Source organism: Mercenaria mercenaria, chromosome 1, assembly GCF_021730395.1.
Source record: "Mercenaria mercenaria strain notata chromosome 1, MADL_Memer_1, whole genome shotgun sequence".
Classification (NCBI taxonomy): Eukaryota; Metazoa; Mollusca; class Bivalvia; order Venerida; family Veneridae; genus Mercenaria; species Mercenaria mercenaria.
Genome location: NC_069361.1, coordinates 78,540,833 through 78,684,562, shown reverse-complemented (window position 1 = coordinate 78,684,562; position 143,730 = coordinate 78,540,833). Strand labels below are relative to the sequence as shown.

General features: G+C 35.4%; 3 protein-coding genes across 6 annotated transcripts; 2 read left to right on the top strand and 1 right to left on the bottom strand.

Moving 5' to 3' along the window:
- Positions 1-8,440: 8,440 nt before the first annotated feature.
- Positions 8,441-43,376, bottom strand: LOC123532987 (serine palmitoyltransferase 2-like). Its single transcript, XM_045314632.2, has 13 exons — positions 43,232-43,376; positions 33,017-33,202; positions 31,510-31,664; positions 27,845-27,993; positions 25,519-25,643; positions 20,021-20,114; positions 19,546-19,651; positions 18,235-18,454; positions 16,666-16,792; positions 12,833-12,968; positions 12,108-12,237; positions 10,736-10,834; positions 8,441-9,970 (listed from the first exon to the last, which is right to left on the bottom strand). Exons 1-13 carry the CDS (start codon positions 43,337-43,339, stop codon positions 9,968-9,970), a joined length of 1,638 nt encoding a protein of 545 aa, XP_045170567.2. The 5' UTR covers positions 43,340-43,376; the 3' UTR covers positions 8,441-9,967.
- A 21,968-nt stretch (positions 43,377-65,344) lies between these two features.
- On the top strand, positions 65,345-117,662 carry LOC123532997 (reticulon-4-like). Of its 2 annotated transcripts, XM_045314641.2 has the most exons (10): positions 65,345-65,872; positions 74,066-74,098; positions 76,209-76,238; positions 87,002-87,100; positions 93,197-95,794; positions 102,507-102,714; positions 104,821-104,959; positions 107,321-107,390; positions 108,693-108,798; positions 112,457-117,662. In XM_045314641.2, exons 1-10 carry the CDS (start codon positions 65,542-65,544, stop codon positions 112,503-112,505), a joined length of 3,663 nt encoding a protein of 1,220 aa, XP_045170576.2. In that variant the 5' UTR covers positions 65,345-65,541; the 3' UTR covers positions 112,506-117,662. The 2 variants fall into 2 exon arrangements, with proteins under 2 accessions (XP_045170576.2, XP_045170585.2); XM_045314650.2 differs by lacking the exon at positions 74,066-74,098 and having other exon boundaries at positions 65,346-65,872.
- A 2,593-nt stretch (positions 117,663-120,255) lies between these two features.
- On the top strand, positions 120,256-134,245 carry LOC123533008 (thiosulfate sulfurtransferase-like). Of its 3 annotated transcripts, XR_006682793.2 has the most exons (9): positions 120,256-120,390; positions 123,925-124,096; positions 129,727-129,922; positions 130,383-130,478; positions 130,797-130,926; positions 132,006-132,107; positions 132,826-132,947; positions 133,298-133,802; positions 133,834-134,245. XR_006682793.2 is itself a non-coding variant. In XM_045314672.2 (8 exons), the coding sequence occupies exons 2-8, from the start codon at positions 123,939-123,941 to the stop codon at positions 133,364-133,366; spliced, it is 870 nt and encodes a 289-aa protein (XP_045170607.1). In that variant the 5' UTR covers positions 120,256-120,390; positions 123,925-123,938; the 3' UTR covers positions 133,367-134,245. The 3 variants fall into 3 exon arrangements, 2 of the variants coding, with proteins under 2 accessions (XP_045170607.1, XP_045170598.1); XM_045314672.2 differs by having other exon boundaries at positions 132,009-132,107; positions 133,298-134,245; XM_045314663.2 differs by having other exon boundaries at positions 133,298-134,245.
- Positions 134,246-143,730: the final 9,485 nt, after the last annotated feature.

Here is a 143,730-nt window from a genome sequence, read left to right as displayed (position 1 = left end):
TATTCAAAAAGTCTTCAACAAAAAGCAAATCTATAAAATGACAAATGATGGGTCATTTCTTTAAATGAAATAAATTAAGTCAATATTAATAAAAAATATTATGCATCTGATTAGTCCTGCTCTGTGACCTATCTACCAATTTTGGTATGGGGCCCATCTCCGTTTGTATACAGCTGTGTGCTTATTTACCATATGGGCAAGCAATTTTTGTGATCACTTGATTATTCCTTCAAATACTAGCTGTCATTTGTTGTAGATGAGAAAATGTTCAGTTGGTCTGTTAATACATTTAAACTAACTGATCAAATTGATGAGGCACTAATATTCCAGAAAAATCTATAGTGACTTCAGAAGTACCAGTAGATCTATATGGAATCTGTGATGGATAACCAATGATGACACTAGCATTAGGAAGAATTTATTCATTGATTTCCTGATTATCACAACTCTTGTTAATGTTCACTGTAATATTTTCAATTTTGTTATTTCATATAAATTTTGCTTTATTTATTACACTACTTATCAAGATTAAAAATGCTTGTGCAGTATGCTGTGTGATACATTTGTTAGAACATATTGGTACATCATTGTACACAAATCTTTACATGCTAAAATATCAATAGTCCACATTATATATAAGCATATAGGACACTCCGGCAAGTCACTTTAATACAATGCTTCACTAATATAACGTTTGAATATATTAACGTGTTCCTTCTATATAGATTACAATCTAATTGGGCAAGATAACTTTTTTCAGCAATACCAACTCTGAAAAGAAAAAAAATTAATACATTTGAAAAATTTGAAAAATAATATTAACTTTAAAACTTAATCACTCCTGAATAAAAATCAGAATAATTATTACTCATACCTGTTACAAAATTCTACACAATTTACAAGTGGGGAAACAACCCTTTCATCTTTTGTCTTTTAAAATCATGCAATTCTTTACAAACTATAACAGACTTTCTAAACATTAATTAAAAAGAAAAAAAAAAACAAACAGATCTATTACAATCATTTCCGATACTTCTCAACAAGCAGTTGCATTATAAAAATAATGAAAATTTTATACAAATCCCATCTATCATTTTTTACATAAACCCCTGAAAACACCATTTAGTTTTTTACTCTTGCCCAACAATAAGGCACAATACAACACACAGCATACTTTTGAAGTATAACAAGACATTAGTAATACTCAGCACCGCATTTAACACATGGAAGCTAAAACACATCTGTAAGAACACAACACTGTTTTGGGCAATAGTATGGCTAAAAGTAAGCATATTACGCATAGAAAAATACAAATTATACCTGATATACAATTTTATCTAGATATTACTTTAAAGTCTACAAATATATGTATAATATTATGTATTAAAGGCTTTCTACAATACATCAAAAACATTTTTAAAGATTCTATTCACTACATTTTGATCTAATTGCAGAGTATGAAAATATCTGCGGAAAAAAACACATACTACATCTACACAGATCTAATTTAACAATTGTTGCAGCCAGAGCCATGAATCGAACCAGTACCTGTACAACAAGAGATCTTGCTTTAAAAAAAAAATCTGCCCACTTTACTGACTGAATTTCTTCAACAACACAAAGAGATTTTACAGTGAAAACAAAAATATAATTGAGCCGTGCCATGGGAAAACCAACATAGTGGGTTTGCGACCAGCATGGATCCAGACCAGCCTGCGCATCCGCGCAGTCTGGTCAGGCTCCATCTGTTCGCTTTTTATAATGCTATTGGAATTGGTGAAAACATTAGCGAACAGCAGATCCTGGACCAGATGCGCGGATGCGCAGGCTGGTCTGGATCCATGCTGGTCGCATACCCACTATGTTGGTTTTCTCATGGCACTGCTTATATGATTAATATAAATTAATAAAAGATGGCAAAATGAACGTAATGTTGATAAGTTTTAAAGTTAAGCTCAACTTTAGTTAAAGACAAAAACCGTCCATAAGACATTGTGCTTGACTCTTCCGCAACTTCAAAGTGGAACAAGTGCCATAACTTGGTAAAATTTACATAACTTAGTTATTTCATTACAATTAATTACCTTTTAAAATCGCATTAATTTACATAACTTAGTTATTTCATTACGATTAATTACCTTTTTAAATTTAAATTCATTATAGCAATGATAACAACTTGCATCCAAAACTTTGAGTTTCAATCCAATACAAATAGCTTGATAGTTAGTTGCACACAAAACTTTAACAAAATTTTCCAAGTCGAAACAGGGTCATAATATGAATTTACATTCAACCAAGAGTTACCTCACTTGGTCACTTCAGAAGATTTGATGACTGGGAAGCATCCAATACACAGACTTGTTACTAAGATACAGCTAAGAAGTAATTACATGCAAAACATTTACTGAATTTCTAACTAGAAAAAAATGGTACTGAATTCAACCAAGAGTTTGTTTGTTAGTCTTGGGTGTAGCAGTTTTTCAACAGTATTTCAGTTATGTAATGGTGACTGGGAAGCTTTGTGTAAAGTTTCCACGCAATCTCAGATAGGATTCTGAACACAAAACTTAAACCGATGTGTGCTGCAGATGCCGACACTGATGCTGAGCCCAAGTGAGCAGAAAAACTCTCATTACTCTTTGATTAGTCAAGCTAATAACGTCTCACTTGAAACAAATGGCGCGAGAACATTTATCTCTTTTTTCTAACAATATCTATTTATTTATTTATTTGAGTTTTACGGCGCACCAACACAGTATAGGTTTTATGGCGCCAAACAGGACTACAAATTTTGGTTCCACATCTCATTTACATCGAAATAAAAACATGAGGTATGGAATCATAATTTGCATACCTGCTGGAATCACAGAGTTACTGCAAAACCATGTGTTAAGACCCTATTAAGACAAATTTTAAAGCACAATTTAAACTTGCATTTTTTTTCCTGAATAACTAATGCTAAATCAATATTACGGTTATTTATGTACATAAACTATGACCTAAACAATAACAAAAAAAGAGAAAATGTACTTCCCTGCAACTGTACCCGTCTACACTCACCATTAATGAGCCGCACCATGAGAAAACCAACATAGTGGCTTTGCGACAAGCATGGACCCAGACCAGCCTGCGCATCCGCACAGTCTTGTCAGGATCCATGCTGTTCGCTTTCAAAGCCTATAGCAATTAGAGAAACTGTTAGCGAACAGCATGGATCCTGACCAGACTGCGCAGATGCAAAGGCTGGTCTGGATCCATGCTGGTCACAAAGCCACTATGTTGGTTTTCTCATGGCGCGGCTAATTTCATTATGAAATTTTAATTAAAAAATGGAATGTTGTGTCCCCTTGATTGTAAGACCAAACAATTTATGGAATTATCTTAAAATGTAACTTGAGTAACAGAATTTTTCTTTAAATTAGAAATTTCTTATAGAAGGCAATTCTGCTTGTGAACTTTAAAATGCTTTTGAGGAAAGCCCAATACTTATTTTTTCCCCATAATCAGAAGAACAAGTAAGAAGAAAAATCACCCAGAATTTCCCAGCAGTTTGTCATGCCACCTACAATGTACATAATCAAGGTATGAACCTGGCCAGCTCAGGATATAAAATATCTGTCATACAGCCATCATTAAGTACATACTGTTTATAGGCCATATCAAAACACTTAAGGCTTCTGGAGATGTCTCTATTCTTACCATGTCTTAGAGTAGATTACATATGGTACTATCTAAAAGTAGAGTAAACTATGTTAAAAAATACTATAATATCAGATATCCATCAATCAAAATATTGCAAACTTTGTAAACAGTCTTATACAAGATTTAACCTTTGCTTAAGTTATAAATTTTTCCCATCAAAGTAATAAAAATCTGAGGATTTTTTTTAGGTCTTATTTTTGTGAAAAAGTGAAAAATGTCAAATTTAACAAAACTTAATTCCTCATGAAAATATCTTGATTTTATAGTATACTTTTAATACATTCCTATATGCGTGACTATATGTACCAGCAGACATTTTCTGAGTTAACAATCCCTCAAAATGATATCATACAATAGTTAATAAAACAACAGAAATATAGAATAGTATGTTTGATTAAAATTATAACAAAAACATTTTACATATAGATATTGTTTAGTAAAAGAGCAAGCGTAATTATGCAATCTATATATATCAGACCTTTCTAAACAGTCTTTGGCGTAAAAAACAACAACAATCTGGCACATCCGAAAAATATTTAAGCTTACACCACACACACATTAATATTATTTAATAGCAGTTCAATTTATGCAAATACTGAGAAATAAAATGAGAATGTAAAATGCAGAAAATTACTATCACAATTTTCAGACTGATGTAAGAAAAAATATATGACAAAGTTAGCATTTATAGACAAGACTTGGGTCAATATATTTACATGTATCAATGTTATAAATCTGAAACTTAAGACTGAAATTTTATAAAAGCTTAATTTTCAATTTGGTAAACTTCAATTAAATGGTGATGTCTGTAGGTACAGCATTTAAAGCCTTCGTATAAGAACTGTTACCCACCATGTATCAAAAAATACATACTGTCACAAGTTGTAATGCCCCCTGCTTTATGTCTTTACAACAATAGACTCTGTTTTCCAGGATATTATCTCCAATAACATTGCATACACCTCAAAATGACTAGCAAGTATGACAATGACTGAACTAACTATATTTAAATACTAGTTCTTCAATAAATAATTTTATTTTATCAAATTAAAATACTGAATTTCTGAAGAACAATCACTAATCATTGCTACACTTGCAATATATACACTAGAAAATATATATACTGGTATATTTTGTTATTGCTATTCTGTTGGTCTTGTCACTAAAAAAAAGAAAAAGAAAAATACTGATAAATTTCTTTCTAAATATAAAGTGGTGCTATTTCTAGTGTATCTGTTGACTAAGTCATGTAAAACACCTTCAATACTGTCCAAAAGTGCGGACCAGTTGTTCTCTTGTTCCTGGCCTTTACTAAAGTGAAAAACAGAATGAGAACCAGTAACGTGTATTGATGCCTTTATAACACACTACAGTACCATGTATACCTTAACAGCAACAATGGACGCAATGGTAGAACAGCTGAAGTGTGCCTAATATGCAACACCATTTCATCAATTCAAGCCTAACATTTGTGTAAAGTTTCAAGAATCGCTTCAATCATTTGAAAGTTATATCTCATGTGTTTTAGACTGAAGGAAGAATCAAAAAATGAACAGTGCAATTATTATTGCCTCCCTTTGGGAGAACTTACAAATGAACAACAATAAATAAGATCACAAAAATGAAGATTTAAAGCCTTAAAAACATAAAAAAAAGACAGAGGATTGAAAATCATTTATGTTCCTTCACAGATATGACTGTAATTATTTCCAAGACATCACTGTCTGTCCAATTCGAAGTAGCAGAATAAATATTATAAATTTCAATTTATATTTGTTGGTGGTTTAAGTGGTCACCGCAATCTTAGGTCAATTATGGCAGACTTTCCAGTCTTTGAGGTGAGGGAAAGACCCCCAGGTATACCACCATCGCGTGCAATTAATTATTCATAACGAGGCCAGGTCAATGCTGGTAGAATCTACCACCTTGCATGTAAAGCCTAGCCGTGAGTGGCACTGCTCACGTGAAGAATTTATCGCACCAAAATATGGTTGTCCAATGAAGGCGAGCCAAAATGTGGAGTCACAGCAAATCATCTTTAACAACTACGCGTGTCTGGCCTACCCGTAGTAGGTCCCTCGGAATGAAAAAATACATCAAAATGACTTTGCTCGAAGTTATGTTTAAATCCAAATTCTTTCCAATAATATCTTACCAATTATACTGATTTAAAAAGTACAAGAGCTGGTAAACTGCACAAAGATACATTTCCTTCATTTTCAAACAATAACCATTAGGATTTCAAACCATAAAGGGAATTAATTTGAGTATGTACAAGAAAAATAATTCCAAACTTGACATTACCACCCATTAATGACAGTCATATAAAAAATAGAATCATGTGAGTACATTTCATATGAAAGCTTGCTTTGAATATAAAAAACAAGTTTCTTATCAGTCTCGTTTATTGCACTGAGTCCTTTATCAGTATTTAACGGATTCCCTATAAACTATATAAATGTACCGGTGCCATATAACAGAATAATTGCACAGAAAATATCTTCTACTCAATTAAAAAAAAAATTTTAAAAAATGTTAAAAATACAAAAACTTCAAAGGAAGAAGGCCAAAGTAACAAGACAAATGGCTTTTTCTGTTAATCACATACATCACTGTGGTTCATTGCATACAAACTGACATCCTAAACTGGCTTGATCAACAATATATAGTATATCATTGTAAGGAAAGACAATACTTTATAAAAATCATAAAACAAACAGGATTTTCCTGAATACTATTCCTTTACATCTGGCATAAGTGCTTAAGCACATAGTTAATGAGCTATAACAATTAAGAACAGGCAAAAAACATTTCAAAATAAAAACAAAAAAAAATTTTTGTTCATAAATTGTTTCAACAGCTGTAACAATCTTGTATTAAAAACACTATAATTCTGAATAGCATTAAGATTCACAAACAACAAAAACTTTGGAACAGTTTCAACTTATATATCTTCTTTTTCAATACTCTGGAAGAATAATCTCATTTAACTAAAACTTAACTGCCATTTTTAACTTCAATCAAAAAAGTACCCTCAAGCCAAGCATGGAAATAAAATACTGTGAAATCGTTATTCGTATGGGACTATTTTTGTGGATTCTGTGTTGGTGTAAACCCACAAAATTAAATACCAACCCTCATGTAAAAGTCTCATTCACTCCATCTTTCTTCTTCAAAATCCACATAAAATCTGTCCGTACAAAATAGCCTTATCAGTTGAGATCATAAAATTTTATGTCAATGAAATGAAATCATTTCACAGTATTTTGGAACACATTTTTTATAAGAAACTGTTTTAACTGCATAGCTAAAGATCTATAAAAGGAAGCTTAAAATTGAAATTTGGTACAAGTGGGTGGCAACCCGCATGACTTTTGGGTACTATACACACAAAGGAACTTCCCAATTCAGATAAACTTTTGCCAATATTTTCACTATTACTTGACAGATTTTCATAAGATAAAGTGTGTTGAAGACAGGAAATTAAGTGCTTTCCTTCGCATAAAGCATCTGCTATCAGTTCTCAGTACTTTTCTCAAACACTTTGCCAAACTGTTTTTTTTTCATGGAAAATTGTGTACATAAGGTACAAACTTCCGAAGTTGGACCAAGTGTTTGAGAAAGGTTCTGAAAACTGATGGCAGACACTTTGTGTGCAGGAAAGCACTAATGCTGCTGTCTTCGACGCTCCTTATTGTATGAAAATCCGTCAAGTAATAGGAGAAATGTTTGCAAAATATTGTCTGAATCGGGACATTTTCTCCATGTGTAGGGTATCCAAAAAGTCACTCTGGTTGGCCACACTGTTCAAGAAAACAGAATTCTTGAACACTTCAATAGATGGAGAAGCATGAAACATTCAAACGTGAACGAGGAATGGCAATGAAATTTTCATCTTTCAAGGTAGAAAAGCAGCAAAAAAATGCTCTGAGGTGGAGGTAGACAAAAATACAATAATAATGGGAATATTTTTTAAAAAAAAAAGAAGCTTCTTTCAAGGCGAAACCATAATTTGTAAAGAGATCATTGATCACATAGCACTGTCCAAGTGCAAAAGAATTTTAACAAGAGGACCATGATGGTCCTGAATCGCTCACCTCTTCCCACATGATCCAGTTTTGAGTATGACGTTGTTTTTTCTATTATTTGACATAGTGACCTAGTTTTTGAGCTCATGTGACCCAGTTTTGAACTTGTTAGATATTATCAAGATAAAAATTCTGACCAATTTTCATGAAGATCCATTGAAAAATATGGTCTCTAGAGAGGTCACAAGGTTTTTCTATTATTTGACCTATTGACCTAGTTTTTTAAGGCATGTGACCCAGTTTCAAACTTGACCTAGATATCATCAAGGTGAACATTCTGACCAATTTTCATGAAGATCCATTCAAGGGTATGGCCTCTAGAGAGGTCACAAGGTTTTTCTATTTCAAGACCTACTGACCTAGTTTTTGATCGCAGTTAACCCAGTTTCAAACTTGACCTAGATATCATCAAGATAAACATTCAGACCAACTTTCATACAGATCCCATGAAAAATATGGCCTCTAGAGAGGTCACAACATTTTTTCATTATTTGACCTACTGACCTACTTTTTGAAGGCACGTGACCCACTTTCGAACTTGACCTAGATATCATCAAGATGAACATTCTGACCAATTTTTATGGAGATCCATTCACAAGTATGGCCTCTAGAGAGGTCACAAGGTTTTTCTATTTTTAGACCTACTGACCTAGGTTTTGACCGCACATGACCCTGTTTCGAACTTGACCTAGATATCATCAAGGTGAACATTCAGACCAACTTTCATGAAGATCCATTGAAAAATATGGTCTCTAGAGAGGTCACAAGGTTTTTCTATTATTTGACCTACTGACCTAGTTTTTGAAGGCACGTGACCCAGTTTCGAACTTGACCTAGATATCATCAAGATGTACATTCAGACCAACTTTCATACAGATCCCATGGAAAATATGGCCTCTAGAGAGGTCACAAGGTTTTTCTATTATTTGACCTACTGACCTAGTTTCTGAAGGCACGTGACCCACTTTCGAACTTGACTTAGATATCATCAAGGTGAATATTCTGACCAATATTCATGAAGATTTCATGAAATATATGGCCTCTAGAGAGGTCACAAGGTTTTTCTATTTTTAGACCTACTGACCTAGTTTTTGACCGCACGTGACCCAGTTTCATCTTGACCTAGATATCATCAAGATGAACATTCTGACCAATTTTTATTAAGATCCATTGAAAAATATGGCCTCTAGGGAGGTCACAAGGATTTTCTATTTTTAGACCTACTGACCTAGTTTTGGACCGCACATGACCCAGTTTCGAACTTGACCTAGATATCATCAAGATGAACATTCTGACCAATATTCATAAAGATCCCATGAAAAATGTGACCTCTAGAGTGGTCACAAGCAAAAGTTTACGCACGCACGCACGAACGGACTGACGGACGGACGCTGCGTGATCACAAAAGCTCACCTTGTCACTTTGTGACAGGTGAGCTAAAAATAGTGAAACACCAATGGCTCAAGTCTCAGACTCCAGGATCGGGGCTCCCTCTAGCAATACATAAGGTCCCTTGCAAAATCTCTTTCTATGTTTCAATCACTCAAAACTTGACTACACGAGTATTTTGCTTCACCCCCTGCAACCACCGAGCGATTGGTGTTTTACTGTTGTTCAGAACAGACATGAACTATAAACAGTCCAGATTTTATTACCATGTTCACAACTATAAAGGCCTATCATAGGCATCTCCTTTCCCACCATCTGCTAAACAAAATCTTTTTTTTTGTCTGCAGGCTTTTGTTTTTTATTTTAAATAATCCTGTTTATTATATAAATCACCACTTTCAAAAGTCTCGCTTAAGCACAAATCCAATTTCCAATTTGTTCACTGCTGTGAAAATTCATTTCTTTCACTGTTCACAACTACCTTATCTTAAGCAAAGCTTATTTTCAAACTGTTCAGAACATTAAATTCATCTGTTTAAGAGCTCTTAGGAATAATTCCCTTCACAATTTTTTAAGGCTACCTCAAGCATACTCCAGGTTAAGAATCACATGTTTCTTGAAACTTATTGGCTGATTTTTTTGAGAGAAAATGCTACGAATATTGAGTGAAGAATAAATTCTAAAAGAAATGATTTTGATCAAGTTTTATCACGGCTGCACTGACAACGGCAAGATGAAAACTGATGAAAACTTCATATTTGATGATAGAACGCTGTTCCACACTTTGTTCACTGAAATAACAACAGAAATTTCACATTTTAAAAGTGTAAAAACAAAAGTGAATATAATCTTGGAATAATATTTTGCAAAGGGAAAATAAATCTACATTCTGATGTGACATAGTTGCTATGTTAACATAAAGCAAATTATTGTTATAACAAAGCAAGGGGAAATACTCTAAAAGACTTGCAGATTTGTTTTACCAAGGGGAAAAACTCATGTTATAAAATACAATATCCAAGTGCAGTAAAACTAAGATCTGTTTTCTAAAAGAATATAAGGTTAAAAGTAATGCCTTTTCTCCATCACATACCAGGATAAAAATTCTATCAAAACCACTTATATGAAATAATATTACATTGCCTTTCTAGTCTTTTATTTCATAAAAAAGCAAACTATGATTTGTATGAATTCCAATAGAATACATGTACAGATAATTAAAAAGAAAAAAATTAAATCTTTTTAAAATATTGTAAACAAGAGCTGTCACTAATGGTGACAAATGCCCCTGCAGCGCCTTGACCTATGACCTGGTGACCCCAAAGTCAGTAGGGGTCGTGTACTCAATAAGTACTATCAGCATGTGACGTTTGAAGGTCCTGGGTGCAGTGGTTCACGAGTAAAGTGCCTTCATGCAAAAAGTTAACGTTGTGATGAACGAACAAACGAACTAACAAACAGACGGACAGTTGAAAACTAATATGCCTCCCTTCGGGGGCATAATAAAAATGATGCATTGCTAAAACTTGAAACACTAAATATCCATATATGGGTACCTGCACAAGTTCAATCCCCTTCTCACTGAAGTCGGGAACTGGAAGTTTGGAGTATCTCAGCCGGATCAGATCGCCAACCTCTTCAATGATCTTTAATGCCTGAAAATATTATCCAAATATAATTCAAGTTGATTTCTTTGGTGCTTCCTTACTTTCTATAGTTTTACAACATTTTCAATATTGTCCTATGAATTAAACTATTAAGATGTTTTCTGTAAGTTTATGGGTTTTTTTGGGGGGTTTTTTTTTAAGACTTGGAAAACATAATACCAAAGTGACATATGTAAGCCTTTCCATGAGAAAACCTGTATTAGTGACTTAACACAAGTATTACATAATAAATAGTTTAAAATACTGGAAAATCATTGTTTTTTATGCATTCAAGCAAAAACTTGTAAACTGTAATTCAGGTATCTAAGAAACATCATATACTATCATATTTTACAAATAAATGTAATTTGTGTTGTCTTGGCATCTGAAATTCAAAAACACTCGAGCAGACTGAGGTTGCAAAGTTATTTTTTAGAAAATTGTTATAAAACTGTCTCTAAATATTCAAAATGTTTGATGCCAAGTTAGTGATATACAGAACTTTTCGCATGAATGACATCAAATACACACACCATGCATGACAATGTCATATTGCTTTCACAACATTCGTCACGTCGTGTCTCTAAATGCATAAAGTGACTCATTGTAACACTTGAAAAAGTGAAGATAATTTCTTCAAATTTTCAGATTTGAAAGATAAAAGAATGTTCTTTATGAATATTTTATCTCAATTTTGACTTTTTGTCATTAATACAGGCTTTTTTCATGGAACCGCCCATTATATAAACCAAGACATTTCTGTGTAACTGAAGGTTGTTTGGGCACTATTCTATTGGATAAATAGTTTCATCAACAGCTAATGGCAAAATGACCTCTTCCAAGCTTTTTGTTTCTTTTGTTATTGTTGGGTATTTAGTCACACTGACAAAACTTTAGCTTAAATGGCAGGAGAAGGCCCTTGAGGCACCTCAAGACATTGGAAGGCAACACAGCAGAACCAAATACCTTCCGTAATCATCCGGAATGACTTCTGGACCAGTATTCATCAAAGTTTTAGTCTTTTTTGACCGAGACTTTAAAATGCTGAATTTTCTTGTTTGCTCAATCATTGCTTAAATTGCACAGAGTGCGATGAAACTTTGGATGGAAGTTCATTCTTTAGCTACAAATAGCTCAGCCAATTTTCATTCCTGTAAACTGTTTATAAACAAAGTTATGGCAAACACAATACTTTCCATTCTTAAGCCTAAATTTTAGGCTTTAAATGTTGATGAATACAGCCCTGAGCAAATTGTTTTTACTCAAACAGTTGATACCATACCTCATCAATGTCCTCTTTGGTGTGAGCTGCTGAAAGGCAGAATCTTGCTCGTGTTTTAGTGATAGGAGTGGCTGGAAAACCAACCACGACCACACCAAGACGGCGCTGACGACATTCTCTACTGAAGGCACTGAAATTATGTAACAAATTATTGCTATATATTATTAATGTTAAATACCTACTTACTTAAAGTACGCTATATTGTTATTTCACCTTTTCTATGTAAGAACACTACCATTTTCAAATTTTTATTTTCTAAAGAAAGTTTTCCAGATGACATTTTTTTTCCCGAGGAATTTCGTATTTTCATTCAACAATTTTGTTAATGTTGTGATTCTGTCTAATCAACTTTTGATGCAGATAATAACATTTTCAATTTCAAGTAATTTCGAATTCATGTAATCTTTCTAAAAAGATTTTTTCCAGAATAAACAATAAAATTTTGTAAACCTGAGAACATTAATAAAAGTACTACTTGTTCTGCTCTGAGTTTAAGTACAAGAACCTCAGTAAATTAAATTCAAGGTAGTGGACCAGAGATGATAATCGGCCAATTATGTATTCTATATATATGATTTTGACATTCCCCGGTCTTTACAGACAGTCATGTGTGCATTCAGCTACATTTACGTCAGAAGAATGCTAAACTGCATTATGATGGTACCTAATCATCCGGAAATTGCCAAGTGTTATTACTGGCCTGCTACCTTAAGTGAAGGACTTACGCTAGTTTGGTTGGCATGAAGAGCAACAGTGGAACAACTGGTGAATCTTTGTTGCCATATATTATGTAACCACGCTCATGTAAATTTCTACGGAAGTATCGACAGTTCCACTTTAACTGTTGTATTCTACGTTTGCCTGAAAAAAGAAAGAATCCTCTTACAAGTCTGATGAACAAGAGGACCATGATGGTCCTGAATCGCTCACCTATCCGCACATGACCCAGTGTTGAACTGAGTATGACATCGTTATTTCTATTATTTGACATAGTGACCTAGTTTTTGAGCACATGTGACCTAGATATCATCAAGATAAAAAATTCTGACCAATTTTCATGAAGATCCATTGGAAAATATGGCCTCTAGAGAGGTCACAAGGATTTTCTATTATTTGACCTAATGACCTAGTTTTTGAAGGCACATGACCCACTTTTAAACTTGACCTAGATATCATCAAGGTGAACATTCTCACCAATTTTCATGAAGATCTCGTGAAAAATATGGCCTCTAGAGAGGTCACAAGGTTTTTCTATTTTTCGACCTACTGACCTAGTTTTTGACCGCACATGACCCAGTTATGAACCTGACCTAGATATCATCAAGCTGAACATTCTCACCAATTTTCATGAAGATCCATTGAGAAATATGACCTCTAGAGAGGTCACAAGGTTTTTCTATTTTTAGACCTACTGACCTAGTTTTTGACCCCACGTGACCCAGTTTCGAACCTAAACTAGATATCATCAAGGTGAACATTCTGACCAATATTCATTAAGAACTCATGAAAAATATGGCCTCTAGAGAGGTCACAAGGTTTTTCTATTTTTAGATCTACTGACCTAGTTTTTAACCCCACGTGACCCAGTTTCGAACTTGACCTAGATATCATCAAGGTAAACATTCTGACCAATTTTCATGAAGATCCATTGAAAAATATGGCCTCTAGAGAGGTCACAAGGTTTTTCTATTTTTAGACCTACTGACCTAGTTTTTGACCGCACGTGACCCAGTTTCGAACTTGACCTAGATATCATCAAGGTGAACATTCTGACCAATTTTCATGAAGATCCATTGAGAAATATGGCCTCTAGAGAGGTTACAAGGTTTTTCTATTTTTAGACCTACTGACCTAGTTTTTGATCCCACATGACTTAGTATCGAACTTGACCTAGATATCATCAAGGTGAACATTCTGACCAATATTCATGAAGATCTCATGAAAAATATGGCCTCTAGAGAGGTCACAAGGTTTTTCTATTTTTAGATCTACTGACCTAGTTTTTGACCCCACGTGACCCAGTTTCGAACTTGACCTAAATATCATCAAGCTGAACATTCTGACCAATTTTCATGAAGATCCATTGAGAAATATGGCCTCTAGAGAGATCACAAGATTTTTCTATTTTTAGACCTAATGACCTAGTTTTTGACCCCACGTGACCCAGTTTCGAACTTGACCTAGATATCATCAAGGTGAACATTCTGACCAATATTCATGAAGATCTCATGAAAAATATGGCCTCTAGAGAGGTCACAAGGTTTTTCTATTTTTAGACCTACTGACCTAGTTTTTGACCCCACGTGACCCAGTTTCGAACTTGATCTAGATATCATCAAGGTGAACATTCTGATCAATTTTCATAAAGATCTTGTGAAATATATGGCCTCTAGAGAGGTCACAAGGTTTTTCTATTTTTAGACCTACTGACCTAGTTTTTGATGGCACTTGACCCAGTTTCGAACTTGACCTAGATATCATCAAGGTGAACATTCTGACCAACTTTCATAAAGATCCCATGAAAAATGTGACCTCTAGAGTGGTCACAAGCAAAAGTTTACGGACGGACGGACGGACGCACGGACGGACGGACGACGGACGCCGCGCGATCACAAAAGCTCACCTTGTCACTTTGTGACAGGTGAGCTAAAAATGGACAGGAAATAAGACTGTATGTTCCTACTTTAAGACTAGGCAAGCCTAATCTAAATTCACCACAAAAAATTTAATGGAGTCTGTAAATAAACTCATATCTTATTAATAGTTTTGAAACATAAACAAGAGGCCAAATGGGCCCAAGTCGCTCAACTGAAGAGGACCTTAACCATCTGACTCTTAAAGGGGCCAAGCACCCAAAATTGAACAAATTTATGAGAGGACCTTATACTGATGCTTTGGACCAGGTTTGATGAAGATCCAATGAGTGGTTCATGAGAAGTCGTCATTTAAGGGATTTTTACATTTAGCCCTAGCAACACCCAAAAGGGGCAAAATGCCCCTATTTGAATAAATTTGAGAGAGGACCTTATAATGATCCTACATATCAAGTCTCATAAAAATCCATCTAGCCATTCATTAGAAGAAGGTATTTAAAGGTATCTCTAGTTTTAGCGCTAGCAGCCCTAAAAGTGGCAAAGTGGTCCAAATTGATAAATTTTGGTAAAAAGCCTTATAATAATGTTACAAATCATGTTTGATGAAGATCCATCAAGAGTTCATGAGAATAAGTCTTTAAAAGGCATTTCTGTTTTTAGTTTTCGTGACCCCTAAAAGGGACTGATTGCCTCCATTTGTATAAATTTGGGAGAGGACCTTATAATGATGTTACAGACCAAGTTTGATGAAGATCCATCATGCTGTTCATGAGAAGAAGTCTTTTAAAGGCATTACTTTTTTTAGTTCTAGTGGCCCCTAAAAGGGGTCAAGTCCCCTCATTTGAACAAATTTGGGAGAGGACCTTATAATGATGCTACAGACCAAGTTTGATGAAAATCCTTCAAGAAGAAGTTGTTTAAAGGTATTTCTAATTTTGGATCTAGTGGCCCCTAAAAGAGGCCAAGTGCCCCATGAAGTTCCATCTAGCAGTTCATCAGAATTGGTCTTTTGAACGCATTTCTACTTTAAGTTCTAGTGGCCCTTAAAAGGGACTGATTGCCCCCATTTGAAAAACTCGGAAGAGGACCATATAATGATGTAACAGACCAAGTTTGATGAAGATCCAACAAGTGGTTAATAAGAAGGTCTTTTGAAGGCATTTCTGTCTTTAGTTCTGTTGGCCCCTAAAAGTCCCCGACTACCCCCCATTTGTATAAATTTGAGAGAGGACCTTATAATGATGTTACAGACCAAGTTTAATGAAGATTCATCATGCAGTTCATGAAAAGAAGTCTTTAAAAAGGCATTTCTTTTTTTTTTAGTTCTAGTTGCCACTAAAAGGAGCCAAGTAACCCCATTTGAACAAACTTGGGAGAGGACCAAATGATGCTACAGACCAAGTTTGATGAAGATCCTTCAAACGATTCATGAGTAGAAGTTTTTTTTAAAAGGTTTTTCTAGTTTTAACTCTGACGGCCCCAAAAAGGGGCAAAGGTGAACCATTTGAACAAACCTGATAGAGGTCTATGCCAGGATGCTACTGTGATTCTGGGACGATCTGTGTATGAAAAGAATTGAAACTACTGCCTTACCCTTGCATGATCGTAAGAGGCGACTAATAGGGTCTTAACACTTTGTTTTGCAGTAACTCTGTGATTCCAGCAGGTATGCAAATATTGATTCCATACCTCATATTTTTATTTCCATGTAAATGAGATGTGGAACCAAAATCTGTAGTCCTGTTTGGCGCCATATAACCTATACCGTGTTGGTGTGCCGTAAAACCCAAATAAATAAATAAATAACTGACCCAAGTTTGATATAACGCTAGACAATAGATAATGGACGCCGGAGTATCCACCTATATTAATAGCTCACACTGAACAAAATTCAGGTGTGCTAAAAAGCATTTTTATTCATAAGCACATAAATTATTAAATATCAATTAAAATCTGTTTGTTACCTTCATTTGTTCCGTCAAGACCCATAATAATTTTCATGGAAGAGATGACCTGTTGAGCTACTGGCGGTGGCATTGATGGAGAATATACCGAACTATGTGATGACAACATTAGGTGATTTATCAGCTTCTGTTAAAAATAAAAAACAAAAATTTATATCAGTTTACACACAGAACAAAGTTCAAATTAAGCATTTCTGTCATTGTATTAGGTAAAAAGTCACAATGACACAGTTTTAGGTCATATATACATGTAGCAATTTCCAGCTTTTAATGGTGAAGAAAACCACTGGTACCCTTAGGACACATGCAAATCACAAGTAAAACTAGAAGATGCTTTTGTAAAAAAGTGCATGTCTCCCCCAATGCAAAGTCATATAGGAAAGAAATCAATAGGGGTCAGGAGCCAAAGTCAAAGAGACACTGATGGTTGGCTGCAATAGGGATCATCTACTTGGCATGTCCAGTCATCCTGCTAAGTTTCAACACTCCTGGCCTAGTGGTTCTCAAGTCACTGTTCAGGCTCCTGTGACCTTGACCTTTGTTCAAGTGACCCCAAAATAAATAGGGGTCATCTACTCTGCATGCCCAATCATCCTATTAAGTTTCAACATTCTAGGTCAAGTGGTTCTCAAGTTATTTTCCGGAAATGATTTTACATGACCAGGCCCCTGTGACCTTGACCTTTAATACACTGACCCAAAAATCAATAGGGGTCATCTACTCTACATGTTCAATCATCCTATGAAGTTTCAACACTCTGGGTCAAGTGGTTCTCAAGTTACTGATCTGAAATTGTTTTCCATGTTCAGGCTCCTGTGACCTTGACCTTTAACAGAGTGACCCCAAAATCGATAGGGGTCATCTACTCTGCATGTTCAATCATCCTATGAAGTTTTAACATTCTGGATCAAGAGATTCTCAAGTTATTGATTGGAAATGGTTATCAATGTTCAGGCCCCTGTGACCTTGACCTTTAACAGAGTGACCCCAAAACCAATAGGGCTCATTTACTCTATGAAGTTTCAAGTGGTTCTCAAGTTATTTTCCGGAAATTATTTTATATGACCAGGCCCCGTGACCTTGACCTTTAATAGACTGACCCAAAAATCAATAGGGGTCATCTACGAATAGAATAGATAAGCTCAAGTTTTGGCAGTAAATAGGCTATGCCGAGTTATTCCAAGAGCCAGATATGTCAATCAACAACTACTCTCAATGACAGATATTTTCTTGTGTACCTTCTTATACATATAATAGAAGAAACAAACAAAAACTGAAATGATATTAGAACATTCTGAAGATAAAATATAACAGAGTTCTGGTTTAGTTTCATCATTTGTAGCGTGATGTTATGTATTTCTCTTACTATACATTTTTTTCGAATTGAGAACTATAGAGACAAAGCACAACTATCAAGAGATTTAATTTGATTTTTATCTTGTTTTACATGCAAAAAATCCAAGAAGCACCATAAAGTGTAGCCAACATCAGCTATAAGAACTATACTTAACTAAAAACATAAAGATCTTGTCTGAAGAAATTTTAAACCAGTAATCTTGTTTTACTGACCTTTGATCCACCAATATATCCTCCAGCAGCACCGAAGCTCTTTGTAAATGTGCCCATCATGATGTCAACATCATTAGGGTCCAAGCTGAAATAATCCACTACCCCTTTACCATGTGAGCCCATGGCCCCAATACTGTGAGCCTCATCAAGGTACAGGTACGCCTTGTATTTCTTTTTCAGACGAATAACCTCAGGCAGACAGATTATAGACCCTTCCATACTGAAATATAGAACGGGACATTTACTGGTACTGAGAAATCATTTAATTTTGTGGACATGAAAGTTTATGATTTTGGCCAAAGCAGCCACTTCTGGGGATATAAATTTGTTGATTTCAACTTTTAAACATAAAGTGCATGAGATATTCACTGATTTCATGAGATTTTGTTTTGTAAGATTCAACCCCAAAATCTGCAAAAATTTGTCCCCCTCGAATATTAATTATTTCACAGGATTTCCCATAAGAGTCGCTTCATCATGGCAGAAAAAATGATACAAGTTACCAAATTAAGAGATCTTTCTCACCATTGAATCTACTTCATTATCTAAAGTGCAGGTGTAACTATTATAACGACTTGCGTCCAAAACTTAAGAGTAAAATGGATCTGAGGAGTGTAGTCAAATTTCTGTGGATTGCAAACACAGGCACTAGGTTATGCAATACAAATGGCTGTTTTCATCGTAATTATCAAAACAATGTGTATGCTTCTCTGTGCCGAGTTTAACAGTGATCCTGTTACATATTAAATATCAGTCAAATAAAGATAGAGTTCTTCCATTTCAAACATATCACATTTCCAAGAGCAGCTGACAAATTCCTTAGTCATAGCGAAGTGCTGATGACTTGACACAATATAGTTTGCCAACTGCTACTGGGAGTTATTACTTTTTTCAGTTGGGATTTTTTTTGTTAGGTTTAATGTCAGAATAACAAGTACTGGTCATACTGCAACTTTCCAACACTTTTCATAAGTGAAGGAAGTCTTCAGGTGCCCCTCAAAGCATTATTTCGGACACTGGCGGGAACCTGGGTAGAACCACCAACCTTCCTGCATGCTGACTGTATGGCCTCCTCACATGAAAGAATTCTAAATCCAAGACAGGTTTCAAACTTAGCAGACAGGGGCAAGTTTAGAAACCTTGAACCACTAGCCATGAAGGTCCCTGGATATTAAAAATGTTTCTTTCCCACTATCAAGTCTACAGAATAGTCTTACTCCCTCTAAATGTCTGTCAAATGCTGATCAACATTAACCACACTATCATGTTTCTTTGTTTCTACTAAGCCAAAGATCTAGATTTCTTACATACCTATAAACTCCCTCTACTACAATTAATATTTTCTTCCATGGTCTGTGTGTTCTCGGCTGGCCATGTATTACAGCATCTTTAAGCTTTTTCTCTAAACTCTGCATGTCTGAAATGTTCAAATGTTCCAAAATGAAAGGAAGCTTAACAGAAGTTGTCAAGCTGGAATCTTATTGCCCATTAATGACAATATTAGTTTAGTTTATATTACTTTATTTTAGTTTATGCGTAATGAATACTCTTGAGTCAGTTTCCTGCAAAAATCAGCAGTGATGTCATCTGAGAGGTGAGGTCTTGACCACTGTGGGGCTCAAACTAGTGTCCTAAGGCTGGAGCTGCCGACATCTTAACAACTAGGTCACTGCTCCCTTATGACAAATCCAGGCTGACCAAAAATATTTAGGATTTTACAGCAGAGACATAAAATAAATTTACTGTACAAGACAATGATGAATGAACAATGTGTTGTGTAACTTACTGTTATGTTTGAATGTACGGATGGTAGCTCCAGACAGTCGACTGCCCAGTACCAGTGAGGCATGGTTCAACTCATCGCTGAGGATCAAACATCCCTATAAAACAATAAGATGTTCTACAATGTGATACTAGTAAAAGTTGGATAACATTATAAAGGGTTAAGTATAGTACAGTATATGTATACATTATGTAGCCTAATTTACGATTTACAATTTTTGGGACACTGACAATTTCACAAGCACGTGCAGTAAGATTAACAAATTTAGGGGACTGTGAAAAAGCTAATATTTATGGGGGACAAAATTTTGCTGTTTTTGAAGTTGAGCAAAATACAATATAAATGTTAATGATGTTACATGTCAATGAACCAGTGAAATTCCCATCCATTTTACGTTCAAAGTGTGAAATCAATGAATTGATATCCTAATGAAATAAGACATTTAGCCCAATCTACGGAATTTTGTGCTCACAAAATTGAATGATTTCACAGTACAGTATAATAAACACATATATGTATATGAGTGTTTAGAAGTCATTGTATCATAAATTTATTTAAGGTCATAACTTCATGTGAAAGATGACTAATAAAGGCCAAGGTGATAGTTATAGCGAAGACTACAACAAATAATAATGAAATACAGTGCAACCTCCCTCAAGAAAACACCGCTGGGAAGACTGAAATGTGTTTGTTGTACAGATGTTGTTGCTTTGGTGTTTTCTTTTTGGTTCTTTTTTTTAATTTTGTTTAATATCATGCTTACACAACTATAGGTCATAATGGTGACATTCAAGTTTTTTATGGGAGGAAGACCCCAACATTATTCAATCAAATGCGGGCACCTGTGTAGAACCACAGAACGTCCCTAAGCCAGCTTGATTGCTTCCTCAAATGAAAAAATTCTACAGCTCGAGCAAGGTTTGGAACCCACAGCAGTGTGGGGCAAGTGATTGTAAAGCCAGAAAATTTAACCAAGAAATGTTATTTAATGGGAAAAATATCCACATTTTGTAGAGAAGTGTTTGCTCTTTGGAGGGCTCTTAACTAAGGATATACTCTTGACTCTTCATAAGTTTTCAATATTTTTATCCTGTTCAATCTCCAACTGTTAGAAAGAGATGATTCTCTACACCTCAACTATTAAGAATTACTGTGGGTAGTTCAGTTTATATTCTAACTAAAATGAAAACCTTTATGCAGAAGTTTTCTTAAAAATGGGAAACTCTCCATCCTTCGGAGACCCTCCCTGGATAAACAGATAAATAGAAGTATAATTCACTACATATCATTTTCTTTGTGGAACTGCAAAAACAAAAACACACTTTAATTTAAAGAAAATGTTAGAAGAATGTATTTTGGGGTATACATAATATATATTAATTAGAGACAGAACTTCTATCACTACAATACTCTCTAGACTGATTAAACACTCAGTGCAGATTATAAAGCAGATGGTAAGTGATTCGTTAAAAAAAATCAAAACTAAAATCACACAGAAATGACTGCTACCACAAGACTTCAGTAAAAAGTGCATGTCTCCCTACATTGCCTCGTTTAAAAGGGGAAAAGGAGATAAACAAGGCATATTTCTATGACTAAAAATGCCCAAAATTTATATAGCAGTAATCTGGTCAAAAATATGCTTCAATAATGTAATCGAAAAAAGTTCCTAATAAAAATATCCTAGTTTTTTTTTCAATTTTACTACATTTGCAAATAAATCAGAGGCAAAGAGGACACTATTTCAGTCACTTTTCACAGATGTTTTAGAGTTGCTTTCTTAAAAACCAAAGTAGGACAGACCAGATCCTGATATGCATCAATCTGATAACAGTTGACTTGCATTTCACTGCCTCATATTCAACATCCATATTTCTTCATTTTTCTTTTCATTTTCTGAGCAAACGTATGGATGTTTTGTCGAAAATAGGTCTATGACTAAGTGAGAATCTAGAAACTATACAGAAATGGATCTGAATTGACTCGAATTTTATATGAAACAAAGAACAATTTCTTTTACTGGTACATTATCCAAAACTTTCCCAACTATGCTTGGTACAGATCCTTTCTGCCAAGTTTGGTTGAAATATAACCAACACTTCATGAGGGTAATTCAAACTTTTTTATGAGACACACAGATGAACAGACAGACGTAAAAGACAAAATCAGTATGTCAACCCCATTTAACAATCAGGCAACATTATTACATAGTGCAATGTCTATCTAAAAGGTACCTCAATTCCTTTACAAACATGCAGCCATCTGAAATCTCTGTATAAGATGGTTAAATACTTAAAATGAGGAATCAGATCAGTAATAAAATAACATCAACAATATATAATCATACCTTTAGCACTTATTTTCTACTTTACGGGTAACAGTACCCTTTACAAACATGCAACCATCTAAAATCTCTGTATCAAGTGTTGTTCCCATGCTCAAGATATGCACATTTTATATTGGTTTATTGTAACACCAACACAATTACATGTTATTGGCAACATTCCACCTTTTCATGGTGGAGTAAGACCCTAGGTGACCCTCTGAATATTATTTCAGACACCATCAGGCACCTAGGTAGAACCAGGAACCTTCAACAAGCCAGCTAAATGGCTTCCTCACATGAAAGAATTTTACACCCCAAGTGAGGTTTGGAACCCACAGTGGTGTGGGACAAGGGACTGAAAGTCAGCAATCTAACTACACCGCAACAGCGGTAAAACAAATCTATTTATTCTTTTAAAAGTAATGCTTCAGGAAATTATTTACTGCAGACTTAAGGCCGTTATACCTTGTCTATACATCTGCATTATCAATAAAGAAATGCTGAATTTTCTTAAAACTCAGTATAATTTTTTGAAAGAGAATAAATTTTCATTATTTCTATTCTATGATTATTTTAATCTCAGTCGTAGAGTGGCTGAAGTTTAGCAATTCCCAACAACATCAAACAAAGTTGGTATGGCCTAGGTGAATCTAAAGACTGTATCTCCTTTTATCTAGATTTCTTATTTGATTAATATAATACTTCAAGTTTATAAGCCAATCTAATATGAGTATAATAACCAGGAAATTTATGATTTGAGCCGTGCCATGAGAAAACCAACATAGTGGGTTTGCGACCAGCCTGGTCTGGCTGTTCGCTTTCAAAGCCTATTGGAATTAGAGAAACTGTTAGCGAACAGCCTGGATCCTGACCACACTGCGCAGATGCGCAGGCTGGTCTGGATCCATGCTGGTCGCAAAGCCACTATGTTGGTTTTCCTATGGCGCGGCTCATTTATAATACCAAGCACACAGAATAGACATTCATAAAATGAATGAGATAACAATTATCAACTACTAGGATTTCTTCTGAATACCATAAAAACACTTCAAATTCACATAAACTTTATTTTGGCTACTTTGCTCTAATCTGTCCTATTTCTAATTTTATTATGTGCAAAATGTTGAATTGATGACTTTGTGAAAAATAAAAGCCGGAATGCATTAGGATATATCATGAACAATCTGATACCATCTTGGTAATTTGTTGATTTTATGAGGGATGAAACTTGCGGAAAAAAATTATAAACATACCATAAATAATAAGTGTTATACAGTGTGCAAAATCCATCTTCAAACAAACAAGAAACTTTGCAAAATCCATCTGATCCTGTAGATGAAGTTTGATCAACAAGAAAATTCTGTAATGAGCCTTGTAACTAATTTAGAAGATTAAAGTAATGCATAATTTTTACAATTTTTCATTATCTGAAAAATATAATTATGCATCAGATTCTGCTGTTGTTAATTCATGCTGCAAACTGCCTTAGTTTGAAATAATTTAATAAGAGATTTATGCTTAACGTAGGCTCATGTTTTTACAGGACCTTGAAATTCTGGCACTATGATAGGAATTGAATGTTGGGCTTTTTTTTAAATGCATCAAAAACTTTCAGAGCCGGAAGTGTTTTGGAAAGATTTCAAAATTTCATATAATTTTTAGGTTTTACTTGACCAGCAAGCTTGTTACAGGTAAATAAATGATACATTTTTCTTCATAAAGTGGCAAATATTTTTCTCTTAAACTTAAGGCTTCCACTTTGTCAAAAATTAAAGAATCTAGTTTCCACAACAGGACCCCAGGATTCAATAACTTCAAATATTACCAGTAAGATCAATAAATAAACATTCAAGCACTGAACTACATGCAGAATTCATTCCATGCTCAAGCAAAATATTCAGGAGATAGCAAAATTCTAATATCTATACATGCCTTTAATTTGACCTAATGGATCTTGCTACTAGGTTCGCAGGACAAAACAGCCCATATTCATTATCTTATTAAGAACAAATCCTGGTAATAAATTGACAGGCAGAATTCCATCCTATGTGTAAATTTCTTATCTGACGAAAGACCATGTGTCTGAAGTCATTCATCCTCCACCTCTATTCATGAGGAGAAGTTGTAAGGCATTTGTGGAGAACAAGTACTGTTGGTAACAGTACAGAACCCCAAGAAGACATACTACGTTTAATGATTACCATTTAAGGATAACATGGTGTAATAGCCATATTTCATATCTTGTAACTTGATGGTAATATTTAAATGAAATTTGGTCACTTTAAAGACATTCAAAATTAAAAATGTTTCACCGAGAGATTTTTCAAATTTTGTCATTTTTTGGGGAGATAATCGGTATTGAAGTTAACATTGATGCCTATGGGAAATATATAATTTATTTGATTATGAGAATCTGAACTCGAGTTTCAAGAAAATTTTGCGGTAGAAAGCTGCATTATATGATTCTGATACAAATATCAAAAAGAATTCTAAAATTCCCCGTAGGGAAAAGGAGAAAATTATTTTTTCTAGTTTTCAAGGGAGATAACTCATGAAAAACCAAAATATCAGGGGAGGTAATCTAAAGGAAATTTTTGAGAACTTCTGTCACTATATAACTTGTTAATATGCACCTTATTTCTATTGTTTGACATTTTCAAAGCTTACATTATCAAGTTGTATGTACGCTTTTGGTGAAATTGAGGCCTATTACGGGTAGTCATCCTTAATAACTGAAATACTGTTTACAACAGCATTTAACCTTTATCAACCATATAAATATATTTGAATTCTTTACCAGGGCACCATCGTCTGCTTTACTCATAAATAACTGCTACTGTACCTATATTCTTCAACATTTTGTGGATTTATTTCTGATTTATATCACGAGTAATATCTTTTGATCATTTACACTTTAAAAGCGAACATCAAGCTGCAATAAAACTATGATCTAGCAATAAAAGATGCTCAAAAAGAAATAAAAATGAAACCCTGAAGCATCAGAGAGCATTATCTTCTTTTAAAGACCTAATAATTCTTACTATAAATTACTGTTTTACGGCTTATTATTGTAACATCATAATCATATACATGCAATTTGTATCTTGTCCATAACCAATAATCAGGGGTTTGATATTTCATACATTTTTATGCTTCATGTTAAAGAGCTACTTACTTTACTGACAAGGCAAGGCATATTCATTGAATTTGTTGCAAATCCCATAGGCACTGTGAATGCTGCTTCTACACCGAGGAAGTCTGCCACTAACTTGTCAAGCTCATCATGGATGTCAAGATGACCTGCAAAATATTACAGTCACATTCATTTTACTAAATTCTAAAATTCTACACAGTTGTTTGGATGTGACTTTTGATAACATTCTGCCTATATGGACATCTAGTGACAACTATAAAATGAAGTAACTTAAGGTAGTTCTGCACGTTAGGATCGAAATTTTTTCTACAATGTAGAATTTGATTAAACTCTGATTTTTCAAAACTTTGGAATATACTAACAAAATTCAGCAAATAAAAAAGATAGGGTCGTGTGCTTGATTTTTTGCTAGACTGACAGGGCTTAAGCTAGGCTAAGATTTTAGGGAGAAGTCACTTCTCCCTCAGCTAAGATTAGGGAGAAGTGGAGAGATTTTAGGGAGAAGTGACAAGATTTTAAGGAGAAGTAACGAGATTTTAGCACCATGACATGCAAGTTGAAAAAGGAACTAATTATGCTTAATACAAGTCACTATTTTTATTATTTCCTGTCTTTGTTCATTAATTTAAAGTAAATAACAAATTCATGGAAAATGTCAGTGATTCTGTTTTCTTATCATTTTAAACCTTGTGAATCTAATGTGCTTAAACTGCAATTTCAAGTTTTTTTCCACTCTTGCAATGATTGCCATAACCAAGAAAACCCTTTAAATATGAATACAATTAAAAAAAGTTAATTCCATATCAGCAATAAATAAATCAAGCTCACTCAAAGTCAGTCACTTTAAATAACAAGTGTATGAATTAAATACATGTCAATAGCAGTGACATCACTATGACATCACACAGAATACACGTCTTCTTTGATCTGCTGATGTCTCTTTGATACGCTGGTGTCGGCACACATTAAAAGAAGCAGTTGTCAAACAGGTTTAACCCAGTTTCTGATGGCAGGTGACAAAAATTTGCGTAAATTTCATTTACGTTATTCTATTCACAGAAAGTGTCAGTGATAATATTATATTTCTAAAGTTTGTGTTTTGAAAAATACGAGTAAAATTAATTGGATTTAAGGAAACTATTCGAGCCAGTCACGGTAAGATACTTTCTAAAGGTCAAAAAAGAATGTGTAAGCTTATGTAATCTATAGCCCTACTGCTTTGTTTATCAACAGTCAGTTTACAAAACAAGTGTCACATTTGCACTTCTCGGTAATCTGAAGTAGGCGGAGCTTAAATTATGCTTTCGTGTATTCCAGTCAAGTGTCAACAGGCCGATAGCGGATAACTGGAGGTGTGTACAGTAGATAAAAATCGGGCGACTCGAATTTCGCTTTGATGTTAGATTAGAGCGAAGTGGGGAGCTACAAAGCGACTATTTCGCTCAAGTCGCTCCCTAGCTCAAGCCCTGACTGATTTGAAAATTTCGACCTCACGCAAGTTTTCATAATGGGAGTCTATGGGAAAAACGCAATTTTCAGAACATTTTCGCAAATAGTAATATTTCTACAATGTAGATTTTAATGAAACTTCTCACAGTCATAAATAAACATATGGCCTATAATATGGTGAAATAAAATATATAGGTCCGTGTGCTTATTTTTGAGATATTTGGCTACGATTAAAGTGAACCGCCTATTTCAAGCTAATTTTAATACATTATTTTGAATTATTTAACGTGTAAGATGTTTTAATATCATATTTTAAATTAAGAAAGATAGTAACAGTGCCATTTTAATACATTTATTCACAGGTTGCCCTTAATTCATAAACTGATTTTCGTTTCCGTACGCCGAATCCAGGCATTATTCTACGTTTTCCGGATAAGTGACGTTACGCCATCACTTCCAGTTTTTCAAACGTGCAGAACTACCTTAAGATGCACACCAAAAATTCTACACACAAAAATGTCAAAGATAAAATTCAAAGTCTTGTATCAAAACCTTTTAAGCAGACTTCTAGACTAGCTACTAGACTGATAATAATATATTTCTACATTTTTCCTTTTTTGACGAATTTAATTTTATAGAGACAAAAGCCAGCCTATTTTAGAGATTTTCACAGAGGAATGATGTTATGATATTGGACATAGAATATAGACGGGCTCAGTTCACTACATTTAATCATAAAAATGTAAAAAAGATATATCATAGTCTAGGAGCTAGTCTAGCAGACTTCCTGTAAGCTATGCTTTGAATCCTCGGAGCAGTTTAGAAATAAACCTTTTTTATTAGCTGATATAATGCCATAGTTTTGTGTGACTTACTCTGTTTGGCAAAGAGAGCCTACCTAGTTCTTGTCTGCTGGCAGCTGATGTGATGCCATAGTTATGTGTGACTTTAGAAGCTGCCTCTGCACAGGGTCCTTCATTCTGAGAGAAGCCCAGGTAGTTATAGGAACCAAAATTCAGCATTGTGTGAATCTCATCATGATGCAACCTTAATGAAAACATTGTACAATTGTAAGTTGTTGGATAGATATTGATTCTTGCAACCAAGAGCTCAATGATGACCCTATATCGTTCACCTGAGTTATGCTGCTTGCTGGAACAGTTTGTAATGTAGTTTGAAGATTTTTCTATTTTTAGCTCTGGCAAATCGTATGTGCAAACAAGCAGAACCATTTGAACAATCTTGAAAAAAGACTGCCCAAGGAACATCCAGACTTCCACCATATGGTTTCAGAGAAGATATCATTCAAAAGTGTGGACAGATGGCCCAATGCTGGCCGGTGAGTGATAACAATAGCTACCGCCTGAGCACTTTGTGCTCACATGAAAAAAAAAATTCAAAATAAACTAGAGCTGCTTTTGAGAAAAGCACATGTCTCTCACAACTGCCTAATCATCTAAATAGTAAGTCAGTCTTTATATACTGTTTACTCACTACAAATATACCTTCAAAGAGTAAAAAGGCCGATTTTGGGTAATTCAAGGGCCATAATTCCGAAGTGCCTTGGCCAATTTGGCTAGTTATTGACCTTACCCAAGGACTTATCATCAAACACATTTTCTTCAAGTTTAGTGAAGATTAGATGAGAAATATTCGACTTAGAGTGCGGACAAGAGTAAAAAGGCTGATTTTCGGTAATTTAAGGGCCATAATTCTGAAGTGCCTGGACCGATTTGACTATTTATTGAACTTTGCCGAGGTCTTATGGTCAAACACATAGTGTTCAAGTTTGGTGAAGATCGGATAAGAAATGTCGCCTTAGAGTGCGGACAAGATCTGTGACAGACACACACACACACAGAGAGCAGTAAATCAACATGTCTCCCACACCACTGTGTGTTGGGAGACCTAATTGTTAGTTTTAAGACAGGACTGATTCTGCTTTTGCGACCAGTGTAAATGATCATAATCAGCCTGCACATCCGTGCAGTCTGATCAAGATCTGCACCATCCGCTGTTCAGTCAGTATCTTTTTGTTAAGCACCCCTTTTAACAGTTAATGGTACTGTCCAAATTGAAAGATGGATAAGTTCATTATAGAAATTTAGTAGGGTAAGGGTTAAGCAACAGAAAACATGCTCAGGTTACCCTGTTTGATAGTTACAATTACATTTATGTATCTTTGGGAGTTCACTGAAAGTTACCTTCATTCAAAGCATGTTATAAAATATTCATTGAACTAGAGTTTGCATGGCCTAGGCAAGATTTTGACTAGCATATTATGTAAATATGTGTAAGGCCAGTAGAAATTAATTCAATGTGTCACCTGACAATGATAAATTTATTTATACTTCTATAGTGTAAACTTATGGAGGATCTTCATTTTTTTTACTGTCAAAATATACTGTCAAAATACTTTAAAACATTTCAGATAGTACTATACAATACTGACATTTTTCTGAATGTGTTAAATTTAACCCTTCGGTAGAATATTGGGGCATAAGTGCAGACGTTAAAACAGAACTCTGTCTTATCATTCTGCTTAAGATTTAAATGGCCACAGCCATGTCAAACATCTTGGTTACAGGAGAATGTGATTGGCTTACCTGTCGTATGTCACCATTTCCTAACAAGCTGTCACCATTAATACTGATAACGGACATGATCAATACTGGTAAAATACAACATGAAAACTGTCACAGGCAGTAACGCAGTTTGAGTATCTCGAGTTTCAACAGTATTTCAGTTATATAACTTTGGTCAGTCTATATGAACAGTTTCCTTAATTGTGTACAAATACTGACTTGTTCTCAGTAAGACAGTGACAACTTTCCCTCATGATGACTACAGACATGTCGTCTGTCAAATCAACAACAAAAAAATTTGCCTCTCTCATAGATCAAATTCTCAACTATTTCATTCATACCCTAGAGCCAAGTAAACCAGAACTGTTTTATTTAACAGCTTTTCAGATATATTGATGACTACCCACTGTGCAAAGCAAATTACGCCCGAAGCAATGTGCCTATAAAGTTTCAGAATCACTGGTCAAATGCCTGAAAATCTACATTCTCAAGCCTGAAATCTCCTCGTTCAATAAGAGTTTATCAACTGGGAAATTCTGGCAGTCCAAAGCCTGAAACCAGGACAGGTCTTGAAAAATTTCTGTTGTTTTTCTTTCAGTCTGCACAGTACTAATGATGAAATAATTTTTTTACTCTACAGAGTTAATCCATTACTGCAATGGATTGAAGTGATAGAAGAAAACAAAAGGACTGAAACATTAGAATTACGTATACAAAGATAAAAAGTAAAATATGGTCAAAATGAAAAATGAAATAAAGTTTGGGTTCTGGTGATTTTTTTTTTTTTGTGGTTTAGTACAAATACAGCAAATTATTTCTTTAAGGACATAATTTTCTTAAGACTTACAAAACAGCGTCTCATGTTCTCTTCCAGTAAATCAACAACTTCTAATGATGTAAATGATACTTAGAATAACTGATTGAGTTTTCCCTGAATTGTCATGAATAGAGGAAAACGCTGAATGGTTAGTCTAGCCTGCTGAGGCTATATGCAAAAAACATTTTTGATAAAAATCAAGGGCACAGTTCGAAACTATTATAACTGTATATAAACAGTTTTGCAATTTTGTGCCCTCAAAATATATGCATATAAAAGAGCATAAAACAACATACTGCGAAACACAGAGTTTTTTCCCCAAAAAAGTGTAAGCTAGAAGCAGCTTTAAGCTGTGGTACTTCAATTTAAAACAAGCAAAAACAAGTTGAAACAAGGGGCAGCTTTAAACATTCATACTTCTATGTAAAAACCAGTGAGGGGCAGCTTGAAGCAGTCATACTTCGATGCAGCTTTAAGCAGCCAAAAGGAATAACTTTCACTGTTGAACATATGCTAATCAGTTATCTGCATCAGTAAATATTATTATCGTAATCCTGCTTGTTCAACAAGTACAAAGTAAACAATGAACTGGATCTTAGATTACAGTTGTAAGATATCTGTAACTTAAGAGTCCCTTTGTGAAAAACTTACTGAATGCATGTTTCCTTTATAAAGGCCTTTAAACTTTAACCAATTTTGGCTTTGGAAAATCAGCAATACATTTCTGATGGATGCAATATCGCCAAGGCTGAAAGAACTGATGACTTTCAGGAAGCTTGCTGGATATCTCCATTAAGTTGTAACATAGACTCAAATTCTGATACAAATTGAGAGAGCCCAATGATTTCTAGATTCAGTATTTAAGCTTTATGAATACATACTGTGTAATCATTAATAATCATGTGAGACAAATTTTCTTGGGTTTCATGGTTCAGTCAAACCCAGAGAAGAAAAACTTGTAATATTCCAACTCATATAATGTTAAAAGATTCAAATCCAGGTACTCATACCCCCAAGAAAAAGCCATTTTTGTATAACCCTGAAATTTCATGCCCTAGGACTTAAATGATTTCACAGTATAGCTATATACATCATACCTAAAAACATTCAAAGTATTAATAAAACTGAAAAAAAAATAAGTTTCATAAAAAGAAGACTTACACATAGCTCCATCCATAGTCATGTGTTACTCTTTTGATAATGTTGAACCTTGCAGCCGGGCAGCCTCCAACCGGAACACCTAACACATCTGATACACGGCGAAATACGTGCCGAGTGTAGAAACTTTCCCATGTTGAGAAGAGAGGCACAAAACCCTGAAAGAATGCCAATCATGTAAGTTAGTAAACACTGACATGTACATTTATTTATTATCTTTATTTTATTGAAGGGATCATTAATTTTATTCCACTTCAATTTTATCATGGTACATGTACAGTAAGTAATATTCAGGTGATATATGAGCACATGTATTGTATTTCTTTAACATACTTTAGTCACCAAAGCTAAGTGGTCATTATGAACTATACTTACGTTAAAAATCATTCTGCCAAATATCGTGAATTAGATCACATATCTGAGGCTTAAACGAGAACCCTGAACATTTAGACTGTAATTGCAAATTATGTGCGAGAGTTTTAACTTATGTCAGACCAAACTCCCCGATATCAGACAAAATTTGATAAAGGGATCGCACAACCTACATTAAACCTCCAACCCTTCTCTTAAGATCTTTAATTTGATGTTTTGCTATTCAATACCTTATATTAATTATTTCTATGTATAAATGCTTTAAAACAGTGCCATGTAAATCTTTTACAGATAAAGGTAAAATTGTTAAATCGACTCAATATTTAACAAATTTATCCCTTTATCATATACCACACATGCTCATGACCAACAACAATCTCAGGGTGAACACAAATCCCTCCTACACAATTTTTGTAACTTCTAAATTCCCACTATCAAATACAAGCCAAATTTATATTTTCAGAATTGAGAATAAGGTGAAGTGGCTATGCCACAGCTGGAAAAAAATTACTTTCAAAATGCAAGTGGCTAAAAATAGTTTGATAAAAAAATTTTGACATGGAATTCTGGAATTAGTTATACATGCAAAATTTTGACAGATTTTGAAATAAAAGCTAATTTGCTTAAATTTGAAACATTCAGCAAAAACTGATTATGTGGCGAATCTTTCACAGGCCATCATAATATTACAAGACTTTTATTTTTATTTAACTTATTGTTGTTTTAGCACTTGCACACTTCAGTTATTGTGGCAACTTCTGACAGCTTTCAATGGAAGACCGCATGTGCCTCTCCAGGCATTGTTTCTGCCACTGGCTGGCACTGAGTAGGACCGCCGGATATCTGTAAGCCAGCTGGATGACTTCCTCATATTAAGAATTCTTCAACTGAAGCAAGGTTTTTAAAACCAAACTGTTGACGGCCAAGAGATTCAAAGTTAGCAACCTTAATCACTCATATGCAGAGGTCCCTAATTATTTAATTAGTGAAAGTAGCCAGTCAGTATAACGATCATTAATCTGAGAAAGTCTCTAAAATGATATAAAATCAAAGATTTTTTTCTAAAATCTGGAATTTCGAGAATTTTTTCATTAGTGAATCTAACATTTAAGGAGTCATTTTCATTGACGATACTCACCGGTATCCGAGGCTCTAGACAGGCATTCACTTTCAGCAACCCTAGGTTGTTCAGAAAATCCCGAATGTGGCCAATTAAAACTACTAAACCATAACAAATGTATGTAAAAACAGCCGCTAAAAGTGGTGTCTCTTCAAACGACTCCCAATAATCCTTCTTCCAGTCAGCTTGATCTGTGTATGTGGTCTGTAAAAAAACATATATATAAAATTTTGTATAAACATCTAAAATCTACAAACTAGAATGTGTTTGTAGGACACAGGTCGTGTCCCCCACTGGTACATTTGTCACAAATAAGGGGCAATAATTCAAATGCTTGCAGTCTTAATGGGGTAATGCCTCAACAAACATTTTATGAAAAGGATTCATTATTATAGGCCATATACTTTTTGAGCTATGAGCATCACAAACAAAAAATCCGCTATTTTGTCTGTATCAAGGGTCGTAACTCTGCAATAAGCATTAAGATTCTCAAGAAGAATGCCAAATGTGCAAGGCCACATCATGATAAAGACTCAAGCAAGGTTTCATGAATTTACATCAAATACTTTTTGAGCTAGGCACATAATTAGGTGAAAATATGCATTCTTTTACTATTTCAGGGGTCATAACTTTAACAAGAGGACCATGATGGTCCTGAATCGCTCACCTCTTCCCACATGACCCAGTTTTGAGTATGACGTCGTTTTTTCTATTATTTGACATAGTGACCTAGTTTTTCAGCTCATGTGACCCAGTTTTGAACTTGACCTAGATATTATCAAGATAAAAATTCTGACCAATTTTCATGAAGATCCATTGAAAAATATGGTCTGTAGAGAGGTCACAAGGTTTTTCTATTATTTGACCTATGGACCTAGTTTTCGAAGGTACGTGACCCTGTTTTGAACTTGATCTAGATATCATCAAGGTGAACATTCTCACTAATTTTCATGAAGATCTCATGAAAAATATGGCCTCTAGAGAGGTCACAAGGTTTTTCTATTTTTATACCTACTGACCTAGTTTTTGATCGCACGTGACCCAGTTTCGAAACTGACCTAGATATCATCAAGGTGAACATTCAGATCAATTTTCATGAAGATCCATTGAAAAATATGGCCTCTAGAGAGGTCAAAAGATTTTTCTAATTTTAGACCTACTGACCTAGTTTTTGACCGCAGTTGACCCAGTTTCAAACTTGACCTAGATATCATCAAGATGAACATTCAGACCAACTTTCATACAGATCCCATGAAAAATATGGCCTCTAGAGAGGTCACAAGGTTTTTTTATTATTTGACCTACTGACCTAGTTTTTTAAGGCACGTGACCCAGTTTCAAACTTGACCTATATATCATCAAGTAAAACATTCAGACCAACTTTCATACAAATCCCATGAAAAATATGGCCTCTAGAGAGGTCACAACGTTTTTTCATTATTTGACCTACTGACCTACTTTTTCAAGGCACATGACCCACTTTCAAACTTGACCTAGATATCATCAAGATGAACATTCAGACCAACTTTCATACAGATCCCATGCAAAATATGGCCTCTAGAGAGGTCACAAGGTTTTTCTATTTTTTGACCTACTGACCTAGTTTTTGAAGGCACGTGACCCACTTTCGAACTTGACCTACATATCATCAAGGTGAACATTCTGACCAATTTTCATGAAGATCTCATGAAATATATGGCCTCTAGAGAGGTCACAAGGTTTTTCTATTTTTAGACCTACTGACCTAGTTTTTGACCATACCTGACCCAGTTTCGAACTTTACCTAGATATCACCAAGATGAACATTCAGACCAACTTTCATACAGATCCCATGGAAAATATGGCCTTTAGAGAGGTCACAAGGTTTTTCTATTATTTGACCTACTGACCTAGTTTTTGATGGCACGTGACCCACTTTCGAACTTAACCTAGATATCATCAAGGTGAACGTTCTGACCAACTTTCATGAAGATCTTATGAAATATATGGCCTCTAGAGAGGTCACAAGGTTTTTCTATTTTTAGACCTTCTGACCTAGTTTTTGACGGCACGTGACCCAGTTTCGAACTTGACCTAAATATCATCAATGTGAACATTCCAACCAATTTTCATGAAGATCTTGTGAAATATATGGCCTCTAGAGAGGTCACAAGGTTTTTCTATTTTTAGACCTACTGACCTAGTTTTTGATGGCACGTGACCCAGTTTCGAACTTGACCTAGATATCATCAAGATGAACATTCTGACCAACTTTCATAAAGATCCCATGAAAAATGTGACCTCTAGAGTGGTCACAAGCAAAAAGTTTACGGACGGACGGACGGACGACGGACACCGCACGATCACAAAAGCTCACCTTGTCACTTTGTGACAGGTGAGCTAAAAAAAGGTGGTGGAGTCAGCCAAAAAAAAGACGTGTGCAAGTTTATTTCACGATAAAGACTTATACAAGTTTTCAATCACTTAAATATCCCGTTTGTGCTAGGTGCGTCACAAGGTGAAAATGTGCATTTTTGACTATTTCAGGGGCCATAACATAAAAAAGGGGATGGACACAAATAAAAAATAGGATGTGCGCAAGTTCATATCATGATTAAGACTCATGCAAGGTTTTATGAATCTATATCGAATACTTTTTTAGCTAGGTGTGTCTCAAGGTGAAAATGTGCATTTTTGACTATTTCAGGGGCCATAACTCTGAAAATAGGGGATGGAGCCAGACGAAAAATAGGAGGTGTGCAAGTTCATATCATGATAAAGACTCATGCAAGGTTTAATCAATTTATAGGAAACACTTTTTGAGCTAGGTGCGTCTCAAGTTGAAAATGTGCATTTTTGACTATTAATCAGGGGCCATAACTCTGAAAATAGGGGGCAGACACAAATGAAAAATAGGAGGTGCGCAAGTTCATATCATGATTAATACACATGCAAGGTTTCATGAATCTATATCAAATACTTTTTGAGCTAGGCGCGTCACAAGGTGAAAATGAACATTTTTGACTATTTTAGGGACCATAACTTTAAAAACAGGAGGCGGAGCCAGATGAAAAATAGGAGGTACCAAAGTTCATATCATGATACTCATGCAAGGTTTCATCAATTTATATCAAATACTTTTTGAGCTAGGCGTGTCACGAACTTCGGACGGCTGGGGGGGGGGGGGTCACAAAAATCTTGTACTCCGTAATATATTTTACCTTAAAAAAAAAACAAGAGATGTCTGTGCAAAAAAAATGTACTGAAAAATCAAATATTTCTGAGGTTTCATTGTGTGTTCTTAAAAGTAGTTTGAACATTTTCTTGACAAGTTAATAGCTACAGAAATAGTAAAGCAATTGCCATGGATCCTGACTAATAATGACAGTATCAAACTGTCAAAAAGATTTTAGAAAAATTAACATTTTAATACAGAAAACAGAAACATGAAAGCGATGTAAACAAACTGACACAATATCATGACAGTAAAACACTGCCTGGGGTAACATGATGTCATTGTAAATTGTATAAATGACACTATTACAGCTGTCAATATGCACACCACAAATATGTTTGAAACAAACATGTGATCAAAATCAATTAGTGCAGCTCTACACTCAAGCACATATCTGGGACTTTTATACAGGTTTATATATTACAGACCAGCTGGTTTCAAAAGTTGTTTTGATATTTTGTAACCCTGAAATCTGAGCAGTGTGCACTTTTTGTTCTTTTTCTCCCTTTGAAAATGAATGCCATTTGTTCTTAAAATAATCGGGAACAGTTGTCTCCCTTTGAAAATGAATGCCATTTGTAAAGAAATAAAGATAAACAATTGCTGAAAACTGTGTTCCACCTTGTTATGCGAAATTTCACCACTCGCACGCTATTGCAAATGCATCAAAACGAACATGTGTAACAGTTCTTTGAAAATGGTGAGTTTTTAAAGGCGCTTAACTGTCCGGAAGTGGAGCCCCTTTAGGCAGCCCTTTTCCGGAATTCAATGTTTATATCAGTATACTGACACTTGTTTTGTAAAGTAATATACATGTTTTACATGCTGTTCAATTTTCATGTCAAACAACTCTTTCTTTCTATGATTTGGTGTTGTTTGATTTTTGTTTCTCAAGGCCTCCATCGAAACCTTAACATAAAGATACATATATATGGTAATTTAAGCACATAAAATGAATACTAATAATGCAGTTTTTTGTTTCTTGAATATCAGTCATTTACGCAGCGTCTCTTGCAAACTTATAATGTAGCTGGTAGTAAATCAAACATAAAATCTCACATTAAAGTGCCTGAAAACAGATCAAATTTCAGTCATTTGTATGCATCTAATTTGTATGCATGCACACAGAAGATTCATCATAGAGATTGTTTTGATTCTGCCTTTGAGACCAGTGTAGATAATGATCAGCCTGCACATCCGTACAGTCTGATCAAGGTCTGCACTGTTTGCTATTCAGTCAGTATTTTTTTGGTAAGCACCCCTTTTAACAGTAAATGGTATTGTCCAAATTAAAAGATCAGTGGTTTTTTTCCCTTTTGGGAAAAGGTCCGGTACCTGATAAATTGGGAAAAATAGCAGGGTTTTTACTCAGATTGGGAATTTTTATAGTTAATTAATAACATCATTTACAATGCTTCTTCCTTTAATTCCATGTAAATAGCATCAAACAAACTGTTTAAATGGTTAAATCATGGTGAATATCAATGTAACTAAGTTTTCCTTCAGCAATCATCAAAATGCAAACTTAATTTGGTCATTTGGGGACTTTTTGGATGATAATTGAGAAAAAAGATTGCATTTTTCAATTGGGAAAAGGTCCTTTCAGGGGTACTTGATAAAGAAAGAAAAAAATCACTGAAGATGGATAAGCTGCCAACTGCTAAACCTGGTAAATCTAACCAAGAAAGAAATTGTAGTGACAAATTTTTGCCTATATATAGATGCCTTTTATACTTCCCCCTGCCCTTATGGCATACACATACTTAATAAAAGTTCCTTGGCTCACTGTCAAAAATTAGCATGCAATTCTCTTTTATCAGTATTAAAGCTCTTTCACCTGAATGTGTAAGATAGGATATTCTGAACATGCTGAAGAAGAAGAAAAAGAAGAAGAAAACCCGAGTTACTTTCATTCACAACCATTTAAGAAAATATTTTGTTAAACAGTACATTATCACATGTAAATATTTACACAGTCACAAACAGGGTTCCCGCTGTCGGTCGCCAATGGCGCCAAATGCGACAAAATATAATTTCTGGCGCTAAAAATCTTCAATTGGCGAATTTCATTGGCGCCTACAAGATAATCGTCGATCTGATCTTCTGATCTTTCTCAGTGACGCAATAACGGATTATCCGATATTTAACACTACACGAAGACAATACACAACGTGTCAATATCGATTTACACCTCGGGGCATAATTTAAAACTTCGCTGAGTCACTAGAGCATTCCTCCACGCAAGAACGATTATCAGTCAATTTAGCCCCGCCTACTTACACGAAAGCAAATGAAACGAAATATTAGCAGCGTGCTTCGTCTAATGCACCACCTTTTTTATGATGCAAAAAACGCGAGATAAATTTACAGGTTATTTTAATAACAATCCGATTCCCCAAAGTAAATGACACCGAGAAAATACCGGAAATAATGACACGTCAAAGCCCGATCAAAAGATACACATATTCACCGATCGTAAATAGATAAATTTTGCACAAGCGTTGTTAATTAAATCTACACGTTCGTAAATTTCAGTCGCGGTTGTATAATTTCAATCGGAGGATTTTTGAGATACAAATGAACTAAAGCAGTTCTTTTGGTTCTTTTAAGTGCCCAACGTAAAGCATTGATACACCGGGGATAATTTTAAAAAGCTCAACCCCAGAGCTTCAAAACAAAGTGCTAATAATACCTGTAGGTGGTATTTTCGCTATACATTTGTGTGTATGAAAGGAAATAGAAATTTAGTTATATATATAATGAAACTTTTAAAAAGCTTTTCAAAAGTTATAAAATAATACAAAACAACACTGTTTTTGATAAATGACCTAAATTAATTTTGAAATAAAAAGTTAAAAGAATAAAGAGACAAATATTCATGTTTTAAAAACATCTATTTAGTGAAAATGACCATTAAAGGGGGATAATTAAAAATGGCAAACTATATAAAGGGATAATTTTATAGACTGAGCAATTACTTTTGTTTAGAAAATGTTCTTGAAAATGGTTGAGAAGATTAAAAACTTTTTTTGATTCAATGTGATATTAGGATAAATATTCATGTTTTAAAAACATCTATTTAGTGAAAATGACCCTTAAAGGGAGATAATTAAAAATGGCAAACTATATAAAGGGATAATTTTATAGATTGAAAAATTACTTTTGTTTAGAAAATGTTCTTGAAAATGGTTGAGACGATTAAAAACTATTTTTGATTTAATGTGATATTAGGATAGACTGGTTCAAGAGCAAATTGCATGGTTACTGTAAAGAATCAAATGAAAAAGAGATTGAAAAAGAAAATGGTATGTCGCCCATCACAGACTATTGGCTCCAACTTGAGAGCCACTGGCGCAATCTTTTCCTGATTGGCGAATTTGTTGGCGCAAAGTGAAATTGACCCAGAGGAAACCCTGACAAAGATAGTGTACCGTACTACCTCATACAGAACAATAACTTCCTCAAATCTTTTTGTGAATAAAAAACTACCTGAACTTGCTTTTCAAGATTTGTACAATTTACAATGAATTGTAGTAAATAACTCTTACCAAATGATTTACCGGTACATTGTAACTGACACAAATTTTACTTTCAGAATCGTTTTGGAAACTAAAAATGTATTGTATATATATGCAAAGTGAGATAACATGTAAAATTTATTACTTAATTTAACAATGGTCTGATTGGAAAATTACCTTATCAGTTGTCAGTTTTAATCAAATAATTTTAAGAAGATGAAAGGGGCAATCAGTTTAATTAAACATTGAACGTACAACACTTGCACTTAATGACAGTGATTTTTTTTTTTTCAAAACAACCCGTGGCTGTCTTAAGGGAAAAATAAAGCATGATTAACCCCAAAATGGTGAAACACCAAATCGTTTGATTTTCACAGTAACAGGCAAAGTATCTCAGATATCTGCTTACATGAACTGATGCCGATGTCCTTATGAAAATAGCACCTGATGAGATGTAAACATAGTTTGTGTGTCTGCTGTGGGAGTTGTAAATTTTAAGCAACATGGGGGGAATCGGGGTTGAAACATATATAAACGCCAACTTTGGAAAAATTATTCACTATGCATATTATGTAATCCAAGGGGAAAATATGACCTTCTTAAAGGGAATTCCTATAGTTTTTTATGCGCATCTTTCCGCGCAGCCGACACTTTCTATGGAAAACTGAACTGAAGTCAACATTTGTTGAAACATGTTACAGACAATCTTAAATATGAGGAATTTTGAATGAAATAACATTTTTGATAAGTTATATCAGTAATCAAATGTTGATACCAGGGGTTCCATTTGACCCGGGACCCCGGGTCCGGACCCGGGGGATTTTCAAAAGACGCTCAAAGGACCCGGCAGAATTCTTGCCTGTGCGTCCTTCGGGACCCGGGGGCATTTTCTTTTGATAATCCTTTCTCTTATCATTAATTTCCTTCAGTAAAATTATTTCCACGATAGACACGTGTATTTAAAATAAACACTCGCGGTCATGCCCTCCTGCCTTTGATCTCTGCTAAATCCCGCCCTTTCTCCTGTAGACATGCCTCGCTGATTTTTTTATCAGCAAGTTACGTCACGGCGAGTGCACATAGGTAACAAGAATCAATGAAATGTTGAAATTAATTGATAAAGCGAATCCTGTGTACTGTCAAAAAAGGCGCCAATTATTAAATTATCGTAAGCAACTGATAACCGAGCATGTGAAAAGTGCCTTGCAAGATTTTTTCATGCCAACTTTAAATTAGACCATTGTTTAGTGATCATATCGTAATTTCAACAAGAATCTTCACAAATTTTGATGAATTTCGAAAGCAAAAATAAGTTTAGAATGTCCGTTCACGGGTCTAATTACACCCGATGTCATATGCATATTTCCAAAATTCAAAAAAAACCTGACTTTCAATGCAGTTTTTTATGATAAGTAGCATCATTATTTGAGGAACTATCGCTGATTTAGCTTAGTTTGCCAAATAGACTGAGCAAAAACTACTTTCCGGTGACATTCTGAAAGTGTACCAGTATTCGGATAGTACATTTTGGATACATTTTTATAGAGTGTTATAGCACTGTTCTGTTTTTAAAAATGAAATGAAATATTGAAGAAAAACCTAATCAAAATAACATGAATTTTGATAAATATTAGTTTACAATATGAGATTATATGATCTGAAACTGACATTTTTATTATGCTCAGCCTACAGTAACATGTATGATCTTGGGTTTATTGTTTTCTTAGGTAAAGATAGATCTACGTATTACTGAATTAAAAAATATAGTCAATTATATGGACGTGTTGGGACAGGACTCCTGTATTTTGGAAAAGGACCCTTCAAATATTAGGCCCAAGGGTCCTGGGACTTGGGTTTTCGGGTCTAGTGGAACCCCTGGTTGATACTGATTTATGTTGTATTGACAAGTATCATGCTTGACAGGTATCTTGCTATTTTTGTGGTTGTGTTTTCACATCGCATTTTAGTACAAAGACAGTGTTGTTCATATAATGTAAGATAATTGACTTAGTACTGATAAGACAATATCACCTTTCAGATTATTTAGTATTCAATTATAGAAAGAATTAAGAATTTTTAAAACTTTTTTTTAACTTTTAGCAGACATACATGTAATCAATTTGGCCAGGTTCGTGCCATTTCCGTCCGAACAGGTGTTGTATTCTAGCGGTCTTAACATAAAATTTAGCCTAGTGACCCATACATTTTTAGCCATTTTTATGCTCACAATACAATTATCTATACACAAGAAGAAAAAGAAAAAATTCTATGAAAGAGTTTATTCAAAATTAAAAAAAAAATACTCTTCACTATGGGTATTTTTCATTGAAAAAAGTTCACAAAAGTAAATATGAAACAATTTTTTTTTTTCATTTGTACCCATTATTGTAAGGATAGAGTATTACAAATATGACTATGATATCAAATAAGTATATAATAAAATCTGTAAAAAGAAAAAAACGTATTGTGCTGCCTGGATGTATATTTTGGTTGGTATTTATAAAAAAGCAGAAAATTATGAAAATGTTGAAAAATCGCTGGCAGTTTCAGCAACAGTGGGTGTGTTCAAAACATTTTTTCACAAAAACAAGCCTGGTGACCTATTGTTTTTATTTATTCATTGTTTTCAGCACAAATTTTCCTATCATATACCATATGTGAATTTAAAAAAATTCTATGAAAGGAAAAAAACTATAGGAATTCTCTTTAAAGGAAAAATATAACAATTTTAGGAGAAAATGTAGCTATTTTTGGCTAGGGGAAACAGCCTGTACTCGGCTGTAAAAAAAAAACAGCAAAAGAATCACTGAATGAATCCAGCAAAATTGTTGAGTTCAGAACTTCTTTTATTACAGTTTCATTCTAATTTTGGTAGTTATCATGTGTAATTCAATAAGTTCAACAACACTGGTTGGATTTTACCAAAAATACGCACAAAATGGTAATGTTGGGCAGAGTCAACATAGGTCACTTGACTCAATGTTGTAGCAAAATATTCTTAAGGCCTTAAAAATGCCTGTGACCTAAAATTTTGGTAGGTTACCACTCCTATTAAGTGGGCATTTTTTTCTCATGTATACATGTTTTTATGGAGAACATAAAAAAGGATAATATTGCTTAGGTTGAAATATGGTATGCATTCTAGCTACGAGATCCATAAAAATATATCAACATCTCTAAAATGAAAATATTTGCTAGCTCAAAGTAAAATTAGGAAAGTGGGTGTGGTATCATTTTACACTAAAGGTACAACTCATCTTAAAAAATGACTGCCTTTTAACAATAAACAATGACTGACACGTAAAGTGATCTGAATTGTTTTAAATAAAACGTGTTTTCATAGGCTAAAACAATCTGGCAATCTTATTTTGTTCAAACGATTATATCGCGAAAACGTGTTGCAGAACAAGGCAGTTGGCAGGAACATCTTTATCTACCTGTCATATTATGAGCTACATGTATGCAAAAAAGACAAAAAATATAATGGAGAAGATGCGTTACCTGTTGCGATTTCCCATTCTTATGCAAACCGTTGCTCTTTTTATTATATCCGTTTATTTTGCCATTTACATGAACCGTTCCATTTGCTCCGCCAGCTAGAGCAACCATCTTGAAATGAGAAACATTTGAAATGAATTGACCTTTGACCGCGCATCTTCCGAGGAAATGTGTATCTAAAAATAGATTGTGCATAGCATGATCATGTCACATTCATGTGATTATGTCATTCCGTTAAAATACACGGGGTGTATCCAAGTCACGTTGGGTATTCGTTTTATATGCTCTACTTGAACTAGGATCTTTTTAAATTTTCAGAATGTAATAAAGATATTTTTCCATTACAATAGGGCAAAAATCACACTTTAAATTTTTTTGCACTTTACCAATTTTTAGTATGGAAAATTTGTTAGACCTAAAGAAAGATTGTTTGTTTCCCGTAACACATGCTCAAAAAATAGGGTAGCTAGGTAGCTCTAGGTCGGTAATTTTTTATCAAGTGCGACTTTAGGAAATTATTTTTGTGTCAAACAGGAAGGTCTAATTAATACGCGTATCAGTTGTTCCAGTGTCAAATAAGGGGTTATGCCTTTAGACAAAGAAGTATATTTTTATAGCTCTTTGCTTTAGAGCTTCGGTAAGTGGATTTCTATCATCATTGACCGCGTTTAAAACATGAAAAGTGCAGTCTTGTTACTTTTTATTAAAAAGTTAAAAAAAAATCTCCAAGGCCACAACAACATTTAGAGTTGGGCCAAAAATTTAAGGTAGGATGGGATACCGGAAAAAACACTTTTTTAGGCCTTATTAGAACATAATTTTATGCTTTCATATAAAGATATCATATCTCCAAAGTTTTATAGCAATCCATTAACAAATAAAGTCAAAAATTAAAAACAAAATGATGTCGAAAACGGATGGAATTTTCAAAAGAAAACACTTTTGGCGATAAATTCAAAACTAATCAAAATATTTTTTTTTTTTAAATTAAAAGTATCTACTGATATCATCAGCGTTCATCAGAACGATTTGTGATATCAGTGGTACTGATTCACCATGGAGAATCCTTGTTCAAGAGGATGCGAATTAATTTAAACCGTGAGTATTTTCCCCAACCCATCTTATCTATATAAAAAGTGACTGATGGAATATTCTAAGGTTTTGTTCGTTTTTATTCACGACCTTGTAATATGCTACCCGGTTTACAGACAAGTACTAAATTACAATATGGTCCGATCATATGGTCCCATACATTTGTAAGATAAAAATTTTATAGTCAGTCATCCGGTTTGATAATATTTTCGTAGGTCGTACAAACTTGAATTACTGCATATATTTTATAAGACTGAGTATGGGTATTCACATATTGATTTCTTAATACCTGTCCTATAAAAAGATTTGCACCGAGAAATATGCACTCGTTCTTTCGCGGAATGATATTGCGCTCATAAAGTCATGCAATATTTCCACTGCAGAATTCGTTTATATTTCTCAATACAAATGTAATAACCTGTAAGTCTTGCCTCGCGTTTTCAGACCGTATTAATAAAGATATGTCCGTACAGTCTGATTAAAATGAAAAGGAATACATGTAACAAAAAAAAAATGACGGGACGATATGGATTTCTATATATCCTGATATCGACTGTCACATTGTTGTTTGGGTCAACATCTCGAGTGCAACGCGGCTACACTTTTATTTGGGCCGATATCTACTACCGACAAGTAATCGATTTCTGCCGGCATAGTGACGATATCGGTTCAATGCCGAATACGTATGCTGGTTACATTCTACCAATTCAATGTCTTCTTTGTTTCATATTAACAATAGAATATTCAGACCTCATTTTCGGCACTTTAGAGCATTTCAATGATATGAAAACCATATATGGTCATTTAATATGACATATGTCTTCTTATCAAAAATAGAAAGACGAAGACTATTTCTATAACCCCCTACCACTCGTGGCGGGGGATTAATAATGAATACAATTTATAACAAAATCCCTTTGAAGCGTAAAAGGCAACAGAGCAAAATAATAGACATGGTTTGATTGACCATGAGAGGTAATTGGACAATCTTCACGCCCCCTAGCACTGGCTTTGAACTTGATTACACCGGACTTCGCAGAAAAATATAACAAGACTGAGTCAAGTACGAGGGATACTTTGTATGACCCCCAAACGATAATTTTTAATCAAGCCCTATGCGAATCACAGGGCAGTTGGCATTCGTGTATTTCTGTAATTTTTCTCATCGGCGTTTTATAGCAGCTAACAAAGAACTGACTGATGTTTTTCCGTGAGGAAGCGAAGATGGAGTGCATCTTCTCGAGGGTATGTTTGATTTGGCGTTACGGGCTGTTGAATCCAATGCACTTCGCCGAATCATAGCTACTGTTTTTAACTGTAAACAAAAAAACTTTTTTAAATGTTATTTGCATACTTACTAAGATGTCTTGAACGTCAGAATCATTAAGAAACTTTTCCACTGAGAGTGTATTGTCGTACCGGAACTTTTTGTGATACAATGACGTCTATGCAGGTCAACTGGCATCTGATATGATGATTTTTTCTTACTTCTGAAGCCAGATGATGCACTGACAGCTGCCAACCCCGGTTTCTGATTTTGTTCAGCAGACCAGTGGTCCCGCATACGGTACACGCCACAAAGGCGATGTTGTCCTGTCTTGCTTATATGGTTTTTAAGAGCAGATGAAATACCAGCCAACATGTTTACAATCCTGTTTATCATAGTTGCTTAAGTTTGAGCTCTGTGCTTCTGTGGGACCTCCGTGGCCGAGTGGTTAAGGTCGCCGACTTCAAATCACGTGCCCCTTACCGATGTGGGTTCGAGCCTTACTCAGGGCGTTGAATTCTTCATGTGAGGAAGTCATCTAGCTGGCTTACGGAAGGTCGGTGGTTCTACCCATGTACCCGCCCGTGATGAAATAATGAAAGGAGGGGCACCTGGGGTTCTCCTCCGCCATTAAAGATGGAAAGTCGCCATATGACTTATAATTGTGTCGGTGTGACGTTAAACACAACAAAACAAAACAAACAAGCTTTGTTTCTGTTGTACTTAGTGGTCAATCGAGTTAGTGTAACATTTTGGAGACATCGATAGTTTCCTGTACACGATGCATACAATACCAGCAGTCCTCCGGTTTTCCATCTCCAGATTGTTGATGCTATCAGGCGTATTTCTATAAGTGGTCTTAGGATTCTATAACAGAAAGACTGTTATCACGGGCATTGATGAATGCTGCTGCGATATAGGTTGCATTTTTTGTGGTCTTGTCATTTCAGGTGGATACTGATTTCAAGGTATTTCGCTGAGATGGCTACATTGAGGACGTGATCACATGTGTTGTATGGATCTCCTTTTTGTTTTTGTTGGGGTTAACGTCACATCGACACAATTATATGTTATATGGCGACATTTCATCTATCCTTGGTGGACAGGGCATTATTTCATCACGGGCGTGCACCTCGGTAGAACCACCTACGTTTCAAGTCAGCTGGATGACTTTTTCACATGAAGAATTCTACACCTCAGGTGGGATTTTAATTCCTTTGCATCATCTGTCACAGAAGTATAGGTCATGTTTTCGCATAGGTACGCCACTACATTCACTTTTACGAACTTTCTTAATTAAGCATAGATCCAAAGAGAGTGGCTTTCTAAACAATGCTAGAGTAGGTAAACCAAGAACACATGACTGCTAGCATAACCAGACTTAGCATTCACATAATTTTTTGTCCCTTTGGATCATGGAGTCCATTCGAAAACAAGGGCAAACTACCACCAGCAAAAGTCACATTCAAATAACGCAGCAGCTCATACATCACTCCTCAAGGGTAACGCGTAACAGTATATAGGCCGAGCACATGTACACACTAACACAAATGAAAACAATGTAGTCAGAATCATCCTGTGACCTTTCTGTCTACCAACAGACAACAAGGTTGAATATGCCAAAGACCTATGCAATGCTGCCACCAACCTACGTGCTCAGTTCAGAGACCATAAGTGAAGGCAGCGGACTAGATCACTAGTCATAACTTTGCCCTTACAATCAACCAAACTTTCACTGGACACTTAACATGACTTAGACTGCAAACTGACAATTCTCTGACACGGTTAGGAAATACATTGGACATATTTTGCTCTACTCGTACATTACTGATACAATGTAGCTATATTTGTTACCCTACCAGGCCTCAGTGGTCATGGCATTGCGGAACTAGTTAATAACCTAGTTTATGCAATGAATAAGAAATACCTTTGTTCCTTCAAACCTTTCACTCTCCGCTAACAGAAGCATTTGAAGGGCCGATAAGAAAGCTCGCCCATCAAATCTACACAACAACTAGAAAAAATACAAAATGTTCAGAAAAAAATCACACATAATCGAAATATCGCGATGCCCGTTGCGCATACAAGTACGCACACGTGCAAGACTGGGTAAGTGGAAAACAAGAAGCTCTACACATACGCAAAGCAAGCAAAGCGGGACAATATACCCCCGAAGTTCTAGATCAGGGGAGGAAGTAAAATTTAAAGATTTTTTTGTGTGGGGGGGGGGGGGGGGGGGGGGGGGGAGGGGCGCGGCGAGGAGGACCAATGCCACCTACATTATGACAGGATTGAAGCCAGTACATTGAATGGTTATTAAGTTATGCCCCGGACACGAAATACGAAGGGCAAATTTAACCTTTAAGCTCAATTTGTGACCTTGACCTATGACCTACCAACCTGGTTCATGAGCTCTGCACATCGTCAATACCTTGAACAGTTAATAACTTATGCTTCGAAGAAGAAAAAAGACGAAAAGAAGAACAGAACTAGAATGTGTCTGTAGGACACAGGGTGTGCCCCCACTGGTACATTAGTCACAAATAAGGGGGCAATAATTCAAATGTTTGCAGTCTTAATGGGGTATAGCCTCAACAAACATTTTATGAAAAGGGTTCATTATTCTAGGCCCTATACTTTTTGAGCTATGAGCATCACAAACAAAAAATCCACTATTCTGGCTATTTCAAGGGCCATAACTCTGTAATAAGAGTAAGATTCTCAAGAAGCACATCATGATAAAGACTCCTGCAAGGTTTCCTGAATTTACATCTAATACTTTTTGAGCTAGGCACATAATTAGGTGAAAAAGTGCATTTTTTTTACTATTTCAGGGGCCATAACTTTAAAAATAGGGGTGGAACCAGCCAAAAAATTAGAGGTTTGCAAGTTTATACCATGATAAAGACTTATGCAAGTTTTCAAACATTTATATTAAATACTTTTAGAGCTTGGCGCGTCACAAGGTGAAAATGTGCATTTTTGACTATTTCAGGGGCCATAACTCTAAAAATAGGGGGCATAGCCAGACGAAAAATAGGAGGTACGCAAGTTCATATCTTGATATAGACTCATGCAAGGTTTCATCAATTTATATGAAATACGTTTTTAGCTAGGGGTGTCACAAGGTGAAAATGTGCATTTTTGACTATTTCAGGGGCCATAACTCAAAAAATAGGAGGCAGACCCAAAGAAAAATAGGAGGTGCGCAAGTTCTTATCATGATTAATACACATGCAAGGTTTCATGAATCTATATCAAATACTTTTTGAGCTAGGCGCGTCACAAGGTGAAAATGTGCATTTTTGACTATTTCAGGGGCCATAACTCAAAAATAGGGGGCGGAGCCAAATGAAAAATAGGAGGTGCGCAAGTTCATATCATGATAAAGTATCATGCAAGGTTTCATCAATTTATATGAAATACTTTTTGAGCTAGGCGTGTCACAAGGTGAAAATGGCATTTTTGACTATTTCAGGGGCCATAACTCTGAAAATAGGGGGCGGACCCAAATGAAAAATAGTAGGTGCGCAAGTTCATATCATGATTAATATACATGCAAGGTTTCATGAATCTATATCAAATACTTTTTGAGCTAGGCGCGTCACAAGGTGATAATGTGTATTTTTGACTATTTCAGGGGCCATAACTCTAAAAATAGGGGGCGGAGCCAGACGAAAAATAGGAGGTGCGCAAGTTCATATCATGATAAAGACTCATGCAAGATTTCATGAATTTATATCAAATACTTTTTGAGCTAGGCGTGTCACGAACTTCGGACGGACGGATGGACGGACGGACGCACGGACGGACGGACGCACGGATACTCGGACAAGACCAAATCTATATGCCCCCACCACTCATGGGGGGCACAAAAACGCACATGCCATCTAATAATACGTCCGTTTTCCTACAACGGGTGTATAAAAATGAAATATAGTCCTGGACACCTTACAATCAACCGACCTTTCACTGGACACTTAACATGACTTAGACTGCAAACTGACAATGCTCTGACACGGTTAGGAAATACATTGGACATATTTTGCTCTACACCTACATTGCTGATACAATGTAGCTATATTTGTTAACCTACCAGGCCTCAGTGGTTATGGCATTGCGAAAGTAGTTAATAACCTAGTTTATGCAATGAATAAGACATACCTTTGTTCCTTCAAACCTTTCACTCTCCGCTAACAGAAGCATTTGAAGGGCCGATAAGAAAGCTAGCCTATCAAAAATCTACACAACAACTAGAAAAAAACAACAAAATGTTCAGAAAAAAAATCACACATAATCGAAATATCGCGATGCCCGCTGTGCATACAAGTACGCACACATGCAAGACTGGGTAAGTGGAAAACAAGAAGCTCTACACATACGCAAAGCAAGCAAAGCGGGACAATATACCCCCGAAGTTCTAGATCAGGGGAGGAAGAAAAATTTAAAGATGTTTTGTGTGTGTTGGGTGGGGGGATGGGGGGAGGAGGAGGGGCCAGGTGGTGGAAGGGGGCGGGATGGTGATTTGGATGTAATGTTGCAGTGGTTTGGGCGAAGGTGGCTTGGGGGCGGGTTGTGCGGCAGTGGTGATTTTTTGGAGGTGGTGGGGATGAGGAAAGCAGTAACGAGGATTGTTGCACTCCTCCAATCACCTTATCACCACCTTCTTGTATTGAAAGTTTGAAGCGAACACATTGAGTGGTTATCAAGGACACAAAATATGAAAGACAATTTTGAACTTGCTGTGACCTTAACCTTTGAGCTTCACATCTGATTTATGCACCAATGCCACCTACCTTTATGATAAGATTGAAGCCAAAACATTGAATGGTTATTAAGTTATGCCCCGGACACGAAATACGAAGGGCAAATTTAACCTTTAAGCTCAATTTGTGACCTTGACCTATGACCTACAAACCTGGTTCATGAGATCTGCACATCGTCAGTACCTTGAACAGTTAATAACGTATGCTTCGGACAAGAAATATGACGAAAAGAGGGACAGAAAAACGCACATGCCATCTAATAATACGTCCGTTTTTCTACAACGGGTGCATAAAAATGGAATATAGTCCAGGACCTCGACACCAAGAACAAAACTCAGGTTCTCGTCAATTTGTTCATGAAAGTATTTATCGGAGAAGACTGCGACAATCCTCCGGAGATAGCCATATCCGAGAAGATTAAGTAAAAACAACATGAACGTAAACATGGAAAGCGGACCAGACCAGGTATACCCTCGTTTCTTGAGAGAATTTGTGCTATCTAACATATTAGGCCCGCCACTGATATTCTAGGCATCATGAGAGCAAGTGCCTGACAAATTGGAAGTTCTTTTAAAAAGGAACAATAGCAAAGGGGCCAACTACAAACCCATGCCAATGACTTGCATCAACATGGTCACGGATCATATAGTCCACAACCACCTTATAAAGGACCTCGAAGATAACAACAATCTCTGCTACAAACAAAATGGCTTCAGGGTTAATCTTATGTGAGATCCACTTAATTACCGTTGTTTATGATCATCAAGCATTAACACATTGACGCCATACGTTTGATTTTAGTGAGGCCTTGGTCAAGGTGTCCCACAAGTACTCGGCAGTCAAAACTTCTCTGCTTTTGGGTGGAGGATTTGCTTAGGGATTGGATTAAAAGGCTTTTTTTCGCCGCAATGTCTTTATGTTGATATTATTTACCTGTCTTCTTGTGTATCATCTACTGTCCAACTTTTTTCCATGGTTGATTACTGTATGAGAGATATGAAAAAAGAGAGAAGCCATCGCACGGAAATAGCGAACATTCAAGCAAGAAAATACAGTTGAAAGAAAATACCATGACCTGTGTAAACAATTCAAGAATATTCAGCCAGCTGATGACAGTGAGAGCAAACAAGAAATATCTAGAACAAGCTGTAAATTAATCATATCCCTAAAAATATCCGTCGGAAGCATAGAATGGAACCAATCAAACAGAAGTATACTAGGTCTGACTGCGTGAGAGGTAATGGAACATGAATACCCGAAGTAAAAGTAAAACTTCAAAGGAACCTCCAAGAAATCGTATGTTAAAAGTGAGAAAACACAGGAGTGGCACCTCTAAAACATGAAGACTGGTTTCTTCAGAGCGGTACTTGTCCAGAGCAGAAAGCCTCAACGAAAATATATTCTCTTTTCCAAACTCTAGAGAGAGATATGCTAGATATTACTGTCGGCTGGAAGTGATTATATAACTCCCTGATAGACCGTTAGCCTCATAAAGCAGCTGGTTCGGGCACTGACCCAGCATTCATAACAATACAAGCAGCAGTCACTTAACTTGCTTCGGCCTTATTCAAGTTTTCCCAAAGATTATTTAACTCTTGAGAAGTACCCAAGAAATGGCGAGACGCCCTTGTATTCACATGTTTAGGAACACGTTGTCCATGATAGCATCATGTATCACTATGAGAGACACAGTGTTTAAGTGATAACCATCATGGATTCCGGAAACAACATTCTTGCATGCAAGACCCTGCAGTTGGTAACAACAATTTAATACATCGGCTGCTCCGAAACAAGAGGAATAAAGTCATGTTGAAGCCATACTGTTGGGATTTACTAAGGCATTCTAGAAGATGCCACATAAAAATGTTCTTCAAAAAAGCGACCACTTAATGGGACCGTCATAGGCAAGGAAACCTGGACTCTATGCTTCCTTCGCCTAAATTTCAAGGAATGTTCGCCTCAGGTACATTCGACTACATATTCACCTATGTTATGACCCTTACTGGAAAATGGACACAACATCAAAACCTTGGATATTATGTCCAACACCAAGTATTTCGACATGCCTTCAATGACTGCCACAGCAACCCCCAACCCAGAGATGTTAGAAATGATAGAAACCGCTGAAAGATCGGAGAAGACAGAGCAGCTAGGCTATTTATGCTGTTCGGCATCAAGGATATCTGAGGGGTAGTGACAGCCGTACCTTCGCCGATATATTTCCTTGCCCTTTCCCCCTGAACCGCGAGGGTTATGATCTGCGCCCCATGACTGACAGATTGAAAGACTTACTAAGCACATTTCACTGCACTGTTAATGGTATACACAGATCCTTGCCTCTACTGTATTATGACCTTCCTAAACAAGTCATGTCACAGATACGACATTTTCCTGATAAATGAATGCCTGCTCTGTCGGACCATTAAGTCTTCTAGGGACCGCTTAACATTACAAACTGACTTAGACAATCTCCAACAGTGAGCCGACGTCTGGAAGATGAAATTCAACGCTATCATGTACTACTTAATCAACACTTTCTGAGAATAAATTGATTGGTTAAAAGAAATAAATTCATTTTACCACCTTTGTACATATGCAAGTAGTGTTTTATAACGAGCAGATATCATTTATAAGGGTAATAGGTGTAGATATTGACTTTTCGTTGATACAAATCGATACAACCGGACAAGACATAACAGAATGTTGTAAGGAAATTGCTTGCATCATAAATCTTGACATTTTTTTTTTACTTTTTAAAAAGTCTATGTGGCCAGTAGAATAGATAATGTGATACCAAAGCATCGCTTTATTATATTGAATTTTTTATGTTCTACATACAACTGTTCGACAAATTTCAAAAATTTAGTAATACGAAAAAATTGCATGGGCTTTATAATTTTCGTTCAGTCTATAATGACAAAAGGTACTATACACTTCTTTAATTATCAGCACTTGGTACCTTTTGGCATTAACCCCACGCTATATAGTTAGGGGAACAAATCTGTAGTGTAATGCACCATCCAATGTGACGGGAAGGATTCATTTTTCGAAAAAGGTCAGATACCACCAATTCAAAAGTTTCACGCTTGTTACCCAGTTCACCATTTTTGTCAAAGCTTTACTTAAATAGATCCTAATGTGATAATGTAAATACATGCATAATAGTGCTGTTATATAATTCCATGATATCTGTGCCACAAGTAAACTGCCATGGATTTTAAAAAGCAGCTGTGGTATAAACAGAAGATAAAATCATATTACTTAAATGATTAAATTCCGCAAAGTTACAAAAATTACAAAATATTTTGCAAGTACTACGATTGAATGTATATTTTTTAAGTAAAATCAAAATGTTTACCAGTACAACGGCCACAAGAAATATTTACAATTCTATTAATAGCATGACTCTGTTTAGAAGGAACTGTCACATTGCACAACTGTCTTGATTACTTGAGTAATTTACACACATATAGAGTTGGTTATTCGTTTTGCAGAATAATTCGCCATCATTTTCGCCCAATTTGACCACCGCCAGCCTCTCTCTAAAGATACTGAGGTTGGGTCTGGATTTGAAATAGGTTGGTAGGGAGGTCCAAAGTCGGATGGTCCTTGAGAAGTAGGAGTAAGAAAATTAGAAAATTAGGGACTTGATGATTAAGTAATTTCGGTTTCTAGTTGGGGTAAGATAAGATTGGGCAACCGCAAATGTCTGGGCCCTTATTTTATAAAACATTACTAATGAGTTGAATGACATTCTGTATTGGAGTGTATTTAATTCTAGTGTTTAACATTTGGGTGACGCTACTGGTGTAACTGTAGTCGTACATGACGTACCTGGCAGCTGGCCTTTGATCATTTTCAACTTTACTTGTAAGAGATTTTGCCATGGATGCCTGACGCTTGAACAGCACTCCGATTGTGGACGAACATAAGTGTTGTAGGCAGCAATTTTGACATTTTTATTGTCAGTTTTGACATTTCGTTTTATGACTTGGTTTGGAAGTAATATTGTCAATGTGTTTAGACCGGTTTAAATCTTTGGAGATGGTTATGCCATAGTCCTTAGCTGCTTCATATGTTTTAGCTCTATGTTATGAAGTGTGTAGGGGTAAACTTCATGATTTTTCTTTCTAAAGATTCTAAGGATTTCACATTTGTCAGGACTGAACTCCATGGACCATGTGTTCTCCCAGGTTTCTAAGCTAGAGAGATCCTGTTGGAGAGATATACTACATGTATCGGAAATGCAGCTGTTTATTTGAATCTTCTACGAAATTGGTATTACATCCGTTTCTGTTAGGGTGTAAATGTGCTCGGCTTGTTTTTTTTTTCTGTTCTAATATTGGGCAGTTGTAAACACAAGCAAAAGAAGTGATTTTTGTTTTCAAAATTTAAACATTTTCCTGCATTTTCAGCATTTGATTGTATATTTTTAAAATATTTGTTACATTTTACATGTATAATATTATATTTTATTGAAAGAATGTTCATCAAACACCTTTCTAACAATGCAAACAGTGGGTCGTATCATTTTCTATGCTCATATAAAGTAAAATCATTAAAATACAGTTTCAGTATTCATATGTTTTATTTTTGTTTTGACTAAAGTAAGATAATTCAGGGGTGGATTTTTTTCGATTTATGAAAGCCGTAGAGACATCATAATGAGATACAATTGGTGACCTTTAAAGGTCAGAGACCACCAATTCAAAAATGTACATTGAATGAGGTAAGCCTTACCCGTATCTGCATTACGAAGACATTTAAAATCCAAAAAGTCATAATATCCTTGTCAGACATACTTGCTTTAATAAATTAAACATTAATATTCATGTAGAAACCTAAAATGGGCTGAATTTAATTCATAATTTTAAATAAGAGACTTAAATCGATGTGACAGGTGGGAGGAGATATCTACCCTGACACCGGTTTCAATAAATAACCGACTGTCGATTTCACTAAATTGCAGAAACAAAACACAAAATTGTCTGTGAGGCAAGTTTATGCTTTAATGTCAAGATAAATTCATTTTCTGGGATGTAATCTTTACAAAAATTTTGTACATGTCAGGATACGAGTTATATGACCCAGGGAAGTGCCTACGCCTTTAGTATCTTGAACAATTGCTAAGGTGACTATGTCTTAGACTTGCTGACAAACGAAATAGAATGTCCTTTGTTAAAACCAAATATATCATATATAGAATTTTCTTCTGGCTACCTTGCCTAAATGATTCCTGTACCAATGATTTGTGAATGATTTCTATTATGAGCTAAATAATTTCAGGGATCAGGGAAATCATTAAATATTTCAAACTAACAATCTTCAATTAATAATGATTAGCTTAAACTCCTACAGGCTGGAGACTGTATAATTGACTAGTCTTTTTATTGAAGTTCCCGTCAGACAATGTTTTGAATCAACAATACACGAGTCCTATCGTATAGATACACGGCATCTGTCCTCTTAATTGAAGTTGCAGGAATATTTTAACAAATTCGCATTCTTTACAAATTCTGAAAATTGGAAAAAAAAAGATTTATTTCGCTTCGAACAAATTCATTTTAGATTAAAAACACATTTAGATCTAACCTAGATCCTGATTAAAGATATTTTGAAATCGTCGCCAGTTAGGTTAGTTTATAATAATATGTTTTAAAGATAATTAAATTAGCGGTAACCATAGATGACAATTTAATTTTTCATCAGAAATTGGTTTAATTGTCGTCTGCTGAATATAGAGTTGAAGAAAATTGCGTTGGCTTTTTAAAATGTTCCAAAAAAAGTAACCTGCCAGATCAATCTGATTGATAGCTAGATAAGTAAGATTAGCTTCCGGTTATAATCGGTTTAACTGTCGTCTGCATCCTACCGCCTTAGGCAATGTTATCGGCATAGCTGACACGTGTTTGCAATACACGAGGTAATAAACAGTCCGCTCTATCGATTTTCTGCACTAGCAAACCGCGGTTACTGTCTCACTTGGCTTAATTATATATGTGGCTATTAAATAAAATAATCGCCAGTTCCTGTCGCCAAAATGAAAAATAATTCGCCATTTAAATAAAATAATCGCAAATGGCGATAATGGCGACTGACAACGTGAGGCCTGGGTATATCCCCGATGCCTTGGCTGTACTTCGCCAATAACGCTGAACCGTCTATAAGCTGGAACTGTCCTACTCTCAGTAGATTACCAAACTCTGGGTCTCTGTCTCAGCTTTCCGATGCTCAGCCTGTATTTGTTATCGTCTATAGCATTCAACTACCATAAAGGTAAAACTCCTATGCGCTGGCCCTATAGCTCGAAACCTTGTTGAAATTCGGCAACTCTTCTTTAGTCTATGAACTTCGAACGTCTTCTTTTTTAATAATTTATCCGCCCTGACATGGTAGTTGCAATAACCTCCTTCTCAAGGTACTGGGATAAGTTATTAGTTGAATCCTCGATGTGTCTTCTTCAATCGCTGGATACCGAATGCCCTCTCTGTCTATCTATCTACCTATTTTAAGTTTAACAAGGGTCCATCCGCCCTTTCAGGCACAGTATAGCTTTCGCTATGTAGAGTATAGACCTCCAGCATGTCACCAAGCATGCCGGTAAAGATGCTATTTGAATCCAAAGTGGTGAGAATTTATATCTACGCAGTTTCCGTAGAGTATATGCCAAAGATAAGTAATTTTGATGCCGAAAGTGGGTCACTGTCGCGGCCAATGAGACCTAAATGACAGCTCCCCCATGGTAGCCAATAGACAATATGAGAAGGTGTGGAAAGGGTCGCCCTTAAAAGGGCGTTTGAGGCCTCTGGTGCAAGGTGTCTCCCGTGGTGTTGATGCCCCTCCCCACTCGCCCCTTACGTTGAGCGTGAAGTTTGAATGGCTCGGGGTCTTCTCTGCATGTCGTCAAAGTACTGGCAGGTCTTCTTTCTGGTCTACACATTTGTGCCATTCAGAAGTGTCCCGCGAAGATCTGCCGCAGTGTTCTGTTGTTGTCTTGCCATCTATCGCCATGCAGGAGTTCCATCATTACCACCCGAGTTGAATGGAGCCGGGTGGCCGAAGCCTTTTGTGAATAAAACAACCGAAGTTGAGTAGGTTGGCTCCCCCGGGTAGAGTCGTTTGAAGTCTGCATGGCCCATCCTCGTCGTCCCAACCTTTGCAGGGCCACTCCCTCCGGATTAGTCAGGACACCGACAGCTGTCTTGGCTCCACTTCTGTCGATGTCCTGTGCCTTCTCTGCGACGTGCACGCTCCGAAGGAAAGGAGAAGGAATGCCCTCTCTGTCATCCATCTACCTATTTATACCTCAGCAGACGTGCTATTTTTAGAACTTGTTTCTGATTGGTCCAAATTTAAACTAAGCGTTTTACAACGAGTACTTGCTCTATCAAATATCTGGTTCCCTTTAACTTTTGTATATGACATAATGTGTTATGCTGGGATCCAGCTATCCACACAATGAACCCAAATCAGCCACAAATGACACAAATTCTATTATTTACAGCAATTCAACAATAATTATAGCAATAAAAACATGAAAAGGGAGTCAATCACTATCTGTGCTTATATCTAACGTTATCAATATATCAGATATATCTGACAGTACATATACCAGAAAACTTCCCAACGAATTCCAATTGGGGATTTCCTAACAGAAATATGCGTAATAAATTTGGACGTGACGGAGACAGCGACAGTCAAAAGTTATCATGCTGTCCCGAAACGTATTTGGACTAGTGTCACACTATTTCAGAAATCAAACTAGATTTTTGACTGCACATGCCCCGGGCGATGCTACAAACAACAAATCTTCCTAGTTTCATTGAAATATTAGTATTATAAAGCTATGAATGGCTACCGCTATACTGGTACTGATGATAAACTCTTACAGAAAATGAGTTTTTTACCTGTAACTTTTTTATTTCTGCGAATTTTTATCAATGGTTGGTATAAAAATAAAGCTTAACATTTACTGAAAAAAATGACATAATTTAAATTTATATTTAGTAAGCAAACTCACACGAAGTGAGGCCCTGAAAGGGGTGTGTAAAATGGGGACTGTACGAACGCTGACTGATGATAAATTCGACCACTTTGTCATTTACAAAATTTTATCTATAGTATTTTATTGAAACTTTCCCAAAAATGCTGCAACAGTCATTCCGGATCAAGTAATGAAAAGTGACCAAATGTCAGGCCTTCATGTGTTGACAGTGATTTTTGATTGAAGTAAGATAATTCAGGGGTGGATTTATTTTCGATTCATGGAAAGCCGTAGAGACATCATAATGAGATACAATTGGTGACCTTTAAAGGTCAGTGACCACCAATTAAAAAAAAGTACATGGAATGAGGTAAGTGTATACCTGGGAATAAGATGGCGTCTGTGCGTTCTGATTGGCCAGTCATGTAAACAAACCCAAGAAGTGATTATGTTTTCAAAATGGAATATTTTTACTGCATTTACAGTATTTCATTATACATTTTGACAAAATTTGCTACATTTTATGTGAAAAAAAAGTTTCATCAAACGAATTTCCCCCGCCATGTTATCTGTTATATCCGTGTCTTCACCGCCTTTATAGATGAACCACTTTTCGTGTCTGTATCGTCCCACAACCACAAATTAACATATACAACAAAATTTATCCAACTGTCTATGATGGCTAGGCTGATGCAGTTTTGTACCTATTATCATGATTAAGGCTTTCTGTAAGTTTAATAACAGTTTTTAAATGTCTAACGTGCATTATGAAGATTGAACAGCAGACGTCTGCGTTGGAATTCTAGATCTGAGAGCTTTTCATGGTGGTTTTTATACTTCCACGTTCTACATATGTGTGTACAGTCTATAATAATGTTAATTTTGTCCTGATGGGTAGATTCTTCCCAGTTATAATAGTCAAGCTGCAACAGTTCATACTTTATCTCACTAATGATTGGTATACGCGCCGCAGATAGGACACAACAGTGGAGAATGAAATGTTCGAGTGTCTCTGAGGTACCTAAGCACAGGCGACAAACGTCATATATTTTGTTTTGATTAAAAGCTGCACGGTTTGTTTGTAAGATATAGACTCCACACATTATTTTCAGTTTTACCGGAATTCTGTTTGCATCGTATGCAGACTTCGTTCGTATTTGTACTAGAGAATGTGATTTATTTGGCACTATTTCTCTACAGTTCATATGTTTCAAAGGTTTTGTTGATTTTGCTACTTCTTGAATTTCATGTGTCCAAACTTTATTTACTTTAGTATTAACAGTTCTTTCCCATGTTGATTTCTTAACAGGATTGTTCAATAACTTTTCTGGGTTTCCAAGATCGTATTTCCAAAATATTTTCTGTACCTCAATGAACCAGCTCGCACTCTTGACTGATTTAACGCTGAGCTGACGCCTGGCTAAACGCTTTTCAATCGACTCCTCGCTTTGTCTACATACGCCATTAAACAAAATTAATGCCTTTTTGTGGATTTGCGCTTCTACAGGGAGGTAGCCGCTCAAGATGTAAACTGCTGCATCTGATGTGTTTGTTGGTAGGGTGAGAAGTTGTCTTCAGCCATACTAATTAAAATTTCAGTGTCAGTAGCAATAGTCTCTTTTGAAATACTTCAAGTTTTTCAGTAAGACCTTTTCCAGGTAATACGATTTCAAGACCATATAATAATATCGGCGTGACGTACACTTTAAGTATGTGTAGAGCAGATTGAATATCTAGTACACTTGTTACGTGAAGTCCTGCAGACATAAAACTATATACCGTCTTTCTCGCTTTCTGAATATTATGAGACATATTTTCTTCAGCAGTACCTTTGACTGTTGTTGACCTTTTAATACCAAGATGGTTGCTGGTCTCTACATTAAATATTGGGTTTCCGTAAATACTACAATTATTTGGAGAATTATCTTTTATCCTACTTTTATTTGGAACTACCTTCGGGGGGGGGGGGGGGGGGGGGAGGTGTTGTAAGACATATCTTTCGCTGTTTGAAAAATCTTCAGCCATACTAATTAAAATTTCAGTGTCAGTAGCAATTTAGAGTTCAGCGTGATATCATCAGCGCAAGCACTAGAATTACATCTTATCTCTCCGATGGTACAGCCATAACCGGTCTCCCCAAGACGTCTTAATAACAGATTCACACAAAGTTTGTAGAGGTCAGTACTTAGCACCCCTCCTTGGCGGACCCCCTGCTGTATATAGAATGGCTGGGATACGCTATTAATGAAATAAATAATGGCGCATCCAAATCGCGTGGTTTCCCTTGTTGTGCCCACAATTTATACATGACAACGATGTAAACATGGGGTAATCTCATTCACACGAAAATTAGCGGGGAAATATTACTGAAATAAATTATCACTACTGGTTGGGAACCATTTTCCGGACACATTTTCATATTTCGGCTCCATTATTCCCCCAAAAAAATATTTGACATAAATGAAGCCCACACTGCACAAACTTAGCTACTTCCACATCTGATGTTGTAATCAGCATCGCGTTGTGACGTAAAATATGGGTTCCATGGGTCCTCAAATGGGGTTACTAAAATAAGTTATTTTTCCCGTCAGGTAAACCAGTATCCGGACAAATATTATGACGGTGTTTTGTTATTAATTTGATATCAAAATAAGTAATTAAACTATTTCTACACATGTCTTTATCATTCATCTCTTCAAAATTGCACATAAAGCATAACCTGACGTTCAGTAGCAGCTACGAAAGCAAACCAAGGTTGACTATAAAAAAACTCGAATTTCGTCTTATACACATTTTTGATAATTCCCATAGATATAGAATAAAATGAGTGCAAAAATCGACAGCCCTGCATCTTACGTAACTTTTAGCGTGAAATTAAAAGTAGAACATGTTATAAGCAGACAATCATTATGTAATTTGATTATTTCTTCCCCACTTGATATCTTGGCATGTGTATACTATTGCGCATGCGCAATGCTATCTTCATGTCCCGTTAAGACAGAAAGTTGTTTTGTAAACTCAGGTTAGTTATCATCAAAAACCCAAACATTATACAGCCTTATAAAATAGTGGTTTGTTGTAGACATGAAGAACAAACATCTAAATGATGTAGATGAAACAATTACATGAATAACAACGAAATAAAGCGGATATTACATGTGTCCGGAGACTGGTCATGTCCGGAAAATGCGTCCCAACCAGTATTCATGTATGTATGTATGTATGTACGTATACTGTTTGACGCCCCTTTCGGGTATAACAAGCAGGTGCGCGTCTGTGCCAGAATAAAAGTTAAAAGAATGACAGTAAGATGTCAAAAGGAATTAAGATAGTGCAAGATAAAACTGTATTAAGAAGAGAAAAATCAAGATAAAAACCGGGTGTAGTCACTTAATAATAGTGGGATCCATGTGTTAACAGCATGTCTGAAATGTTCAGGATCAGGCTGATTAACGATCAGGGGTGGCAGTTGATTCCATAGGGTAACGGTGTATGGAAAGAAAGAGAACTTAAAAACATTAATGTTTGTATGGATCTGCCTAAGGGAGTGGTCGTGCATACGACGTGTTCGTCTCAATGGCTGTACTAGAAACGGAGGGATTGGAATAGCTACGTAACCATAAACGATTTTGTAAAACATGAAAAGTCTAGCAATTGTCCGCCTGTCCTCGAGTGTCTGCCAACTGAGATCATTTAACATGTTTGTTATACTATCATAATATGAATATTGACCCTTTACCCACCTGGCAGGTCTTCTTTGCACCATTTCTATTTTATGTATGTTTCTTTGTGTGTGTGGTGACCATACCGTAAGGCATACTCTAGTTGTGGTCTAACTAGAGTCTTGTAGGAGGTTTCTTTAATATTTTGGTTTTTGACCGGGAGATTTCTGCGTAGGAAACCCAGTGATTTGTTTGCATTGTTTGTGATTCTATCTACATGTGTGTTCCAGGATAGATCATTTGCTATATCTACCCCTAGATACTTTGCACTTGAGACCAGTTCCAGGATTTGACCGTGTAAAATGTAGTTATGTGTAAATTTCTTTCTGTTTTTTGTTATGTTCATGACCTGACATTTGCTGGAATTGAACTCCATCTCCCAGACATGCTCCCAAGTTTCTAGTTTCTGGAGGTCATGCTGTAGTGTGACGCAGTCTTGTTCTTTAGAGATTGTGAGGTAAACTGCGGTGTCATCTGCAAATAACCTGACTTGTGATTGTAAGGACTGAGGTAGATCATTTATGTATAATAGGAATAAGAGAGGGCCAAGAACTAAGCCTTGAGGGACACCTGATGTGACAGATACTTCGTCGGATTTCATTCGTCCACGAGTACATACTGCATTGGTCGAGAGGGCTAAGACGATTTCCTACGGAGGTGAAGGCCCCTGGTTCGAATCCTGGCTACTCTCATTGCGGTGTGTCCTTGGGCAAGGCACTTTATCACGATTGCCTCAGTCGACCCAGCTGTAAATGGGTACCAGCAAATTGCTGGGGGTAAGGTATTATTGGTTTTAACTGCTCTTAATATAGGGTCGCAGAAAAGCTCTACAGAGCTTATGTTAATTGTTTCACCAAGCGACGGTAAATAAAACTTACCTTACCTTAGGACCTTATCCATGTGATAACCTGTTTGTTAACGCCGCACTCTTGTAGTTTATATAGTAACTTTAGGTGACTGACCTTGTCCAATGTTTTACTGAAATCAAGTAAAATGAGATTTGTTTGTTTACCTTGACTTAAATTTTGTGCTAGGTCATCAATTAGTTGTATTAATTGTGTTTCACATGACCTTTTTCCTCTGAATCCATGTTGCAGATCATACAAGATGTCATTCTTGTTAAAGAACTCCACCATGAAATTGCTCTGTACTTGCCCATATATACAGGTTATCTCTCGAATCTGGCCTAGTACCCAGTGATTGGAAAAAAGCCACTGTAGCCCCCGTATTTAAAAAAGGTCTCAAGTCTAAACCTAGTAACTATCTCCCAATTTCCCTAACTTGCATTGCTTCTAAACTCCTTGAACACATTGTTGTTTCCAATCTTATGACTTATTTTGACAAGCATAAGCTACTTAGCCAGTTCCAGCACGGCTTTAGATCAGGTCACAGTTGTGAGACTCAGCTCATTAATTTCACTCAGGAACTTTACAATAACACTGAACAGGGTCAACAAACAGATGTTATTGTCATGGACTTCTCCAAGGCGTTTGACAAGGTTGATCACATTAGACTAATATATAAACTACAAAACCTTGGTGTCAACCCATAAATTACCAATTGGGTCAAATCTTTCCTGTCCAACCGATCCCAGAAAGTCGCTGTTGATGGTCATTTTTCCAGTGAACTTCCTGTACTGTCTGGAGTTCCCCAGGGGTCTGTTCTTGGGCCATGTCTCTTCCTGGTATATATCAATGACTTACCAGACTCGGTCAAATGTAACGCAAGAATGTTTGCAGATGACACCATAATATACCTTACCATCAACTCCATTTCAGATAGTGTATCTCTGCAACAAGACCTCATTAACTTAGAAACCTGGGAGAAGACACATGGTCCATGGAGTTCAACCCGGACAAGTGTGAAGTCCTTAGAATCTTTAGAAAGAAAAATCCTGTGGTCTACCCCTACAAACTTCACAACATAGAGTTAAAAACTTGTGAGGCAGCTAAATACCTAGGCATAACCATTTCCAAAGATCTAAACTGGTCCAAACACATTGACAATATCACTTCCAAAGCAACTTTCACTCTTCGCTTCATACAACGGAATGTGAAAACTGACAATAAAAAGGTCAAAATTGCTGCCTATAACACCTAAGTCCGCCCTCAACTTGAGTACTGTTCAAGCAGTTACACCAGTAGTGTTACACAAATGCTGAAAACTTTAGAATGGAATACACTCCAATATAGAAGGTTACACAACTCATTAGTAATGTTTTATAAAATAAGGACCCAGACAGTTGCAGTCGACCAATCTCATCTTATTCCAACTAGAAACCTAAATTACTTAATACCCATGTCTCACACTCAGTACTTTTCTAACTCCTACTTCCCAAGGACCATCCGTCTCTGGAACTCCCTACCAACTTATGTTAAATCTAGCCCCAGTCTCAGTATCTATAGAGAGAGGCTGGCGGTGGTCAGTATGTAATTCTATTGCCTCTGTCCCATTTTAACTGTAGCATACTGTCTTTTTTATCTTTTATTATTTTAACATTGTAACATATCATTTCTTTAACAACTGTTTCTCTGACAGCGCCGCCCAGTGATAGTCGGAAATCGACGGTTGATTGAAAGATGTAGATGTAGAAAGTGGATTGAGAAATTTGATGCTATGATGTGTTCCAGTGATTCATACGTTTCATACGGTTTTTTTTTCGCCCGATACTTTGGTGGAACTAAGACAGTTCTTGTAAAAAATGTGATTGGATACATGTTTTCGGTTTATGGAAGGCCGTACACGCCATAATGTTATAATGGAAGTCTATGGGAAAACAATTTGTGTTCTTTAACCCGAACCATCCCGAACCAAACCTAAAGGCTGATCACTACCAAATAGAATGTAAGCCTCCGCAGGTCTAGTCACAAGTAGTCCAAATATAAATAGTACTAATCTTTTTTCCTTTCCTAGTGCATTTTCTCGGCAGCAACGTGCTTACTTTTACCCTACCGCGTTTCAGTATGTATCACTTTGCATTCTAATGAAATCGGCATGTTCCTATCGCATGCTAGATAAAAATGGCGGCGTAAGAATTTAATGTCACGAAAAGAGAAATTGAAAGAAGCGAAAAGTAGTAAATTCAGCGGGTTGTATTTAACGAACTGTAGTTTTCTTATATAAAAGTTAACACCCCCTTTTCTTTTTGTTTTTCTAAAGTAACGATCTAGTTCTTTATGGGAATATAAGTGTCTGAAAATCTGATATGCTAGAAAATGTCGAAACACCGTTATGAAGTGAGTGGATTTTATATGAAATAAAGAACAGCTGGATTTAGTGGTGTTCAGCCTAAACGGAAGTCAAGCTACACATCCGTTGCACATGCGCACATTGGTGATTAGTAATCCACCGGCCAATTTCGACAACGTAAAGATTGTTACAGAGAAAGCAATATAACTTAAGTATTCCAAAGACTTAAGCTTATGTACATACTTCTTTGAAAGTACAATTTAACCCTGCATCGATACACTTAAGACCGAGTCATGTCAGAAAATTTTGGAGTTGAAGAGTTCGAAAAAGTTGATGCTGTCGTGGATCAGGATGAAAACGTAACATCAACTTCTTTGACAGGAGAGGAGGCAGAGGAGGATAGGTATACAGGTAGTGCTGCACCGAATGATGTAGATTTATTAGGTGACTTTTTGGCCTCTGCTCCTGCACCGTCTTCAAATGAGCCAGGTGCCTCTGAGAACCTTGGTTCTTTTGGTTCTAATGTATACACAGCTCCAGAACCAATGAGTGAATTTACACCAACACAGGAAACAGTTATCACAGAACCAGTTTCTGAAAGTAAAGCAACTGTTCAAGCAGAAGGTAATGTCGTGAATGTTTCAATGTTGTTTCTTCAGTATTTCTAACTGGTATAAAGCACTGTCTGAAATTTTGTGAAAATATTGCATGTTCGGTTATGACGTCACTTCATGCATCATGGGTTCATGACCAACAAGAGTGCATTTCAAACGCCATTTCAATTTGGAAAAGAGTTTTTTCAAACTAGATCATGGTTGAATTGTTTCTCTTTGCTTATAGGATGACTATTTTATGATCTAATTTATAGTAGTCATCCCACAAGCCTTATAGTATTGCATAGAAGACATTAATCCCGAAAATCAAATCCTGGTCAGACCTTCTTGTTTAAGAATTAGACATTAATATTCAGGCTCATCTTGACGGTAGCCGGTAGTCCCAGGTCTCATTTTTGACGGACTACCGAAAATTATCCAATGGTTACTCGGGCTACTAATTTTAAAAGTAATAATAAACGAGAAAATTTCACCGATATGATGATGTTTCCTTTTACAATACAACGATATTTTCGTCGCATACAGGGAGCCTGCCATTATTTTCCCAAATTTAATCCAATTTCACAATAATTTCAAAAAGAACCATAACGAATGTCACCTAAATACTAGCTTCGTATATTATGATGTATTGTGAAATATAGTTTGCAATATATAAAGTAACTTTAACAAATTCAGAATTACATCCTAAAAATTATGGTTACTGAATACCCGGTAAAGAATAAAACGTCTGCCAGTAATTTTCATCCTCGAGCACGTATAGCCGTTACAATAGTTTATCACATACACAAAAAAGCGAGATTCATTTTTTATAATCGTTCAATTTCAGCCCTTTAGAAATAATACAGTTTGAATCTATAAGCTATATAAGAGTCGACAGAAGTAGGAAAATCTATAAAACGACGAAGATTTATACAATTATGTAATAATTCAAACACGCATTCTTATTATTGCTTTTTCGTAAAGTAAATTCAATAAATTGATAAATTCCCAATTTGACGAAAATACTAAAAAAAAATAAAAAATCTGTATATAGGGCCATTATTTAAAACATGAGAAAAGATATTTGGCAACGATTTTCTCAAGGGTGAATATGTTAGGTCGGAAGTAAAAACTGTGTTATTATATGCAGATATTCGCTGTGGTTTTTAATGTTAATGTAGAACTGGTACAATGACTGTCTTTGACATCGACACATATTCAGAATCTTTCAAACAATAGTAAATCCTTGAGGCAATAGCAACAGAGTGGATATCCATTGATTTGAAAAATCATTTGACCCATTTATACTGGATATGCGTCATTCGCTTTTAAAAATAGAGACTTTTGATTTTTCTCAGCAATTTAAAAAATGCCGACGATCAGACTGATGTGTCACTGGCGCGAAAACAGCCCATGTCCGGGCGCCCTTTGATCCATTAGATCCTGGTTTTTTTAGCCTTTGAGGGTTTTTTGATATGAACAAGGTCGTTTATCGATAATTGCTTGAAGATGCAAACAGGGTTGATTGTTATTGTGTACAATCGGGATTATAATAGGGACTTTTCTATCAAAAAAAAAAAAACTAAACCAAATACAGACCTACCGAACATTTTTTGCATTGGAAACTTAAAATTTTTTTGGGCATCTACCAAAGGCGACCCTTTTGCGTTTTGCAGCTACAATAAAAGCCTGCAAAAATTAACTATAGAAAGGTATGAAGTTTGACCCAACCTGATTATAATACTGATAGGTCCTACTTAATTACTCCCATAATTTCTGTTGCTATTAAATTAAATTTAAAATTATATCCACAGTTGTTACCCCCTTGTAGTAAATTGGCCAATAAATAATAAGTTAATCAAGCATAAACTAAAATACACATATTTAAAAAAACAAAAAATTCGGAAATTAATGTTACTAATGGTTTTCTTAACTTCTTCCTGAAAGACAAAAAAAAAAATTAAGGGAAACTGAAATAATGAAACGGGCAACCGAACCTGGCCTACGATTTCACAAGGGAAATTGACAGAAAAAATGTTAAGATCCCTGATATTAGTAGAAACTTAAAAATTTAATATATTCATAATTTTAAATAAAACTTAAATGATCGACTTGGGAAACTTCTAGTATATAAATTGTAATACCGTGCGCATAAAGCAGACAAAAAACATCTAATTCTGTCAAATTTCTTCCAACGTCTATAATGATATGCCACAAAAATCAATTATTTTCTCAACATACAAACACAAACTTCCTTTTTTGAAAATTAGATTTTAAAATTTAATAGGCGTAAACTGCAGATGATAAATAAGAGACTCTTGATTTGATTTTAATTTGGAATTAAAACATCACAACCCACACCGCAGTTAGTCGCTACGAATTGCGAGTCCTGCTTTCACCTCCAAGGTAAATTTTCATAATCGATTGCCTCCGGATGTGACGTCACACCGAATGTCAATTGCATGTTGCCCGCTTTTGAATTCATTTACTTATCATGAACATCAGGGGTTCTAAATGACCAATCAGAGAGCTGCATTTTCAAGTACTGCCAGTTTCCATTTGGAAAATGAAGTATTTTTACAATGAACCTTTAGATCTAGTGGACTTCAGAAATAAATGTCCCACAAGCCTTACTCATTTGGCTTATCAGGATGACTTATTTTATGATCTGATATTTTATAGTTGTCATCCCACTAAGCCTTACCAGTATCTGCATTACGAAGACATTAAAAATGCAGAAAAGTCATAATATCCTGGTCAGACTTACTTGCTTTAATGAATTAAACATTAATATTCAGGCCTCGATCTTGACGGTAGCCCGGTAGCCCGAGGCTACCATTTTCGACGGGCTACCGAATTCCCAAGCTTTGGGGTAAGTCCGTCGGGCTACTAAGTTTTCAAACATGTTAATAATAAAAGCGTGAAATTTCACCGATTTATCTGATGTTTCCTTTTAAATGACAACGATATTTTCGGTCCGCATAACCCGGTCGGCCATTTTTCGAAATTTAAAACCCTAATTTTCACAATAATTACAAAAAGAACTCATGAATCTGAAAAAGTACATCCTAAATACTAGCTTTCGTATATTTATGCATGTATGAGACTTCAGATTTGCAATATATAAAGTACTTTACAAAAATTTAGAAATTACTCTCTAAAAATTACCTGGATGACTGGGAAATTTTCCCGCGAATCGTAAAATATCAAAACGTCATGCCAGTAATTTCCATTCCCGGCACGTGCGACTATCGTATAGCGTACTTAAATGTTTACGACACATACACAAAAAACGCTTGTAGTGCATTCATTTTTAGTAAATCGCTTCAAATTTTCAGCACCGCTTTAGAAATAAACGTTGAATTCTATAAACGATTTTAATAAGATGTCGACAGAAATGTAGGCAAAATTCTATAAAAACGATCGAAGTTTCATACAATTATTGTAAAATTCAAACAGCGCGATCTTAATTATTTATTTATTTCTAAAGTAAATAAATAATACATCTATGGTCATTTAAAATAGACTTTTGACAAAAAGTACAAAAAAAAAGAATTAAAAAAATCTTTAAATAAGAAAAAGCGGCAGCAATTTAAATACATCGAGTAAAACGTTTTTTGGGAAACAGATTCTGCAAGTGCGGGGTGAAAAGGTTACGGGACCCCCGTGAACGTAAATAAAAACAATGAATGTTTTATAATAAAACAGTAGATGTCCTGTGGTGTTTTAATAAGTTTAATAAGTAAATGAATCTTGGTACATGTCTTTTTGACTCGACCTATGTCAGATATTCTTTTCAAACAAAAATGTAAATTCCTTGAGGCAAAAAGGTCACAGGGTAGGATATCTACTATTACGTTTGACACATTTACCTGTCCAGTTATACGGGATATTGCGCATTCGCTTTAAAAAAAAATAAAGAAGATACTTTTGATTTTTTCTCAGCAAATTTTAAAAAAACCCAGGCCGTACGATCAACAGTGATGGTCACATGGCGCGAAAAAAGATCGTAATGCCATGACAATCTCGGGCAACTAACCCCTTTGATCTCCACTTAGAGCCTTTTACCGACACATTCTTTTTGCTCTTGAGGGGGTTTTAATTGATGAAAACAAGGCCAATTACTTGTTTATCAACAGAATAATTACCGAACTTGTTAATGTTTTTTTTTCGCTTTAAACACGGGTGGGGTTTATGATGATTATTGTGTCCACGTCGCCCCGGACTGTGATAATAGGCTACATTTACTTGATCATAAGCAAAAAAAAAAACCCAAAAACCCAAAAACCGACCTACCGACCCTACTTTTTTTTGCCATGCCACCAGAAACACAACATTTTTTTTGGGGGGGGGGGGCGGGGATGGGGGCTAACCAGGCTGATCCATTATTGCAGTTAAATTTGAACAGCTACACTATATTTTAAGGGCCCTGGCTAAAAAATTAACTTTTAGAAGGGTAGTGCAAATTTGAACCCCACACCTGGCATATAACTAGATACTGGTATAGGTCCTACTTTTTTCTACAGTTTTCTCCCATAATTTCTGTCTGCTAGTTACTTGAATATTGTAACATGGTTATCCACTTACGTTGGCTTAGCCTGCCCATGGATAGTGTGGGTAGGTTTGTTGCCTACCATTTAAATAACTGAATGTTGAATCAAGCATAAACTAAAATACATCATATTTATAAACAAAATGATTTCGGGCAATTAAAAATGTTTTCTGGCAAATGGTTTTCTTAACTTACTTGCCTGAAAGGACAAATGCTGAAAAAAAATTAAGGTGAAGACTGTAATATATTTTTTTCTTTTCCAAAACGGGACTACCAGAAGCCTGGTCGGGCTACTTGATTTCACAAGTTGGTAGCCCTGCTGGCTACCAGCAAAAGTAGGTTAAGATCGAGGCCTGATATTCATGTAGAAACTTAAAATGGGTTGAATTTAATTCATAATTTTAAATAAGAGACTTAAATCGATGCGACTGGTGGGAGGAGATACCTACCCTGAGGTATCAGTAAACCGGTTTCAGTAAATAACCGACTGTCGATTTCATTAAATTGCAGAAACAAAACAAAATATGCATTCATAAAATGTCTGTGAGGCAAGTTTATGCTTCCTATACGTCCTATTATTTGGACTAGTGTCACACTATTTCAGAAATCAAATTAGATTTTTGACTGCATATGCCCCGGGCGATGCTACAAACAACAAAACTTCCTAGTTTCATTGAAATATTAGTATTATAAAGTTATGAATGGCTACCGCTATACTGGTTCTGATGATAAACTCGGACAGAAACATTTGCTGAAAATTTGACATAATTTAAATTTATATTTAGTAAGCAAACTCACACGAAGTGAGGCCCTGAAAGGGGTATGAAAAATGGGGACTGTATAAACGTTTACTGATGATAAATTCGACCACTTTGTCATTTACAAAATTTTCTCCATAGTATTTTATTGAAACTTTCCCAAAAATGCTGCAACAGTCATTCCGGATCAAGTAATGAAAAGTGACCAAATGTCAGGCCTTCATGTGTTGACAGTGAGCATGTGCAATAAACATCCTTTTCCCCTGTAATTTTGGAGAACATTTTTTTAAACAAATAAATACAAGTCATTTATTTATGCAGACTTTTTACCAATGTTTTTTTTTTTACACCAGTTGGTGTTGTAAGTGAATGCTATTAAACGAGGTATTCAGTTATATAAATAACCGATTGCAGTCGAATAATTCGAAGGTGGTCGACTTTAGCATCTGTCCGAGTTTATCATCAGTACCAGTATATTAAAATCTTGAAGGAGAGACCTAACTAGAACAAATGTATTATGCGTATTTTTGAGGCTAGAAAATAGTAGAATGCATATAAAATTTGAACATGTTCAATGAATGAATTATGAAACTGGACGGTTTGTCATGAGTCCAAGAATTATAGCCAAAAGCTTACTATATACATGATAATTGGCAGTCCTTGGTGTGAACATTAATTTATAAAAGCCATTTCTTATTCCCAATATACTCCATCTGTCACTATGAAAATTCGTTTAATACATGAATTTTCTTAAAAAGCTACAGTCATAATTTGCAGGGCTCAACATTGGGGCAAGTGGAGCTTGCTTAGTATCATCCCACATGATAAATGTGACTTAAATATAAAAATTCCAATTAAAAGAGAGCTGTGCAAAAGCCATAAAGCTAAAAGATATAATTTGAAGTCAACTCTAAAATCAGGCATGTTTCATTGTCTATAAATACAGAGTTTTCCTTATGTAGCCAACTGCAGGACAATTATTTAAAAATTGTAGCAGGACAGAAGAAAATTCTAGGCAATCATCCTACAGGGCGACTTGTTTTCATAGAATTTGTGGAGCCCTGTTCTTTCAAATTTCAGTGGATGTAATAGCTAATGGATGTGGGTTGAAGTTGTTCTGGTGTAGTTTCTTATATTTTTTTTTATAAATCATCCATTCAATATATAAATTATGATAGTTAGTTTGTTTATATATCAGTCAAGTGAAACAGGAGTCTCTCCAAGTCTGTTTCATGCAAGGAATTTGTACTCTAAAATCTAGAGTACATTCTGTAAACTATCAATGAACATTTTTGCACAAAACACCCCTGGCTGATTTACATATCATTAAAATAATAATGTAGTAGAAAATTGCAATATGTATTAAGATTGAAAATCTAAATGTGATCAAATTATTGTAAAATTATTATATAGTTTTAATGTTTTCAAGAGTTTAAGTTGTTTTGGTATTCATTTTATTTGGAACTTAATAATTGAGTACTTGTGTTTCATCTGCACATCTTTAGTTACTAATATTGGTTTGGACGATTATGTTTATAATATGTTGTTATTTTGTGTTAAAATGAACTTTTGATATGTAATACGCGTATGTATGTCAACTTACCCTGAGGGTAGTTGTGTATACACGCAGACTACTACACATTTGAATTTCCTGGTGTAGTTTCCTTGTTCATTTCAATGAATTTCTTGTATGCCCTTTTCATATTTTTGGAGGCCTGTTTTGGAAAGCTAACCATGGATTCTAAAGGGTCTTTAGACACATGTCATGATAAAACTATGGATAGTTCAGAATTGATAGATACCTCACAAGGTTCAGTGTCAGATGGGAGTGCAGAAAAGACATCTGGTAACAATGTTTCTACTCACCTATGTGAGCACTAAATAGTATTGATATAAGAAGCAGGTTATGAACAAAGCAATGAAATACAGAAAGTTTGAGGTAGACATAAATAATTACTGTTTAAAGCAGTATCACATTCATTTTGTAAAGTGTCTTCCAATTTTGTGTGTTAACCATACAATTGGATGATGATTTGAACATCTTGTACTCATAAACTGCATATGAAGCGGCATTGATCTGATGGAATATTTAAATATTACAGTACAAATTGGTTTTATTACCTCAGCTTCATGGATCAATGATACTTATTGATTAGTGAGCAATACTAAAGAAAGAAAAAAACTATTACTCCGCACTAATCATGACTGGGACATGTGACTGTAAATTAACAGGTGGCTTTAATGACTACTATAAATACTACTGGTTTGACCTTGATCACACCTGCTATATACTACTCCTACATATTGCATACATACTGCACATGGTTGTGGTTTATCTCTGAACTTGACCTGTTCATGATATTTAGTATGGCATGTTGTCACCATTAATCTTCATTTTTCATGTATCATTGAATAAATTAAGGATTGAGTGGCTTAAAAAATACACCCTTGTTAGTTTAGTCTAATATTTTTTCATGCCTAACTGTACAGAAAGCAATATTATTGTAAAAAATTGAAACATGTTTAGATACTGTTTATTCTAAATATTGTACAAAGCTGTTTTTATAAGCCCATTCATAGTGTATAAAGTTTAATTATGATTAAGTTTAACTTTCTAGCCAGTGAATATTGTAGGTGGACAAAGTAGGTTTTGTTGTTTTTTTTTGCTGATTCTTGCATGATTGCTGTTGATGGAGTTGAATCTTCAATTACTGTCATTCTAAATCAAATGCCACTAATTATGGACAATATTTTGACAGACAGTTTTTATCATCATACACCTGTATTTTGCCAATAAGTTTATGTAAATTTAGTGGAGTGTTTTAAGTGGTACAAGTTAGATGCATGTTTTTGCATTAAATTGTATGTATTGTTATATTGTTGATCATGTGTATTACAATTTGTTCACTTGTAGGTTTAATGGGTATACCTGGTGCAAAGGCTTTAAGTATGTATCATTGTTGCAATGCTACATGTAGCTGGCTACGTTTTTCCAGTTGCATTTGTTGTTACTGAAAATCCTGCTTTTTAACACTGGGTAACATTATGGTATATTACTCATCATCTCAATTAATCAAAATGAAGATAAAAAAACTTAACTATCGAAGGGATTGTGACTTATGACAGCAGTCATGGAAAACTCACACATTTAGAAGACTGAGAAAAAAAGCAATCAATTAAAGAACACAAGCATCCTTACAAGTCCAAGGGTTAGAAAACTAACTTGGAATAGAGTTCATAGAGCAAGACTTTGAAGTGTAGTATGTTTAAGATAACTAAAGAATCATTGAAGGTAGAAGCTATGTTATAAAGCAGGATTTTCTAGCAGTAAAACAACATCTGTTTGTTAATATACTCACTCTCCCTCCCTGGCATGTCCTGTATAAATAATAATCAGCAGCAGTTTCCCTTGGCACAATTCTGGAAGCTTGATTATTCAGAGGTGATACAAAGTTTATCATTTGTAAGCTTTTATAAAGAAGAAGGGTAAATTGCTACTTAATCTTAAACAGTTACTTATTTTTAAGTTTGCTCAGAGTTATTTAATTCATAAATCTTTTTATTATGAGATTTAATGTGTTTTTTTTCTATAATTCTTGCCTATTCTACAGAAATTTGGCAGGCTTGTGAATCTTACAACTTCAAACAATAATGATTAAAGGTACCTTCAGAAATACAAGATTTGATAAAGCAATATGGCCAAATAATGTCTGGTCAAAATTCTTACATGTGTGTATGTATGCTGTTGATAGATTTCTCTTTGTAGCCTTTTTGCATATATCTCATTTGAGACAGAAAAGGCTTCAGGCTATTGATAGACATGATATATGAATTTACAAACCTTGAACTTTCAAACCAGGTTTTATATGATCCGTGTAGTTATGGTAAAATAATATGTACAGTCATAAAAAAATGGCACAATTATTTTGCTACTTATCATAATTATAATAAAAAGATTAAATTTTTGTACTTTAATCATTACTCATTATGTTGAAAACTCTACATGTCCTGCATACATAATCGTTTTCCTAACATGCAAATGAATCATTATAACGTATCCTATATTGCCTTGGAGAGGAATCTGTTTTATTTCATTTATCAAAAGTTCTGTTTCATTCTAAGTTCTATATCACTTTGTTCCTGTTAATTTGAACTAACTAGTTACATGGTTTGAGTTTTAATTTTTAAACCAGAATGTCTTAGTATGAATAATTTAGCTCCTATGATCAGACCATTACTAAAAAGTGACTGTGTCTAGACTAAGAGCTTAAGAAGATACATAAGTAATGATTCTGTCATTTTGATTTGATTTTATGTAGTACTATTTACCTAATTACAGTCTAAAGAATTATTGCTTATAGACAGAAAGAGTGATATGGTTTTACTTTGACTTCATGTAGTTTAATTTATGATGTCTACATACTCAGTATTCCAGATGCTTAATATAAACAAGACTGTGGTCTATTTAACTATTTCGCAACTCTAGTATAAAATATTGTATAACTATATGTATTGCATAGTTTATATTCTTAAAACCAAATTTGTAAGCTTTTGAAGGTCAGTAATGAATAATATTAATGCTGCAAATATCTTCATGGCTTTTTGCTGCTTTTCCTCATACACATTACTAAATTTAGAAACAGTATATGTATTTTGCATTGTAGTAAGCAGCTTGTGGGTGGGGGGGTGACTTAAGTTGCATGTATTTCATTTGGAGCAGCCTGCTACTGTGAAATCATTTATTGCGAGGATATAAAATCTTCTTTGTTTTACCCTATTAAAGCGACTTTTTGTTGGGATATGACATTGTGGAAAACCACTTACCAAGATGAAAGAATGGGAACTTTGCTTTCTCTCCTTGATTGATGCCTCCATGAAATCCTTGAGAATAAGTCCCCCACAAGTACCAGTATTAATGATTTCACAGTATACTAACTGCCATCTTTGGAGAGGGTAGAGTTTGGAATGGGCAGGCAATGGTTTGGCCTACTGTAACATAGGTGAAAGGAAAATTTATTGAAAGAAATTCAATATATCTTCTTTTCTTTCAATTTCAGGTGGATGGATGAAAACAGTTGATCCAAGAGGTAGGTTTTCGTTACTTACTTTATTTGCATGTTTGAGATCTCCATATTTCTTTCTTCTTTGTGTGGTAATAACTAGAGTTTGACTAGTTAATTGTAATGTATGTACTGTGAAATCATTTTTATTAGCGTAGGACGAATTTTCGCATATTTCGCACTAGGACCGATGTGCGAATTTAAGACCGCGAGAACCTCTCGACCCAGAATGTTGAAACTTCATAGGATGATTGTTCATGCAGAGTAGATGACCCCTATTGTTTTTGGGGTCACTCCGTTAAAGGTCAAGGTCACAGGAGCCTGAACATGGAAAACAATTTCTGATCAATAACTTGAGAACCACTTGACCCAGAATGTTGAAACTTCATATGACGATTGAACATGCAGTGTAGTTGGCCCCTATTGATTTTTGGGTCAGTCTATTAAAGGTGAAGGTCACAGGGGTCTGGTCATGTAAAATCATTTCCGGAAAATAACTTGAGAACCACTTGACCTAGAATGTTGAAACTTAATAGGATGATTGGACATGTAGAGTAGATGACCCCTATTTATTTCAAGGCCACTTGATCAAAGGTCAAGGTTACAGGAGCCTGAACAGTGACTTGAGAACCACTAAGCCAAGAGTGTTGAAATTTAGCGGGGACTGGACATGCCAAGTAGATGATCCCTATTGCAGCCAACCATCAGTGTCTCTTTGACTTTCGCTCCTGACCCCTATTGACTTCTTGCCTATAGGGCTTAGCATTGGGGGAGACATGCGCTTTTTAGCTCACCTGTCACAAAGTGACAAGGTGAGCTTTTGTGATTGCGCGGCGTCCGTCGTCCGTCGTCCGTGCGTCCGTGCGTGCGTGCGTCCGTCCGTAAACTTTTGCTTGTGACCACTCTAGAGGTCACATTTTTCATGGGATCTTTATGAAAGTTGGTCAGAATGTTCACCTTGATGATATCTAGGTCAAGTTCGAAACTGGGTCACGTGCCATCAAAAACTAGGTCAGTAGGTCTAAAAATAGAAAAACCTTGTGACCTTTCTAGAGGCCATACATTTCACAAGATCTTCATGAAAATTGGTCAGAATGTTCACCTTGATGATATCTAGGTCAGGTTCGAAACTGGGTCACGTGGGGTCAAAAACAAGGTCAGTAGGTCTAAAAATAGAAAAACCTTGTGACCTCCCTAGAGGCCATATTTTTCATGAGATCTTCATGAATATTGGTCAGAATGTTCACCTTGATGATATCTAGGTCAAGTTCGAAACTGGGTCACGTGGGGTCAAAAACTAGGTCATTAGGTCTATAAATAGAAAAACCTTTTGACCTCTCTAGAGGCCATATTTCTCAATGGATCTTCATGAAAATTGGTCAGAATGTTCACCTTGATGATATCTAGGTCAAGTTCGAAACTGGGTCACATGGGGATAAAAACTAGGTCAGTAGATCTAAAAATAGAAAAACCTTGTGACCTCTCTAGAGGCCATATTTTTCATGAGATCTTCATGAATTTTGGTCAGAATGTTCACCTTGATGATATCTAGGTCAAGTTCGAAATTGGGTCATGTTGGATCAAAAACTAGGTCAGTAGGTCTAAAAATAGAAAAACCTTGTGACCTCTCTAGAGGCCATATTTCTCAATGGATCTTCATGAAAATTGGTCAGAATGTTCACCTTGATGATATCTAGGTCAAGTTCGAAACTGGGTCACGTGCGGTCAAAAACTAGGTCAGTAGGTCTTAAAATAGAAAAACCTTGTGACCTCTCTAGAGGCCATATTTTTCAATGGATCTTCAGGAAAATTGGTCAGAATGTTTACCTTGATGATATCTAGATCAAGTTCGAAACTGGGTCATGTGGGGTTAAAAACTAGGTCAGTAGATCTAAAAATAGAAAAACCTTGTGACCTCTCTAGAGGCCATATGAGATCTTCATGAATTTTGGTCAGAATGTTCACCTTGATGATATCTAGGTCAAGTTCGAAACTGGGTCATGTTGGATCAAAAACTAGGTCAGTAGGTCTAAAAATAGAAAAACCTTGTGACCTCTCTAGAGGCCATATTTTTCAATGGATCTTCAGGAAAATTGGTCAGAATGTTCACCTTGATGATATCTAGGTCAGGTTCGGAACTGGGTCACGTGGGGTCAAAAACTAGGTCAGTAGGTCTAAAAATAGAAAAACCTTGTGACCTCTCTAGAGGCCATATTTCTCAATGGATCTTCATGAAAAATGGTGAGAATGTTCAGCTTGATGATATCTAGGTCAGATTTGTAACTGGGTCATGTGCGGTAAAAAACTAGGTCAGTAGGTCGAAAAATACAAAAACCTTGTGACCTCTCTAGAGGGCATATTTTTCACGAGATCTTCATGAAAATTGGTGAGAATGTTCACCTTGATGATATCTAGGTCAAGTTTAAAAGTGGGTCACGTGCCTTCAAAAACTAGGTCATTAGGTCAAATAATAGAAAAAGCTTGTGACCTCTCTAGAGGCCATATGTTTCAATGGATCTTCATGAAAATTGGTCAGAATTTTTTATCTTGATGATGTCTAGGTCACATGTGCTCAAAAACTAGGTCACTGTTTCAAATAATAGAAATAACGACGTCATACTCAGTTCAACACTTGGTCATGTGGGGATAGGTGAGCGATTCAGGACCATCATGGTCCTCTTGTTTACAAAAGCAATTTCTAGTTTAATTTTATTTTTTCATTTATAAATTGAAAATGCGCAAATTAAAGCCCGCGCGAAACAGTCCTTTTTCACATTTGCGTGAAATTTCATGCCAGCGAATTTAAATGATTTCACAGTATGTGTTTTTAAACAGTCATATTTCCTTATTTGGCAAGCAGAGTGAGAAAGTCCTGTATATTTTGTTTGCACAAGATCAGTAATATAAAGAGACTGTCTAGTGTTTGGTATTAAGTACTTGTATCGCTCATGACGGATCTTATTTCAACTAATTGTGCTTTTATTTCCTCTAGGCCCCTCTCAGGCCCCTGCTTTTGAACTGTTTATTCAGTGTTTTTTTGTGTGCAAAAAATGGCACAGTACCATGATGTTTTGGTGAAAACATTACAAGTAGTAGAGTCTGAAAACATACAAATCAAGGCCCTTTCTCTCGGGCAATCAGTAGTATGAACAAATTCTTTTTGCTTTGTGAAGAACAAGTAATTATAAGTGGATTTCATTTCATTTGACATTTCCCAGAGTTATATTGACCATTGTTGGCTTTAATTCACTGTCTGTATTGAGCAATTGTGCAAATGAGAGCTATGTTTTGGCTGTTGCTGGAACTAGGAAATCAATTGACTGTCAAGGATTTAGAGAGACTGTTCCGATAGACAAAACTGATATATGTTATTGATCAGTATGTAATGCATGTTGACTTTGGATAATTGAAGGACAGAAAACAACTGGCATCTCCATTATCTAAGGTTGTTCCAAGAGCAGCATTTTACATATCACAGTTGCCTGTCTGCTGAGCTATGAAGGGGGAAGACAGGTCTGTTGATTATTAACTTGAGAGTTTGATCTCTGGGTGAGGTGTATGTCTACTGTGAAGATTCGTTAGATATGTCATTTGTTGTACTTTTCTGATTAATATGGAGAAGTTGTTAGTTACTTGTGGAGAAAATATTTAATGCTGGTACGGAATTCAGGTACACTTGATTATGTTAACTTCCTGCTGTTACATAACTGAAGTATTCTAGAAAAATGGTGCTAAACCCAAAACAAAGAAGTCTGGGTTATACTCTGATTCTCTTATTCCTGTATAGAATATAAAAAGTAATGTATGAAAAAATAAGAGAGGTTCCAATAATAAGTTTATATCTGCTAAATTTGTATAGTAAATTTAAAGGGCCATAATGACTTGTTGAAATGGGGCAGCCACAGTTTTTGTTATGAACATAGAAGATATTAATTTCTTGTTAGTATTTCTTATGTTCGGTAATTGTTATCCCTTACATTTTGTCATATTGAATATTTGAGTAGAAAGTAGTATGGAATCCATTCTTTTTTATTACTTTCCTTCATGTGTCTGGAGGAATAAATTCATGTGCAACATTGAAAGTTGTGCTTCTCTAACAATAGAATTCAATTTTTAACATAAAAGCACTATATATATATAATGGAAATTTCATGAGTTGCTGACTACAAATATACAGCTAGAAGACCAGTTTTATAAATACCTGTTGAACTGAAAGGCTTAACTGTGTGAAAAACTAAATGTTTACTGTCTGAATTTTGACACCTTAAATGTTGATTGAAATCAATAATGAAATACACATATGAGCCGTGCCATGAGAAAACCAACATAGTGGGTATGCGACCAGCATGGAACCAGACCAGCCTGCGCATCCGCGCAGTCTGGTCAGGATCCATGCTGTTCGCTAACAGTTTCTTCGATTCCAATAGGCTTTAAAAGCGAACAGCATGGAGCCTGACCAGACTGCGCGGATGCGCAGGCTGGTCTGGATCCATGCTGGTCGCAAACCCACTATGTTGATTTTCTCATAGCACGGCTCATATATGTATTAACTATTAAATCTCTGCCTCTATAGAGGTTTCTCAACCTTTTGCAACATCAAATGATTCATAATAACAGATAGTAGCACTTAGTGCTAAAATTGATGAGATTTTTTATAACAGTTACTGTCTGCTGACATGCTTGTTTGCTCAATAGTAATGTCTTCCACATTGATTTTACCATAACTATGGTTGGTTTTAGAGCAATTTCACTTCACACATGGTCATGTCAGCCTTGATTTTCTGAATTATCAATTAAAATCTTATACAGGTTCCTTTCAAGTGCACAAAAACCAGTCTGCAGGACAGAAGTGTCATTGTCTCAAATATTAGCCAGTTGAGCCCACCTCACCTAATATTGCTGACAAAACAATATTGTAAGGAATACAACCTTTTTTTAGTAAAAGGTATTAAAAATCATTTGAGGTTGGATTTATAGATTTACTCAAAGTAAAAAAAAACTGAAAAATTGAAATTAGACTTTGCCCCTCTTTGTCCCACTCTTCCAAGACACATCACCCCAAGGGTGTTTTACTTGAGTTTAGTTTTATATGATCCATTTATCATCAGTAAAGACATCATGGAATATTTTACAGATCTTACATTATGTTATTATGTCAGTGGAATAGTGATCATAAATTCAAGATGGCCCAAGAGAATTTTGTAAATATAATGTAAAGTCAATTTTCCAGAGTTTAGAGAAGCATTACAACCTAGAGCAATACATTCAGTGAACTAGTATGCAGATTAGCGCCATTATTCCAGTAAATAATTGATGAACAATTTTTCATCCTGAGGTTTTTCTGGTTATTGTAGATTATATACATGAAGAGATATTATATCCAAAATGGCTTGTTGACTACTTTGTTTGTTGAGTTCAGCATTTCCTGATTGGATAGGGTGCAGAAGTTAAGACACACTGTGTCAAGATTGACTAAGTTCTTTTTGTCAACCCTACTACCACTACAAGTCCCTTTCTTCACCAACCGACCCCCCTTCCCCACCACTACTGCTCACAGTTACTGTAGTCAACCACCTATCTCCATTCTTCCCCACAAGTAAAGGGTCCAACAATAGTCAAATGCTCAGTGTTAAAAGATGTAAAGTATTTTTACTTTTGATGTACTCTTATGTTATATCAAAATATCTTATCATCATTTGCTTCCCTTTATTTATAAACAGATCATCTTAAGTGTTTTTATGTAGCATCTTGACTGTAAGGTAGGCAAATTGCAACTTACAGTGTAATATCATTACTTGTAAAAAAAAAAAATTGTGTATAATATAATTATCGGGCAAAGTATAATGTCTGGATGCATGCGATTAGTTTTATTGGCAGAATAATCACTGTACAAGAATTAGTGAATATCTTGAAAAAGGAAGATAAGTTCTGAGGGCCACAATGGTGCGAGTGTTTATATCATTAATGGCAGAAGTCTATACTTGAGTGGGTGAATCTGTTTGTAAGGTTGCCCAAATTTCCTACAATATGATATTTGTTATATTTCTCTGCTCAACTTTTTTGTTATCATAATTAGATTTTCAGGTATGTATAATGTAAACGATCTAAGGGGTGCCTTTTAGTTTTTCAGTAGTCTGTTTTAGAATCATTAGAAAAAAATATGATTCTCTTGCTCTCCTGTATTTAAGCATCTTGTCAAGGACTGCCATAAGTTGTTGGTGAAAGTAATTAACACTTATCATGCTGGACACGACTGTTTCTGCCTTTGCGACCAGTATAGATCATGATCAGCCTGCATATCCATGCAGTCTGATCATGATCTGCACTGCTCGCCATTCAGTCAGTAACCTTTGGTAAGCACCCCTTTTAACAGTTAATGGTACTGTCCAAATTGAAAGATGGACAAGTTCATTATAGAAATTTAGGGGCAGTGTAAGGGTTAGATTAAGATAGTAAAGCACCATGAGCCCTTGTGATCTAGACCAGAGTTAGAAGGCTCAAGACTTACTTACCCAACCTTAAGGTCATGAGATTGAGCCCCACAGTGGTCACAGTTATCTCTTCATGTATATATCGCCAGTATTGGATTTTCCAGGTGGCAGAACCAAGAATGATACAAGTTTTATGATAACATAACCAGTCTAAAGGGTCCTGAGATTGAACCTTATTAAGAAGCAAAGTCTCACAGTAGCAGTTGGACCAGACTTGATGAATCTAAGCGTTTCTGCTTTCTTAGTCTGAAATTTTCGGCAATTCAAGGAGTGTGTGGCTTTCAGGGTGCAAATGCTTCTTAATTCTAAACATGTGTTGCTCAGTTAAACATTAAATCATGGCACATTTTATGCAATCTGTAGAAATTGATCCAGAACTTAAATCTTAAAGTTAACCAATCAGCGATAGATTGGAATGGAATTTTGAGGTCTGAGGTTTAGGGGACCCACGGGTTGGCTGCATATTTTCCTCGCCATGTTACAATACAGTTTTAATTATTTATTTCCTCTTGAACTTTAAGTTTGATTGTATGTAATCTATTGAAGGATATATTATAAAGTAGCAACCACTTACTGACATGTATACAGTATATACATTTCTATACTTAGAAATAGATATAAATATCAAGATAATACATAAATTAGATAAGTTTTTATGACAGTACAGGAAACATCTCAATATGTTGCTGAGATAGTCTACAGGAAATCACCTCTAGATACGAGCCTCGGCTTACAGCCAAACGGAACTTACTCTCTGTTTTATCCTTTACCTTGTTAACCTCTTATTGCACTGAACAATAAAAACTTATCTCTTTCTACAATGTGTTTTTACACAACTGCGTGATCATTTTAGTTGGCAAAACTATTGTCCCAACCTGTGTGTAGGAAGTAAAGAAAAATATTTAAATTCTCTAGATTGTATTATGTTTAAAGGATGGTGGAGATCAGTTTACTGAATTCTTTTCTGGTTCTTACAGGATATATTTAGATGTGTTTTCTACTAAACTTTATACTTCTTGCTTAGAAAAGATGATAAGAAATGATTTTTTGGCACTATCTTAACATCTACCATATCTGAGTTATTTCTATGTGCTTAAATGATAATTCATGTCTAGAGAGTGGAAATACCTGTGCAGAATAAAGATTATTACAACTTATTAGGATTACCAAGTGGTTAGTTTGAAGTTTGGTCAGTTGTGAAAGTCAGGAATTCATATTCAGAGGGGTTTTAATGTGTTTTTAATACAAATATGTAGTAATGTGAAGTCTTTGGAGTTATCAATATAATGTGATTTTTTGGTTACGAAAAGTGGTACATGTTATTGCGTATGAAGATAATATATACACCTGGAATTTGTGTTATTTCTCCCAGTATGTTGGGATGTGTAGATTTGAAGTGATGTTGACTGCTGTTGCTTATTAAGCCACATGTTTAACATATGTTATGCATTTGTCATTGATATTTAATTATCTGATTCAGTATAAATATTCATTCTCAGTGACCTAATTTAAGCCATTTTACCCTTTAAAAGATTCTATAGTTTAAATGTTTGATTAGGTTATTGGGTTAGAATTTACTGGGTACGATACTGTAATATCAAGGATTATTTCGAAACCAAAATATATTGCTAATTTTAAAAGTAGTCCAGCAATGCAAAGTGAAAATTATTCTCTTTAAAATATTTCTGAATTTCCAGTATTGGCTTTTATATGCCCAAAGGGATGAATTATGTTATACCCCCGAAGGGACGTATTATGTTATACACCCAAAGGGATGTATTATGTTACAACGCCGGTGTCGGTCTGTCTGTCCGTTAGCAATTTCGTGTCCGCTCTGTAAGTCTTGATCCCCTTGAAGAATTACAAAGAAGCTTGATACAAATGTTCACCACATTGAGACAACGTGCAAAAGCGCATGTTTTGGATGGCTCACTTCAAGATGAAGGTCACACTTGGGGGTCAAAGGTCGTATGACTTTGTTTTGTGTCTGCTCTATAACTCTTGAACTGCTTGAAGGATTTTAAAGAAACATGGCACAAATGTTCATCACATCGAGATGAGGTGCAGAGCGCATGTTTCAGATGGCTTGCTTCAAGGTCAAGGTCACACTTAGGGGTCAAAGATCATACCTTTGGACGTATATTGCTCCGCATTGCGGTGCTCTTGTTTACACTTTCCATGATATACAAGAAGGGTTACAGACTACCAAAAATGAAATGAAAGGGAATCTTTGATTTAGTGAAATTAAGGCACTGAAATTACCCAGATTCTTTATTATGTCTCCCCCAGGAGACATATTGTTTTTGACCTGTCCGTCCGTCCGTCCGTCCGTCCGTCCGTACGTCACACTTCATTTCCGAGCAATAACTGGAGAACCATTTGACCTAGAACCTTCAAACTTAATAGGGTTGTAGGGCTGCTGGAGTAGACGACCCCTATTGTTTTTGGGGTCACTCCGTCAAAGGTCAAGGTCACAGGGGCCTGAACATTGAAAACCATTTCCGATCAATAACTAGAGAACCACTTGACCCAGAATGTTGAAACTTCATAGGATGATTGGTCATGAAGAGTAGATGACCCCTATTGATTTTGGGGTCACTCCATCAAAGGTCAAGGTCACAGGGGCCTGAACATTGAAAACCATTTCCGATCAATAACTAGAGAACCACTTGACCCAGAATGTTGAAACTTCATAGGATGATTGGTCATGAAGAGTAGATGACCCCTATTGATTTTGGGGTCACTCTGTCAAAGGTCAAGGTCACAGGGGCCTGAACATGGAAAACCATTTCCGATCAATAACTAGAGAACCACTTGACCCAGAATGTTGAAACTTCATAGGATGATTGTACATGCAAAGTAGATGACCCCTATCGATTTTGGGGTCATTCCATTAAAGGTCAAGGGGCCTGAACATTGAAAACCATTTCCAGTCAATAACTTCAGAACCACTTGACCCAGAATGTTGAAACATAATAGGATGATTGGTCATGCAGAGTAGATGACCCCTAACGATTTTGGGGTCACTTTGTGAAAGGTCAAGGTCACAGGGGCCTGAACATTGAAAACCATTTCCGGTCAGTAACTTCAGAACCACTTGACCCAGAATGATGAAACTTCATAGGATGATTGGTCATGCAGAGTAGATGACCCCTAACGATTTTAGGGTCACTCTGTTAAAGGTCAAGGCCACAGGGGCCTGAACATGGAAAACCATTTCCAATCAATAAATTGAGAACCTCTCGACCCAGAATGTTGAAACTTCATAGGATGATTGTTCATGCAGAGTAAATGACCCTTATTGTTTTTGGGCCCACTCCGTTAAAGGTCAAGGTCACAGGGCCCTGAACATTGATAACCAGTTCTGATCAATAACTTGAGAACCACTTGACCAAGAATGTTGAAACTTCATAGGATGATTGAACATGCAGAGTAGATGACCCCTATTGATTTTGGGGTCAGTCTGTTAAAGGTGAAGGTCACAGTGGCCTGTTCATGTAAAATCATTTTTTGGAAATAACTTGAGAACCACTTGACCTACAATGTTGAAACTTAATAGGATGATTGGACATGCAGAGTACATGACCCCTATTTATTTTGAGGTCACTTGATCAAAGGTCAAGGTCAGAGGAGCCTGAACAGTGACTTGAGAACCACTAGGCCAAGAGTGTTGAAATTTAGCGGGATGACTGGACATGCCAAGTAGATGATCCCTATTGCAGCCAACCATCAGTGTCTCTTTGATTTTTGCTCCTGACCCCTATTGACTTCTTTCCTATAGGACTTTGCATTGGGGGAGACAGGCGCTTTTTTACAAAAGCATTTTCTATTTGTTCTTAAAAGTGTCTACCCTCCCGCTTAGCTAAATAGAGAGAGCGCCAATCTACGGATCGCAGGGTACTGAAATACTGTTGAAAAACGGCCTTAAACCCAAAACAATCAAACAAAACAAACAAATATAAAAGTGTGTAACTGGCCTCATTGTTACACTGTTGGTTAAATGTTAACGTACTTGGACAGATTTCTGTCACTGCATGAGAAATTTTCAGGATTCTCACACTATATGTCAGTGTACATAATTTATTTTCCTTATCGCCAATAAAATGCAGTGAAAAATTGTTAGATAAGCTGAATTAGCCAAAATTCACTATTCATCATTTTTGTGGTTTCGTTTATCAGTGCATGCTTAGTCCTTTATTTACATTAGTATGATTAATTTTGATGATTTTTTGTATGTAATATAGCTGTGATTTTGTTTAGCAGTATAAGATAAGTAAGTAATTTTATGATATCTGCCAGATGACATAAGCGAAATGGAGGAGCCCAGTCCATCAAACACTGAGGAAATCAGTTCAGCTGAATCTGCTGAGTCACCCACTCAGTTGAAGGTCAACGGAGGTAACATCTTCAGCTGTTGAGAATGATCTACATATTTTATATATATCATCGCATGATTGGCTGATAAAAATGCGGGACAGATTTAAGGATTGTTATACCTCATTTTGGAATGCAGGGACAATATATTAAATGACAGAATGGTCCATTCATTAACAGCAGCTTACTAACAATCTGAATTGCAGATGATTATTGTTATTGTACATTGCTTAATAGCATGCTGGTAAAGGTATACAATTTTTCAGTCAGGTCTTTAATTTGATGTTATTTATTTTATTCTCTTTTCATAGACCATGACTTTTTTTTAAATGGTCTGCTCTTCGATTCAATAGGTCAGAAGTTTGATATCCAGACATGGTAGATCTTTTGTCTGACATTTTGACAGAAGATAGTGTGTCTGAAGTTGATTATTCTCCATAAATTTCTGTCATGTGGAGAAGTTGTAAGCTTCTTGGAGTGACAGAATCTGGCCTGGTACAGAATCCATGGACATGAAAATTTCTCAAGTATACTTGAGCCGTGTCATGAGAAAACCAACATAGTGCAGTCTGGTCAGGATCCATGCTGTTCGCTTTCAATACCTATTGCAATTAGAGAAACCGTTAGTGAACATCATGGATCCTGACCAGACTGCGCGGATGTGCAGGCTGGTCTGGATCTATGCTGGTTGCAAAGCCACTGTATTGGTTTTCTCATGGCGCGGCTCACTTAATTAAGTACTGGTCACATTGTTCACAAATAGGAAAAAAATGTGAATATTACCGAGTATTCAGTAGTTTACATGAAAATGATTTTTGTGTAACATGATGTGATTTAGATTGCATTTGTATGTAGTAAATGTATCACAAATTTTAGGAATGTGACACCGTGTCAAAATAGTCTCATCCTTAGGCCAAAGTAAATTGCATCCTAGTTCTTAAACTATGCGGTTGTTGTTGTTTTTAGTATTAACTGAAAACAGGGACAGGCTGAGCAGTTTTGGTTGGCAGGGTTGAAAAGAAATTTAAGGAAAAAAAAAGGAAAACATTTAATTTTGGGATAAGCAGGAACAAAGATTCACGTACAAATACTGGCCAAGCATATATCAAGTAGAAGGCATGAATTAGATAATATATTTAACTGTAAAGTGTGTAAGTGTTCACCCATTGTCAAGTGTCAAGAAGTTAATTGTATGTACATGTATTTATTAACTGAACATAATCACTTGTTCAACTGCATCCACTTCTCACTAAGAAAACATTTTTGAATTTTGTTCATCTGACATCATCAAGCAAATACAAACATTGAAACAGACTACAACAGTCTGGGTTTGAGACAGTTGTCTGGTACACATTTGTTGAAAATACCACTAGATTTTTATTAGTTTGATGTAGTTTATCTAAATATGTATCTTTTATGACCAAGTACATGTTTGGCGGGTCATTTCAGAAGTTGGTTTGACATTTATTTGAAAATGCAATAGCTGTTTTTAGCTCACCTGTCACAAAGTGACAAGATGAGCTTTTGTGATAGCGCGTCGTCCGTCGTCCGTCCGTCCGTCCGTCCGTACGTGCGTGTGTCCGTAAACTTTTGCTTGTGACCACTCTAGAGGTCACCTTTTTATGGGATCTTTATGAAAATTGGTCAGAATGTTCACCTTGATGATATCTAGGTCAAGTTCGAAACTGGGTCACGTGCTATCAAAAACTAGGTCAGTAGGTCTAAAAATAGAAAAACCTTGTGACCTCTCTAGAGGCCATATATTTCACAAGATCTTCATGAAAATTGGTCAGAATGTTCACCTTGATGATATCTAGGTCAAGTTCGAAACTGGGTCACGTGGTGTCAAAAACTAGGTCAGTAGGTCTAAAAATAGAAAAACCTTGTGACCTCTCTAGAGGCCATATTTTTCATGAGATCTTCATGAATATTGGTCAGAATGTTCACCTTGATGATATCTAGGTCAAGTTCGAAACTGGGTCACGTGGGGTCAAAAACTAGGTCATTAGGTCTAAAAATAGAAAAACCTTGTGACCTCTCTAGAGGCCATATTTCTCAATGGATCTTCATGAAAATTGGTCAGAATGTTCAGCTTGATGATATGTAGGTCAAGTTCGAAACTGGGTCACGTGGGGGTAAAAACTAGGTCAGAAGATCTAAAAATAGAAAAACCTTGTGACCTCTCTAGAGGCCATATTTTTCATGAGATCTTCATGAATATTGGTCAGAATGTTCACCTTGATGATATCTAGGTCAAGTTCGATACTGGGTCATGTGGGATCAAAAACTAGGTCAGTAGGTCTAAAAATAGAAAAACCTTGTGACCTCTCTAGAGGCCATATTTCTCAATGGATCTTCATGAAAATTGGTCAGAATGTTCACCTTGTTAAAATGTAGGTCAAGTTTGAAACTGGGTCACGTGCGGTCAAAAACTAGGTCAGTAGGTCTAAAAATAGAAAAACCTTGTGACCTCTCTAGAGGCCATATTTTTCAATGGATCTTCATGAAAATTGGTCAGAATGTTTACCTTGATGATATCTAGATCAAGTTCGAAACTGGGTCACGTGGGGTTAAAAACTAGGTCAGTAGATTTAAAAATAGAAAAACCTTGTGACCTCTCTAGAGGCCATATTTTTCATGAGATCTTCATGAATATTGGTCAGAAGGTTCATCTTGATGATATCTAGGTCAGGTTCGAAACTGGGTCACGTGGGGTCAAAAACTAGGTCATTAGGTCTAAAAATAGAAAAACCTTGTGACCACTCTAGAGGCCATATTTTTCATGAGATCTTCATGAAAATTGGTGAGACTGTTCAGCTTGATGATATCTAGGTCAGGTTCGTAACTGGGTCATGTGCCGTCAAAAACTAGGTCAGTAGGTCGAAAAATAGAAAAACCTTGTGACCTTTCTAGAGGCCATATTTTTCACGAGATCTTCATGAAAATTGGTGAGAATGTTCACCTTGATGATATCTAGGTCAAGTTTAAAAGTGGGTCACGTGCCTTCAAAAACTAGGTCATTAGGTCAAATAATAGAAAAACCTTGTGACCTCTCTAGAGGCCATATTTTCCAATGGATCTTCATGAAAATTGGTCAGAATTTTTTATCTTGATGATATCTAGGTCACATGTGCTGAAAAACTAGGTCACTTTGTCAAATAATAGAAATAACGACGTCATACTCAGTTCAACACTGGGTCATGTGGGGATAGGTGAGCGATTCAGGACCATCATGGTCCTCTTGTTATATTTTGCTCTGCTAAATTAAGAAAGGAACTAAATATAGCTACTGGGCTGGTCAGCAACTGTATTTTTTATGTTTATTCATTTTTGAGGAGGCATACAGTTAGTACATCCCTCATTTTAATTGTTACATAGTCACATATAGTATTTATAGTTACCTCTTGAGCAGCCTCAGATTTATTGTTCTATATTTTTGATGTTTTCAAAGAGCTTAAAACATCATTTTATATTTATTGAAAATGCCTGTGGAACAACCACAATATATCTTGTAACTGTCCGAATTTTCCACATAACCAAATTGCTAAAGGAAAAAAATTACCGTAGATACCCATGTATAATGTGCACCCCCGATTTTAGCCCAAAATCCTGGGATAAAAACAGTTTTGGTCAATTTTGAGGTGGACGGAAAACGAAAGTAGAGTTTACATCAACACAGGTAATAAATTTTACATCCGCGGCGGAGAGCAGCGTCGGTCTCGCGGTACTATCGATATTTGTTTTCTCGAAAATAAAACCAGTAAAATATTGTTATATTTTTTGTTTTTTCTTTTTAATTAAATATTTTGAATAAATAGAAAGCAACTGTTTCAGTATTTTGGAATGGTATCAGTGTCAAAATGATATGAGCTTCTTAATTCAAACCGATAACAGAAGGTGTGATAGTCTTTTTGTTACGATCAAATGGCCAGTAAGTCGAAAAGAATTGGAACCACTGCCTTACCCTTGCATGATCGTAAGAGGCGACTTATAGGGTCTTAACACTTGGTTTTGTAGTAACTCTGTGATTCCAGCAGGTATGCAAAGTTTGATTCCATACCTCGTGTTTTTATTTCGATGTAAATGAGATGTGGAACCAAAATATGTAGTCCTGTTTGGTGCCATATAACCTATACTGTGTCGGTGCGCCATAAAACCCAAATAAATAAATAACGATCAAATGGCCAGTAAGTACTCAGTACCGGCAATTAGCATGTCACCTCGTGTCAATTCTGTTGTTCACAGTATGATCGCGGTTAAAGATAATACTTGATCTTTAATAAGTATCATAATTTTTGTGATTTTTAGCTCATCTGATTTTTTGAAAAAAAATGATGAGTTATTGTCATCACTTGAGCGGTTGTCGGCGTCGGCGTCGGCGTTGCCTGGTTAAGTTTTATGTTTAGGTCAGCTTTTCTCCTAAACTATCAAAGCTATTGCTTTGAAACTTGGAATACTTGTTCACCATCATAAGCTGACCCTGTATAGCAAGAAACATAACTCCATCTTGCTTTTTGCAAGATTTATGGCCCCTTTTGGACTTAGAAAATATCAGATTTCTTGGTTAAGTTTTATGTTTAGGTCAACTTTTCTCCTAAACTATCAAAGCTATTGCTTTGAAACTTGGAATACTTGTTCACCATCATAAGCAGACCCTGTACATCAAGAAACATAACTCCATCTTGCTTTTTGCAAGATTTATTGCCCCTTTTGGACTTAGAAAATCAGTTTTCTTGGTTAAGTTTTATGTTTAGGTCAGCTTTTATCCTAAACTATCAAAGCTATTGCTTTAAAACTTGCAACACTTGTTCACCATCATAAGTTGACCCTGTATAGCAAGAAACATAACTCCATCCTGCTTTTTGCAAGATTTATGGCCCCTTTTGGACTTAGAAAATATCAGATTTCTTGGTTAAGTTTTATGTTTAGGTCAACTTTTTCTCTTAAACTATCAAAGCTATTGCTTTGAAACTTGCAACACTTGTTCACCATCATAAGCTGACCCTGTACAGCAAGCAACATAACTCCATCCTGCTTTTTGCAATAATTATTGCCCCTTTTGGACTTAGAAAATCATTTTCTTGGTTGAGTATTATGTTTAAGTCAACTTTTCTCATAAACTATCAAAGCTTTAAAACTTGCAACAGTTTTTCACCATCATAAGTGGACACTGTACATCAAGAAACATAACTCTATCCTGCTTTTTGCAAGAATGATGGCCCTTTTTAGACTTAGAAAATCATGGGTAGGACAATATTTCTATTACACAAAAAAAAATCAGATGAGCGTCAGCACCTGCAAGGCGGTGCTCTTGTTAAATATTTCTTTCATCAAAATACTTTTAAGTTTATATGAAATTAATTTTGTTTGAAAGAAAAATAAATCATTCGATCTTTTAAGGAACGTAACGGCAATTTTAGATTTTAGCGATGACATATAGCATGGAGAGTAGTTTCTTTTTACCAAAATGGCGAAAATCGGAAACAAAACTTGCTTTGAAGTTGGAAAATTGTCTATACCTGTGTATTTATAATGTGCACCCACTATTCGGGGGTGGTCCCGGGGTAAAAAAAACTGCGCATTATACAAGGGTATCTACGGTAATACTTTCTGAAACTCCTAAGATTTAAAATTAATACATAAGAAACATCCCATACAGGTTCAAAATGTCTGAAAAATGTTTATGGAACATCCCTTATTTATTATTACTGGCTTTGTTTATTACCACTTGAAAATGCTTTTATGTGAACTTTACCTGGGATAGTATACCTAACATTTCGTCCTTTAGTATAGTATAACCCATAGTGATTTCAGAGTATCCTATATGTATCCTAACTTGATTGTTGTTTTCTAAAATAACAAAGGTTTTAATAAATGTAGGAGGTTTTGTTAAAAGAGTTGATTAATTGGTGGAATTTTTGGTTAACTACATACTTTCATAACTAAGTAGGAGGGAGATAGGAGAGGTCATCTTTTTTATAGATAACATATAAATGGCAAATGTTACATTAGCAGTTTACAGTCATTTATTGGATTACTTCTTTTTAGAAAGATCAAATTAACTGCTTGATTTAATTCATGAAGATGCAGAGATCTTTCTAAAAAGAGGAAATTTTACAGAATCTGTTGGAATTACTAACACGTTTTCGAAAGAGAAACTTGAAAGTGGTTCGGATTCAAGTTCAATTGTAAGTTCATCTGACAACGAGTACAGTAGTTCAGCAGATGAATCAGACACTGAGAGCAGTGATTCAGCACCAGTAAGCTTGCATGTAACTAAAAGACAAATTACTGAGGAAAATAATGGATTTATTGGCGATTCAGATAATACAAATCAATTGAATGTGAGTCATAGTAGAAGTGAGATTAATATTGATGATATTGAACTGCTATCTGTTAACCAAGGTGCTTTCGGATTACTACAGTTAGATAAAGAAATGGATGTGAATGAAGAAACTCAGGGAGAAGTAACAACAGAGATGATGACATCAAAGGATTCAGATAATGTTTCTGAACAGCAGGCTGGACCTGATGCTTGGATGAAACATGGAAAAGACTTTGAGGAGAAAGAGACAGTAGATGAAGTTAAAGGCGAAGTGAAGCCATTGGATTTTGATGGAGATCCTGGAGGTGCTGCAGTAAATGTAATAGATGACAATGTAGGACCAGTTGATAATAAAGTGGGATTGAGTGAGACGGACATGCTTGATATAATTGATAAGTTAACAAAAGACGATGATGCTGATGAACAGTCACCTGAATTAGAATCGGATATGTCTTTCGGAAACTTGAATGAGAACAAATCAGCAAGAGATATTGAATTTGAAAAGTTTATTAGAGGTGAAGAAGTTCTTTCAGTTGATAATATTTCTCCAGTTGTTTCAGACAATGAGTGTAATAGTATTGAAAATAATTCCTCATCCAGTCACTCAAATTCTGGGTCTGAGGATGAGATTTCTTGCACTGACAGTGATTTATCAGGTGATGAAGGAGCAATTGGGACATGGAGTCCTTCACCTTTGTATTCCAAATCATTTGGTGATTTTGACGAAGAAGAAGAGATCGAAAATGAGGAAATGGATGTTGAAGAGAAAAATAATAATGTGCTTGTTGGTTACGAATATTTTGGTGCAGATAGTGTAAACACTTCCGGGGGTCAGCAAGAAAATGAGTTAAGCAGCTTGAGAGCTGATGTGAAAGGTCTAATGGAAGAGATGGAAGCAATGGTTCAGGAAACAGACTCAGATAGTGATAAGAGAAGGTCAGGCGAGTTTATTGATGCAATGGTTGCTGATATAGATAAAACTGTTGAAGGTGCTAATGTTGAAGAATCAGAGCCAATTGTTCCACGAAATGAACCACTTATCTCTATCATGGCAACTGGGACTAGAGAGAGAAGTAAAACTCCAGAAAATGATTTACTTCATGTGAAATTTCAAACACCAACTAACACTTTGTTCTATGATCCAGACTGCCCAATTGTTGAAAAAGTTTCCATGGAAATATCAGATGATCTGATCGATCATGAGGAGGAGGAGAAAAATCTTGAAGATGTAGAAATAAACCAAGACTCACCTCAGAGTGAGGATTTGAATCTTGAAAATGTAGAGGAACTAGAAGCCAAAGTTGTAAAAGATTTGAAAGAGGTGTATAATAACTTAGAAGCTAAAGGAGAAATAGAAGGAGCTATGGATTTACTTAGAGAATCAGGAATAACGAATATGGATGATATTGCATTGCAGTTTGCAAATAAAGTACTAGAACAAGCTAGAAATGAGCATTTGGCAGGAAAAACACAAACTGATATCATTCAAAAACAAGATGGAAATGAAAATGAACAGCAAATTAATAAAGATGTTGAAACAACTTTAGAGGCTTTGCAACAAGATAAAAATGAGACACAGGATCAAAATAGAGTAGATGTTGAAAATGAATTTATCAGTGAAGATATTATTACTGCAGAAGTAAAAGAGAAAGTGTCAGTAAACCCATTTAAGACAAGTGAACCTGAAGATTTGAAAAATAATGATTCAATAAGTACTTTGCACCCTGTGGTAGATACCATATCCGAAAAAGAAACAAAGTCTCAGCTTCTCGGTGAGAAGGATGAAATAACTGGCGAAACAGACAGTGTCTATAGTAAAGAGTTAAATGATACTCCTTCATTTAAAGAAGATGCAAGTGAAATAGAAGTTGAAGAACCTGTAATAATGAGACGAAAGAAAGTGAACAGAGTTGAGGCAGAATCACCAGTTGAGATTGATTCAATGATTATTCATGATATTGACAATTTATCAGAACGTGATATTCAGTCAATGGTAATACATGACATTGGTGAAAGCAAGCTTCATGACGTAATATCTACCTTAGAGCGAGAACATGATGAGATTTTGGTGCATACTAAAATAGGTTTAGATGAAGTGGAAGTGAGACATAGAAGGTTATCTGAGAGCATTGAAGAACAAGAGCATATTATGGAATCAGTAAGTGAATCTAAGTTAAGTGAAGAAAACGTTATAGAACAAGAAAGTGAAAATTTGTTTCAAGAAAACTTTGAGAAAGAAAAAATTGTTGATGATGTAATTGATGACAAAAATGTTGAATTGGAGCCTACTGAAAATAGTGAGGTAAAACATGAAGAGGATTTAGAAAAAGAAGAACATAGATTATTTATCATGGAGAGGGCAACACAACTTATGAAGATGATACTTTCAGAAGGTATTTGTAATCAAAATGAAGTTATTTTTGTTTAGTTATCTTTTTTTTGCATCTTGATTAACATCTATCTCATAGAAATAAGTAGAGATTTGAAGGTCTTTACGGCCTAGCTGCAGCTTAATAGAGGAAGATAAGCTTATAAACTGTAACAGGTATTAGTAAAACATATAGGTTTTTAGGTCATTTATTTATTTATTTATTTATTATACCAGATTTATATAGTGCCCTTTTCATGATAAACACATTCAAAGGCGCTTTATATATAGCAATAGGTCAGTGTTTTTAAAAAAGGAATTAATTTTAAGGTTGAAGATTATAGTAGCAATATGACAATATTTTTATAACAGCCATTTAAAGAAGAATCACTTCTATAAATATCTTGACATGACAAATTTACTGTTGTTCAAGGTTTCCTGCAAAGTCATTGTTCTTACTGACTTGATGCTTAGTAATTGCTGCATCAAGTGTTTAATGCATGGCTATGGTAATCAATATCAGACACATGAAACACATGTTTAGTTGATGCAATCACTTATTCACTCCTCACAGATCAGCCTTTTAGTGCTTATATCTTTGATCTAATACAGTTATAACTGTATTTTGTGCTACTGAAGTATTGAAGTGTATCTCTAGAGTTTTGTACACGTATTTGCTGTTCTATCATGGCAAATTTTTACTGTGACAATCGGGAAAGGTGCCTGTTCCAATATTTAGAGAAAATACAGCTTGGAACTTGGTTTTAAAGTCCATTGTAGGGGGGAAACAATTTTTTCTTAGGAATGTTCATTAACAGTTCCTGCTAAGGAAGGGAAAAGGTCACAGAAAGGGAGTTTAAATATCTCTGTGCTGTAACATATCTGAATTGCTGATGAAAATAAAGTTTGGCTCGGTTTCTGTGTCTGATATGGTTTTAATGTCAGTAGAGCTCAGTATTACTACAGCTTGTTCAATTATGATATTAAGATGTGAAATAATTATATGTCAGCTTGGCAGTATAGGGTGATCAATTGATTACTCTGGCTTGGCATTTTGATATGTTCCATATTGTACCAGATTAATTGAAGCAAATGAATGGCTTGCCTTTGATCAATATTGCTTAACCTATATTTTATATGTGTGTAGCATTTCATTGAGGGGTTCCCAAAGTTTACTGACATAATTTTTAGCTCATCTGATTTTTTTAAAAAAATGATGAGTTATTGTCATCACTTGAGCGGTTGTCGGCGTCAGCGTCTGCGTCGGCGTTGCCTGGTTAAGTTTTATGTTTAGGTCAGCTTTTCTCCTAAACTATCAAAGCTATTGCTTTGAAACTTGGAATACTTGTTCACCATCATAAGCTGACCCTGGATAGCAAGAAACATAACTCCATCTTGCTTTTTGCAAGATTTATGGCCCCTTTTGTACTTAGAAAATATCAGATTTCTTGGTTAAGTTTTATGTTTAGGTCAACTTTTCTCCTAAACTATCAAAGCTATTGCTTTGAAACTTGGAATACTTGTTCACCATCATAAGCAGACCCTGTACATCAAGAAACATAACTCCATCTTGCTTTTTGCAAGAATTATTGCCCCTTTTGGACTTAGAAAATCAGTTTTCTTGGTTAAGTTTTATGTTTAGGTCAGCTTTTATCCTAAACTATCAAAACTATTGCTTTAAAACTTGCAACACTTGTTCACCATCATAAGCTGACCCTGTACAGCAAGAAACATAACTCTATCCTGCTTTTTGCAAGATTTATGGCCCCTTTTGGACTTAGAAAATATCAGATTTCTTGGTTAAGTTTTATGTTTAGGTCAACTTTTTCTCTTAAACTATCAAAGCTATTGCTTTGAAACTTGCAACACTTGTTCACCATCATAAGCTGACCCTGTACAGCAAGCAACATAACTCCATCCTGCTTTTTGCAATAATTATTGCCCCTTTTGGACTTAGAAAATCATTTTCTTGGTTGAGTATTATGTTTAAGGCAACTTTTCTCATAAACTATCAAAGCTATTGCTTTAAAACTTGCAACAGTTTTTCACAATCATAAGTGGACACTGTACATCAAGAAACATAACTCTATCCTACTTTTTGCAAGAATGATGGCCCTTTTTAGACTTAGAAAATCATGGGTAGGACAATATTTCTATTATACAAAAAAAATCAGATGAGCGTCAGCACCCGCAAGGCGGTGCTCTTGTTTACAGAGGTTTTGCATTTCCATGGAGGAGGGGATATTGGTTGGACGGGTTGGGGGAGGGGAGCATTTCCGCAATTAAAAATATCAGATGTGCACAGTTTAGGCAGAGTTATCAGACAGGGAAACACAGTTATACTGATATTACCTGATAGTGAAGAGTAATGACACCAGATTTTACTAATGTCTTTGTTTACACGCTTATCATTTCTTAATATTATGAAATGACAGCTGGGGTATTATGTTTAATTCCACACTGTTCAATTAGTAATGCCAGTTTGTGGTAGCGGTGCCTTATGTGAAGTAATCTTTCTGGAATTAAAGTAAACTGATTCTTGAAACCAAAACCTATGTTTGTAATTAGCCAAGAAGGGGTATCTCTATCACATTGATTGGGCTTTGCAGTATGTTGTTTCCAGACATTCGCGAAAATAGTCTCCACTCCAGATCTGCAGTTGAACACTTTGAATGGAAGCCCTCACTGTTTCCTGTTAAATGAATGAATTTGTCTGTGGTAAGATCAGCAGTCTGTTTTAGACATTTTCAGATATTAATATGGTAATTGAATGTCTCTAAGACAATTGTAGAGCAATTGTTGGTCTTGATGTTTAGGTATTGATTATTCATCAAGCTTGATTGCTTTCAGGACTGGTAAATCTTATTTTGTTACTGTATATTGGTGAATAAACGGGCATAAACCTCTCTCAAATACTGACAAATTTACTCATAACACCATGTAACAGTTCATTATGTAAATTCAAGTTTATGCCCAATGTACCCAGAAATGTAAAGTTAATATTTAATAAAAGTGACAGAAAAGTCTTTGGCAAAAAATGCTCAATCCAATACCATATTTTGAAATGTTTTGGAAGGGTCAAACATACACAATACTTACTGGCAGTCAAGACTTGCATGTATTAAAGTGGGTACTAGTCACTTTACTGCTGAAAATGTTCAATGTTTCTTTTAAAACTCATTCTTTACCAGATTATCATGTTAAATGCTTATATTTTGTTGCTCGATCTTTGAAGCTATCACTGCATGCCTGCCTGCCATGATGATGCATGTTTTTCTAGTATTTTTCATCTTTAACATCTGAAATGTTTTTGATGTATCTATTTAGTGGGAGGTTATGTGTTACTATCAGATATATTGTATCTTTGTAAATATCTTACCTTGAAGCTAAGATGAGCAAAATGGATGTGAGCCCTTTGAAACCAAGTTCAGCAAATTTACCTGTGAGTTCAGTGTATGACACAAACAATTTATGTTAGCTCTGGGGTTTTGCCATACCTTGCGTGTTCAATTATTGAGCAGTTACCAAAGATAAACATTTTTTTTTTCTCACAGAAGTTTCATAATGTTTGTTTAATATGATTTTTGTTACCTAATCAGCACATCTTTCCCATTTTTTACTGGCAGACAGACAAAATATTTGTAAGAAAGAATGATATATTGAGAAAATATTTCTAGGCACATCCATTATTAATTGTTTCTTTCAGTTTCAATATCTTTTATGTTATCTTAGCCCTGCTGCATCTTTTATGAAACTATCCTTTAAAAAATGGAATGATTTCTATGATAGGGCGCAGTCTGATAGTAGACAGATTACAAGAATATCCTTACAGTCTGTCTAAGTATTTTAAGACAGACAGCTGGATATCTTTTAAGGATAAAAGATAAGTTAACATATTTAAAGTTTAAGGATTAGTTCACAGCTTAAAAGATATAGTTCTGCAAAAATCATGAAGGACTGAAAAATCATGAAGGAATGTACCAAAAACCTCTGAAATTATATTCACAGCAGAACCAGTAGGTGTATTGATGGTGGTGGAGGTGCATCTCTGTTAACTGATCATGTAGAGAGAGAAGCTGTTGACAGGATAGTTACCAATGTTAAGTAGCCTGTCCAGTCTGCTTAGTAGAGAGAGCATATTTGTTCCTGATGATGATGATGTTCTAAATGACAATTTTAGACGTATGTCTGAAGTCATTTGTCCTGCACCTTTGGCTTTGTGTTGTGTGGAGAAATTGACAGTTACTTACAGAGGACATATCAGTACTGCTGGTACAGTCACATTTGTTTAACTGAAAGAAAAGGACTTGAACATAAACAAACAAATATTGATGCATTCATAATATAGCATTCTAGTGTCGAAATTAGGCTCATATTGAAGCTTTTGCTAGTCATACAGATTTGAGTATCATCTCATTTATTAGCTCACACACAGGGTGACACCTGATGTAAGAGATTCTCTCACAGAACTAATTGTCATTGATCTGTGCATGTTGATACATTCTCTTGTAATGTCATTATAATGTTTGTTGCTCGCAGTGAGTCACCAACTTCTCCTGCAGCCTGCTTCCATTGTAGTCATGACGACACAGGCTTTCATTGACCTCGTTCTGATTCACAAGGCTTAGAAAAAAGAATCATTCTGCTCTAAAAAGAATAACTTGCATACTAAATGTGCCATTTACTTCCGTTGGAAAGAATAATATTTCATAGACTGTAAACCATTATTATTTTTTTGCATTATTTATGTGACAACTGTTAAATTAAAGGTGATTAATTGAAACTACTTTTTCAGCACATTCCGTCACTGCTTAATATTGTTTTGTTTAAAATATGCTTCCTTTAGAGAACAATAAATAGGTACCGTGTCAGGGAACTAATGTTAACATTTTTCTAATAGTTAAATGCAGGGTGCAGCACAAGACCAAGAGTAATAAAGCTCCCTCAATTTCAACCAAGTTGATTTTTTCTGTGGCAATTTTACGAAAAGTTGTTTTTCCTCCATCTCTGATAATATGGGGAAGTTCTCAGTTCAACCTGTTCAGACTCTAAGAACACTGGTTATATTAACTTGCTGCTGTTTCGTAGCTATTAAAGGCTGCGGAAATGTTAAGTTCACCAGTGAATAATGCTTTCAGACTGTTCGTATTAAGTTCTCCATGTTCCATTCTTGTACAGATTTGATCAGTTATGTCCACTTTGAACTATCAGAATCATTTATGTTTCGATACAGTGGGTTAAAGCTCACTAAGATGTATACACTAGGGGGCTGCACGTCTCTGACTTTTCTCCGAAATGAATTACATCCTCCTGTTTATTTTTGGAACATATTTGCTCAATTAAAAGACAATGGCCCATATTCATCAATATTTTAAGTCTGAAACATATACATTAGAAGTCTAAATATTCTTTTTGCTCGGACATTGTTAAATTAGTGTATGGTTTGATGAAACTTAGCGTGAATATGCCTTTTGAAGCATTAGACAGCTCAGGAAAACTTAGTATTCATTTGCTGCCAACAAAGATATGGCAAGTTCACTTTTCAGACTTAAACACTGATGGATATGGGCCTATGAGGACTCTTGTAATGCCTTGAAAGTCTTTTAAAAACTGTCTTGAGACCAGATGTGACTGAAGCAGCAGCTTGACTTTCATAATATCTGTTTTCAATGTCAGTTGAGGCTTTATATTAAAATGAAGCACAAAATCAATATTAAACTGTTTGAGACAGTCTAAGGTTAAATGAAATTGAAGGTGAAAATTCTGGGAGTTACCTCGTGTGCACAAGTAAGTAAAACGAGGATAACTTGCTACAAGACTTTAAAGTCAGTAAAATTTACAATATAAGATAGAGCAAAATAGAAATTTTGGGTAAAAAGTATATATAACAATTCAAATATATTTCCATGTCAAACTTAAATATGTAGAAATGTAAAGTGAAAATAGAAGGCAGGTGTGTTCTTACAGTTGTAAGGTGTTTATATGTGCTTTTTATATAGCGCAGTGCAGGGTAAATAAATAACATCTTGAGTCATGTTTCATTAATTGCTTCACTGCAATATGAAAAGCATTTCTTGTAGTTTGTAAGCATTCAGATGCAGTTATTGTAACATGCATGTTAATGGGAATGTGTGCTAGTTAGAAGATCTATATCTGGCATAGACTGTTACATATGTGTGTCATACCCTCCAATAATCTATACATTACATTTCTCAAACTGATACAGGGATAGGATAAAGAATGCAGAATTGGCAGTGTGCAGATTTAGTTTTTTTTGTTCATTGATAATGCTAAAACAGCCAGACAGAGCAATATGCTTGTTTTGCAGTTTTATTTCTATAATTTTATCTCCTGCTTCTAATATTCACCATATTTCTATTATATGCATGTTAAAGGGAGGTAATTCTTCAGCATTTTGGGAGGTAGTTGTTTCAGTTACTTGTCATACTAATGTACTGCATAAGAAACATGGTATTTATTCTAAGTTTGATATTCTTAAGAAAATGGTAAGTTCTGAATTGGTTTCAGTGGTTTCTGAATCAAAAGAAGTAATGATTCTTGATATAAAAAGACAACACCCTTGACCCAGTGAAGTATCACTTGCAAAGACAAGTAGCTGTTGCCTACTATCTCTTTATAACTCTCAAGTAATTGTTAAGTTTTGTACTGAATTCACTTCCTCACTAAAAATGTCTAGTGTAAACATGTATATAAATCATTATTGTTGTTTATTTCAGTGTTGGACCTGATCTACTGGAGAGATGTGAAGAAGACGGGTGTGGTGTTCGGCAGCATGATGTTTATACTTCTGTCTCTGACGTTCTTCACGATACTGAGTGTTCTGGCGTACCTGTCACTCGCCATTCTAACCGTCACCCTCAGTTTCCGTGTCTACAAGAATGTCATGCAGGCCGTTCAGAAAACCAACGAGGGTCATCCCTTCAAGTAAACTTTTACAGATTTCTTCTTTTGTATAACTGCTGATAAGTGATTGAAAGTTCCTTGATAAATGTGCAAAAAATATTGCAAACATGACATATTGTTAAGTGCAGTTGCTATTTAGAGAATTTCTAGGCTATTCATCAGGCTTTGGCAGAAACCCCAGTTAATGCAATCAAACAATTTCTTGCAGCTTCTTGTCAGAATTTCCTGTATGCAGTAATAATGTGACTTTATTGTTCAATTTATGCTGTAACGTGATTCTATCTCCTCATTAAATCTGTATGGACAAATTTCTGCCGATAATTTTCTTTTAGAGCATTGTCAAGGCATTTTTCTCGATTGTTTTCACCAAAGACATGTTTATAAAACTTCTGTTTCATGCATTAAGTGATGAAGTTTACAGAATATTGTTCCTGTAACACTAGATAAAAATTTTCCTGGTAGAAAGTAGAAAAAAGTGCATTTGAGCCGTGCCATGAGAAAACCAACATAGTGGGTGTGCGACCAGCATGGATCCAGACCAGCCTGCGCATCCGCGCAGTCTGGTCAGGCTCCATGCTGTTCGCTAACAGTTTCTCCAATTCCAATAGGCTTTAAAAGCGAACAGCATGGAGCCTGACCAGACTGCGTGGATGCGCAGACTGGTCTGGATCCATGCTGGTCGCAAACCCACTATGTTGATTTTCTCATGGCACGTCTCATTTAGTAAGAAATTACAGTAGAGCAGTATTTAGAAATAGCAAAAGCCTAACTGAGGATTACTATTGTTGCATTTTTATGCCCCCGAAGGGAGGCATATAGTTTTTGAACCGTCTGTCTGTCAGTCTGTTGGTCTGTCCGCATTTTTCGTGTCCGGTCCATATCTTTGTCATCGATGGATGGATTTTCAAATAACTTGTCAGGAATGTGTACCACAGTAAGACGACGTGTCGCGCGCAAGACCCAGGTCCGTAGCTCAAAGGTCAAGGTCACACTTAGACATTAAAGGTTATTGCATTGATGGGCGTGTCCGGTCCATATCTTTGTCATCGATGGATGGATTTTCAAATAACTTGGCATGAATGTGTACCACAGTAAGACGACGTGTCGCGCGCAAGACCCAGGTCCGTACCTCAAAGGTCAAGGTCACACTTAGACATTAAGGGATAGTGCATTGATGGGTGTGTCCGGTCCATATCTTTGTCATCGATGGATGGATTTTCAAATAACTTGGCATGAATGTGTACCACAGTAAGACGACGTGTCGCGCGCAAGACCCAGGTCCGTATCTCAAAGGTCAAGGTCACACTTAGACATTAAGGGATAGTGCATTGATGGGCGTGTCCGGTCCATATCTTTGTCATCGATGGATGGATTTTCAAATAACTTGGCATGAATGTGTACCATTATAAGACGACGTGTCATGCGCAAGACCCAGGTTCGTAGCTCAAAGGTCAAGGTCACACTTAGATGTTAAAGGTCTTTTTTCATGATAGTGCATTGATGGGTGTGTCCGGTCCATATCTTTGTCATTCATGCATGGATTTTAAAATAACTACGCATAAATGTGTGACACAGTAAGACGACGTGTCGCGCGCAAGACCCAGCTCCGTAGGTCAAAGGTCCTAAACTCGAACATCGGCCATAACTATTCATTTAAAGTGCCATCGGGGGCATGTGTCATCCTATGGAGACAGCTCTTGTTCACATTCCTTTGCAGACAATAGCCTTATTTACGTCTTTAAAAATAATAGTTACTTTTTGTGGCATTGCTGGTCAACATTCACCCATATTGTTGATTCAGACTAGTTGCAAATATCAGGGAAACTTTAAATATCTCAATATAATTCAGTCTACACTAAATGAGCTGCACCATGAGAAAACCAACATAGTGCATTAAATTTTGCTGTTGGCTAACCGTTTCTCTAATTGCAATAGGCTTTGAAAGCAAACAGCATGGATCCTGACCAGCAGGCTGGTCTGGATCCATGCTGGTCGCAAATGCACTATGTTGGTTTTCTCATGGCGCGGCTCAAATAATAGTAAGTAGAGGTCGATACAGTAGTTTCAGGTTTAGGCATCAGAATTCACACGTGTTGACTTTATGAAATATTTTGTGTGTACTTACAGGAAGTTGTTGGAACTGGATATCTCACTGCAGAGTGACGTAGTCGAGAGTGCCGCTGATAAAATCGCAACAAACGTAAACAACTGCTCCAAAGAACTCCGTAGACTCTTCCTTGTTGAAGATTATGTAGACTCTCTCAAGGTTTGTGTGTAGTATATGTTAATTGTGTTGGTGTTTGCATTAGGTCATATTTTGACAATGTAATGTAAAGAACAGTTAGAATAATGTTATCTACCTAGACAGCTTAGTAGGTAGAGCACAAGACTATGAATTGAGAAGCTGCTTGTTATACCAGGATGAGGCAGATGTACTCTGTGGCAATTTTACATAGGACAGTATGACAGTCATTCTTCTACCTCTGAATTATGTGGCCAAGTTGTCACTTATTTGTGGAGAACAAGTTGATATGCACACAGAATACAGGCACTTTGGTTTAGTTAACTGACTGCCATTACATAGCTGAAATTCTGTTGAAAAATTGGCATTGATCCTGAATAAAACCTACCAAAATGAGAACATGCTGTTAGAAAACTTGGATAATTTAACCCTTACCCTGCTGAATTTTAAAGATGGACTGGTTCATCATTCAGTTTAGGCAGTACCATACTGTGAAATCATTAATATTCGTGGGGGATTTTGTGGTTGAGTCAATCCACGAAATTTAATCCCAACGAAATACCCATTCATTTTATGTTCAAAAGTTGAAATCCATGAATTCATATCCCCAAGAAATAGCCATTTTGACCAAAACCACAAAATTTCATGCCAACGAAATTAAATGATTTTACAGTATATTATTCGAAGCGGTATTCACTGAAAATTTACAGACTGAATAGCGATCAGTGCAGACCATGGTCAGCCTGCACGGACATGCATGCTGATCTTGGTATGCATTGGTCGCAAAGGCGGAATCACTTACCGCCAGCAGGCTAAAGGTTAAAGAGCAAATCAGAAACAATACAAGAAGTTACACAGCATATGTAGAAAATTGCTGTCTTGGTGATTCGTGGTGTTTCTCATTTCTGGCATTGTCTTTGACAATTTAAGGGAAAACATTTTGTCAAGCAGGAGTAACTGCTGCCAATAAACTTTTACTCTTTCCATGTTCACTAGATATTATTTTATTGGGAGAAAAAGTTTCTTTTTTGCAAGGAGGACAACAGTAAGGTTTAAATCTAGCATTAAATAACAAAGATTCTGTTCAGTGTTAGGGTGTTTCTTTTACCAAATTCAATAAAATAATGATCGCTTAATAATGCCCAATAATGAGCAAAATGCTTGTGTGATCCAGAGAACACAAAATATAAGGATAACTACTGTTGGACCATACAAATTGCTGAGTCAGGGCCTGGTACTCGAGCCATTGATGGTCGAGCAAACAGTGTTTTACTGTACTAATAAAGTAGACATTGTAATGATTAATTTGTCTGGGGAATCCTGTCTAGAAATGATTTTAACTTGTATATATGTCTGTTTTTATCTAAACAGTAGTAAGCAAGAGTCTTTTGACAGTGACATACCACTAAAGGTGTCTGCGAGATAGTTGTGAATTCTCTGTAGTCTGTATTCAGATATTGGTTATCTATAGATGTCTGGTTATTCAATTCTCATATATTTCGCGTTATATGTCATAATAGTTTGCCAATACTGTAGTTCCTTTATAGTGAACAATACGATATGATCTAGGCAGAAAATGTTGAGCCAGCATAATAATACCTAGCAGTCTCTGTAGAGAGAACATTAAGGGGTCACAGGCAATGCAGTTAATGTAAAAGTTGTACTCCTGGTTAGGCCAACAGGATGATGGTTGTAGGTTTGAATCCTGAGCCAGGTCTATGTTTTCTGTGATTATTTTATAAAGAGATATGTACCTAATGTCAGCTCTCTACCTCTTGGTAATGTTAGAAAGTTGTCAGTAACATAAGGAGAGAAGTTACTAAAGGTAAAATGGTAAAAAAATCTGGGAACACTGTTGAGAACGTGTGTTACGCCCAGTAAGAGTAAGTTCCCAAAAATGTAACATCTAGTCATCTGTCATAGGTGAGGCAATTATTCCCTAAGATTTAACTTCTTGTCAAATGTCTGTCATCACAATTACATGTAGAGAAAGGACCCAGATGGTAAACTGATTAAGGTTGCTGGCCTAATCACTTGCCCAAGCCTCTATGGGTTTTAGCCCGGCTGCACAGTGACTGAGGGAGACATCCAACTGCTTTTAGGAAGGTAAGTGGTTTCTGAGATGTCTGGAAGCCGAGGGTACTTCTGTGTTCTGGAGTAACCAGTTAAATTTGGAAAGTCGTCATATGAGACCTGAACTGAGTCCCTGTGACTTGAAACTGAACTAAACAAACAAAAAATATCATGTAGGGAAGTTGTAAATATACTGTAGAATGTCAGTACATGAAAGGAATCGAATTTTTTTTGTAGGTCAACAACTGGATACCCAACTTAATAAAGGGAAAAGTTTTGAATAAAACTGAATATATGTTTTATCAATTTCAGTTTGGTCTGTTGTTATGGTTGTTGACATATGTTGGCAGTTGGTTCAACGGCATGACACTAGTAATTCTCGGTAAGACTTTCACACTATGATTTTTAGTGCACTGTGTTAGATTTAACATACAGTTGTGTTGTTGATATTCATGTGGGACTGTCTTTCATAGATTTGTTTGGATGTGTAAATCCACAAAAGTAAATTCAATAAATGAAATTTCTATTTATTTTATCTTCCATCTATGTACTGGTGAAGTTTCATGCCCACAAAATTAAATAATTTCAAACAACTATAATATGTTGACTTGCGTCTAAATTTTTGTGAAGTAACTTTCAGAGAACAAGTTTCCTCTCAAATACTAAACAAAAATGACATTAAACCTGTTAAAGATGTAGTTTCTAAATTGAAAAGCATATGAGATCATGCTTACAAACAAAAAGATCAGTTTCAGTAATACTATATTTCTTCCTTGTTGACACCAGATATGTTCATCTCTGTGTGTTCTATAGCAGGTATGCATTTGTTTACATATTGTTATAATAGATAAGAAAAAATGATAATTGAGCCGTGCCATGGGAAAACCAACATAGTGGGTGTGCGACCAGGATGGATCCAGACCAGCCTGCGCATCCGCGCAGTCTGGTCAGGTTCCATGCTGTTCGCTTTTAAAGCCTATTGGAATTGGAGAAACTGTTAGCGAACAGCATGGATCCTGACCAGACTGCGCGGATGCGCAGGCTGGTCTGGATCCATGCTGGTCGCATACCCACTATGTTGGTTTTCCCATGGCACGGCTCATATTATAAAAAGGGTGACTACAAAATTTCTTTTGGAAAAATAACTTTATGATTAATATTTACATTTACTGCTGTTTATTGAAAGCTTTTTTTTCTCAAAATATTTGAAGTATGACGGGGAAGCTTCTCTCTGGTATTAACAAAAAAGTTAAAAGAATACAGTTCTTAACAGAAGGATTATGTTTTGATTTGATTTATATTTGTTATATTGAAGAAATAATATATCCCAAACATTGATTTCTCATTGAATTCAAATTTGAAGGAATTATATTAAGAAGATACAATAATACACATCTGAATGACAGTGATTTCATTCAAGAGAAATTCAGTGAAATATATTTTATTTAGATTCGAAACATTATCAAGGATAATAATCTACATCCTTGACAACTTTTACCAGGTATTTGCCGGTTTTGTGTGGTATTCTTTTCAAGTGATGTTTGATGCTATGGCGTAATATTTGTGACATACAAACAGTGAATTTCTTGCATGATACCACACAGTTTCAGTATTCTTGTTTAATACGAAAATCAATCAAGTAGAATATTATATTATAATAATGGATTATTTTGCTATATTTCAGCTGTAGTATGTATTTTCACATTGCCCAAAGTATATGAGACCTACCAGGGCCCCATAGATCAGAATGTGAACCTGGTTAGAGGCCAGCTCAACAATATCATGACTCAGTAAGTATACCAGCATATTTTCTGTTACACCACACTTTGTACTGTATGAGCTTTCTATGAAAGTTTTTCCAGAAAAAAATAAGCCCTTTTTGCAGGACTATTCAATAAGCAGGTAGAGGTATTGCACTCACCCACTGGCATTTTTTTTACCTCAGCTGAGTTTGAGATTGAAATTTTAATAGCAAATTTTACCAAAAATTTAGATTATATTCCAATTGAGACTTAACAATGGTTACTGAGTAGTCATTTGATTTTTAACAAACAATATAGATATAAGTAACAGTTTCATCATCAAACTCAGCACAGACTGAAATTGTTCTGTGAACTTTGGGCCAGATTTTGTTAAGTTCTTCACACACTTGTTCACTATGATGACCTAACTTGCAGTGTTCAGGTTTAAAAGTTATGCCCCTTTTTAGCTCCCTTGAACTTTGGAGTGAGTCTTTAGTTTACATGTAGATGTATTTCAGGCATCTGCCATACATTGTGGTCCATCACTCTGCATCAGCATTTTTAGCTCGACTATTCGAAGAATAGTCTAGCTATTCTACTCACCCTGGCGTCGGCGTCGGCGTCGGCGTCGGCGTCACACCTTGGTTAAGTTTTTGCATGCAAGTAATACAGCTTCATTTTAAAGGCATATAGCTTTGAACTTATTTATTCTTTTTCTGGACATTACCAACCTCATGTCAAGTTCCAATTTTCTCTAACATGTATTTTAGCAATTATGAACCCTTTGGACTTAGAAAACTTTTGGTTAAGTTTTACATGCAAGTTACTTCTCAAATTAATGCAGATATTGAATTGAAACTTACCATGTAGTCTTTGGGTTATAAAACTATTTGATAGCACCAGTCCCAATAATCTGACCTTCCATTTTGGCCAAATTATGCCCCCTTTTGGACTTGAAAATTCTGGTTAAAGTTTGCGTGCAAGTACATACAGCTATACTAAAAGGCATATAGATTTGAAACTTATTTTTTCTTTTTCTAGATCAATTACCTACCTCACTGGGACAAGTCCCATAACTCTGACATGTATTTTGGGCAAATTATGCCCCCTTTTGGACTTATAAAATCCTGGTTAAAGTTTTACATGCAAGTTACTATCTCCAAAACTAATATAGATATTAAATTGAAACTTCACATGTGTCTTCGGGGTTATAAAACTAGTTGATAGAATCAAGTCCCATAACTCTGACATGTATTTTGGGCAAATTATGCCCCCTTTTGGACTTAGAAAATTCTGGTTAAAGTTTTGCGTGCAAGTACATACAGCTATTACCAAAAGGCATATAGCTTTGAATCTTATTTATTCCTTTTCTAGGTCAATTACCAGCCTCACTAGGTCAAGTTCCATAACTCTTAACATGTATTTTGAACAAATTATGCCCCCTTTTGGACTTAGAAAATTCTGGTTAAAGTTTACATGCAAGTTACTATCTCCAAAACTAATGCAGATATTGAATTTAAACCTAACATGTTTCTTCGGGGTTATAAAACTAGTTGATAGCATCAAGTCCCATAACTTTGATATGTATTTTGGTCAAATTATGTCCCCTTTCGAACTTAAACTCTTTTGATATTTAACATTTTGGGTAATAATTTCCTGCTTCTGTGACAATATTTCGAATAGTCGAGCTTGGCTGTCTTACGGACAGCTCTTGTTACTTAAACGTCTTCTGCTTTAAAGATACTGGCCAGAGTTATTGGTCAGTCGCATCCTGGCATGGGTTTTTATGGTTAAGCTAGGTTCTATTCTAGGGGCCTGAAGAGCTGAAAACCTTTAAACAGTTCTCTTGAATTGTTTGATGGATCTTCATCAGACTTTTTCTTTAGCATCATTATAAGGTTCTCTCCCAATTTTGTTCAAATAGGGACACTTGGTCACTTTTACAGGCCACTAATTCTCATGAACTGCTCTATGGATCTTCATCAAACTTGGTCTATAGCATCAGAAGGTCCTCTCTCAAGTTTGTTCAAATGGGGGTGCGTCTAGGGGCTACTAGATATCTTTAAATGACCTCATGAAGTGCTTCATTGATCTTCATCAGATTTGATAAGTAGCATCATGTTCAGGTCCTTTCCCAATCGCATTCAAATGGGGGACTTGGCCTCTTTTAAGGACTGCTAGACCTAAAAATAGAAGAACCTTTAAATGACTTGTTCTGATGAACTGCTGACTTGGTCTGTAACATCATTATAATGTCCTCTCCCAAACTTGTTAACATGGGAGCACATGACCCCATTTAGTGACTGCTACAGCTAAAAACAGAAAAGCCATTAAGCATTTTGTTCTCATGAACGATTGTAGCGTCATTGTAATGGTTCTATTTGGTCCCTTATAGGGGCCACTAGAGCTGAAAATAGAAAAAAAAGACTTATTGTAAAACCTGTTATGACTTAAAATACTTAGCTGTGATATAACTGTAAGTTTTGTTGATTCACAAAGTTATGCCCAGATTTCAACTTAACAGTTTTTTGGTGTGATTTGTTGACTAAGCATTATAAAAGGTGAAAGTTTTGTCTCAGAATGGTTGTTGCCCAGTTTATGCCCTTCTGTCTATGTCTATGTTTTCAGTCTTATAATTTTTTTGTACTGACAGGGCTTTTGAATATTCAAGTGTTGCTGTTCTCTTGTTATATGATGAACATTCAATATTGCATATAAAGTTCAAGGGATGTAGAATTCTTCCATGTAAGGATGCTATGCAGCTGACTTCAGGGGGCTGGGTCCTTCTCAACTATTTAAGTTGAAAGTTACCATACAACCTAAATTGTGTTGCTGAAATTGTTAAAACTTAATAATATAAAGAAAAATTAGATTGAATTTGCCCTTATGGGATTGAGTCTTTCCCTATTTGATAACAGTGTTTCCATTGAAGTAATTTGATGTTTGGAGAGAAAGACAGTTTTGTTTTAATGTTAATTCTGTCTGCTAGAACTTTTTAAACCATTCAATGAAGTGAAAGAATTCTCAGAATCTGCTGAAAAATGAGAAATTTATGAACATTTCAATATTTGATGAAATGGCACCATTTTGTTTCCATGGCAACATTTAACAAAATGCCAAATTGATAAAATTTCTTGATATTTATTATAACTGTATTTCCTTATTTCTGTAAAAATAATTGCACTACTTTTTTCAATGTATTGAAAGAAATTGCCATGTTTTTACATCTTAAACTACAAAAACATTAGAAATTAAACTATCTGTGTAAATGATTTCATAAATGCCCTATAATGGCTGCCTCCATTGTTAGTCATTTTCTTCAAATTCAAACTGTGATATCTTGTTCAATTTAAAACATCTTTCGCTGTTACAAAAGAGTTGATGATGGTTTTTTTATGAAACCAAGGTAGTATTAGGTATTTCTTGCCCGTTAGGGTACTGGACCCGTAATGACAATATCCGTTTTATTATGTAGACTTTTAAAATGTTATTTCAATATTCTTTGGATAATAGTGTAGCTCATACTGGCTTTCATTTTATAATGGTGACTGCTGAAATGGCATACAAAACAGTAATAATCATTATTAATAATTAAGGTGTAATACCTTAAGGCTTGAAAGTTGGTATTTCACAATACAACTGGGTTGTTTTTTATGACTTTAAGCCAAACAAAACAAAATACTGATATCTGTTATGTTTCTTTCAGAGTGTCATCAAAGATCCCTTTCCCAAAGAAGAAAGCAAAGACACAGTAAGAAGAAACAAGGACACTTAAACAATTTTTGGACAGAAACAATACTTCTTTTATCAGAAAGATAACGTGTTATTCCATTAACTATTGAGAAATTTTTGTGTACATTAAAACAGCCACAGTTCACTTTTAGATTTCCATGGATTAGAAATTGGAAGAGAAAGTAACACAAAAAGTATATATATAGCTTGCGCGAGTCACAAATATATATGTAAAGTGAAATTTATTAGACTATTGCTGAGCAGTTTCATGTGTCATGCTTTCGTATTCATAGGATTAATATGTCGAAATTTGCTTAATGTAAGACAGCCCCTGAGGAGAAAATGAAAGTTCGAGCCCAGGAGTTATTTCAGAGTTGTGTCCCTTTGAAGTCAGAGGATGCATCAAGAGGGTCTTCAGTGATGTTACAGAGTTTCTTCCCTTGATAAGAGACTATATGATGTACAAACGTTTAATTAGTTGTATACTAATGACAGATTTTTGAAAAGAAATGGGAAAAATATCTTGAGAAAACGAGGGGAAAAGTAAATCGCAGGACAGTAAAATGATGCTGGGTTGGTCATCGTTTTCAGCTCACTTGTCACAAAGTGACAAGGTGAGCTTTTGTGATCATGCGGCGTCCGTCCGTCCGTCCATAAACTTTTGCTTGTGACCACTCTAGAGGTCACATTTTTGGGGGGATCTTTATGAAAGTTGGTCAGAATGTACATATTGATGATATCAAGGTCAAGTTCGAAACTGGGTCACGTGCCATCAAAAACTAGGTCAGTAGGTCTAAAAATAGAAAAACCTTGTGACCTCTCTAGAGGCCAAATATTTTACAAGATCTTCATGAAAATTGGTCAGAATGTTCACCTTGATGATATCTAGGTCAAGCTCGAAACTGGGTCACGTGCCGTCAAAACTAGGTCAGTAGGTCAAATAATAGAAAAACCTTGTGACCTCTCTAAAGGCCATATTTTTCATGGGATCTGTATGAAAGTTGGTCTGAATGTTCATCTTGATGATATCTAGGTCAAGTTCGAAACAGGGTCATGTGCGGTCAAAAACTAGGTCAGTAGGTCTAAAAATAGAAAAACCTTGTGACCTCTCTGGAGGCCATACTTGTGAATGGATCTCCATAAAAATTGGTCAGAATGTTCATCTTGATGATATCTAGGTCAGGTTTGAAATTGGGTCACGTGCCATCTAAAAGTAGGTCAGTAGATCAAATAATGAAAAAACGTTGTGACCTCTCTAGAGGCCATATTTTCCATGGGATCTTCATGAAAATTAGTGAGAATGTTCACCTTGATGATATCTAGGTAAAGTTCAAAACAGTGTCAGGTACCTTCGAAAACTAGGTCAATAGGTCAAATAATAGAAAAACCTTGTGACCTCTCTAGAGACCATATTTTTCAATGGATCTTCATGAAAATTGGTCAGAATTTTTATCTTGATAATATCTAGGTCAAGTTCAAAACTGGGTCACATGAGCTCAAAAACTAGGTCACTATGTCAAATAATAGAAAAAACGACGTCATACTCAAAACTGGGTTATGTGGGAACAGGTGAGCGATTCAGGACCATCATGGTCCTCTTGTTTTTCTAAGTCAGTGAGATTGGTCTGGGTAACTCTGCTTTAGTGCAATCATTACATGAATGGAAAAACTACGAGTGAATGCAAATTTGTACAGTGAATGATTGGATATATCTTTGATCATTTAGGATTTAATTAATATACCTGTGGAGTTACTGTGTACTTATATATAGTAATAATTTTTGGACGAAGGAAAAAAAGTTTTGTATTATAGTTTGTATAATTTATTAATTTTTTTTCTTTCTCTCCTCTGTGATAAAATGTATCGCTGTGCTCATATTGGAACAAATCTGTCTGTCTGCAGTGTCTATAAGTCTGGAAATATTGGAAATCAACTTTTATATCAATATAAGTAAAGAAGTACATTTGGTGCAATGTCATGCAGTATATGTATGACAATAATGAACATGTAAGCTGAGTTTTAACTACTAGAGTGTAACGAATGCTCAGTATGCCACATGCTGTATGAACAGCTTCAGGCATATTTGTTGCATTTCTAGATAACGCGCTCTCTTTCTAATAAGTACAATAGTGCTCCTTGCTTCGATATTTATACAGTTCTGTCCAGTATGATAAACTGAAAATGTAGATATTGGGTTCCATATCCAAGTTAGTTCGAAGTGGGGCTGAGGTCAGTATCCTTTCTTTTTCAGACTGCCTAGTCCGTAAAATGCGTTATTGACTGAAGTGTTGAGTATTATTTGTAATATTATACAGAAGTAAAAATCAAGTCTGATCATATGTGTAAAATGATAATAAAGTGGTATAATGGAAAAAAACATTTGCTTGGTGCAATACACAACAGCACCGGTCATTATGTAGTATAAACCGGATGATATCACATTGAATAAGGACAGAAATATGCAAAAATTACATAATGTTTATCGATATATAGTGTCAGTCAGTATGTTAACATGAAATGTTACTGTAAAGATTTGTTACTGTAACAAATATTTCTAGACTTACAACTACAAGTGTAATCTTCCTCTGTTATAACATTCTTTCATTTAGTGTTCTCTAACCTATCATTAGTTTTCTTTGACTTTTATATAGTTTTCTCTAACCCAGTTTGAAGTGCTATCGGTTTAAGTTTTTGTTTTGTTCAGTTATATATTTGTTTATTGAGCAATAAGTTCTTGTTTTCCATTTATAAATATATTAATCAACATCATTTTAAGATATAATAATTAGTTAATTAATTACATTATTCATCAGTATGTAATATTCCACTACATGGGTAAAAATGAATTATCTGTCAGATCAACTCAAAACACTGTTCAATAATCGGTGTGGTTGTTTTAGATAAATGCCATTTCTGTATGTGAATTGTGCAATGTTTCTTTGTTGGGTTTTGTTTTTGCTTTCGAGTGATTTATAACTTTTAAAAGTAATGAGTGGTACAAATCCTTTAATACTAAGTCATTTTAATTCTTGAACTATTACCCCTTAAAATCAGCTGTAAAAATAGAAATGAACGTTGATTTTCTTGGCCACTTTAGTGGTTCAGTCAGATAATCTGCATTAGCCGAAAAATGTGCAGCTTCCCTTTGGTAACTCAATGTGTGAAAAATCTTATTTCTTTTTTCCCGTTCAAATTCACGGTGTTTTGATAGTACAGGATATAGAGGATAATTAGATTTTAACTGGGCCGCAGGTTTATAGAATGTCTGAACTTGTATGTGTCAAACTCTATTCTGATCTCATTGTTTTACGATGCAATGTTGTGTAATTTTTGTTGTTGCATTATTCAACAGTCCCAGATATAGCTTGTCCAACCCTCTACAAAATTTGATACAGTATTTGAGTCATGGAAATGTTTGAAGACACTGGAGAAACCACAGTAGTTTGTGAAAATTTGATCATTTTGCTGTTGCTTTGTCAGAAGCAGGCATTTCTAGAAGATTAGTGATTGAGTTAAAATGTAGAAAAGTTCTTTCTTAGTGACGAAATGCATGGGAGATGGGCAGTAAATTAAATATAGAGACAAAAAAAAATGGGATGAATATAATGTTACGAAATTTTGTGTGGCGTATGATACACGAGTTCCTGTTTTAAAGTCTGCAGAAAACAAGATAAGATAAAACAGAGGAAGTTTTTTGCAAACAGCTTTGAGCAATTTTACGTAAATACTGAATTTTCAATGATTTTGTAAAGCAAACTCCCCTGATTTTCTGTCACATTTTGAAAGCAATATTTATAGCATTAATACCTGAATGTTAGAATATTCATTTCTTACTATCGTTCATTTCAAATAGGGTATTTTTTTTAGTAAAGTTCTAAGTTAATATTGGTCTTGAGATGTATATAGAGAGAACAGCAGTCCATTATTATGTACAGTTAGCTTTGAGTATATTGTTGTCTATTACCTTTGAATTTAGCTTGTGCCTATACATATATATTATTGAGACATTTCTACATTTATTATAATATTTAGTATTTTCTGTAAGAAAATAGTTCATGCTGTTAAAAGGTATAATACTATAATATTGTCTCATTTTTTGAGTGTCCAGTTTTATAAGAAGACAGTTTTTGTATTACGTGTGAGACATTTTTTGTTCCACGTAAAGGGTTTTGTACCACATATTCATTATATATTATTGTTTAACTGTCAGTAAGTTTTATAATAATACCACAGTAATAATGTTGTTGTTTATGTATTCACAATATAGTTTCTCTATTAATCCATATGTAGAATTCTTCATGTGAGCATGCCATCCAGTTGGCTTGCGGAAGGTCTGTGGTTCTACCAAGGTGCCCGCCCATGCCTAAAAAATGCCCAAAGAGGGACCTGGGGTCTGCCAACAGCTGGAAATTCACCATATGGCCTTCAAATGTGTGATGTAACACCCAACAAAACAAAAATGTTACTAATCTATATATCTAGTAATATCTAGTGACAAGGGAAATAAAATGCTGAAATTTTAAGAATGTTAGGACTTTTTAAGACAGTTAATGTGACAGGAACAATATTCTGAGAAAAAGTGGCTTATATGAAATAGAAAATTCAGCCAGTTATAAAATGATTATTACCTGTGTGCGGAGGTTGATTATTTATATTTTGCAGCTAGATTATGGTAGGCACAGACAAGCACTGACTCTGTACACAGATTTTGCAGTCTCAATGTTCACTTCATTAACCAGTCTAGAAACTGTTTCACATCAAAAAATGTATTTTGTAAATTTATAACTACTTTTCCAAAAATGTTATCAAATGCAGTAATCCATTTTCTACCATTTGTACCACAGTTGAATAAAATGTTATGCCAAATTCAACTAACATATTTCAACTTCATCATTACTTTGGAATTACAGAAATATATGTCATCCCAATTTTGTTACACAAATAATTTCCGCCAGTTAGAAACTTGCATTAGAAGCTCTCACACAGTATAGTAAGAACATTGTAATATAGCAGTGAAAAGATGTTGAGATTAGCTATGTTAGCTCTGTGTAATTATATAAAACTGTTGCTAAGTTCCTGTGTTTGTTCATACAGCATAGTTAGCTTGTGTAAAAGGCCTTCCACTTGTCACTATTAAGCGTTTTTTCTTGTCAATAAAGATGTTTTTCTGTCCACTATAACTGACTTATTCATTCTTCTAACCTAAGTAACTTGAGTAATGAAAATTTGTGTGTGCTATAGTTCAGAGATCTCATTTATTCTCCAAATGTACAAGGATGTTGTTTAGTTCACAGCGCAAGGTAAACGTAAATAAAAAAGACACAGAAAGCCGACCAGGCTAGCTCAGAACTACAGGGGCCCATTTTGATTTCAGTATGATGTGTTTTCAGGACAGTTGGACAAAATAACAGTTGTGGAGACATTTATCTCTGCTTAACCAGGAGGTAGCTGGTAGACAGATAGGGTTACAACTCTATTGGTAATAGTACTGCATACTATACTCGGTGCTGGTATAAGAGGTGGTTGTTTCTCTGGAGTGAATTTTCTTTGTAATGAGACCATTGTTCTTGATAATATGAAAATATTCCAAATTAGTTTATACAACTCCATTTTAGCTCATGGAGCTCATTTGAATGACGAGTCCGTTTCCTGCAACAAAACTACTGTTGTAGCATGAGAAGGCATGGTCGTGACCATAACGAGTTGAACGGTCGACACCTTAACCAGTAGACCACTGCTCTCCTTATGCCAAATTGTTCAGAAGAAATAAGCAGGGGGCTTCTCCGTAAGTTGCAGTGTATTGCTATGTACAAAACATGCCATGTACGAAGACTTAAAAAAATAACGTAGACTTTCTCTAGCTTTAATATACTTCAATGATGCAAAATAAGAAATCACAAAGGGCAATCTTTCTTCTAACTTTCATCAAATCTGACATGAATATGGACATGTTAATAGAAATTATGCTTTCTGAAAGACCGTTGCTAACACGAACCGGCGCATGGTGATATTTCGACGCTGTTACTGCAGAGGATGTTTTCATCATATTCGCATTAATTCATATTTGTAAATTACTTTTATTAACTTTGACAGGAAATACCCAAGCTTGTGTTCGGTTTAAAATTTTGACTTTCTGCGAATCGTCTGTACAACTCGAAGACCATGGCACAGACAACCAAATTCCAGTGCATATCGCTTTGACATCTTGTATAATACTATTTTGACGTAATTTCTGTTGTTAATTAAGTGAAATCGTTGGCAGAGGAATTTAAATCATGACAATTTAATAACGTCTGCGGCTATGCATGTCCAATTATACCTGCATGTCGTATTTAATTAAAAAGTTATATATGCTTCAAAAATCCGCGAAAATGTTATGAAAAGTATATCACCCAATATTACGCAATGACTGCGAATTACAAATGATAAGGTTTATATTGATTATACACAATGAGCGGATTTCGACAGAAAAAGGTCAAATTGCGAATTTCCAGCTTTGATGATGGACCCCAGGACGTGCCCCTCCGTGCATTATTTCATCACAAGCGGACACCTAGGTAATAAGCCATGATCTAAGGAATTCAGTATTATGAATAATCCAAATACTGGAGTTAACAAAACACAATTTTGAAATATTTTATTGAACTTGTGGTAGACATAGAGAATATTACACGCGTGTCTTTTGATATTTAATTTATCAAACGAGTTGATTAATATAATTACCAATTTTAATCAACAGTTTAATAAATTCAATGTGGAATGACACGGCATGTAATATTCTTTTTACCTATCACGTGTTACTTCTTCCTGCTAAAACATCAAACGTTCTTCCTTCATCTATTATAGACCAACGTCTCCTGTGTCTGAAATGACGTCAACGTCAAATGAGCCGCACCAGGAGAAAACCAACATAGTGCATTTGCGACCAGTATGGATCCAGACCAGCCTGCGCAACCGTGTAGTCTGGTCAGGATCCATGCATGCTGTTCGCTTTCAAAGCCTGTAGCAATTAGAGAAACTGTTAGCGAACAGCATGGATCCTGACCAGACTGCGCGGATGCACATCAAATCATGAAAAAGTATAAATGTTTGTTCGTTCGTCTGACACAAACGTTGCTCAAGCTATTGTTTTAAACCAAGATTGGTAGAGGGAACACTATTGACGCAAGTGTCTTTGTATTAAATATATGATAGGGATTTCCTTAGCTAAAACAATTCAGCTTTAGAGATATTATATGTTGTTAATGGACGCGACCTTCAGAATATAAAAATAGCGTCAGTTAGTTATGGTAGCCAGAACTAGTACTGCTTTTAATGAAAACAATTAGTGCCAAACGCAAAGGGGATTTTAGTCAAACCTCTTAAATGAAATACGAATTTTTTTCCGAAATACATACAGGTTTTTACCACACTTGGTTAGAAGATGATTATACATATTATATTTTCCCCGTTTAATGAGTTTGGGTCAAATTCTGAGCCTCTGAAATCATAAAAAATCCATCTTTGTGGGACCGTGTTTGACAAAATGTCCAATTCATCCGGTGTTTTGCTTCACTGCTTGCAGTAAATTAATTATTTTTGATGATGTCTTGCATATTTTGTGCATTAACCCAAAAATAAATCAATTATATCCGGACGGTATATTATTCCAGATTATAGAAAGACAAAGAATATTTCAAAGCACAATTTCTTTCAATAGGCGACTGTTTTTACGGGAGCCTACTCGTCTGCGCTTACTTCATTACTAGGTCCAAGGGGAAGCACTGCAATAATATTAACGCGCCATAGGTCACGTACTACATGACGAAATGTTTTCATGTAAGTCACGTTTACCAAGCATTTCTCGAGTATTTACGGGTCTGAGTTTCGGATATTGCAACATTTCTCTGGATTCAGTCAACATAAACTGTAAGTACCTTTATTTACAAATCTTCTGTTAAAAAATATTGTACTTTGAATATTAAACCAAAGAAGTAATACATGTATAAATCAATTCTTTTTATTATCCGGTTGTGTCTATTGAGACGCTGGTTGTAAGGTTTACGAGTATACATTATACGAAGAAGATTAAAGTTATATCAATATCGACTTCAGTACTAGGCCCTGTGATTCGGCAAGCCATTCATAAAATAGTAATAAAACCGGTCTGATTGGTAAAAAGTGGTTACCAAGGTTACGGTGCTATATGATAATAATATATAAACGTCATGAGCATTTTTTATGCACCTAACTTAAGGTACTTCCGCCATCTTGAATTTAGAGTGACCTTCATTTGAGGTGTGAAAATATAGTGAACCAAAGCTTTCAAATGCAGCTGTTCCGTAGCATAAAAACAGCTCAGTTTGCAAGACCTGAACTAAAAGTAGCTGTATAAAAGTGATACTAAAATTTGGAAATAAACAAAGCAGATATTTTTCCAAATTTTTGGTTAGATTTATAAATCCTTTCAAAATACTTTATTAAAAATTCATGAATGGCAAAAGTTAGTTCAAAGTTTCAATTAGTGCATAGGAGAATTGTCTTACTAAATAGAACTAAACTTATTACAAAATCTGTTTTCAAATCTGACCACTTCATGTATTAAAACGAAAATACATTTGTACATATTGCTATTTTCAACATAGTATTAATACATAAAAGTAGTGCAATGTGCGCACAATGATTTTTCTATGTATGGTGTACCGAACTGCCTAAAATTGTAAGAAAAGTCTCCGACTTAATGCCACCAAGATTTGGCAATGATCAAAAATTCGTTTAAAGGATTGTGCAAGTATAAGAAAGGTTTAATTTATTACATTGGAATTTATGTACTTACACACTGCTTATCTCAAGGAAAATTTGGAGCAAATGGAATTTTCGAAACTTCCTGCGGTAACTACCGAAATTACTTAACGTAACTTTCTCACACATACGTGATTTTATATTTATTAATTATAAAAACAATCGAAATATTTGCTTTATCACGGTATATGCAAACATTTTAGACAATCTTGAAACATTGGGCCACAGTATTTCCGCATACTGGTCCGGGACAAGTTCGGTGTGTATAGAGATTCCTTATTAGATGTTTCATGCGTCGTAAACTAACCAGTTTTGATCTGTCGACTTTTTATACACTATGAGAATTTATGCAGCATGTTTTTAAAAATGCAGTGAGAATAAATCGCAGACAAAAATGTACAGCCAAATATGTTATGAGGTAATACAATTTGTATACAATTGTAGATAACTACAAAACAAACAAAATGCAATCAGTTGAACTTTTCAGGCGAAAACCTGATGATTAAAATCAGAAATATCTCAGAAGTTACTGTTCTTCGTTAAACAATAATAGCAGCGGTCCAGTACTAAGACTGCCTACGAAACCAAGGATAACGAGTATAAACATAAGGTACACCTGAAAATAATAGACTTGCTATTTGCCGAGTGCACACTTGTTTTCTATAGTCGTTAATATAAAGTAGACTTTGAAATATGCGCACACATGCATAATCTCATAAGCACTTCTTTAATAATGTATGAACCGCCTCGGTAGCTTAGTGGTATCTAGCGTCCGCTTCGAGAGCGGGAGGTCGTGGGTTCGATCCCCGGCCGCGTCATACCAAAGACGTAAAAAATGGTACTAGTAGCTTCCTCGCTTGGCGCTCAGCATTAAGAGGATAGTGCTAGGACTGGTCAGTCTGGAGTCTGTATAATGGGACTAGGTGGGGTATCATGCCACGTGTCTACGGCGTGATATTCCAGTGAGGCAGCACTATAAAGTTGGGCATTGTGCTCACTGCTACAAGTAGACACCGTCGTTTATATGACTGAAAAATTGTTGAAAAAGACGTTAAACCCGAACACACACACACACACACGCACACACACACTCTTTAATGTATGTTCTCTGAAATTAACAAATAACTGGCTCAACTGAGACACCATACTTTAAAGTAAATTCAGTTTATTCACCACGAGGTTCAAAATGCACGGGAGTCTCGTGATAGTACATGCCTTTAATTTCACATGGTTTAAGTGTAAACAAATAGTTAAATTTGCTTCGTTTTATTTCTTACGGAAAAGATCGGACGGTTTTTTATATTGGAATAATTTTAGAACATATATGCATTTAAAATTGAAAGTTGGTCGTTTTCTACAGGATGTAAAACTGAAACAAGTAAGCACTTTTACTTTTTCAGCAATGTCCCTCAGGTGAACTTTGACACTGTTTACAAAGAGAAACCAGTTTTGTGTCATCCTGAAATGCGTTGTTCGGCTGAAACTTATTGTTCCCGGAAAAGTTCTAAAATGGTTTATTTTGGGGATTTTTGTTTTATTTATGTATTCAACACAATGTGCAATATTTCCAGTTTTTGAAAATGATTGAAATTGAACTTTATTTTAGAAAAGGTTCCGATCTTTCAATAATATTTTGCCAGCGGATGCTTACACATTTTAAGTGAAACGCCTTTCTTGTCCAAAGGTGGTGTGTAAAGCGAAAAACTATCATTACACATGCGTTTATTCTTTAAATGTAAAGGATCGGTAACAGATTAAGGAGATCGGGCAGTGCTAAATTATACTAAATGGATATCTCTAACCATGAATAAGGAGGCATATATATTTCAGTAAGGAAAATCTGAGGTAAAGAACAATCATATATTTAATTCCTTGAAATAAAACATGGCGGCGAAATATTTTAGAAAAACTGTGCACGTTTTTTGCGCATTAGAATGTTTAACGACATTTTCTTGAAAAGTAACGCTCGTGTGCACTATTTTGGCATTTCTTTGATTTGAAAATAAATATTTTATAGCAATTTAGGTTGCATACGATACCGAAATTTTGCACCAAAAATGTTCACCCATTTTCTTCCAAAGCAATGTGGAGATAGGGTTCAGCGTAGCTTTCATGCTTGCAAGTTAACCTACAGATATATCTTTTCAACTTTTATCATATATTTTTTGTGTCCTTGCATTTCGAAAGCTGTTTCGAGGATTCTGATTTTTCACATGAATTTCTAATTTCAATTTGCGGAAGTACCTTAAGTCTGTCAAAATGTTCGTTATATATATATGTAATCCAAGTATTCTTAACGTCATTAAAAACGCGACGCATTAATAGCGTAACTTTTATCATCTAAAAAATGAGATGTTTAGATTAGTGGTAAAATCTCAGATTGAATCTGGTAAGCAATTGACAGCTATTATAAGAATTAGTCAAAATAATTCGACGTTCAGATTGTTTTATATTTGTGTCGGGGCAATCTAAAGTGGGGATATTGCCCATATGAAAAAATTATCTCAATATTTCCAAGGATCGCTATTATATCATTTTAAGTTGACTGATTTTTGCTTTTGGAGATGTAATGTGGCGGTTTTTTGACGTCACACGTTTAATACGTTACCTAAATGTTTTAGACGTCAACATTAAGATTAGTATTTTTTATTCTCTGTGCAGGAAGTTTACCAGATATGACAATATCTCGGGTTGCTTGTGTCGTATCGACAAACTGGTTACGTGAACAGTTGGGCACGAACATCAAAAATCAGATCTCCAAAAAACTACGTATTCTCGACACATCTTTCCTGAAAAACAAAGAAGTCGATACTTATACCACATGTTACCTTCAGTGAGTATGTCTTTCATTTCATACACAATATCTTGAAAGTAAAAGAGCAGTTAATATTTTCGAAGTTTTTCCCTAAAAAAATCCAACACATTTCCTAAAAGCTAGAAAATCCTTGCGGAGTACAAGAAGCAACTGCGGAAAATAGTAGGGCTACGTGACTCTGAATCTATTCTATATAATACTTATATCGTTACGTAAATAATACTTTCAAGTTCAAGTTTTCAAGCTCAAGTTTATTTTTCATATCAGGGCATATAATATGCATGTGATGACAACATTGATACACATATTGAACCAGTATAAAGACAATGCTCAGTGTACAAAACAACAATGTGCAGCATACTGCACATCTAAAAATAGAACTACTTAGTATACTAGTTAATCTTTGATGTTAGATATTCCTACGCCGTTTGTTCTATAATTTGCGTAATTTATATACTTACGCATGTGCATCCAGCTATGCGATCAGTGTATTTTATGGAGAATGAAATTATTTAAACTGAGACAAAATGATTTTACAAAATAATAATTGTAATAAGTTTTGCTTTAATTTTGCAATTCATAATTCTAGTGATGGATAAAATGATATTTTAGCATGAACTTTTTTCTACTGGCACTAAAAAAGGCACATTCAAATAGGTAGTGAAAGTCATCCCCTATTTAATTTTTGTCACAGAGTGTACATTTTCTTTCACATCGTTCAATGTTATAATGTCTCCCTTTCTCAGGTAAGGAATGATTCATAGTTCTAAATTTGCAAAGAATTTCAGCTAAATTATATGGCAGAAATATCCAAATACTTTTCAAAACAATGTAACCTACCTATTTATACATGCGATACACAAGGAAGGCATTTAGGAGAGATGTCAACAGAGTTAGATCTTGCAATCTAGTCTTAATCAATGATTTAAAATGTCTAAAGTTAGCAATATTTTGATTAATAAAATATTCTGACAAACCAAGCTCATCAAGACTAGTTCTTAACAAAACTCGGATATCCAAGGAGAAATAAGTTTATTGTTATTATGCAAATACAGAGAGTTTTTTTACAATATTTTACAAACTTTATCATCTTTAGCATTTAATAATTAGCTCATATAACATAATATTCGAGATTTGGCCTGTAGGGTTATTGGCATAATACCTAACTCACCACACACCCTATAAACGACTGTATTTCCCCTCTTCCTCTTGCGAGTGATCAAAACAATAAACTGACAGCTAAACGTTGAAAAACAACATTTAAAATGACTGATTAGCTTTAAAGGTATATATATTTTCATTTTATTAGAACCTGAACATGACTTGTTTCTGTATATAATGTGCTAGTCTGATGACAGGTAGAATTATAGCAAAAACTCGATTGATCACTGATTTTGTCCAGAAATTATACATTGTCGGCGTCCCAAGTACTTATTTTCTTGCTGGAAGAATGACCTATATGTAAATTCCACTGTTTCATGGATAAAGAAACAATACTAGTTTGGTAAAATTAAATATAATCATTGATAAATTCTCGAATTTGTTTATAACCGTAAAGGAAAGAAGATTCAGTGCTATTTCCTGACTGTATGCATGCTTGCTTAATTTCTGTACAAGTGCTTGCGAGTTCGGTAGATAGACTGTATGCCTGTTTGTGAGTGACTTCTTTACAAAATGTCGGCGTTTCCTATGCTCCTGTAATATTTCTTCATATTTAGAACCCGCAAACAATGTTTGAAGGAGGGCGGTATAAAGCAGTCACCATGCGGTCTGTCTGTTCGATCTGTTTGTATATGTGTCCTCATATATTTGGTCGTGCAATTACTTCAATGCTATTGCACCTACCTCTCTCAAAGTTTTCATACAAACATCGGCCATATGTAGTTAATGCCCATCTTATTACTTTCCTTTTTCTTTTTAAAGTTACACTTAAAGGAGAAACATGGTCTGTGTTTCGTGTCAGTGCCATAACTTCTTTATACATGAAGGGATTTTGAAATAACTTGGCACAAATGTTCACCATCATGAGACCGTAATGCGACGATGTCTCATACAAGACTATATTTTCTAGAATTTCAAACCAACTAATATATAATCGCAACTGCAATTAATAACATGTGAGAAAATGAACAGTAAATGGGATGAAGCGGCGCCAGATTGAATTCACTAATCCTTTGTGGATCGCTTTCTTGACAGCGGCGCACAGTAATCAGCTTTATTTTAGGTTTGTCTTTGTATGTGCCATAAACACATGCACTTTAACATGAACCTTGTCATATTTTACTGAAAATACATTCTGAGAATGAAATAAGTCCCCATTTTACAAGCAGAAGTGCCATTAGAGGAAAAAAATGAGGGTCTATTACCTCACCTGAGCAAGAAGTGCTCTAGAAGAGCTTTTGTGATTACCCTGTGTCCGTCGTCTGTCGTTGTCGGGTATTTTTCCCGATATCTGGAGTAATGATGTTATTTACCTTTGTACAAGAACAAGGGTAGCATTAATAACCCTGACAATTACAGGGGCATAACTATATTAAGCTGTTTTGGAAAGTTGTTCACATCTTTATAAAACACTAGGTTAAACACTTTTGAGGTCAATAACATATTGTGTGAAGAACAGACTGGATTTAGAACACATTATAGCCCTGTTGATCATATATTTTCTTTAAAGTTGTTAATAGATATGTATTTTGTCAATAATAAAAGACTCTACTGTGCTTTTTTGGATTAACCAAATTTCCCTCAACTCAGTCAATCGTATTGCTCTGCGGCGAAAGATTCTAAGTTACAATATTGATAGTAAATGTTTTAAAATTATTTTCAACATGTATGATAAAGCGAAGTCTTGTGTAAAATCAAACAATACTCCATCTGAATTTTTTGTGATACAGGAGTTAGACAAGGTGAAAATCTCTTTCCTATTCTATTTTTTTTTATTCTGGAATGATTAATAGCTTTTTGTCTAGTAAATTTCATGGTCTTCAGTTATTTTCTGATAATGCTAGTCATATGTTAAGTGATAACGATTTTGAAGTTTTCTTCTTCAAGTTATATTTGCTATTGTATGCTGATGACACAGTAACCTTAGCAGAGACCCCTAATGACCTCCAGTCAGCTCTTAATGCTATTTCAGAGTATTGCAGCTCATAGGGGCTAAAGTTGTCATATTTTTGACAAATAAGAGAGGTATACGTAATGCTTCAGTATTCAATTTGAGAGTAGTATATTTTAGAAATTGCTGGCTACTTCTCATACCTAGGTATTCAATTTTCATTCAATGGCAAGTTCGTAGAACTGAGGCTCATTTAGTTGATCAAGCACGCAAAGCTATGTTTGCAGTTATTAGTAAATTCAGGGAGTTTTTGGAGTAAGTTAATAAGCTCCAAGGAAAATAAAATTTGTAATATTTTGTACAGAACTTCTCTCACTGTCTCAGAGGCAAAACAAGAAATTTAACTGGTTATGTTATTTCAAAAAAAAGTCTTGATTCTCTTGGTATATCTAATTAGTCGTTAGATCAGAAGATTCGCTCTTGTAACTCCTTCTAAAATGCTGTTAACACTTGAATTAAAGATCAGTTTATACAAAACTGGAACTATTCAGTTAATAACCCAAGCAAATGTTTAAATTATAGACTGTATAAACACGAATTTGTATTTGAAAAATATTTCAAGCTTTTACCTTTTGACCTTAGCATTTCACTTTGTAAATTCAGATGCATGAATCATGTTGCCAATAGAAAAGGGTAGATTTGAAAACAATGCAGGAGAACAAAGTACTTGTCATTTGTGTAATTGTAACATATTTAGGAGATGAATTTCCTTTTTATTACAAATATATATTTCAAAGTTGATAAAAAATGTAATATATTTTTTTTTCTGTCAACATAATATTCATCTATATATTTAATATATAGATGAATATTATTTTAAATATCCAGATACTCTCAAATTGTCTGACCTTATGAACAATTACAATAAGAATACTTTGTTAAAACTGACTGTTTTCTGTAAAAAAAAATGATGTCTACTTTTAGATAAATAGTTAGTTCTCATCCTCCACATCATCAGTTACTTCTGCAACGATTTGTCAGATTTTACATGCCAATCTGATTTTGTTACTATGACTTGTTATTGTTACAATTGTTGTCAGAGGCCCTTATGGGCCTTGACTTGATTAATAAACTGTAAACTGTAAAAAAGCAATGAAAACGACCAAATCCGCAAGGACATATTCCTGGCGTGTGTGCGTTATCACTATCAAATGCAAACTATTTCTAACATCAGAAATAGCGGTAAATCTTGACAGTCAGTAAACATGTCGGCTGTATTTGTAACGATAACATGTTTATCAAAGTTTATTATTGAGAAACGGGGTCAAACCATTAGGCCATTCGGCTATTTTGTGCTGCTTTTGAATCTTGTTGACTGATTCACCATGAAGTTAACTCTGAATTACTAATAAGGACTTAATCGACTTTTCCGATAATATATTCGTTATCCTTTTCTATTTATACGTTCATCCGCAGGATACTTGCGGGTGAAATAGTTTTGTTTGTTGTTTTAAATCAGAGGATCATTTTCTTGCAGACGGACAGACAGACGGGGGTCAACCTATAGTCCTCTCCTGTCTCATCTCACTGATATTTTGAAATCGTAAGGTAACATTACTTCGTGCGATTTCCATAGGGGATCGACGATTAATTTCTTGCAAGACATGGTAGGGACCTTGTGTATACATTCAGTTTCTAATTCGTTTTTTATGATAGTATATTAGTGTAAAGCCAACTCTGAACACTTGCATGTAAACGATGCTGAAGCATTCAATTAATTATTTAATTAAGTAGGATAGCGAGTCACAGACACTCGAATCCAACCACCCCAATGGATTAGTTTAAGCATCGCATGGGGGGGGGGGGGGGGGGGTCGACATTTAATGGCAGTATAAACATGACGACTGATTAAAAGAAACACTTTTATATGCATATTTTTATTTCATTTACGCATTTCAAGGACGTAAATCGCCTTTTGTAATCGCAATTTGGAATACAGTATCATTCGCAAATACGAATTCAGATCAAATATCAAAATTGGCAAGCCGGCATACAGTAAATGTTTTTTTACCGACTAGAGAAAAATTAATTTCATTCAAAAACGCAACAGAAACAAAACATTTTATTTACATACATTTATGGAGTATGCATACTCATTACAGAAAACAAAATGGATAATTGGATTACAAATCAATTTGGCGTGATATTCATCAATTTCTTGACATCGTCGAGAGAATTTTCATGCAATGAGTGTGATCAGTCAACATTTTTTAAACATTACCTGTCAGTTGCATCTATTATTTCATCATATACACATATTTATGTTAGACTTACCGTTTAACTTAAATACACATAGAGTGTAAAGCCAAATAATGAATTTAATGAAGATTCGTACCTTTTCCGTGTCATTTTATTGTTTTGATCACTCGCAAGAGGAAGCGGGGGATACAGTCGTTTATAGGGTGTGACCATATATCACTTACAATTTGGTCATTTCATGTGGACGGACCGTCAGGGGAGGTAACTAGGGTCACATTAGTCTAACCATGTATCTTGAGCATTTCTATTTAATTAATAATGTTCCTTTTTATTTTAGAGAGCACATACCACAGTCTGTATACTTTGGGTTGCACAACTGTGTAGAAAGCACACCAGAGCTTCCCCGTAATTTACCGGATCCACAATGCTTTTCTGAATATGTGCGGACTTTAGGAGTGCACCCAGACACCCATATTGTGGCATATGACAGATTTGGACCTACGCCGGCGTTCCGAGCATGGTGGATATTTAGGGTATGCCATTGTTTAGTTTGACATAACCGCGTCACGATTAGTACTGACGTCAAAATAAATATTATTTCCATTATTAAAATGGTTTAAAATGGGTTTCAAGGTTATCGTAAAGGTATCGAAAACGTGAATTAAGAAGAATTTACCTTCTCATTCACAATTTAATCCGCAGAACGTATTACTGCTCATATTTTAACACTATTGAAGCCGTGACTGTTACGCGTTGACGTCACGTCGACGTACTATATTTTGGCGCCATACATGCGCTGTGAAATAGCGCTTCCCTGTTTACTTGTTTACATAAAAGAGGTATTATAATATGAATAAAATAGAGTAGAACCATGTGGTTATACCGCATTTAATTATTCACTCGGGCTACGCCCACGAGAAGCGTAATCTCTTCGTAAATGTTTCAATATAAAACTGTGTAAAGCGATATCAAAATGTATTGTGTATATTACAGCTGTACGGCCACAAGAATATCTCAGTGCTGGACGGAGGACTCAGAAAGTGGATAGCAGACGGGTACGAGACCACCAATGAGTTAGTCACTGTTGAGGTAAGGGCTTTAAAACCTAGTGAAACTCAAATATAACTATGAAAAATTCCCCAAGGTCATCAAAAAAAGGATGGACATAAGTAGAAAAATGAATATTGTTTCATTCATTTAGAAGGAATCGGTGCAGTTATCAAAATTCAGCTGTTGAACCCATAAATCGCTGTTTCGAATCCATCTGTCTCCCGACCGTATGCCTTGTAGTACAAACACACATTTCTCTTTGAAAGCGGGCTAAATTTATTTAAACATTTATAAGTAAATTAACTTAACTGAAACACGTTAGAACTGCTCTACATCACTACTGTATTATATTTTCAGCCCTCGAATTTTGAAGCAAAACTAGACAAATCTTTGATACGTTCATACGAAGACATGGTGAGGAACGCCGAGACAAAACATGAACAAGTACTTGATGCGAGAGCAGTTGACTGTGACACTATAACTAATGGTATGCTAATTAACCTTTACCCTACTAAATTTCTGAAATGGACTGGTCTATCAGTCAAGTTAGGCAGTACTATTTATTATTCGAAGGGGTGTTCACTGACAGATTACTGACTGAAAAGCGAACAGTGCAGACCATGATCAGCCTGCACGGACGTACAGGCTGATCTTGGTCTGCACTGTCGCAAAGACAAAATCACTTGTCGCCAGCAGGCTAAAAGTTAACAAAAACGTTTGCTTTAATTTGTAAACAATTTACAGTCAATAATGTATGAAAACCTCGTTCAAAAAACTATCGAACACTCATCATCTTTGAATTTAGGTAAGTTGGAATACTAGTAATAATTATTATACAGTAACTGCGAAATTGTTGCAATGATACGCTATCAAATCAAACTTAAAGGCTTATAATGACTTTGTAATGTGGCTAAAATATATCGATTTTTGTTAAATCTTCCTTTCGATAACTGTTTTCAACAAATGCCATCTGCAGTATTGTGAGCAGTGCTTTTCTAACCATGTCATCATGCACACTCACTATGTGTAAAGGTACTTTACTGATTTTATCAAACAAAAAAAAAGAGACCTATATGACTCTGAGTCAGCTGTTTCATATATTCCTTTCTTTTACAAGTTCAGAATTTTCGTCAACGTTTATCCAATCAAACATTTCAGACTGCATTTTGAGAAAACAGGCAAACACTTTTTACCTGTCTTTTTTTAACGAGTTGTGTATCTTTATTCAGATTATTTTTTAATAAGCCGTTTCCCTTCACATCTAATTGCTGCTACAAAATGTGTACTATATTAGAATAAAAAATCTTACATCATGTGCAAAGTGTCAACGATATAACTGTATAACAAAAGAAGCTACGGCAATTTGAATTTTTAAAGGTTTAAATTTGAAGTTTAAATTATATTATAGACTCAAGATGTTGATGAATACGGGCTGCCCAGAACGTACAGTCAAATGTTGACGATGGCCTCAACTTTACACTGTAGTAAAGTCTGAGAAATAGAGTGCACAACAGCAACTTGTCCTGTTGTATTCAATTATAATTTGCACAATGTTTTTCATTTAAGAAGACATGGATGGTGGCGTGATACCAGGGGCAAAACATATTCCATTTGAAAATCTCTTCAGCAGCGATGGTACATTTAAATCTGACACAGAAATCAAAGCTTGTAAGTTTAAAATTTGTCAGGAGCATAGTAAGAAGGGGTAAAAATAGAGCAAAATAGATACTTCATTTCCTCTAGGAAATAGCATAAAACAGCCAGTGCAAATAAACTCACTTATACCCATCATGTTTCAAAAGCGACTGGCCGAGTGGTTAAGAACACTGATTTCAAACATTTTGCCCTTCGCCGATGTGGTTCCGAACCCTCCCTTGGGGTGTAGAATTCTTCATTTGAGGAAGCCATCCAGCTGGCTTACGGGAGGTCGGTGGTTCTACACAAGTGCCCGTCCATACCTGAAACAATGCCCGGAGGGGCACCTTGGGTCTTCCTCCACCGTGAAAAGCTTGGAAGAGTCGTCATATCACCTAACTTGTGTCGATGTGTCTCTAAACCCAAACAAAACACAAGAAGAACAAGTTCATTATGTTGTGATGTCCTTATTTCCTTTGTTCATTTTATGAAATCCTGAATTCATTGTTTGGTTTACTTAATTCATTTTATGATATTAAATGCATTTTGTAATACCTTAGAATATAGTGTGTTTGATGATGTCACTAATTTTAATTTAAACTTTAAGACATCAGGATTGTCGTTTATAAATTTTGGGTATAACATCAAATTCATTAACCCATTCTCTCTATGCATTTGGCTATCATTTGACAAGCGAAAATTCTAGGATCTTATGGAAGGTAAAACAAACACCATTTTGTTCCTTCTTCAGTATTTGACGGTGCGGGTGTGAATCTGGAGGCGCCGATGGTGGGGTCGTGCTTTACGGGTATGACCGCTTGCGGCATTGCTGCAGCCGCCTACGTACTTGGCAAGGACATTCCCATCTATTATGTGAGTAAACATAAAGTTCACGTAAGGTTTAAAAGTCAATGTAGATTTAAAAGTTATTGTATAAGTCACTGTAGATTTAGTTTTGAAATTCAGATGAACGTTTGATAAAGAGTTACAAGTTCTGCTTTTAGCCAGCGTAGTTTCCTGATGGCCTCCTTTTTCAGTCATTTTTCGTCTGCTCTGCTTCGTAAAGATAGCGGTCACTTTCTTGCAGACAACTTAATATGCCTTTTTGTGAGGAGGGGGATATCAGGTAATTTCACCGGTAAATCGCCTGCATGGTTTTATGTTATGGGAATAATTCTTGAAATGTTAAAAATATCTGATCATGTGATTTGAACTGATTTCAGGGTTCGTGGACAGAATGGCGTCAAAGGGCTCCGGAAGAACTTAAACAGCGATATAAGAAAGCAAGTTGAAGCATCACCACGTGCACCTTTGAGTGTAAAGTATATGACTGTGATATTTCCACATAGTTCCGATTTGTGTTCATTCTGAGAATATGACACCGATATCAATACTCATTCATGTACTGTATATACGTACGTGCGGAGGAATGAAAAATCGACATATTTGAACTTAGACCATGTGCATTTGGAAGTTTTAAACCACAAATACATTCCTAGTGTGTACTGCTTCAAATATTTTATACGTAATTGTCACGACGTATTCCTCTTCTTTCACTTACGCCCATTTGCACGACAATACTATTTCCTCATGAAAAATCAAATTGCTGAAAGCACTGAAACTTGGGTGGAACTGAAAAGAAGAGGCAACTGAAGGGAATGCCGAACAGTAATAAGACAAAAGGCGGGATACAGACAAAGAGAACGGATATAGGAGATTTTGAATGAGGTTTGAACGGATATAGGAGATTTTGAATGAGGTTTTGAGAGCACTGATGTTATCGTTGTCAGGATTGTCAAGATACTTCTGAAATATATTTTTTTTACTTTTACTGAAATACGGGTTACGTGGCCAATGGCTTGTTGTATTGTGGATAAGTTGATATTATTTTTGAATCTTTTTTACATACAAAATATTAACATATGAACCATAATTTTGACGTTGGGAAAACGACAACAATGGAGGAGAAATTGAGACTTAATATTTGTAATGAGTTACTCAAGATGCAGTATAAATCCAGTATCAGTTAATTTTGACATAACGAAATTCATCATCTACATTTTTGTAAAAAAAAATAGCGTACATTTGTTTACATTCACTTTGACTTTCAGCTAATTCCTTGTACATGCTTGTTTAGTGAATTAAATTAAAAGAAAATATCTCAAAACAAGGTTTTGATTATTTTCGTTAGTGTGTGTGTGTGGGGGTGCGTCTGTGTGTGTGTGTGTGTGTTTCGTGAATTACTGTGATCATACTTCGTTGTTCGTCCGTCCGTCTGTTGTCCGTGAATCTGGCCTTTTAAGTTTGAAGCTAGATCATCTTGGAGTAAAAACCTAGGTCATTAGGTCAATTTTTCGCCGGACGTTACATGACATAGAAAGTTTGTCTTGATGAAGTATTCAAAGTCAAGTTCGAAAACGGTCGTGGGGTATGCACTGCCGGAAAATGCGTGACAACTATTCATAAAATTAGGCAGTCTGACCAATATTTGACGTTTGGTTTAGCCTGAATATTTGATACAACAAATAATTGACAAAAAGAAATATCCGGATAGTTATATTAGACTGTCGGTTAGTCCCTCTGCTGCACCCATTATAAATACCACTAATATAAGTTTTGCTGACAAATTTCTTCTAAAAATAATAAAATAGCAATATTAGGCTATCAAAAAAGTCTAAATTCGCTGGGTTTTAATGTGAATGAGTGGGGTAGGGGTGGGGGTGGGTTAGAAATCACGGGATCGTCTCGTATTAAATGCGACCACTAGACTGAACAGTGACTTGGATCATGTTAACTTGGTATCGGGTAGAAAATATTCAGTAGTGGTATCCAAGTAAAGCTACGATAGATTTTTGACCACGCCTATGACCTAGTGGTTTACTTGTGAAATATCAGAGTTTCATCATTATCAGATCTTTTTTAGCTCACCTGTCACATAGTGACAAGGTGAGCTTTTGTGATCACCCTTCGTCCGTCGTCAGTCCGTCCGTCCGTCCGTGTGTCCGTCCGTCAACAATTTCTTGTCTGCACGATAGTGGTTTCATTTATGATTTTATTTTAACCAAACTTGCATACAATTTGTATCACCATAAGATCACGGTTCCTTTCTTGAACTGGCCAGATCCCACAATGGGTCCCAGAGTTATGGCCCCTGAAAGGGCCAAAATTATCTATCTTGACCTTGTCTGCACAATAGCAGCTTTATTTATAATTTGATTTTTACCAAACTGGCACACAACTTGTATCACCATGAGATCTCGGTTCCTTTCTTGAACTGGCGAGATTCCTTTATGGGTTCCAGAGTGATGGCCTCTGAAAGGGCCAGAATTAGCTATTTTGACCTTGTCTGCACAATAGCAGCTTCATTTATGATTTGAATTTAATCAAACTTGCACAAAACTTGTGTCACCATAAGGTCTCGGTTCCTTTCTTGAACCGGCCAGATCCCTTAATGGGTTCCAGAGTTATGGCCCCTGAAAGGGCCAAAATTAGCTATTTTGACCTTGTCTGCACAATAGCAGCTTCATTTATGATTTGATTTTAACCAAACTTGCACACAACTTGTATCACCACAAGATCTTGCTTCCTTTCTTCAACTGGCCAGATTCCATCATGGGTTCCAGAGTTATGGCCCCTTAAAGGTCCAAAATTGGCTATTTTGGCTTTTGCAGCCATATAGAGACTTCGTTTATGGTTTTATTTGATACAAACTTCCAAAATATCTTCAACAACAATAAATCTTGGATTCCATGACAAATCAGATCCAATCATAGGTTCCAGAGTTATTTTATATCTGATTACCTCCCCTGATCGGAATCAAAATGGATTTATATTGGTAAGTACTTACAGGACTTATTTGAAATTTCATTATTGTTATTAGTTGGACTGAGACAATCAGGGTAGATAACTATGGACTGATTTTATGTCAAATTACCTCCCTTTATTTCAAATTAAAATTGTTATATCTCCATAACTACTGAAGATACTGATCTGAAATTTCATTTATGTCAACAGATTTATTTGGCAGATCCTTCTTTTGTCCACTTACGATATTTTTTTTTAATTACTTCCTTTTTACGTTACTATAAATAGCTTATTTTTAGTAACTTTTTTATTATTGGCCATAGGGAAAACAAGAGACCAGTTTTCTGTGGTACAACATGGATGGTACCTCCAGTTTTTAGGTGTATTTTAACATATCTATACCTTGTAAGATTTTTTTTTTCTTTTTGGTTAGATTTCTTCCCATTGTCTTCCTGTCTTTTGGACTTAGATATTTTTTCTGAGGACCTTCTTGTCCTCAAGTGCAATGATAACAGGTGAGCGATATAGGGACATCATGGCCCTCTTGTTTCATTTCATTCCGGTCTTTTAAAAATGAATGTAAATTGAAAGGTTGACCATTTATAGTGGCCAGGTCCGGTAATGTACAACAGTTTACGTACTGTATACGGAAGCATGCCTCCTCCATCTTCCAGCATTGGGCTCATCCAAACATGAAATCATGGAAAACTTTGCCCTTAACGGCAGTGTCCCAATTACCCTAATACATTTGGATAAATAGGACACTTGAAATGGCATTATAGTATGTTGTAATTTTTTAAAACAAATCGAGGGCTTAGAGCGAAACTGTGTATTTAATAGTAATGTTATATACCTACAGTTTTGCAACTTTTCCATAACTTAAGGTATGTAGACATAATAAGATGAATATTCCAAACATGTCATGTTTCACAAACAAGCACCTGTTTAATAACGTCATTGCCTGACGTCAATACAACAGTTCATGACAGACCAGTACATTATATATTATGCAAAATGGAAGTCATTAAAACAGAATTGTGATACTTTTTAATAAGTATTTTAAAAGAATAATGTCATGTACTTGATTTGCAATGATACAAAATACATATTAATATTTCAAACAAGTTTAGTTCCATATTACATTTATACAAAAGCCTGCTAACGTCAAATATTATCATGACGTCACATCTATGACCAAGACGTATGAAACTAAATATCAGTAAGATATCTAGTTGGAAACAAATAAGCAGAACCATCAATAAAAACCAGGCGACAATTTCTACTGCATGTTTCGCTAGACAGCACTAAAGTGAGAACACTTTACTGCACCATCTAAGAAAAATAGATATAATTATACAAAGTATGTAATTTATTGTTTTCTTATTTTCATTTTAAATTGTAATGTTCACATCAAATAGTTAAAGAAATCGATCCTTGCAGCATTTCGAAATTTCTTTGGGAGAAAACTTTACCATATTAGACTGTGCTACTCGGAAAGCTTTTTTTACAACAAATGATCTTGTTTCGGAGATGTAACCTGTATTTCCCTTATTTACTGAAAGGTGTGAAGTGTCCCGGTTACCCCATTTTACCCTATGCAATAAAAATCATAGTATTGAAAACGACATTTTTGGGGAAATAAAGTTTGAAGAAATTCTGTTATTGGGGAAAAATTCGCCCCGAATTCTAGCGTACGTCCTTAAGTCAGTCGATTTTATATGAAATGAAGAACAATCGAAGTAGTAGTATTCAACCTTTCATGAGAGAGGAAAGAGATAGAGTGAAGTCGTTCGAGTTACCTCCCATCAAAAACGTACGCCATTTGCATATTTGTCTGCACCGGTAGAAGGTTTGTCTATTTTCTTCCAAAATACATGTGTAAGTACGTATTCATCCGGAAAATTTATTGTTTATTTATTATTATTTTGTTAATTTTCAATAATGTTGTGACTGTTACATCCTCGGAGTACCAACCATGATTCGCGGAGTTAATTTAAATTCAGCTCGACAAATAACAGTTGTCATATGAAAATGTTTACATACCTGATTAAACACATTTACCCACCACCACATTCATTATTTCAACTAGTGTTATTTAATAAAGTTTTCTACTGGTATTAGTGAGAAACAGACGTGTAGAATAAACAGTTGCAGTCGTCTGCAAACCTTGAAATTTCGCGGATATGACACCACAGTATCCTGGAACTTGAATCACGTGACTTAAAGGTCAAATACAGTCATTGATGTGGTTTTCATGCTTTTTAATGTTTTTGTTTTTAAAAAGTTTCACTACAGTAAATTAACATTTCAAATGTCCAACAAAAAAGTTTCTATTCTTTCAGACTTACACAGTGAGGACATAGGAAAGATTCCACTCTATTAGTTACTCATACAAGGGGGGTATTCGATCTACTCCTTACCACCGAAACAAAATGGCGGCCAAAACTGAAAATGTGAGTTTTTCTTACTTTTTTTCTTTTTCAAGGATATCTAGACAATAACACATGTCTATCAACCTGCTCCACTGTTTTCTCTATCAACCGGTACCTTTCACTTTGGAAACAGTGCTGTAATTTGTCTGGAATGCTGGTCATGAGATTCGAATCGATGGAAAATCCTCCGTTAAACACGGGATAAGGAATAGTGCGATTAGCAAAAATGGTCTTTGTTCCTAATATACCGCAGGTTGTAAGCTATTTTTCTGACTGAGAGGAATATTTCCACATACTTATCTAATACTGTTCGTTTTGTGCAGATCACAGTTCGTATTTTCAAATAAAACACAATTTTTGTCCGATGGTAAGGAACAGTGTGCGAAATCAGAGGATAAGGTGCAGTGCAATTTTTTCAAACGGATTTTACAGTTTTCTTTCATCGTTTCTGAGATAACCAGTTGACATTTCTCTACCATGTAATAACTGAAGGGGTCGGATTGAGGAGAAGAACAGTAACATAATCCCCGAATGAACATATTACCAGACAAGATATGTCAGTAGGTAAGCACACTTGACTTTTTCAGTGATTGTCGATTAAACAAAACTGTTGTTCTCTGTTCTTCGTGGTGTCTTATATCACTTTTGGCCTAGATATTTGGCCAATCAAACATTTTATAGGAACTTATATTTGGCCATTCAAATGCTAAATAGGTAGGGAGCAAATGTAACCGATTTTTCCATTGTTAAATATACAAAGCAACCAATTTCCTCTTCAGAAGATATACTACAAAGTTTGATTTCCACTTCAGAAGCTTTTCACGAAATATAAACAAGAACGATTCTTCTGGAAATTACAAATCGGTTAGGTCTCTTGGTAGACTTTTATGATTATTCATGACGGCCAAGAACCGTTGCTTTTTATTTCACAATCTCATTTGCATATTTAAAGTGAAACTCTGACCATCTTACTGTAATTCGTGTAGTATAATACTAGTAGCAATTTTCAGTTGCTGTGCATTTCCATGTGTAAAATGAATGATATTTCCGCATAAGTATTTGGTTGTCGTGCTTTTGAAATATATAAACCAGGCATTCGGAACAGGACAATGCTCTATTCTGTATGCTAAAACATACTAGTACGGTAATCCAATCTCATTTGAAAGACTTCCAAGTAGGATGTCTCGTTATCAGCCTGCATGAAAAAAGTGAAAAATGTAAACATTTTCATAAACATGGCTATAATTATGGGGACTCGGATTCAGTCTTCATTTAAAAATGCAAAAGGAATTATTCACCCAAAATCACTAGTGACGCGCATGTGTATGTTACTGTTTACTATCTTATTCACAAATCAATAGAAGAGTAATTCGTCTCCATGTCATATAGCACTAAGCTTGTTTGATTTTTATACCGAACCTTTGACTGTTACCTTTGTCTGTTAGTAATTTATGAAGCTTCAAACTACCGTAAACAATACATACGTTACTGTCGCCAGCTCATGTTTATGTTTAATGAACGTTCTTGTAGTTAAAATTCATCAGTAGTCAACGAAATCACATATTTTTATGAAGTAACATAGGAAGTTATTTTATAATCAAACATAGATACAAATTTTTCCGGACTCCTTTGGTATCAGTCATCATTTAAAATGATGCCAAAGAATATGATAATGTGTTTGCCGTTTCTGGGTAGAATAAACATTCACACATGTCTGTTTGTAAATTATATAACTATTATGCTTGCTCATTCATGCTATTAATTCGGGTTACATTTTATACCATATCAGCGTGGAAAACCTTGCCCAAAAGCGTATATAACAGATTGATACATCCGTTACCGTATTGTAGAAATATCACAATTTAATTCATTTTTTTAATGCTCTTAAAGACGAAGATCATTGTCATATCTGATAGCTGATTACCCTTTAGGCAACAAATATCTATCTATGAATACTTTTTATGAGCATCAAAGAAGGAAATGATACATACGTGATCGATACATACGTTACTGAAATATTTAAAACTAACTCCTACGTCAGCATATGTCAACAGTGACGCAGGGTTTCATGTTTACAAGCTTTTTAGGTCGCCAACTTTTAATTTTGATAACCTTTTATCACGTACACATTGTAAACAAATTCAGTTTTGAGAATTGTATGCTATAGATATGATAAGAGAATAATATCACACCGTAATAAATTTTCATATCTAATAATTTTTAAATATAGAATATGTTTATTATTTTCAAATGAAATCATTACATGTATATTAATGTATATAAAAGTAAAGATACAGTGTTTACGAGTGATACATACGTATCCAATAGTAACGTATGTATAATTTCAAATAAAAAAAAAAACATTTCTTTTTTTGTGGCATTCGTAATGTAGTAATACAATAATTTGAATATCATGCTCGGAATATACAGGATATGAATAGATAGGAAAGTATTTTCGCATTATGTTCAAAACGGGTGCCATTATTTATCTCCAAAGTTGATTTGACAATGTAATTCAAATTCCATTTGATCTGTAATTCATTTACATCAATACTAATGCTTCAATTCAGTCGTACAGGATGGATTTTATATCGTTTCGTAGAATTTTGACAATTACATAACGCAGATTCTTACTTTTGTACAGCAGGAGGTTACATGCCAGTGTAATTGTGCAGTAACGTATGTATTTGCTTTGAAAAAAAGCTATTTGTTATCGCGATATTGTTTATTCTTCTTTTCTGCAATTCACATGATATGCATAACTGCCTTGATAGTGATTAAACATCTTAAAACATTTCCTTTATTATAGTTTTGGACCAATATACTAGAAATTTAGGACGTACATAAATTTCAGGGCAGTATCATAGATGATTGAATTCAAATGAGAATACACTATTGCCCATAAACAGTAATACAAAATTTAATGTGATCGAAACATATTCAAAGGGCATATAAAAGATTTTATTGAATTAACGAAAAGTGGTATCGGTAAATACATTGTATATGCATAATTTACTTAACTGGTACATACGTTACCTTGAGCATACTCATCGATTTTGTGTTATGTATGATGAAAATATGATAGAATGTTCTCAAAGTTGTTAGAATGACTGTAAATATTCCAGGACTTTTCCTTCAGACAAAACTATTGTTTGTATTACATTTAAATTACATAGACAAAAAGAAAAAACTGGTTTAGTTCACTCTGAATGTTTAAATAAAATTTGATTTCAATTCATCTTGTTAGTTTGATATACGAAGCCGGAAAAAATAAATGCAGTTTGTATAATCAGTATGTAGCTAAAATGCTGGTATATTTTCAGCTATTCTACTAAACATACCGACACAGTCAACCGCGCAACTGTTCCCGAAAACAGTTTGTTTTTTAAACACTGGTGTAGTCACGTATGTATTTTGAAAACCCTCAAGGAAAAAGTGGTGATGTTTTTTAATGTATCATAACTTTCTTCAGAGAAAATTTTCATGGTTGTTTTTTTCTTGTGTTTAATCTAGGTATCTTTTATTTTGAAAATGAAAACACCTCACTTGTATACCTCATTTTTTTCCAGATTTTTTACGACCTATATGCGCCTAATTTGTAATTTTGGGTGAATTACTTCTCCAAAAAAGCTTTTAAAATGTTTGAATTATTATATACCATTAGGAGAAAGGCTTCTGGAAAACAAGGTTTAGTCCTTTTCATAAATAGATGTCAGCAGTAGTGTTTTCAAATCATAATAGTAAGATTTAGATTCGTTTATTTATAAAGCTTATGGAACTAGATGTGGTGATAAACGTATTTTATGATACTGCTTTCACCCCTGAAATTAACATGTATGCTTTAACACATAGTGGGAACTCCAAAAACATTAGAAGCATAAGCACCACTTGCCAAAACACAAATGTAAAAGCACATAGTGTAAACACTCCTATACCAAAAAGAAATTTACAGATAGTTAAATGTTGGCAAGGGATACTATATTAAATACTTGCTAAACTTTTGGCTTTCAGTACATCACGTGTCTGATAGACAGGCGGATACCTTTTAAATCTTACTACATTGAGCAAGAGATAGTTATAAATGATCACCAAAATATTATTTTAACAGAAATTTACTTGATTGTCTCTGAAAAGAGCGAAGGAAAAAGTCGCTTGAAGAAGTGAACTGCACCATATCCTCTTATTTTCGTACACTGTTCCTTACCATCAGACAAAAAACTGTGTAATTTAAAATTACGACTTTTAATCGGCTCCAGACTAATCATGAAGGAAATATATATTGATATTTTACTTCTAATAAAAAAAAATAGCTCACAGCTGTTTGAATAATTAGGAAAAAAGACCATTTTTGCTAATCGCACTATTCCTTATCCCGTGTTTAACGGAGGATTTTCCATCGATTCAAATCCCATGACCAGCATTCTAGACAAATTACAGCACTGTTACCAAAGTTAAAGGTACCGATAGATAGAGAAAACAGCGGAGCAGGTTGATAGCCATGTGTAATGGTCTAGAAATCCTTAAAAAAGATAAAAAGTAAGAAAAACTCACATTTTCAGTTTTGGCCGCCATTTTGTTTCGGAGGTAAAGAGTAGATCGAATACCCCCCTTGTCATATGCCAGTGCAGTGAATCTGATCGATTTCAGTGTTTACATGTTTTTGTATTTTTAGCTCATCTGTCACGTAGTGACAAGGTGAGCTTTTGTGATCGCCCTTCGTCCGTCGTCTGTCCACGATTTCTTTTGAACACGATAGAGACCACATTTTGTAATTGATTGAAATCAAACTTGCACACAACTTCTTTTGGCATAAAATCCCATCACGGGCTCTAGAGTTATTTTTGGTTTGTGAACACGATAGAGACTCCATCTTGCAATCAATTTTAATCAGACTTGCACACAACTTGTATTGGCATAAGATACTTTAACGAGCTAGGCTAAGTTTGCCGGACAAGCCTGTATCTGATTTCTGATCTCTCTGTCGTGGGGGCTTTTTCTCCTTCTCTCCCTCTGGTCAGATCGCTCTGTGTCTGTACTAGTAGAGGATGAATTATGCGCCCTGTGTGGCTGCATTTGAACTATGTAAAGCGCCTTTGAACGTGAAATTGATCAGGAAAAGGGCGCTGTATAAATCTGGTATAATAATAATAATAATAAGATCTCGGTTCCTTTCGAAAACTGGCCAGATTCCATCATGGGTTCCAGAGTTATGGCTCCTGAAAGGGCCAAAATTTGCTATTTTTAGCTTGTGAACACAATAGAGACCACATTTTGCAATCAGTTTTGTTCAAACTTGCACACAACTTGTATTGGGATAATATCTCGGTTCCTTTCGAAAATTAGCCAGATCCCCTCATAGGTTCCAGAGTTATAGTCCCTTAAAAGTCCAAAAATTGCTATTTTTGGCTTGTGAACACGAT

What these genes read in the sequence shown, in the direction of transcription:
- LOC123533008 (XM_045314663.2), top strand. Translation starts at nt 123,939, where the DNA reads ATGACAATATCTCGGGTTGCTTGTGTCGTATCGACAAACTGGTTACGT. An exon ending in GAGCATGGTGGATATTTAGG is followed by an intron (nt 129,923 to 130,382) that starts GTATGCCATTGT and finishes TGTATATTACAG; the next exon opens with CTGTACGGCCACAAGAATAT. An exon ending in ATGAGTTAGTCACTGTTGAG is followed by an intron (nt 130,479 to 130,796) that starts GTAAGGGCTTTA and finishes TTATATTTTCAG; the next exon opens with CCCTCGAATTTTGAAGCAAA.
- LOC123532987 (XM_045314632.2), bottom strand. Translation starts at nt 43,339, where the DNA reads ATGGTTGCTCTAGCTGGCGGAGCAAATGGAACGGTTCATGTAAATGGC. An exon ending in GATATATTGGTGGATCAAAG is followed by an intron (nt 16,793 to 18,234) that starts GTCAGTAAAACA and finishes TATTTTTAACAG; the next exon opens with AAGCTGATAAATCACCTAAT. An exon ending in TCTTGACGGAACAAATGAAG is followed by an intron (nt 12,969 to 16,665) that starts GTAACAAACAGA and finishes TTCTTTTTTCAG; the next exon opens with GCAAACGTAGAATACAACAG.
- LOC123532997 (XM_045314641.2), top strand. Translation starts at nt 65,542, where the DNA reads ATGTCAGAAAATTTTGGAGTTGAAGAGTTCGAAAAAGTTGATGCTGTC. An exon ending in TCAGTTGAAGGTCAACGGAG is followed by an intron (nt 87,101 to 93,196) that starts GTAACATCTTCA and finishes GAAATTTTACAG; the next exon opens with AATCTGTTGGAATTACTAAC. An exon ending in CATGACACTAGTAATTCTCG is followed by an intron (nt 107,391 to 108,692) that starts GTAAGACTTTCA and finishes GCTATATTTCAG; the next exon opens with CTGTAGTATGTATTTTCACA.